Raw genomic sequence first — 139,149 nt, 5'->3', positions numbered from 1 at the left:
AGGATAACATATATGTATATACATATATGTTTCTATATAAAATCGGAAAATGGACTCAATGGCCCGTATACAATCAATCTGGTTCTTGGGGTCCAGAACATTTTGTACTTGAGTTAAAATTTCTATATCCATTGTTGTCTCCATCCTAAATACTATTGCAGAATAACACGCGCAAACCCGACTCAATGTCGTTTTGGCATCAACAGAAGTCTATGTTTTTTAGGAAAAAAAATTTCCTTAGTTTTGCCCCTAGCTAGGTACAGTCACTAGACAATATGAAAATCGCTTGTTTTCGACGTGCAATTACATTGCAAGTTGGCCATGATCATGACAAATGTCATAAATACCTGATAGACTCAAGAAGCTCTCATAGTGCTAAGTAATTAAAGGAGACCGGATCCCACTCTAGGGCGTAATACATAAGCTCTTCGATTCGGTGGGGTGTTACTAGCTCGCAACATGTCATCAAGTAACGGTGAGTTATGATATAATGTAATAACTTAAAATTTAGTAGGTCAGTGTACTCAACAAGTATGAGTCGATGCTTAAACATTAATTAGTGCTACTCAACACATGTCATCACTAACTCACTGAGAAGCAGTCACCCGTTATTATTATTCTCAGAAATGTTTTCCCGGCTACACGGATGATGAGAGATTTGGGGAATATATTTGTTGAATTTTGTAAATGCATGGGATAAATAAAGAATTTTGTGATATTTAAGAATTTATATGATGTATTTTAACGGATTTGGATAAAAGAATAGAAAATCTTGATTAGAGGTAGGTATTATACGAATTAAATGGGCCAAACAATTTTAAGTTACATATGATGGATTTTTAATTTTGTTTCAACTCTCCAATACATACAACATGATGAGAAACTTTTGGTGATTTTATTTTGTCACGTGGTATGAAAAAAATAAATTAATACCAATCATATTCTTAATAAATGGGAAATTAGTATTAATTACTCGAATAATACATACCCACCAAGTAAACATGCACTCCAAGTAATCAACAAAACCCAATTTGTGCACTCAATGAAAGAAGGCAAAATCCAATACCCCGAGCATTTTGGCTCGTCAAAAAGAGCTCCATATACTTCTGATTTCGAATTTAGCTATATGTTTCAGTCCATTATAAAATGTCTGTTATGTTATGGATATCGACATCTAACTGGCCCTGATGCCAATTAATTTTTGTAACTTAGATAATAAGTAATGCTACTTCCTTCGGTTATCATTTGCTTGTTTTGTTGTGCTCTTGCCGGGGCCACATTTTGCCGCATCAAAACACAGACAGTCTTATAACTAAAATATCACAAAGCTTTTTTTAAAAGATATATATAATTAGTTAGATATACGGGAAGAATTATTTCTTATCGTTAACACGAATATACGTGGGAAAGTAATATTTGAAATTCGAGACATAAAGTCGGGAACTTAGGATAGAAACATATCTAGATTATATGGCGAATTTTGCTGATTATTTCCCTTTTAGCTCAACCAATTGATTTCGCGTTCTTGTCTCCGTCACTGGGAAACCGGATTTTCCATATAAGAGCCAGTGCAAAAAGGAAGCAGACTTTTTGTAGGGAAAAGAGAGATTGCCCAAACCAAAAGAGAAATGACATGAGTGCATCGGCACGAATTCTTATCTCATCTAATTAATTAAGAGATTTCAAATTCGATTCTAATTAGTAAAATCTTCTATGATCATATATTTTTTACTTCATTTTTATCTACTAGACTTGCGAGTCCTCATTATAATAACCGGAAAAAAATAAAAATAAAATAAAATCGTGGACAATGACATGCGTGGCCTCATTCGTCCCGGATGTGAATATCTCTTCTCTATCTAAGCACGGCACTCAAAACTATTCAAACTTCATTTTCTTTCTAATCTGTTCACCTCGTTCCAATATATATATATATATATATATATATATGTGTGTGTGTGTGTGAAATAATACATTTGATTTGATTGAAAATTAATTACCTTTAAATTATTGCAAATAGTAATATCCCTCGGGAAAGGTATTTTCCATCTTTCTTCTTTTGTTGCACATCCTAACTAATGAAAGGGCAATGATTGAAACCTGGCCAGTAGGGTTCTGTGTCTGCAAAGCCATGAGCTTGTCTTCTTTTACATAGACAACCTTTAATTCGTCCTATGAATCCAATGATGGACACCTCTCCATGCCATTTTTGCGGAATTGTTATTCATTTAATCAAATATGCGGATATTTTGGTAATTAGAGAAAATGGAACACACACACAAACATGAAGAGTAACATATGTTTTTGTAATCTGAAAACTAGCATGAACACGTGAAAAGTGTTCGAATGATAATTGTTAAATTTAACGTAATCATGGAAGAACACTGATAATGAATGGTATTTGAGTAAATATGATTCAATTTCTAGGTTTTAAGTCTTGGAGTCCAATTAACAATTTATAATTTGGAAAGGGAAAGATAATATGCTTATTGCTTAATTAGAATAAATTATATTTTTTAGGAACTTTGAAATGCCGATATTATGAAAAATAGATGATAAATTGTCATTTTTTACTCATTAAAGTCCCACTGGTCGGGCTCGTATTGCCCTGCAGCACGTGGCTCCCAAGTGGATATCAGGAGTCAAGGCCGCCCCCAATTATTAGTTAGATAGAGCTGGTTTTTCCTTTATTACTTAATTAATAATCGATGCAGTATTTTCAAGAAATTTCAAAAAGAAAAATAAAATAAAACCCACTTAGAATAGAGGGGCATAATTCATTCATTTATTGATCCGGTTAATGTGAAGTCAACGGGCCACCCGGCAGCCTCCTGGCTCCTGCAAAGAAACGTTATTTAACCAGTCACTCCACCTTCCTTAAAATGACCAGAATACCCTCCTACTCCATATATAATATGGTTAAATTTTTTTAAAAAAAAGAGAATAAAATCACATCTGAAATGTCGTAATTCCGCATGGATAAGCAAATCATAAGTCACAACTAGTCATATAGTCCGCGCAATGTACAGGTATACGGATTCAATAATATGACAATAATATGACGTGAGAATCAATAAATTTCAGAACTCTGTGGAAAAAAATCACATCAGCGAGGAGGAGATATTCGAACGAATTGTCAATGGGTAGCTCAAGAATGACTCGGATTGCTTATGGAGCGGTCTCGTCGAGAAGAGGCAAAAGTAATATATATATATATATATGTATATATAATTCTTTTCAAACTTTGAAGAGTTGTCAAATTCATCATTTTATCCTTCCTAATGTTCCCGAAAGAACATAGGCTTCGATCGCTGATGATTGGATGAATTGATGAAATGAGTTTTATTATATTCTCCTAATAATCAATCTAAAAATTCTCATAATTTAAAATCTCACTCACTCACAGTGGTATGAGTTCTAATAACACAATATCTAAGGGCTATTCGATAGATGTGAGTGAGATTTTGAATTAGAATGATGTTTAGGCACACTAAAGATGAGATTTCGCATTTTTGTTAATGGAATATTTAGTTATTGCAACAATCTATGTATTTAATTGATTTGGGGACTTGAAGAGTCTATTGCTCGCAAATTGAGGAAGTACTTGAATAGTTCATGCGGAAGTTTGTCATTTACTGATTATACGAACGAAAAGTTCTCATGCGCTCTGTCATTACTGATTATAACAAACAAACGAAGAGTTCTCAATTTCTCATGTCTATATAAATTCATCCAAACATTTTAACGTAGGATAACATGCAAACGAAATTATTGATTGGAGGGAAGCTCCCAAACCGAAACAGACGACAAAAGAAGGGAAACCTTGTCCATACCCAATTTACGACATTTGCAATTTGAGATGATTTCCTTGAACATAAGTCAGCAGGGGTGATTTGATTATCTATACTATTATATACTATTATATAAAGTAAAAAATAAGAAAATTAACTTTTATTTTTCAATTTTATTCTTTACAAAAATTACTTAAATCAATAAAAAAAACTATAAAGACAATATAAACCTTTTAATTGTTTTACTACCTCTCTCCTATAACTTCCCTTATATACACTCCTGCAGGTTCTCCCTAAAACTATATGGAAATTGCCCATCCCCTTTGGAACCGGTTCCTTTTTTTTTTTTCTTTTTCTTTTTAATTTGTTCTATATCGAATCTAATAATATTGGGTGAAATTGAATCTAATTTAATAATCTATAACCAATCATTATTATTTATTTTTAACGTTAAATAAGTTTCTTCCTCCTGATACTATTATTTAGATAAATTCTTTTTTTTTATCATCTTTTATGCTCCCATGTGTAAAGCAGGTCCATACTCCTCTAGTTTCAATTGATGGCATTTAGGTCATTTAGACGGCACTAAATGAAGTCTTTTGGCATTTTCTTAACCACAGGTTTGCCTGATCCCATACTTAAGAGGACTTTCATGCTCTCCTCTCTCCTTGCATCAATCCAAACGAAAGACTTCCTCTGCAACTCAGTGTCATCATTCATTTTTCTTGCCCTCCGTCCTCAGCAATATTATAGAGTCATGGGAAGAAGAAACAATGATCTCAGGCTCAGCCTCAGACTCCCATTTCTAATCTTGATCACCTTCTTAATAGTCTGTCCTCGCCTCTCTAGTTGCAGAAGTATTGGCAGAAGCATCGAAGGATCTCATGAGTCGCCGACAGCTGAGTATAATTCCAGATTCGGACATCAATTCCCGGCGAAAACCCCGGGAACGACGAGAGACGGAGACAACGAGAAAGGTGCCGAGACCGATCCCGTTTACGGAGTTTCTAAGCGGACAGTTCCCGGCGGGCCGAACCCGCTTCACAACTGATGATGGTCACCGGACTCGGCCGGAGACAACAATGGTGTCACGTATACAATACAAAGTTTTGCAGCTCATAGCACCTGGCAGCATAATTTTCATCTGTTTTGTTCTCCCTGTAAAAGATGTATGATAGATATGTTGAAAGCGAAATATTAGCCGATTGTGCTCTTAAAAAAGAAAAGTTCGGTACAGATCATAGAATACGAATATTCATCGATATATGCACAGAGAAACTCGGGCGAAATTTGTCCACAATGTGATGCGCCCCTGCACTGGAAATTGAAACGCTTGCACAAGAACACATTATGCGAAACACTTCTTTCTCATGGAGAAAAACAAAACACAAAATGAACTTAAAAGAAATGGAATCTCGTTGAACAATACAATGAATTGAAGGATGATAATCGCCGACGAGAAAAAATGTAATTAATAATGTTAAAGAACTGTAGTAGTTTATAACAGAAGTCAAAACCAAGCACATCAATGAACAGCTAAACTGGTGTTTGTTGTACTATTTTATTAGCAGTGGGGCACCATTCTTGGCTCTTACGAAGTTTAAATATATGGGGAAAGAAAACAAACCGATATTTTCGAGTAAAATAATTGGATGCCCCTTGTCACCGTGAGATGTCAAATAATGCATTTGGAAGGATATGAAGATGCAAATGACGGGAAGCAGATGGAACAGAGACGAATAAGAACTTACTCCTCTTCCGATTGATCGCTCCATGGGTCCTAAGATAGAAAGTTCAAGCTTGCAAGTTAAAATAAACTGAAGATCACATCATAGGACAAGAAAGAAGGAACGCATTATCCTATCGTAAGTTGTATCCATTTTTTTCTCTACCTAGATCTTTGAGATTGGGATGGTTTGACTAATGTATCACCCAGAGAAAAGATGTTGCTTTCATTGCAGAATTTTGTGCATCAGATGAATGACTACATGAGAGCTCATCTTGACCCATAACAGGCAAGAACGCTGAAACATGACTAAGATATGGAAAATTGAACTTCAAACAAAAGATAACCTGTTCATGCCAAAAGGGTTCCTGAATGTACTTCCAAGTTCTATTGTAGGCTCAAATAGACATCCGAATCCATCAAGGATGATGAAAAAAGATAAGAACTAGCAGTAATATAATCTATATGAGAGGAAATAGAAGAATGAAGGATGTGGAATCACTTCAGTGCCCATTTTTCTCCGCTTTTAATTAGTAAATGTTGATGAAAAATTTAACAGAAAAGGAAGATGCAGAGTTTTGGCAAGAATTAGATGAATTCTCCCTTAAGATTCATGTTCAATGGAATTAGAATAGTTCTTCTGTATTCCAAGGGGAAAAAGGTTAACAGTAATTACACATATCTGAAAGCTTGCCATATTAATTTCCGGCCGAAAAAAGAGGACTCAAGGCAATTCAAAGACCAGCCGCTCCAATTTACATAATCTCTGTTCCAATGGGATTGACTGAAAAATGAAGAGCAAGTGTTTTCTGGGTGATCGGCTCAAACTTGGACCTCCACATCTGCATCAAGGAAAGAAACCGAAAAATAAAAATAAAAATAAGACAATATAAAGAAAACAAATCATAGGAAGAAGTCTAGGCTTTTGAGATTTTTATGCTGATATATTAGATGAAAATAGATTAAGCGACTCACATCTTTGTATTCTGAGGACCCAAAGAAAATTTCCAAGGCCTCAACTACAAGATATGAAAGTTATTAGCCATCTACAAAGGAAAAATATGCCATTTGACAAGACATAAAGCCCAAGAGAGCTCACTTGACCGAAATCGTATTACGATCCCATGTGTGAATTCCTTGTTACTTGGATGGAAGTTTAGACCTGAAAGTTTAAATAAGAACGATATATAATCTCTAGAAATTTTCATTAGCCCCATAAAATAAAGTTCATATGGGCTTCAAATCAACGAGCGATATACCTTGAGTCAATTGAACTATTAGAGATGGGAATTCCTTAGTCAACTTCTGCAGAGAAGCCAATGCATCTTCTGCAGGTCCCCCAAGGGCACTATCTACGAATGAGATCAAAAGAACAAATTCCTCACCGAAATTGAACTCCTGTTTGCCAAAAGTAACTCAGAACTCATTAAATTGCTACACGGTCTTATTGAAGTGTACATAAGGCTTTCTACTTATAACATGATTTTAAAGAGAAAATGGAGATTCCGATTTAAGTTCACACCTCTCCTTTCCTAAATATGGGGAGCATATCATCTTCCACTTCGGCTTCATAATCGACATTGATTAATCCCTTCCATTGCAAAAGCAATAGGTAGGTTAGATTTACAGCAAAAGATATGCACATAGTAACCTCAAGAAAAAAGGAAAAGATAAAAGAAAATAAAAAGAGACCTCGTAGCATGATTATTAGGTTTAGGAGGTTACATGTCAAGTCATACATGGCAGTGAGGCATAACATGTTTTTCGAGGACCTTCAAGTAGAAAGGGTTCTCATAGAATTTCAGAAGGTCTCCCTTCCTCTGGAATCGCATAAAGACTGCATGCGTATATCTTTCATTGTTTTGGTCCGTAATTTGTCCTACAATGAGTGATTAAGGCATCTCTATCATCAATGGAATTTGCAGACAACAATGAACTTAATGAACGCAAATATTGAACAAGACTGAGGGTAATGGCAAATGAGAGACAATGAAAGAAGCTAATGATAGACAGTACCATGTCACAAAGAAACTAACCTAATGATATCGCTACAATGCCGCCCATCTGGTATTGAGATGTGTATAGATAATCCAACATATTGTTCTCTTCCTTCTCAGGTATGTTGTCTTTTGCTTTGAGTAGGCATATGTGCTCCACCACTTTTCTGTACGAACACAGAGTAACTGAACTACGACAAGTGAATATAAGAGGATACTCATGCTGCCAGAGAACATACAAACAAGAGGTGTAAAACGAAGATATCACTGTCATCTACCAAAGGGCATTTAGCTATATGAAGTTCTGATTGACTACTAAACTTAATTTGAAGAGTCATCTCCTCATTAAATTCTAGTAATCATGTTATCTGCATGCTTCCTTTAATTCTCCATGAAGATCTTAATATCTAATGGGCAGGAATTCAGTGTCACATTCGATTGTCTACTTCCTTACATCGGTTTCTCAACTCAAATCTTGAGCAAAATCCCTTTCAACTCAGCACTCTTAGCATTTGGGTTCATCTCCTTCAACTCAACAATCTTCACATTTCCGGTTCACTAAATTATCTCTCATTCAAATTGAAGACAATCAATCTAATGAGACCACAATGAACTAGCGAACCTATGTCAACTAATGGAGAAATGGAGTGAAGTTTCATCATAAGAACATTACAAGGAACTGAACCCACCTCTTCCTGTCCGTGTTAGAGCCCAAACTGAGCTTGGAAGAAGCCGACACTGTCATACTCGACCTCTTTCTCCTCAGCCCAAAGCGAGCATTGCATGGTCTGAACCCTCCAGGAACTATAAAAGCAAATGGGTAAGCCAAAAATCAAAGCCAAACATACTAAAATCAGAAAGCTTTCCAGAAAGCTCAAATTTTCAGCCCAACAGATGCTTCCTTTAGTTGTCGAGGGAACAACAAAGTTAATTGTCACTAGAAAAAGATGATTCCGCCATAGGAGCACCGCTCACCATTCAATGACGGGCAGAGAAATGATAGAGGGGTTTGATGGTGGGGAAGGAAGGAATGGCGTAAAGGAGCGGAGCTCGAGTTCAGGGCTTGGAAGACCATTGCTGTCGGGTACTTCATGCAAATACTTGCCGATTCATCTTGAATTTAAGGTCGCCACTGAGAATGCAAGGTGTTCGACGAAATAGAGATAAAAATCTCAGCATGATCGAGGAATTTGAGGTTGTAGAATAACGAAAATGGCTGGGGTCACCGAAAAGAAATAACGGCCATTCAAAAAAAAATATATATATATATATATATATATATTTTTTTTTCGGATTGGCGCCTATTTATCTCGAGCCAAAATTAACATTAATCTAAATTTTCCTTTTTCTCGCACTGGAAAATGAAGAAAATAAGGGACAAATATCGGAATGTTCAATAATGTATAATGGTTCGAACTTCTAGCTGAAAATTACATTGCATATGAATACAGTTATTATGCAACTCCAACCGCACAACCGAGCAGATGCTGCCTTCTTCAACGTTTAACATGTTCAGTCATTGTCGTGGTGTTTATACCCACCATATGGCATGTTACGTACAGTGGACCTCTTTAAAAACTGATCCTATAGCATTCTCCGAAGAACGAATACAAGATGAAGAACAACAATTTCTTGCTTACACTAACCGGTGCATTAAAAAAACCACCTATTTTTGGCTTTGCACATGCCAAAAGAAACAGATCACAAGTTTTGATAATGCTCTTGCCAAATGGCCACCCTATGCTCTTCATATTATACAACCCAAACTGGAATGGCTCGAAGAGATGTTGCGAATTGAATATTCAAGAACTGCTGAGATTCTGAAAGAGCTCGGGAAGATGTACGTTGGTGAGCTTGGTCCTCTTGCTGATCTCATGCTTCTTCTTCTTCTGCTTGGGCTTGGAGGAGATGCCCTGCACTTGGGCTGCAGCCCTCCTCTTAGGAGTGTCAGTTGCTGGCTTCATTCCGTTCTTTTGGAGATCCTTCTCGATGTCGAGCATGTCTCTGGGCAGCTCAATCCCTCGGAAAAGCTGTTTCAGCTCATCATCGACCTTTATTGGAACCTTAGGGTCATTGGGGTAGGCAATGTCCTCTTGTGAGTCGAAGTTTGAGAGAAGCCATATTTGACCTCCACCTTTTAAAGCCTGTGCTTTGATTCATGAGTACAACCATTTACATATACAAAAATAAATTCTGACATAGAGACAATCCAAGAGCTCACAGCAGAGAGTTCTGATACAAGTGCATGGAATCGAGAAGATTTTTAATGATTTACGAATTCTACAAGTGAAATTCTCTCAAAAGGTGGAAAAGGGACTTCTATTTCATATTCCAGCATATCAAGGGACTGTTAGAAGAGCAACCTGTGTCAACAATATGTAACAACACAAACAAACAGCTAGTCCTTCCACAGCATCTAAGGCTTTAGATGCCAAAAATAAACAAATAAGTAAATAACCGGTGCTTTATCTATGCCTCTTTTACATCATTGAAATGTACCATTAGAGCACATCTAAGAAGTTCTTAGGGATAAAAAGCTGTCAACAATATGGATATACCTGCAAGTCCTCCATGACCGTTGGATATGCATCCTTAAGGTCTATGACAGCAATTCCCTCAGGAAATTTTCTTATTAAGTACAGCAACTGATTCTTGTCCTTCAAATCATGCTTGGACTGGAAGAAATTTCAGGAGTATGAGGTCATCTTCCAAGAGCAATCGCAAAGGTGTACAAATTTCCGGTTAACACAAAGGCTCCTGCATGAACAGTACCTTGTAAGAAAAGCGCATTCCATCATAGTGGACTTTTGGGTTCTTAGCCAAACTGTCAAAGACAGCTTTATTGGCATTCATATCAACGTAGCATGCTTCATTTATCTGCTCTGGAGTAAGTGCTTGCCTAGTCTGCAGAAGATTCATCAACAGAGGAAACAATATTATTACTATCACCAACTGAGCAAGGCAATAAAGGTTTTATCTGAGAGTCACAAAGAAGCTCAAGGAGGACTGGAAGAGAGACAAGGACCAATCAAGCAAGGATTGTACACAGTCAAAATATGAAAACTCGGGAACATGCTATGTTCACTACCAAGAAGCTACTTTTATTTTGAAGCTCAACATATATGGATTTCACGAGGACATGAGACAATTTCTCCTTTCATTGACTCTCTTTTTCCACATATCTGATCAGTTGCATATAAAGAAATCAGCTAGTCATCATTTTGCAATTACGAATGAAGACAAGCATCAGTACTCATCGGACTTTATATAAAGATAATGCATTCGGACTGCATTTAAATGCCAAACTACTAAAAGGAAAAGACTTTGAAATTTAAAATGAACCTCAAGCAGCAGATCGATGACACGTTTCATCTGGGCTCCAACTGGCGCTTTTCGTATGCTATTGATGTGCTGAAGCCTCTCAGTGTCATTGGAGAACTTGACAGGAACAGGAGGCCTCGCGTTAGCCGGAGGGTTGTTCAGCGGCATCGGCTTTGATGGGGTCCTTGTAGCTCCCGCTCTGTTCACAATACTGGTAAGCGTCGACTGGCACTTCTCCTGCTGCTTCTTGAACCTGTCCAGCTTCTCCTGGAGCGCCATTTTCTCTTAAACTGTTTTAAACTCTTCCTCCTACAACTCACACAAACGGAGATCAAATTCCCAATCCAATCAACTGATCAATTCAAATTCAATCTTACAGTTACGGAACGGAAAGGAAAAGAAATTCAATCAATCCAAAGGCAAATTATATGATTCGACCATAAGAGGAAGCAGAACGCATCAGCGCAAAATCAAGGGCAAATTTACAGAAGTCCAGTTCAAGCAGAGCACCTGAAACCAATACGCGCGAATTCGGGCTGCCCAAGGGCAAGTAATCAGAGGTCCTGCCTACCGAATTGAGGCGATTAGGGTTTCCGGCGGAATCAAGAATTGGGAAGTATGGTCCGTCGGTGATGAGGTCTCCGAGCAAGACGACTACTAATTGGTAGAGAGAGAGAGAGAGGAAGAGGGGCGTCTCCATAATATAGGCCCTCCCCGTGTCCGTACCGAACGTGAACCGGTCATTGGTTCGGTTCATGGATTCATTGGTGCCAACCGGGTCCAAGAAATTAAAAAATAAATTTTAATAAAATAACCAAATACTAGAATAAAGGGCCGACTAATTCAATTTCCAGGCAGGTCGGCCTTAGGAGCAAAACACCTCTTGTATCATGAGAAAATTTTAAATGGTTTTACCTCACTATCTCATATTTGTTCCATTCGTAAAATTCGATATCCGATATCTTATTTAAAAAAATGAAATGTCAAATCACTTGAACTAAAGTATGTTGGTGATAAAACAAGAATATTTCGATTAATAAGACAAACTTCACGAAAAGTGGAACAATTAGAGTAATTCAAGATCAATAATTAAAAGTTAAGAAAAAAATCACGCCACAAAATGCCAACATACTCAAACTCAATGACCAAGCTCAAATATCCAAGCTTAAACTCGGCTCGTGAGGTAAATAATCTGCTCGAGATAGAATTGTGGTTAGGCTCTACTTAATACTTTCAGCTTCTCCCATGAGAGAGCACGCGCATGAATAAGTTTGCACTCGAGTTCAAACTCGCGTAAAAGTACAAATTCAAAATTCCAAAGTCAACATATAAATCAGAATTAGTCTTATCCCCGGTGCATTGCGCGGATGTCTGCATATTGTATTCGTAGTAAATTTTTTTAAATTGTTTTCTCATTTCAATATTACTAAGGTTTTAAGTGTTTCCATTTTTTATTTGAATATTTTTTCGTATATTATTTGAAATGCTTTTCTTTTTTCTTTTGATAAAATAAAATGAATTTTAAGTGGGTGTTCAACCAAATATGAATGTATTAGGGGAAAAAAGTGTTAAGGGAATAACAAAATTTTCTTTACCAAATTTAAATTCCCCATTAAATTGATTGCATTGAAATTTTGTCGGTTGGATATTTTGCAAGCATTTTGCCTCGGCCTCTTGTAATCTTTTATTTTGATTTTTTATTTATTAACTGAAAAAAAAACTTACCGAACTTCTTGTCCAATTGAGAATGAGTGAGTCATGTTGATGGAGCTTGGGAGGTCTTAAATCAATCGCTTTTTTTCGATATGATATTTTTGTTAGAAAATCAAATTCTTGAAACCCCAAATTACCCATGCTAAATCATTAAGAGATTAATCGAATCGAAAGCGTACCTAAATTCATAGCATGGGTTGTATGAGCAAAGGACGGGTATGTGATTTTTCAAGTTAATATGCAGAGGCTGTATTAGTACAGTGAGTAATTGGACCTCAGAAGACTACCTTTTAACGTACGACTCGAGAACCATAACCCCTCACATGCATCTAAGTGCATGAGGTTATGTAATTTATAATTCAACCTATCACAGAATCAGAACTTACATTGCAGTATCACATTAGTTCATATATTTTACGGAGAAATCATTAAAACCCATTATCTTAAACTTCATTAGATCACTTAATTTGGCATACAATTAGTTCAACAATCTCCCACTTTGGCCGACATATATTTCACCAAAGAGTTATATATTATAATTAACCTTATGAGTACTATTTAATTGTTATCCTTACAAACATTTCAAACAATATGGTCAATTAAACATATCAATATAGGATCAAAGCGATCTTCGCCACATATATATCGTGACCAGACCTATTAATGATCACATATATCAATACATCCAACAACATAGATCAAATATGGGTGCACAACATGATAATTACTATAATGTGATCTGAACATGCCTATTTCTAACTAGTTCACTGTAATCCTCAATGAAATTAAGCGATAATTAACCATAGTGGAATATACCATAAACTGTATTCAGTATAAACCATAATTTTCCATTATGTACTAGTACAACCAAATAGCATCAAAGTACTAACTCCCACTGAACAGTAGTATCATCACAAATAATACCCTTATGAGGAACATGCTCATGAGAGACCATGGGTGGTAAGCCTTTAGTGAGCGGATCCACAATCATAAAAGTTATACCGATATGCTCTAAAGATAACTAGCCACTTTGAAATTATTGTTGGAATATATGACTGTCAATTTATTGTCAGAGAGTAACTTTGGTGGTCTTTCAACACTTTACATAATTAGTAGCCAATGACAAAATTTTGCAGTCATATTCCATAATTGGATGCCGTATAACAGCTATGAACTCTGCCTCCATCATTGAAGGCATTTACTTGTCACTTTCCAGAAATGGCTCCTCCAGCCAAAATATAAACATAGCCAAATATGGATCTTAAACTATTTGGGTATCCATCAGAATTAGAAAACCATGATCTCAAATTGAATTGATTTAGTGAGCATAAAGTACTTTGTTCTCTATAAATATCGAAAAACCTGTTTGGCTGCTTACCAAAATGATCCACACCAGAATTACTTAAGTACCTCCCAAACATACCAACTATATACGCAATATCCATATGTGTACATACTTGTGCATGCATTAGATTCCCAGACTCCCACTGCATATGCATAGGAAATCTGCTATAACTTTTTATGTTCAAACTTATTCTTGGGGCATTGTTTGAGACTGAACTTGTCTCCTTTAGCAACCGGGGTAGTTCCTGATTTGCAATCTTTCATGCAAATAAACTTACTCCCACTAAATTATCTATATCCATCAACCGCATTTGTCTCGAAACCAAGTGAGATGATAGCTTGATGAAATTTATGACACCATTGACAAGATGCCAGCTTTAGCCCGATGAATTTTCTTAATTTGCAAACCATCTTCATTGGGTCTCCTGACACGAAGATTCATGGTAGCATCTGTTCTTCAGGTTGTTGAATTTGTTCTTCCGGAATAGCTTCTTGAGACTGGATAAGGAGTACTTCAATGTTGTCCTACTGTTCTGAATTCGTTGTCTGATCAATATCATAAACAACAACTTTAGGAAGAGAAACAAATTCCCTTCAAGGACAATATCTTTAACCTTATCCACCCCTAAATTCAACATCCTCATAAAATGGCATTTCTAGTCATAGAATCACAAAATAGTGGAATCATAAAATATGTAACATCTTTCATAGTAACCAACCAAATAATAATTTATCATCTTTACGTCCAATTTCTTTCATTTGGCCTATTTGGCTTACCTTAGCTGGACAACCCCAAATGCATAAATGCTTTAAATTGAGCTTTTTGCCCATCCATAGTTCATAAGGGATTTTCGATACTGCCTTAGTTGGTCACTCTATTAAATAAGTAAGCTGCGGTCTTTAGCTCCTCTCCCAAGAGTAATTCTAGCAAGGTCATGTGTGACTAATCATGGTCCTTACCATATCCTTCAATATCATGTTTTGTCTCTCAACGACGCCATTTATGTTGGGACTGCCTAACATGGTGTACTGTGAGACAATATTTATTCCTCTAGGAATTTAACAAAAGGTCTTAGATAATGTTCACCTAACTCGTCAAATCTACCATAGTATTCACCATAATCAAATTTAACGACCTTAATCCTCTTGCCAAGTTGGTTTTCAATCTCGGCCCTTATAGGACTTACACACATCCAGCGCTTAAGCCTTCTCACTAATTAGATATAGGTAATCATATCGAAAGCAATCATCTCTGAATGAAGTATTGTTGACCATTCCAAGAAACCATAGGGAAAGGTCCACAAATATTCAAATGGATTAGTTCTAAGATGTCTGAACTCCGATTGACACCTAATCTCCTGATGTTTGTCTATTTCTGCTCTATATACTCAATGCAGACTTCAAAGTTCGCCAAATCAGGAAAATCAAGAGTTCCAATAGACACAAGACCATATCCATTATTTGGACATGTGACCTAAGCGCTTGTGCCATAAATTAATGGTACTCTCATCAGTTAATTTACGATTCGTAACACGCGAAATTGCATGTAAGATTCCACTATATGAGGCAACAGTATTAACCAAAAATAGGTTATCACAACCAGATAAAGGACAGGTACAACTAATATTTGAACCAAGAAATAGACTGAACTAGTTATTTCTGAAAGAACAAGAATAACCATATTTGTCTAATTCAAAAATAGAAACCTAATTTCATTTAAAACACGAAACAACGTGAACCTCTTTCATGTCCAATAAATACCAGTCCTTAATAATAACCAAAAAGTACCTATAGTCTCAATTTTAAATTGATTCGCCATTACCCCACATAAACGCATCTTTCAGCATCAATTGACATTTGACATTTTAGGCAACCCTGCATGGAGACACTTATGTGGTGATACCTGAATCTATCCATCAAGTATGTCTAGGTACAGAAGACAAATTAACCATATAACAAACCATAAAATGAGAAGTTTCTCTTTTGTACCAGGCTAGGCGCGATACTTAGTAAATTTATTATTTATATGTCTATTGACCTTACAAAAGCAACAAGTAGAAACCTTATCATGTTCCTTTTGCTATTGAGGACTCGCAACTTCCTTAGCCTTGTTTCTTTTTCTTATCCTTGTCTAGAGAAGTTAATGCAAAGTGAGTACTTTCTATCTTTTCTTAATTCAATCTTTTCTCTTCTTGCAAAAAATAAAGAAATGAGCTCATTTGCCTTAAATTAACTTAATTGTGCAAGAAGATAAACTGAAAACCACATGCACTAGTAGGTTGTCAAACGACTCTACTTTAAAGTGCCTTTAGTATTGAAGCAAGAATAGACTCTCTTTTTTAATGTACTTCCTTATGTTCCCCTTGCCCTTATACCTTGTTGAGAAAACATTAGCTAAAGCATACTCATCTCAGCCCTTTTGTTTCTCTTGAAACGCTTCTTAATAGCAGTAAGGAACGATTTGGCATTACCCTTATCAGACAAAAACCCCCTGAAATTTTCTAGAATTGCACACTTTATGATCATTGGACTAAACAATTGGAACGATCTCATCAGTCAAAGTCCCCTTTTGTTCTTAGGGGACTTGCAACTATTAGAGCAACAAGTTGTTCCGTCCAAAGTGCCAAGTCCAGATCTATGCAATCAAGAGCTATAAAAAAAATGTTCTCATTCCACACCTTAAAACTTGTGCCATTTAGCACCAGGATGAAATGAAATATAACATTAATGGAGTTAAATACGTATCAACTGAACAGAGAACAAATAGAGGAAAAATAAAATCAGCTCACTCAATTAATAAAACCAAAAATAAATAAATAGATAAATAATGGCAGGTCCCATTACAAGATACCAAACACAACACTGACAATGTTGGGAATTGGTGTATGCCCTAGATGCAATCTATCATCAGTTCTGTAATATGACATGTATTTCATTATATTACGAGACATATCTGTTATTGTGTAGATTGCGCTAAATATGATTTTACACAATAATGTCCTTGGAATAGTAGGTTCAATAGGCATCAAGTGTGACTTGATTGTGAGATCCTATAATTACTGAACATTATTCCTAAATGTCCATAGTCAAAGTATTATCGTTAATTAGGACAACGATAATACGGTTAGACTAGTGTAAGTGTTGATTGATGACCAAATCTCATAGCTCATGGATATGGAGATATCAAATCACACCACATGTATACATTAAGAGTAATGTGTATAGGACTGATCCGCCATGAGATTGCTACATGGGTTGTTACGTGACTGTCATTAGCATATCTCAAAGTGACTATAGTGTAATGGTCCTTTGACTTGAGGTCACCATAGATTCCTACATGTAATGTCATATACTTTGATACTGTCAAACGCCACTGTAACAGGATGGTTATAAAGACAGTTATTGGGTATACCACAGAGCATGGAGAGGAATGCGATTGATCAAGATAGAATTTGTCCCTCCTACGAAACGGGAGCGATATCTCACGGCCACTTGGTGGTTAAGTCTAAAAGTGTATGCATACCCAAATGAGTCGATATAACGACATCGAGCTCATTTGTTCTGATAGACCTACCCGGTAAACCAAGAAAGAGAGATATTGAGCCATACAAGGATGTCATCGACCATGCCTTGGGCTCAATAAAGATATAGAGGATAAAGGGATTATATTACACGGTAACGTAAGTCACAAGGTTCGTCGAGAAATTGACTTTCCGATTACTTGAGTAACAGCGATGCATTGCTAGATGCCGCTCACTGTTTGTGATATTGAAATAGAGATTTCGATATTACTATCAACGTAATTGGGAACCTACAGGGTCACACACTACGACTAAATCGACGGGATATTTTGAAACAATAAAATCGTCTAATAGAGATTATATGATTTATGGTGCGACCGATTAATCGGATATTTAATGAGATTAAATTTGTCGATTAATTAGACTCGATTTATTAGATTAAATGGACCAAATTGACACACGATGCAATGTGTATGTATGTAATATATATATAGAGATATATATATATAGATCGGCAGGGATATATATGTGTGTGTTGTACATATATGCTCTTATATACAAAGTTTGTCCCACATCGGTGAAACTTTGAAGTTTCGGCTCCGCTATTCCTTATAAAAAGATGGGGGCAATAAGTGTATTAAGATATATATACGTGCAGGCATATTCATATACATATATGATATGTGTATACATATGAGCATATAATTGTAGGAAAAGTCAAAGTTGAATTGTTCAACTTTAATTAATCCTATTAGTTTAATAAATTTTGAGTGTCGCATCGGTGTTTCTTTCGAGTATTGGTCGCTAGCACCGCCGATCTCGAAAACTCGTCGACAAAGTCGGTGTGGATACCAGTAGAGGCGTCACGCGTGGGACGCTCGATCGACAACTTTAAATATTCCAGGTACGCTTTTATTTACTCTTATTCTTCTAGTAGGTCTTGGAATTAGTTTCACGGGTAGGAAATTTTGAATTTCTGTTCCTTTTTCGCTTCCGTTGCGCCACGTGGAACTAACAATTGGTATCAGAGCCTAACTAGTTAGAATCTGAGTAGATAATAGCATAAAATATGATTTTATGCTTGGTACTGGTATGATTATGTTTGATATTTGCGGTGCATGACTGTTAGACATGGACTAGGTCCTAGTTGTGTTAGTATAATAGTTATACGTGTGGACTATTATGTAATTGTTACATAATAGTGTATGGTGAGATCGATTAAATGTTAATAAGATTCCTCAAAATATTAAGTCAATATCCTTCCACTGTGTAACGCTCGTCAAGACCAAGATCGATGAGTGCGTAGACCTTGCTCTCGCAAGATGCCCTCATCTATCCTAGTAAGACGTGGTGTTTACCAGTGGGCCGGATTTAACTGAGCAAGCCTAATAGGATTAGGAGTTCAGAGGCATGTAGTTGGGCATCGATCTACAAGATAAATTTGAATAAGGAGTTATTCACCCAACTAATCAAGAGTTGCATGTGATGCAATTGGGAAAGTGAGTTCCCTACCTAAATAGCCAGTTTTGGGTGAATCAGCCCTTGCTGACTCAGAGCTTGGTGAGATATGGATCTTGAACTACTATGAGAATGATATTCTCTGAATCAATATTCAGGGTCATTGATTTGATATAAATAGTGGGAGCAATATTTAATAAAGTCCTCATTAAATATTGTTGTGTCGTAATACTTATTTTGCATATTTCTGTGGTAGTTACCATGGCAGGGAGCACTTCTAGTATTTTCTGTTTGCGATCCGTCCTTGATAAGGACAAACTGTCAGGGAATAATTTCCTTGGTTGGTATCGAAACTTGAGAATTGTTCTCACCCAAGAAAAGAAACTATATGTCTTAGAGCAACCTCTTCTTGCGTCACCACCTGACGATGCCCCCCAAGCTGAGAAAGATGCTTATAGTAAGCATCATGATGATGACGTAAACGTCGGATGTCTCATGTTAGTCACCATGGACTCGGAGCTTCAGAAGCAACACGAGAACATGAAGGCGTACGCTATGATCGTGCATCTCAGGCAGCTCTATCAAGAGCAGGCCCGACATGAGAGATTCGAGATCTCTAAAGCACTTTTTCAGGCAAGGTTGACTGAGGGTAGCCTGGTGGGTCTTCATGTACTCAAGATGATTGGGTACGTCAAGACTCTGGGAAGACTGGGATTTCCTCTGGGTCAAGAGTTGGCCACAGATTTAGTCCTACAGTCGCTGCCCAGCAGTTATAGTCAGTTCATCATGAGCTATAATATGAATGACTACAATAAACCATTGCCTGAGCTGCTTAACATGTTGAGAACAGCTGAGCATGATATCAGCAAGGGGACGTCCGTTCTAATGGTCCAAGAGACCAAAAGAAAGGGCAAGGGCAAAAGTAAAGGCAAGAGGGCTAAAGGTGCATCCAAGTATGACTTGGGTGCGTTGAAACCTAAAGCCAAGGTGGCGAAGAATGATTACTGCTTCCATTGTGGCAACACTGGACATTGGAAGCGGAATTGTAAGGTATACCTGGAGGAGTTGAAGAAGAAGAAGGGAAGTGAGACTTCCACTTCAGGTATCCATGTTATAGAGATCAATGTATCTACTACTTCTACATCTTGGGTATTAGATACCAGGTGTGGTGCTCATATTTGTGGAAATATGCAGGACCTAAAGGACAGTAGATCGTTGGCAAAGGGCGAGGTGGACCTACGAGTTGGAAATGGAGCAAGAGTTGCTACATTAACTGTAGGGACTTATCACCTAGTTTTGCCTACTGGGCTAGTATTAGATCTTAACGACTGTTATTATATACTTGCTATTAGTAGAAACATAATATCTGTTTCTTGTTTGGACAAGAAGGGATTTTGTTTCACTATCAAGAACAAGTGTTGTTCTATGTACATGAATGATGTATATTATGGCAGTGCACATTTAAATAATGGTCTGTATATTCTTGATCTAGATACGCCTATTTATAATGTGGAAACCAAACGGCTCAAATCTAATGATTCGAACCCGACTTACCTCTGGCATTGTCGTTTAGGCCATATTAGCGAGAATCGCATCTCTAGACTCCATAAGGATGGATTACTGGACTCGTTTGATTTAGAATCGATCGAGACATGCGAACCTTGCTTAATGGGGAAAATGACTAAGGCCCCTTTTACCGAAAAAGGTGAGCGAGCTAGTGATCATCTGGCTCTCATACATACCGATGTATATGGACCAGTGAACAAGCTTGCTAGAGGTGGGTATCTCTACTTCATTACATTTACTGATGATTTCAGTAGATTTGGATATGTGTATTTGATGAAACACAAATCTGAATCCTTTGAAAAGTTGAAAGAATTTAAGAATGAAGTGGAGAATCAGTTGGATAAGAGCATTAAAGTTCTTCGATCAGATCGAGGAGGTGAATATTTGAGCTATGAGTTCGCTGACTATCTCAAACAGTGTGGGATTTTATCTCAACTGACTCCACCTAGAACACCACAGTGGAATGGTGTAGCTGAGAGGAGGAATCGAACTTTATTAGATATGGTTCGATTTTTGATTAGTCATGCAAACTTACCTGACTCTTTTTGGGGATATGCTCTACAAACAGCTGCTCTCATATTAAACAATGCTCCGTCGAAATCAGTTGAAAGGACACCATATGAGATGTGGTATGGGAAGCGTCCCAAGATGTCTTTTCTAAAGATATAGGGTTGCGAAGCTTATGTGAAGAGATTGTCTTCGGATAAGCTTGGCCCTAAATCGGACAAATGTTACTTTGTGGGGTATCCTAAGGAAACTCGATGATACTATTTCTATAATCCCATCGAGGGCAAAGTGTTTGTCGCTCGAACTGCGGTATTCCTTGAGAAAGAGTTTCTCTCCAAAGGAACTAGTGGGAGGAAATTAGAACTTGGGGAAGTTCTACCACAAAATGACATTGACCAATCGACGGGCGATGTTGCAGAACAAGTACCACAAGTTGTTGTGGCACAATCTTCTACACAAGTGACACAGGAGTCTCGTAGGTCTAGTAGGATACGTCATGAGCCCGAGAGATATGGATTTCTCGTGACTCAAGACAATGACGTATTGCTCATAGATAATGATGAGCCTACAACCTATGCGGAAGCCGTAATAGGCCATGACTCTGAGAAATGGCTGGAGGCCATGAGATCTGAGATGGAGTCCATGTACACTAACCAAGTATGGACTTTGGTTGATCCACCTGAAGGGGCAAAACCCATTGGGTGTAAGTGGGTCTTCAAGAAGAAGACTGATATGGACGGTAATGTGATTACCTTTAAGGGCCGACTTGTGGCAAAAGGTTTCAAACAAGTTCATGGTGTTGACTATGACGAAATTTTTTCCCCGGTGGCTATGCTTAAATCCATAAGGATCTTGCTTGCAATTGCAGCTTATTATGATTATGAGATCTAGCAAATGGATGTCAAAACTGCTTTCCTAAACGGGAATCTCCTCAAGGATGTGTATATGACGCAACCTGAGGGTTTTGTCGATCCACATAGTGCCGAAAAGGTTTGTAAGCTACAACGGTCTATTTATGGGCTGAAGCAAGCTTCTAGGAGCTAGAATCTTCGTTTTGATGATGCAATTAAAGAGTTTGGTTTCATCAAGAATGAAGATGAACCCTGTGTTTACAAGAAGGTTAGTGGGAGCATAGTAATCTTCCTGGTGTTATATGTAGATGACATACTTCTGATAGGGAATGACATTCCTTCCCTACAGTCTGTAAAGACTTGGTTGGGAAGGTGTTTCTCTATGAAAGACTTAGGTGAAGCTACCTACGTGCTAGGTATTAGGATCTATAGAGATAGATCCAGGAGACTGCTTGGCCTAAGTCAGAGTGCATACATAAATAAAGTGCTTCGGCGTTTTAGCATGCAGGATTCTAAGAAATGGTCGCTGCCTTTGTTACATGGCATAAGCCTTTCGAAGGCTCAGAGTCCTTCTACTCGAGAGGAGAGGGACCGCATGAATAGGATTCTATATGCGTCAGCTATTGGATCCATCATGTATGCTATGTTATGCACTCGATCAGATGTCTCGTATGCTTTGAGTATGACGAGTCGATACCAATCAGATCCAGGTGAAAGACACTGGATTGCAGTAAAGAACATCCCTAAGTACTTACGAAGGACTAAAGAGATGTTTTTGGTATATGGAGGCGAAGAAGAACTCGTTGTAAGAGGTTACACCGATGCTAGCTTCCAGACCGATAAGGACGACAGTAGATCGCAGTCAGGGTATGTGTTCTGCCTGAATGGAGGTGCTGTGAGTTGGAAGAGTTCCAAACAGGAGACAGTAGCCAATTCTACCACAGAGGCCGAGTATATTGCTGCCTCTAACGCTGCAAAAGAGGCCGTTTGGATCAAGAAGTTCGTGACAGAACTTGTTGTGGTTCCTAGCATCGCAGACCCAGTGGATCTCTATTGTGACAACAATGGAGCCATTGCGCAAGCTAAAGAACCCAGGTCTCACCAGCGATCCAAACATATACTCAGGCGCTTCCATCTCATTCGCGTGATCATCGACAGAGGAAATGTGAAGATATGCAGAATACCAACAGATGAGAATCTCGCAGATCCACTTACGAAGCCTCTTGTGCAGCGCAAGCACGGGGCTCACACTAGATCTATTGGCATTAGACAGATGCCAGATTGGCTCTAGTGCAAGTGGGAGATTGTTGGGAATTGGTGTATGCTCTAGATGCAATCTATCATCAGTTCTGTAATATGACATGTATTTCATTATATTACGAGGCATATCTGTTATTGTGTAGATTGCGCTAAATATGATTTTACACAATAATATCCTTGGAATAGTAGGTTCAATAGGCATCAAGTGTGACTTGATTGTGAGATCCTATAATTACTGAACATTATTCCTAAATGTCCATAGTCAAAGTATTATCGTTAATTAGGACAACGATAATACGGTTAGACTAGTGTAAGTGTTGATTGATGACCAAATCTCATAGCTCATGGATATGGAGATATCAAATCACACCACATGTATACATTAAGAGTAATGTGTATAGGACTGATCCGCCATGAGATTGCTACATGGGTTGTTACGTGACTGTCATTAGCATATCTCAAAGTGACTATAGTGTAATGGTCATTTGACTTGAGGTCACCATAGATTCCTACATGTAATGTCATATACTTTGATACTGTCAAACGCCACTGTAACAGGATGGTTATAAAGACAGTTATTGGGTATACCACAGAGCATGGAGAGGAATGTGATTGATCAAGATAGAATTTGTCCCTCCTACGAAACGGGAGCGATATCTCACGGCCACTTGGTGGTTAAGTCTAAAAGTGTATGCATACCCAAATGAGTCGATATAACGACATCGAGCTCATTTGTTCTGATAGACCTACCCGGTAAACCAAGAAAGAGAGATATTGAGTCATACAAGGATGTCATCGACCATGCCTTGGGCTCAATAGAGATATAGAGGATAAAGGGATTATATTACACGGTAACGTAAGTCACAAGGTTCGTCGAGAAATTGACTTTCCGATTACTTGAGTAACAGCGATGCATTGCTAGATGCCGCTCACTGTTTGTGATATTGAAATAGAGATTTCGATATTACTATCAACGTAATTGGGAACCTACAGGGTCACACACTACGACTAAATCGACGGGATATTTTGAAACAATAAAATCGTCTAATAGAGATTAGATGATTTATGGTGCGACCGATTAATCGGATATTTAATGAGATTAAATTTGTCGATTAATTAGACTCGATTTATTAGATTAAATGGACCAAATTGACACACGATGCAATGTGTATGTATGTAATATATATATAGAGATATATATATATAGATCGGCAGGGATATATATGTGTGTGCTGTACATATATGCTCTTATATACAAAGTTTGTCCCACATCGGTGAAACTTTGAAGTTTCGGCTCCGCTATTCCTTATAAAAAGATGGGGGCAATAAGTGTATTAAGATATATATACGTGCAGGCATATTCATATACATATATGATATGTGTATACATATGAGCATATAATTGTAGGAAAAGTCAAAGTTGAATTGTTCAACTTTAATTAATCCTACTAGTTTAATAAATTTTGAGTGTCGCATCGGTGTTTCTTTCGAGTATTGGTCGCTAGTACCGCCGATCTCGAAAACTCGTCGACAAAGTCGGTGTGGATACCAGTAGAGGCGTCACGCGTGGGACGCTCGGTCGACAACTTTAAATATTCCAGGTACGCTTTTATTTACTCTTATTCTTCTAGTAGGTCTTGGAATTAGTTTCACGGGTAGGAAATTTTGAATTTCTGTTCCTTTTTCGCTTCCGTTGCGCCCCGTGGAACTGGCAGACAATTCGTCTATGGATAGGAAATATCAACTTGTAAGTCGTACTCTTAGTATAATAATCAAACACAAACAATCAGTCCTGTCAAATAATAAGCCTTCCTACGGGCCGACCTATTATTCACATGAAAAATCTTATGATAGTCTCATATTTATTACAGCAGGGCATATAAGAATCTTGCCACATAGTTACCTTCCTACGAGCCCATCACTATCTGCATGAAATTTCAAACACGCAAAAATACATCTTATATTCCAAATATATTATTCTACACAAGAGAGCTCACTATGGTGAGATATTGCTTCAACTAACCTACTCAGACATTCTAGAAAAAATTGCCATAATTTATTTTCAGACCTAAGAACCGTTTAAAATTAGATATGAAATCCAAAATCAGGCCTGGAACTAAGGCTGACAGTATTTGACACGACACGATATGGATAGGACGCGAAGTTAAGCGTGTTTGGGTTAAGGCTAAACCTGTTTCGTGTCTAAACTGGTCAAACCCGTTTAGACATGATAAATAATCGTGTTTAAACGGGTTCACCCTTATAACCCCGTTTAAACACAGTTAGACTAGTTTATATTATGTGTTATCATATTAATAAATTTGTTTCACATACTGTATCAATTTATAGAAGAAGGTACACTAAAATCATCTAAATTTATTTATATAAATTACCCGTTTATAGTATTTTTATTATGTCAATCGTGTAGTAATATGTAATTAAAGTAAATAGTATCTTATCATGTAAGTATAATATGCACTTAAAGGTAATAGTGTCATATCGTGTAAGTAAGTATACATACACATTTAGATACGCTTAATTGAACGGGTTAGACTTGTCGTATCCGTGTCAATCCGTAATTAAACGTGTTGTATTCGTGCATGAAAATCTTGACACGTTTATTAAACGTGTCGTGTTCGCGTTTAAAGCTTTTTGACACGAACCCGTTTAGTCACGACCCGTTTAAACACGACACGACACATATTGCCATCCCTACCTGGAACACCCAAAATCATGCATAAACTGAGGTTAATTAATCTGAACCGAACTTAATTGGCTCTGAACAGGACTGAATGGGCATGAAGCGGTTTAAAAATGAACTGAACCGGATAGATTATGACCGAACCGGTCAAACTGACCGAATCAGTCAACCGAGACCAACAAGTCAAACTGGGCTGACCTTTTGAGCTTAATGGGCTTGAGCCCAGGCCCAGCTCAGAAAACTAATTTGGGTCGGATAAAAGAAACAGTCGGGCCGAATCGGGTAGGCAAAAGAGTAGGGCCGAAAACCAAATGGAATTCGGGTCAGGTCCGGGCTTCTCCTTCTTGATCCGACTCCCTTCCCAACTCACGCATACCCTAGCGCCACTCTCCTCCACCGCAGCCCTAGCCGCGACAGGTGCTATTGGGCATGTCACGGCCACCTTCTGCTGAGGAAATGACCGCACCGCCGCTGGCCATGACAAATGCCGGCTAGATTGGGCTCGGGAAGAGAGATAGAGATCGGGGATGGACTGTAAAAGCTCGGGATCGAAGCTGAAGATGGGGAGAGCCACCGCGACTCGAAAACTGGAGGGCTCGGGTTCGAGTTGAAGTCGGGCACCGCGACCGTGAAGTCCACGATACACGACTCACCACCTGAATCCGACAAGACGGCAGACACAATCGACGACCCGAGGCCCCTAAGTCGCGGCTACCGAACCTCGCTTGGCCGCGATTACTCCTCACGAGCCACAAAGCGAGGTTGTAGACCACGATGAGTTTTTCTCTGGATTCGATTTGCTTGTAGAAAATTCAGGTCACAAAAAGTTTACCTATTAGTGAACTGATCCGATTCGACTGAATTAATAATGATCTAATTAGGCTTATGAATATTATGATTCACATGAAAAAAAAAGAAACAAAGCGGTTTGACGCTTATTCCATTCAAGTAAGGTCTCGAAATGAAATTCTTATGAATGCAGAATATCTACATTGGGAGAATTTTACTCCTTAGTAGACCAAAACCTAGCTCGACTGAATTAATTAGAACTCAATTGTAGTTCCTATCGAAAAGAATATCCATAATGTTTTCATAACCGAAAAAAAAAATATTCATAATGTTTTCGTTTTTGAATCAAGATCTTTGGGTGAACTATTAGTTATGTCCGATTTGTTGGCTAAGATCACTAAATCCTTATTCATACATTATCTTACTCTAATCACAAAATGCTGTCAGTTAGTTTCAAACTCCTGTATTGCAACTAAATTTTGTTTCACGACTATTATAGGTTGCCAACTATATGTCATATCTCGTGATTTTCTAGCTCAATTTGATCAAAACAATAATAGGGAAAGAAGGATGTTCATTTGTATTATTTAGATCATGTCGAAGATATATCAATCGTCGGCTTAGAAAACCTTCCATCCCAGTTACATGTGTTTGATCAATTGATCATCACTCATCTACGGCGACATAAATTAATCCATATAAAAAGAACTACTTCCATTAGCGGGGAAAAGATTTATTTCATCACAACATATAATATATATGCGGCTCCTCGGCAATACAAAGATCGATCCATACTCTGATCCATATATAGCTAACAGATTTGTAATTAGCCTTTATCTAATTTTATTAAGCAACTGAGCTGATTCTACGTGGCTTCGACGTCGCCTCTTACCGGGAGATACACCTTATAACGTATAACACGAAACATATTTATCAGACCGTAGCTCAGAGATTAGAACATGCCTATGTGATCCTCAAAACGGACCTACATCTAGGTTACTCCGAGTTGCTTTCGCTTCCAAACATCTTCAAAGGGAAATTATGAGCAGACCCTTTGGGGCAGAACACGACCCGGTAATCTGTCGACCCGCTGGGACAGGTGAACGTGCTCGTGGGGTCGTCCTGAGGGTAGCTGTACGCGTCGGGGCATCTATCCTTGAAGAACTTGGACAAGGTCGTCGGTCCACACTTTCCCTTTGTGCAACAGTATTGGTCCGTCTTAAAAACCGTACACGGGTTGTTACATCCACCTTGGGCCTTTAGCTGGTTAGGGCACTGGCCTTTGATATTCGCCGTGCATGCGATCGGCCTACACTTGCCGGACGGGCTTTTAGTCGGGCTGAACGACATGGGGATGTTGAACCCGTCGACTAGGGATATGTCGAAGAAGTCAAGGTTACCGAACTGGTTGAGCGCATACTCCGCCAGCGTGTTCGGTGGCACACCCCATCCTTTGCACTGGAGGACCCCACCACAGTCTCCGCTCTGGCAATGGCCCTTGCCTGAGGCGTCGAACTTGCAGTTGGTTCGGCCCCATATCCGGGCCATGGAGGTCCCACGTGGTGGGTTCAGGGTCCAAGTCTGGCCTCGGTCAAGGCGGCGGCCGCCCCCAGGAGAGGCGGCTGCCCACACGGTGTAAGGGCAGTTGTTGCGGACGGTAAAGGTGGTGGCATTGGTCGATGTAAGGAATCCGACGAGGAAGAGGAGGAGGAGGAGGAGAGACTTGGGAGGGGTCAGGTCACTCATTATCTCCATGTCTGTTTATTTTATGTAATTGTCAGGATACTTGAGGGGTTTATATAGAGGAATGAAAACCTTTATAAACAAATGAGCGCTATATATATCGAGCGTTGTAAATGAAGAAAATTCATTTTAAAAGAGCTTTATACTTTTAGGGAGTTGATTTAGCTCGAATTAAATTAATCAAAATCTGTTATGGTGCATTTGATTTCAGAGTTAAAGTAATTTTGATTTTAATTGTGGAAAATGACAGATGATTGTGTAGTGTGTTGAGTTAAAGTTAAAGTTAAAATTTTTTACTTGAAAAATATTTATTTTTATCGTGTAGTGTATTGAGTTAAAATTAAAATTAAAATTTTTATGATTTTAACTGGAAACCAAATAGAGTATTAGACTTTTGAATACTGAAATGCACACTAAAAAAAATAAAGAAAGAGTTCCGTGAGATAGGGCACTCATAGATAAGAAACTGACGTGGTTGATAAGATTCAACTTCATCAAAGGAGTTTTTTTTTTTTTTTTATTGAACCACCAGAACATAGCTCAAAAGTGAGTAATTTGCTCGGTAAAAGATTTCTATGCGGTGCAAGAATTCAAAATCTACTTAAAATCTTGTGATTATGACCAAATGATGCCCTGACACGATTAATTCAATCAATAAGCTGAGAATATCTATGATCTTACCAATGGAAAGTTTTTTTTTAGTGTGTATCATGTATTCAGAAGCTCAATAAGTCCCGATTAATCCCTTTCAAGTCGGATTGATTCACTAAAAGATAAAATTTTGTCAATATAGATTTTCTTCACTCACAAGATCATGCCCTGAGACCTTACTTTAAGGGATACGACCACCGAAATACTTAAACTAACAAGGTTGATAATTAAAAGAGTTATTTATTGAGATAACTACAAAAGATTTATAACCAACAATAATCTATTGATTGGAGCGTGCGTAAGACTTGTACTCAGAACTTCCAAAACGAGGCTTACTTTTCAAAGAGTCTTTTGAGGTAAAGGTCCATATATAAGAATATTCTGTATGTTGGTCTCCCTAAGAAATGTGATATGAAATTGACACGATTTAAAATGCGCCAGATTGGATAGGATCGATAATTGATGAGAACCATACTAGTTTTTGGATTCATGTACATTAAGGCAGGTGTCCCCTACGTCCATAAAGCAATGAGGCGGCTCATAGCTTTGCAATTGATTTGATATCACTTTTCCCGTCTTTTTATAAAAGACTCTGTCAACAAATTTCTAAAGTACTACTATTAGGAAAACGATCGCACACTGCCGTGGCCTAATTGGATTGCGGGACTAGAACTATCTATTACATAGTAAAATAAGACATCATCGTCAAACGTCAAATCACCAATGCATGCATGAATGTTTTCTTTGCAGGTGTGCAAGCACTACGTTAGTCATCTTTGAAATGGATGAGGCATCTAGACATTTTTTAAATTTATGATTTATTAATATAATCTTATCTATCTAGGGTCAAAAAGAGCATTGAGAGATATATTTAATACGATGGGATCTTTCTCGACTTGGATTAATAGTTCTCCTCTCGGACCCCGTACGGTACGAGCATATAATTAACAATACGCATGCTCCCTTAATTACAGCGGAAAATTTTCACCAAAGCTAACCAACATTGAAGAGAGGTTTCGAAGTGGATCAGAAGATGTTTATTTGTGATGGGCAGGTGACCGTGTTGGCCGGATCATCCTATGGGTGGAATAAATAAAATGAAATAAAAACTAGGAATTGAGATTGAGACGATGGTATGTTGAGCAAAACGTGGCATTGCAAATTCATTAGACTTGTATTTAATGAAATATTCACTTACTTTTCGATAAAACTGTGATTAGGAAGCGAAGGCGGGATCTTCTACGCGTTTTCAGGCGCATTAGAGCCTATGACTGCAGTCACGAGACCCTCGGACCATGGTCTGGAGCTACTGTGTCTCATGACCTCGGTCTAGACATCCTGACCATGACCTCATTTGCCTTCTTTTTTTTTTCTCTTCCTTTACATAGTTTTTTTTTTAAATTTAGAAATCAATAACAAAATTAAAATTAAAATAAAGCTGATCATTATTTTTTTCCTTGTTTTTGTTTAGGTAATGAAATTGTTGATTTCCCAAATAAGTTTGAAATATTATTGGAAATGATTTTTTTTTTGAATAATCATATTGGAAATGATTTGTATTCACCAAAAAGAAAAAAGTAATAATCTTTCACGTTGTCAGAAGCAAGTTATATCATTATTTCAATCCACCTCTTTGTATTTTTCTAGCTAATATAACCCACCATGCATATTAATCAATGGTGTTTAATCTTGGTAATTTTATAATCGGTGGTTTTAACCCCCCAAACCTAGAAGATATAACCTTTTTTATATTCAAATCTCATAAATTATTTTTTATGGTGTGAACCCTAATATGTAGAAGTTCAATTGAGCCCTGACAGTCAAGCCAGGTCAGCCCACTAAGAGGTAAAGTTTTTGCAACGTGAATTTTATATATTCACAAAAACTCGAACTCGAGATCTCGTTTAAGTGGAACAAGCGTCGCATAACTTAGTTCTCGCAACGTGAATTTTATATATTCATAAAGACTCGAACTCGAGATCTCGTTTAAGTGGAACAAGCGTCGCAGAACTTGAACCAACTCACATTGGTCAAATCTCTTTGTTTATTAAATATGTAGTGTATATATATATATATATATATATAAGCAAAATATGATGTGAGCTAGGTTAAATGGCCTCGGAGTGCTCTATTTTCGAATGATATTTACTTAGGGATGGCAATGGTATTGGTAAAAAATCGTATCCGCGGATAACCGCACCACTTTTTGCACCGCGTAACCACACCAAATGGTTATGGTGTATATATATGATTTTTCATTTTAAAAATTGCGGTGGTGCAGTACGTGTATTGATGAAAAAATCGTGGATTAAAACCACACGGCAGCTTTGATGTTTCTATAAATATATGTTAGACTAATATTTCAACCCATCTTCAGATCCCAATCGCAACTTCACTTGATTCCTTAATCATTTTAATAGAAACTAATAAAATTACATATATTGAATTCTAATTTATGGATAATTTTTATTTATTAGATTTTTATTTTGTTCATCTCTTTAATTGCTATTTTTTTCTTGATTTTTATTTAATTAATTTCGTGGTGCGGTGCGGATAACCGCGGTTTTTTGTGGTGCGGATATGGTTTTCAATTTTGAAAATCGCGGTGAATGTGGTGCAAATACGGTGTGCTGTTTTATATCACGGTATTGTTCTTAAGATATCCACACCATTGCCTTCCCTAGATTTTCTCGATTTTTTGAGTTTTTTTAAATTATCTTTTATTTTAAATTTAGCAACAAAATCTTCCGGAATAATTTCCAGCTATAATATTCCACTTAAAAAAGACTGAGAATATCATAAAATCTTTGGATACTATGGTTATCTTATTTTTTAGGTTTTTTTATTTATTTTTATTTTCACGATTATTTTTAATAATTTTTTTTGAAAGATATCTCATCATAAAATTCAATTTATTGATGTCTTTAATTTTTATAATTTATATAACCTAAAGTATTTGAAATGAATGAGAAGATCTTATTTTATATATAGATATTATTTAATAATATTGAATTTTTAAAAATTAAAATTAAAATTTCATCACATAAATATTAACATCAAAATAAGTATATATTAGTAGCATGCTCATGCATAATATAAATATATCAATAGATGATCTCAGAACGCTTCATTTCTAAATAAAATTTAAAAAGTATGTAATAGTATATATTTTATGAAAGAAAATTTCTAGGTTGTTGTTTATTTACTTTTATTTTCGGAATTATTTTTAATAATTTTTTTTGAAGATATCTCACCATAAGATCCTATTTCTTGATTTCTTTAATTTTTATAATTTATGTTTACATAACATAATGTATTTGAAATAAATGAGAAGATTTTATTATATGTATAGATATTGCATAATTGTCTTAAATTTTTTAAATAAAAATTAATATTTCGTCATATCGACATTAACATCAAAATAAGTATATATTGGTACATATTTTCTGAAAGGAGTTTTCTAGGTTTTATTTATTTTTTTATTTTCGAAATTATTTTTAATTAACAATATTTTTAAAGATATCTCATCATAAAATTTGATTTCTTAATTTCTTTAATTTTTATAATTTAAATAACATGAATGTATTTGAAATAAATGAGAAGATTCTTATTATATATTAATTAATAATATTAAATCTTTTAAATAGAAAGTAATATTTCATCATATAAATATTAACATCCAAATAAGTATATATTAGAATATATTCATATATAATGTAAACATATTAATAAATATTGTTACGCATACAACCTTTAGTGTATATATATAGGAAGAAAACATATATATAAGTTATATGTTTTTATAGATATCTATTTTTGAAAATAGATTAGATAAACAAGAAGACCCCAAAATTGCTTAAGAATATTGAACAAGCTTGAATGTTTGTGAATAAAATTGAAATGCTCAACCGAAAAAAATTAAAATGCTCAACTTGAACGCAAAGGACTAAAATTCTTCTTTTCCTTTATTTATTATGGTCAATGGCGGTGCCATATCCTTCGTGTCTAGAATATGAAATTATGTTTGATCATCATCGGATTAAACTTCCCTTTCAACATTTGTTATTTTGTTTCAACAAGGGGGAACCGAGGGTCGTACCTGTACAAGTGAAACCAAAACAAACAGAAGGGTTATTATCCCTTTGATTTTTAACCGGCGTCACATGGAATTATTGTTGTTGATAAAACATATATCATTCGTTATTTTGAAAGCGACACTCACATCCTAGCCCGATAAAAATGTATAAGAAGCAGACAAATAGTTATCGTCCTATTTTTCTTGGAAAATATATCTATAAAGTAACTTTAATTCCATTTTGTCACATCCTATGTTTTATGCTGTTAGTAGTTTTTGTTCGATATGAATCATAATATTTGGAAACCCAATCGAATTTTGACTAATTCAGTTGGGCCGAATCAGCCTACTTATAGGTAAAGTTTTCATAGCATGAATTTTCTACATTTACAAGGAATCGAATCCAAAATATTGTCTAAGGAAAAATAAGTGTCGAATTATTTGAATTAATCTACGTTGTATACTGATAATAGCTTTTTAATAGGTTTTTTTGTCACTTTTTTAGAGAAAAGTCTAGTTTCTTCAATTAAAGATAAAATTAATAAAAAGAAACATAATGGAGAAGTAATGGCATGCACGGATAAAGAAAGTGGAGATAGAAGAGATAATGGGTAATGTTACTTCGTAGTTTGAAAAAAAATAGTATGTGAATTGTAGTAAAAGAAAAAGTGTGCGATTTTATCCGAATTCGATCTTAACCTCTTCCATATTCAGCTATTTTCAATTTAAAATATTATTTTCTCGATATCAATTCTGATATTAAGAGATCCAATTAAGCATGATTAATCCAACCGAATCGAGTCGATTAACTAAAAGATAAAATCCTTCTAATGTAAATTTTCTTCATTTACAAGATTCAAACTCAAGAATTACTATTTTGCAATGGATATTATGGAGAGAAGGTAATTAATTAGCTCGATCACCTTTTTTGTCCTTTTGTAGTATATAGATACTTGAATATTGCTTACTTGGCCATATAATATCCGCAAATTAATTAAACGTGCAAATTACTAGAAAAATGCACATCACCTGTCCTTCATCTATTATGAGTTATATTATATATAATGTACAAGGATTAGTATATCATGCTCCGGACGTATAATTCTTTCTGATAAGAACATATATTGAAACGTTCAGACGTGTCTCGTAAATAATTAGATCACCTCATTAGATGGACTAATCCAGTAATCCTAAAGCAATACATCTACAAATTGATTCGGCCACCTCCTGACTATAGAAAGACAAAAACCATTTCATGAACAAAACCGCTCAACTTCAGGATGTATAGTTAAATATAATAATTTAAGTAGAGATCATGTTTTTGCTGTGGCAGGGAATATTTTCTTTTAATATCATTAGCAGTATTATATATCTTCTTGACATATAAATAGGCGGGGGATTTTTATATCATACACTGTCGGTGAAAATCAATTTCCCAGAAGTAGGTCCTCTAATCGTGCCACGTAGGGGTGATCGATTTCGGGTACCCTGTTTTTTTCATGATATCCGGACCCTACCCTGTAAATATTGGAACCGGACCCTACCCAGTTGAATCCTGGAACCGGAACCTACCCGGAACCTGTATTATACCACAGGCTCCGGGTACCCTATTGGAACCTGTAAATTTTTTTGTCTCGCTAAATAAAACCGAAAATATTTCACCCATAATCAATAATCACGGTAAATATAATATCGACATAGATTTAAATTGATCCACAACAATAAAAAATAATGTCTCATCAATCCATCCAAAAAACTAAAAAGTACCCTTTCAGAGTTCTTCATAGAATTTGAAACTTGTGCAGCTGTTGGTGGTTTGTTCACAGGAACATGGGTACCTTTCTTGTTCCCCAATGAGGAGGTTATACTGCCGGATGTAGTGCACCGACTCAACACGGGTGTCTCCGAGGTGCATCTTGCTCTTTTCAGCAATTCTAATTCATGGGCAAGCCTCACAAGTTCATCACGCCTCTTCCTTGCAAGTGCTTCCTTATCAGCAATTTTACTCTCTAATTTAGCAATAACCTCATCCTTAGCATCATTGGATGATTGGAGCTTCTCCATACTTACCAGAAGTCTTGATACTTTCTCATTTGCCAATTGAATCTCGGCCTCCTTGCTCTTTAGCTTATCATTCAGTTTTGTTTCCAATATTTTATACTGATTCCACACGAACTTCTTCTCTGTTAGCAATGCAGATATCTTGGCATTCTTACCCAAAACCAGCGCATCGTACTCCTGCTTTAGCCTTTTAATTTCATCTTCCAGTAAATGATCCCGCACATCTAATTCTTTGGCAGATCTCCTACTGCTTTTCTGGCTTGAACCTTTGCTTCTTGAGTCTTGACAGTGTTTCGTTCAGAGTCATCCTGCAGGAGAAAAATGTTGAACTTCACAGGGTGAACATGTTTAAGGATTGGAGTATTAAAACCGTGAAAGATGTTACCGAAAGAGAATGAACCAGAGTGTTAGCAGAAGGGTAAAGGACGTTGAGACACTCTTTAAAATCGGCCAACTCAAGTTCTACTTCATCTGTACCCAATAGAAAGAGGCTATCAACCAAAATGAGATCTTACCATGGCCAATCTTCAAATTGAAAGGAGGGATAACTAAAGTCATACTAATTTCCACAGTGGAATATCAAAGCTTCCATTGATTTTATGGTAAAGAGTTCTAATGCACCGGATTTGAATGACAATGTCGGACTAGGTTACAGAAACTTGCGATCAAGAGTCGACAGAGTTTCACATGTTCGATTAATCTTATGTAGGTCACAACCTGCACTTCATTCTCCTATAAATCCATGTAGAAGTGAATATCAAAACTCCAAAGAAGATAAAAAGAGTAGAAACTGCATGATGCCTAGGCAGAAATCGATATCCAATAGTCCCACCATCATCGAAGACGAAATCCAATCAACAAAAGTAATAAAAACAAGAACCTGAACATAAAGGGTTTCAAGATCTTTCAGAAGTTCTTTCTTCTACGGTTCTACCACAAGAGGAAGAAACAAGTTGCAGCATCAACAGAGTCGGAGCCGGGAGAGAGGGAGACAACAGAGGAGGCAGAATCTCACCGGGAAAGGGAGCTTCAAGGAGAGTCGGAGCCGGAGAGTCGGAGACGAGAGGCAATCGACGGAGAGGAGCTACAGGGGATTACAAAGCCGATTTAGGGTTTTGACAAACAGACTAACCGAGCCTATTCGATGGAGAGTCCAGAGGAGAATCTCACCGGGAGAGTCGGAGACGAGAGCGACGGAGAGGAGAGCGATGGAGAGGAGCTGCGGCTGTAGTCACCGAAAGTCGGAGGCGATTCCTGTGTTCTCCACTTCTCCCGACTCCTGCTTCAAAGTTCAGACAATGAGGATGAGTGAGATTAACTATACCTTTTTTTATTTTAGTAATTACCACCGGTTTCGGATACCGGTTCCAGTTCCGGTTCTGAGTACCCTGTAAGTTGGAACCGGAATCGAATGTCACCGATTCTTTATTTTGATACCGGACCCTACCTTATTTTCAATACGAGCTACCCAAACTCTACCCTAACGGGTATATTCCGACCGATTCCGAGTATACCCGATACCTGTGCACACCCCTAGTGCCACGTATCCTATCTAACCTCAAAAATTATCACTGTTAGTTCTCTCAATTTAATTTTATCTTTTTTAGTTAAGACTTACAAATTGCGTTATATACAATATAAAGTTTCTCATTCTATTAAAATTTATTATAGGAAAAAAATACAATCAATATGTAAAGAATTCAAAATTTCATGCACGTTCATCTTTGCATCTTCTCCCTTCTTTTTTTCCATGGATTTTGAATTATTCAAGAATATAAAAGCTTTTTTATGGTGAAAGAATGGCGAAGCTCGAGAGTGATGCTTGTTCTTTATTTTATTGAAATTTTTTTAGTTTGAATTAAATAGCCTTATAGTTCATGAAATAATAGATCTCGCGTCTCTAATTATTATTTTTAATCTCGTATAAATTCTATGAACTATTTAAATTGATAAATATAAAATGATACGTGCAAAATTTAAAATTTAATGGAAAATTATAATTTAGAATGCATAAATATGAAAGGGCTATCGAGAATATATGTCAAAACGTACTCAAAAGGATAGTCTTAGTACTCATATTCGACTCTTCCCAAGTCCTGATAGTTATCGCTTTTTTGCTAGAGTCAGCAACTTACCATCGATATCAATTTCGTCAATTAACTTCTCTTCCAATTCAAAATCCACGGAGAAATAAAGCATATGAAAGGATAAACGCACAAGACTCTATTAAATACTTTTGTATATTTTGTACATATTAATTGAAATTGTTTCGTATAGTAAGTTATAATAGGGTTAGAAACTCTATGTTGTATGTAAGGTGATATGTAAAATTGTAATTAAAAAAGAAAATGAGAACTGACAGCGTTTTGGGCCCGTTTGGTTTCGCAGTTGTATTTTAAAATCACAATTCTAATTTAATTCTACTCACTATAAAACAAAATAACTCATACAAAGTCAAAAAGTGGGTCACATTTTTATCACTTTTTCCCACAACAAAACAACATAACTCATACAAAGTCAAAGAGTGAGCTCCATTTATACCACTTAAAATCAAAATCAAAATCTAATTTTAAAATCCTACTATGAAACCAAACACCACCTTAGTCTTTTGGGTTAGATTGGACATGTGACGCTATTATATATTGATTTTCACTGACGGTAGACGATATAAAAATATTTTTTTATTATCTGTCATGAGTCACATCGAAAAATGTACCATCGTTGATAATTACCAAATAACTTACTAATATGATAAACCGCCTTATATAAACAGCTTCCAAACTTCTATCAAAGCCACTTCAAATTATTGTAAAGAATCAACGAAGAATAAACTAGAGCTATTTATCTCCGTTGAGGACTAAAATGAGGTAAAATCTCACATCGAAAAAGAAAAAAAAATTAATGGGTTAATATATAGCTTTGGTACAATCACTTATTAGCTTGACTTTTTAAGTGAAAATGAATTTAAGTCTGTATGAATTCAATAAAAATTCAATATGGTATCGGAACGAAGTCAAATAATTTCAATCAAATGATCAATATCGACCCCCAATCAACCATGCAAATCGCACGTGTACGGTTCTCAGCACCACGCCAAACTCTATATAAACCCCCTCCCGATATCCCCTCCGGTTAACCCAATTCCCAACATGACATTTCCAATACAAATTACATAAGTACATATAATTGAAAAAAAAAGTAATGGGTTTCTTGAGGACCGTTTCCCTTGCCACTCTCCTTGTGTTCACTCTATCTGTTGGCTCCATCGATGGAGCCACACTCAACGTTAAGAACAACTGCCCAAACACCGTGTGGGCTGCGGCGGCCCCCGGAGGCGGCAAACGGTTGGACCGAGGTTAGTCTTGGGACCTAAACGTGCCCTTCAACACGAAAGGAGCTCGCATTTGGGGTCGTACTAATTGCCGATTCAATGATCTAGTTGCCTATAGCTACCCGAAAGACGTACATATTGAAAATCCAATAGGTTTATACGGACTTGAACTCATATCCACTTACTCAAGTTTTATATAAATTCACGGTTATTCTTTCATTTTTTTTCATCTGGGATTATAATTCCCAACGGTGCAGATTGGCCCGTTTACATGCCATGTTGGTACCAACGCTATTGGGTCGTGTTTTGCCCATAAAGGACTTCACCGAGTCCATAAAAGTGGCGTATACATGTGAGTAACTCTTTGAGAAGTGCTCAAGTCTCTTTGACCACATGTACTTCCGATTGCGTGCAGTTATGAGTAACTCTTCCATAAGAAATAAATTATAGACTCCGTCTCACTGCTAAAGCATAACAGTTCTTAGATATATTTCCTAATTTTTATCCCTTGTGTGCATGGCTGTATTGATAGACCGAGGGCTAACGCGACATTTGATTCTTGGCTTAGGTACACGGTGCGCATAAAGTGTACATCAAAATGACTTTCGTTATTCACTAGATCAAGATGTACAATGATTGAGATCCAAAAGACAAATTCCTGGATACTCGATTGAAGCGGGTTGTACTAAAAGATGTACGACGATCAGTACGTAATAACAGGTCCTCCATCCGGAATCTCTGCCGATAGAGGAGAGTGACAAATACATGACCTTTTGTGAAAAAAAAAAATCATGAGCAAACGATTATATTGCAGAGCATATGAGATGTTTGGGAGGATCGGGCACATGCAATTTTGTTCGTGTGGAAAGAGCTAGCTCTCCTCGAGGACAATATCACCTCACGGTGGGCCCAACGGGCTGGCTCAAAGCAGTCCATTGGGCCAGGACACAGTTCGGTGATTCACTTGGGCCCGTCAGGTTTGCTTCCTCCCCAAGACTTACGTTTCTCTTCCCTCCAATCTCTACGAAGAGCTACATATCCATGCGCCCGGCTCATACTCCCAGATGAAACTACGCCTCCCCTACACTACGACCTTTCATGGGGTGTGCGTGCACCGGGAGCAGTCAGCATCTCAACGTCTCCATCGCTTACCTTACTAGAGAAGCTTCAGGTTCAGGTCCGGGCTCGTTGGCCAACGAGCCAATCTGCCGTCGCATCAATCCCGCCATTATAAAATGCCAAGCTCTCATCCTCACAAATCCCGTTTCCCCCCAAAATTGAATCCTCAATCTACTGCCGTGGTGATTCTCAGTGGCCGTACTCCCGACTTGGCCCCCGAAATCGCCCATTAAAGCAAAGCCCGTTTCTGGGTTCCTTGCAGCTCACGGTTCAGCTCTGCAATCTACCCTCAACTCCTTCTGGGTTCGGCTCGACTCGGTTCTACTTCTTCACTGTTGCATTTGCTTGCCCCGTGCTCGGTTCTGTCTTGAACTGCCAGCGGTGATCATTTTGATGTCCGGAGCTTCGTGTCTTTCTTCAGAAAGTTTTTATTTTTATCACTGTATGATGTTTCCTTGCTGTCTTAGTGGTTGATTTATCAGTGGCTGACCTGATGCCTCTGTGATTTAGGATAAGAGGCGATCATGGCGAAAGTTGAGGAGGAGCTTCACGTGGGTTCACTGCGGGATGCGAGGACCAGTGGCTGTGCTTCTTTCCTTAATGGAAGATTCAACGAATCCGCCAGCACTACTGTTTTCAGGTTGTATGATAACTATTTCAGAATATAAAGTTTTCCTAGAGGAGTTTTAGTTCATGAGCTTAGGTAGCTGCCTCGTGACATGTCAACAGGTATTTCTTCCGTTAAGTGCGACCGATTTCATGAGAAGTTAATCCCAACTTTGCTTAACTTGCAAGCTAAGCTTCATACATGCATATATAACCGAGACATAAAACTTAAACATAGAAACATGGAAGAGATATATGGAAATAGGGAATAACTTGCTCGGACTCGAAAGCTGAACCTACACTCTTTTGCCATGGTAAGTGTTGTCACTATTTCTGACACCTAAATGTGTTAGGAAGGCCCACCAACATTCTACATTTATCACAATTTGACCTCATTCAGCAGCAGATTGTTTTTTGCCGTTTGTATTGATTCTCAGCGCCCTGTGGTTATAGGAGGAGTGGTGGTCCTGTTAGACGATCCCCATGTGGTTGGACTAAGCAAGAGGTTAGCTTCCAAGCTTTGAGACAGTTTCTGCAATTCAGCATTTGTTTCCTGAGCTCCTAGTTCGGTAATATAATTTACTGTTACAGTGGTGTCAATATCTGCTGAAAATGAGATATTGATACCTCTTGTACTTGTAAGAATTTGTGCTAGTGTTTTGCTTGATCTATGTGTATCTTTGGGAAATTTCATCACTTGCTTTCTTAAGGCAGAATTTTCATATTCGGCCGTTTCTGATTCTCTTTAGTTATTAACTTATGGACAGGATGAGCTTTTAACTGCAGCAGTCACTACGTTCAATGGCAAGAACTGGAAGAAAATAGGTGATATTGAATTTTCCCTCTTTTCCCGGTTTCTTGTTTGCTTATCCTTAAATGGATCATCAGCTAACTGGCCAATAGCTTCTTTATTGAAGATTTGGCTTTGGGAAGCATCATAAGAGCTAGTCATCCTTGGCAATTCTAGTTTTATAGGAACCAAATCTGTACCGATTTCTCCAACATTTCCAGTTATAACTCTCTCTCTCTCTGTTTTTCTTCTTTTTTTCTTTTTTTTTTGGCCTTTTTGGTCTCTGTAGTCTATAACATAACAACCTTAGGGCTGCAAAATGTCAATTAAAGATGCTCTCCCACACTTCTGCAAGAGTGTCAAAGTTTGAGATCATAAAAGTTTGCAAAATGTCAACATATTATACTAACAAAGAATTAGGGGTTAAAGTTTCCTATATTTACGATGAAAGCTGTGAAGGTTGAAGTTCAAGGCAACAGGCCTCATTCTTTGCCTTATAGTACGCTGCTGAGATGGATATTTCTGTGACTTCTTGTAGCAAAATGCGTCCTTGGAAAGACGAGAACTCAATGCTTTTATCGGTGGCACAAGGTTCTAAATCCTGAAGTCGTCAAAGGATCTTGGACAGAGAAGGTGAGGTTGAATATCTTTTTCCTGCAAGTAATTTTGATTGGTTCATCAATAAATGCAGCAAGCAATGACATATCGATCGTTCCCGTCTGGAAATCAGGAAGATAATCAGCTAAGGGAATTGGTCAAACAAAATGGTGCAAGGAGATGGGCTTTTATTGCAAAGTCCTTGCCTGGACGTGTGGGCAAGCAGTGCAGAGAGAGGTCTGTAGCCATTTTCCTATTCTTAAAAAAAATGGAAAAAAGCAGGAAGATCCCCATTGATAACAGCTACAAGTCATTCATGTGAAAATTCTTATCTGTATTCATAGGATAGTGTAATCCCAAATATTATTGGAAAATTTTCTTCCTCCCAGGCCTAATTTGAAATAAAAAGAATGATATTTCTTGTTTCAGGTGGTATAATCACTTAGATCCTACAATAAAGAAAGATGCTTGGACGATCGAGGAGGAGTCGGTGCTTGCCCGTTGCCATGAGGTATATGGTAACAAGTGGACTGTTATAGCAAGATATCTTCCTGGAAGGTAATTAATGAACAAAACGAGTGAAGTTTACTAATTGCAACGTCCACTTCATATTGGACAAATGGTTTCAACTATTTGATATGATCTACCAGGACAGACAATTCGATCAAGAATCACTGGAATTGTCATATGAAGGAGACTTTTGCCTCACGGTCCACTGGCTGCATGATGGATAAATCTGAAACTGATCCTGAGTTTTGTAGTTCTGATATAAGTTCGCAAATCCTGAAGGTTAAGTCGGAGGAGCAAAGTCCTGGCGAAGAAGAACATTTACCTGGACGAAGACCATTACTGAGGGACGGAACTGTGCTCTGTCCTACAGATCTGGTTCTCGGAGGTTTTTACAGCAGTGTCACTAAAAGTTCAAAAAGTTCGCCTACAAATGCTGTCTTTTGTGGAGATGATACGCCATTTGGCTGTTCTTTGGGTATCTCATTGCCGGGAGCTGCTTCTGGGAACTTAATTACTAGCCCAGTCCAGGCTTCTCCTTCACTGACTTGTGAGAGGCCAGAATCACCTAATAGGCTGAGTCTTCGTGTGCCTACTGCAAAGTCATGCAGTCAAATGCTATACCCTTGTATAGATTCTCTGAGATCGGGACCTACTGAGAGTAGCGGTGGATCCTCAACCTCAGCAGTGGACTTTGAAGCTCCTTCCATAATGAGGAGAACAACTTCTAAGAAGATGGCTCGTCTAATCTCTTCAGGTTCTGTCAGCGATTATGCTTTCAAGACGAAGACAGGAGTTTCGTATTTACAGAAGCCCGGGATTTCAGCTGCCATTGCGTCTCTCCGAAAATGCCTAGAACATGCTTTGCATGCTTCAGATAGGCCCTTCTTCAAATGGAAGTCTCAGCACTGAAGCAATGTCGATAGCTTAATTAGAATTATTCAAAAAGCGGTTATTAAGCTACTGAATGTCTTCTTTTCAAAGTATGTGTTATCATAACTGATTTTGCATCAACTTGTGTACTTATATGATTGCTACAAGGTGAATGTAAATGGTTGGCCTTTCGACTAAGTTCTCCTTCATTTGATGCAGGTATATCCTGTAGCACTCTCGATGGAGATTGGCATCTAACGCTTTCGACTAAGTTCTCCTTCATTCGGAGTAATTTTTTTGTCTGAGAATGTGCTCCGGATTGCAGTACAATGTATTGTATTTGATATGAACTTGTTTTTGTAGCAAGCTTACTGATTATCAGATTAAATACATGAAAGTTTCCGTTGCTTGCTGGTTGAACTAATGACAGCTTTGTTCCTATGGAAACGCTTTTACTCGGGAAGGCATCATGTTAGTTCGTATTAATCAGAATATTGATATTAATAGCGGTAATCATTGAGGCTTACGAATCCGATCCGACCGCCGAATGCAGTCGGAGATTTTGCATCCAGACTGTCAAGCAAGAATTTGCGGTAGGTCCGGGAGGACATCAACTCTTGCTTGTGTGGGGGCTCTCATAATCGCGCTGACATTACTTTGGTGGTTGGAAGTTTCCTTCGCCCGCAATCTGCCATTTTGATGTCATTATCTCGAAATGGTGAAATTCAATATCACAACTCACAATCGTTTGCTGTTTGGTTGGACGAAAATTGATGGAAGACTCAATTAATGAACGTTCGATAGGTCGATTCATGATTGTTTTTTAATAAAAAATTATTGGAGATTTTAGGTACGATAATCATTTCAGTTATAATTTTTTCCAATTATAGGGGAGGTTCTAGACTCTCTAACAATAATCGAATTGAAAAATTTTCTATTCAAGGTGGGAATGCGTGTCATTGCACGGGACCGACTCTCCCTTCATAACTAAACCTTTTAGTAACAGAAAGAGGGGCAACCTAACAGAATAATTGTTCTTTGATTTCTTCTTCGTAATAATGGTTTATCGAAAATTCTTTATGTGGAAGGCATTGATGCATGCTTTGCTTCCGCAGGAGGACTCGTGAACTGAGAGATTCCTCCAACAATAGTAGTCCCCATTTTCCTTGATCGTTTAATAAAGTCCCAGAGGACGAGAATGGGTCTTAACGGCAGTGACACTTCGCTTGACATGAACCAAGAAGTTTGGGTATGACTTTGAGACCGTACGTTGCAAAGGTAAAACGTAAATAATTTTTCCTTTTTGTCACTTTTTTTGGATAAATTCCCTTTTGTCAATTTTATTATATTATATAACTCATGCGTGTTTTGAACAGTTAGAAATCGTAATTTACAATTAATAAAATATATTATATTAGATATATGTTTGACGGATAAATTATTTCAGGAGGGCAAAATGTCTCTAAATTGTAACACTTTAGGGCTAAACGAAAAAATTACAACAATTTGGTGCATAAGGTTTCCAAAATGCATTAATCAAGGGCAGTCCGTCATCTCCAATCCGACACCGTCATCTCGATGCCTACATGGCTTATGACATGTCAGTACTTATCCAAAGTGGCTCACCATGATAGGTCAAGTAAGACTTGAAAAAAAATTAAAATTAAAATTTTTCTAGAAAAAGAAAAATTAAAAAAAAAATCAAGGGGACAAAGAGGAAGGGCAATAGCTGGCGGTGGGGGCCTCAATCCCGGCCACCACCTCCCTGATTGGGGTCGTCAGTGACCCTAGAGGGCATCGACGACCCCAATCGAGGTGGTGGTGGCGGCTGAGATAGAGGTCCCACTCGCCGAAATCGAGACAATCAAAATAGGGATTATTCCAATTCCGGCTAGTTGGACTCTTTGTGGTCACCGACAACCCCAATCAGAGGGTGACGACGGGATCGAGGCCCCCATCGCTGGCCATCGATCCTCCTCTTTGTCCCCTCGATTATTTTTTAATATTTCTTATTTTCTAGAAAAAATTTATTATAAAAATTTCTATAGGTCCCACTCGACAAATCATGATGAGCCACATAGCACCGGTAGTACACGTTAGCAATTTTCATTCAAATTAACGGAAAAGTTGGTATCGGGGCTGACGACGTCAAGGACTTCCATTGATTGAAATATTTTTGAAATCTTGTGCACCAAATTGTTGCAATTTTTTGTGTCACACTTTTTTTTATCCTCCCAAAGTATTTTTTCCCTATATTTGACTGATATTGAATTTGGGATACATACTATTATTCGAATTTTATCATAAAATATCTTTTAAATTTTTTTTTAAAATTATTATAAAAATTTTAAAAAATTAAAAAATTCAAGAAAAATTTCGTTCAGTGATTAATATTAGAAAAGTTCATAAAATCCTGATATGTTAATTAGAAAAATTCAAAAACATATGATTTATCAAATATTATGTAACTAATAGTATCTCATCAAATCTAAAAATCAGAAAGATGCTCTATTTTATTTGAATCTTCATAAAATTTCTTTTGAAAATTTAAAAAGAATCTCTTTTATTAAAATTATTATAAAAATGTAAATAAATTCAAAAAATCGAGAAAATTCCATTTAGTGATTAATATTAGAAAAATTCCAATATGTTGATTTTTAATGTTCAATATTAAAAATTAGAAAAACTCAAAATTATTTTTCAATCTTAAGAATTTGAAAAGTTGTGATTTATGAAATATTATTAATTAGCAGTATCTCATAGCAAATTAAAAAAAAAAGATTATTCTTTTGTATTTGAATCTTTATAAAATTTCTTTTGAAAATTTAAAAAGAATCTCGTTTAATGTCTTATCTTATCCTTTACTTTTTTATTTAAGCAAGAATTCCATTTTATAACTACCTCAAGCATTTTGAGGCAATCCCATGTTCCTGCTTTCATAAAGATAACAATAGTATAATATAGATAGAGACGTAAATATAAATTATATTCACAATTTTCTTTTGTAACTTTGAAAAGAAAAGTTTGGAAAAAAATTGACCTCTAGTGTAGCATTTTTCGCTCCTTCATAGTATCCAAAACTTGTGGGCGCAGTAACAACCGACTTAATCCGCACCGACATGTTCTTAATACTCCTCATTGTCGAGTTTCCTAACGTCAGGAATCGGGAGCCGAGGACTTTCTCACGCCGATGCCGCTTCTATAGTCGATCGTCGGTCACTATCGGTTGCGTCCTATGTTAACGCAAGCTAGGCCCGAAATGACCGCCGAACATAAAAGCATCTTTCTAGGTTCGGTCCAGGAAAGCGACCTTATCAGCTATCCGAGGGAAAGACCAGAGAAAGGACCGCGGGAAATGGCGGGACAGGTTGTTATCACCTTAAATAGCAAAAAGCAGAAAATTGATGATGGAGATGATGACGATGATGATGATGATAATGGTACTGCACATAAGATATACAATCCGATTCAGCTGATGATCTTATCCTCCTCCTCGTCAAAATACTCGCCTTGATTCGCTCACAAAAAAAAAAAACCATTCTTTTTTGCGCTCTCTCTCTCTCTCTCTCTCTCTCCTCTCTCGTCCCTCTCTATATCTGACATTCATTCAAACGGTGCTTCCTCGCTTACTTGCTGGTGCTTGCCAGTTTGCCTGCTCCGTCATCCTCTTCATACCCCTCCCTCTCTCTCTCTCTCTCTCTCTCTCTCTACCTCCTCTGCTCCTCCTCCTCCTCCTACTCTGCGTTGTAATGGGATCGTCGGCGGCGGATTCTTCACCCGACAAGACCATCCTCGTCACCGGCGGTGCGGGGTTCATCGGGACCCACACTGTGGTCCAGCTCCTCGAGGGCGGGTTCAGGGTCTCCATCATCGACAACCTCGACAACTCCGTCCCCGAGGCCGTTGACCGCGTCCGCGAGCTCGTCGGTCCCCAGCTCGCCGGCAACCTCGACTTCCACCTCGTACTTTCTCCTGATTCCCTTCTCCTCCATTATATGCAAAAGCTAGTATATTTTGATGGCGATCATCAAGGGTTCTGCATGCATTCATCACCTCATTGTCGTAAGATCGATTTGAAGGATGATTGCTCACGAAGTGTTTTTTTTTTTTTTTTTGACAGGGCGATCTCAGGAACAGGGAGGACTTGGAGAAGCTGTTTTCTCAGACCAAGTATGCCCGCAGAATCCTTCCTCGAAACAAATGAATTTAATTCATGTCGAAAATTGTGCATACTGAAGCGGAAGAACCTACTCTGAAAATCTTTTGACCCGACTCGGAATTTTCGAGCTAATATGTCAACCTGATAACATTGGTGTGCTGAGTCTCTGTAATGTTGGGTTCTTTTGAGTGGATTTTGATAGTCTGCTTTTGAGACAGATTCGATGCGGTGATACACTTTGCGGGGCTTAAGGCTGTCGGGGAGAGCGTGGCGAATCCTCGAAGATATTTTGACAACAATTTGGTCGGGACCATTAATCTGTACGAGGTCATGGCTAAGTATGATTGCAAGAAGGTGTGTGCTGCTGCTTCCTGAACTTGATGGAATACAATTCATGCTTTCATTTGTAATGTCGAACAATTCCAATACTCTGCTGGGGCCCCTCGTATTATATTATGTCCTAGAAATGCTCATTGATGATATGATACACGGTCTAGTACGGTTTTTGATCACTGTCTCGTAATTCTTCTCCAAAATCGTGTTGATTGCCCTTCTGTGAGTTCCAAAACTACATGTTTAAGAGAATCTTCGTTTCATTCTTGTCTTGTTATTACATTTTACGAATATTGTGCATGAACAGATGGTTTTCTCATCTTCTGCAACTGTCTATGGTCAACCTGAGAAGATACCTTGCATCGAGGATTTCCAGTTAATGGCCATGAATCCTTATGGAAGAACCAAGGTACACACTGCTCTGTAATTTGACATTTCTCTGCTTCTGTCTCAATAGGGTTTGCTGAATTTATTATGATCTGATAGTCCAGTCACTTGGCTAGCGAAAATTTTATTTCCAACTAAGCGGATGGATTGTCTTCTAAAATATTGTCTTGTTTGCTTATTGTTAGCTTTTCCTCGAAGAAATTGCTCGAGACATTCAAAAGGCAGAACCCGAGTGGAAGATTATACTGTTGAGATATTTCAACCCAGTCGGGGCTCATGAGAGCGGCAGAATCGGTGAAGATCCAAAAGGGATCCCAAACAACCTGATGCCTTACATACAACAAGTCGCGGTTGGCAGGCTGCCTGAGCTTAATGTGTATGGGCATGATTATCCCACACGCGACGGAAGTGCGGTAATTAGAATAACCATATTATTCGTCCATTATTTGCATTTGTAAATTCTACTTCTTATTCTGGGATTTTCATATACTTGCATTAGTTTAGCTAAAGAAGAGGTTATTATCTTCCTGAATCCGAACTCATCACTGACTTAGATAGTCTCGTCTATCTGTTTGCGCATAACGAATGTAAATTAAAGTACGCATTTACGTATGGAAGTATTTATAATTAATTGAAAGTCCTTTATCTTCGAACCCTTCCTTCAGTAATTTCATCAAAGATGTATATGATTGACTTTTTACTAATTTCAGACTCTTTTTTGTCAGGTTCGAGACTACATCCATGTAATGGACTTGGCAGATGGTCACATTGCTGCCCTTCAGAAGCTCTTCACAACACCCGACATAGGTGACGCCTCACTTTTATCTTGATTCGGCATGTAAAAATTGAAGGCTGACATTACAATGTTCAATTAACGCTAAACTTCCTTTCACATTAGGTTGCACGGCATACAACTTAGGGACTGGACGTGGAACGTCAGTCCTCGAAATGGTAGCTGCATTCGAGAAAGCCTCGGGCAAGGTGACTAATTGAGCATTACTCCCTCCCTTCTCTTACCTTTCTAAAGTGAAACCGTGTCTGAACCTGCTATGCGCGATTCTCTTTGTTTGCATTCAGAAAATTCCAATCAAACTATGTCCAAGAAGACCGGGAGATGCCACGGAGGTGTATGCCTCCACGGAGAAGGCTGAGAAGGAACTCGGGTGGAAGTATGATTTCTCCTCATCTGTTCTGTTCCCTTGACTTCGCTACAGATTATCTACTTCCAACCTATCATTTATCGATCTTTCTACATCTGCTCGAGATTATCCACCGAACATTTTGTTAGGAAAGATTGATGAATCCTTCGGGAGTTTTCTTCGCCGCTGATTATGATTCTTCTTTTGCAGGGCAAAGTATGGCGTGGAGGAGATGTGCAGGGACCAGTGGAAGTGGGCAAGCAACAACCCTTGGGGTTATCAGTCCAAGCCTTGACGATTATTATTTTTTCTCATCTGTTAATAAACCAATTTCAAAGGAAACCTGAATATAATGTCTTCACTCTTCTGAACCTTCTTAAGTAGTGAAAAATTTCTCGAGGACACAAATGTTCGTCTCCTTGTATCTTTTCGGTTACAATAATTGAAAATTATTGAGAATGATAAATGGCTACTTTTGCGATTTTCGCAGAGTTCGGCGTAATTGATTAGAGTTTACAAGCAATTCATAAGCTATCCCATGTTCGATTATAGTTCACAAGTAATTCATAAGCTATTCGATGTGCGAGTCGATAGTCAAAAACGGTCGGATGCATTGCTTTCGGCCGGTTCATCTCGGTTATGAAAGCAATGAATTACTTCTCTAAATGGGCTTATTCGATTGGAAAATGCATTTAGTTACCTCATCTGATGAGCGAAATGAATGTATGGAACCTTATCTATGTGTTGGGTGGGGTCCAATATATTGGAGCCCACCTCTATTTAAGCATGCAATATTTCTAATTTTTTACAAACACCAAACCTTATCTATATGTTGGGTGGGATCCAATATATGGGAGCCCACATCCATTTAAGCATGCAATATTTCTAATTTTTTACAAACACCAAACACTACGGTTTTGTTTGGTTTTGAAATTTTCTTTTACCCTACTCCATTTAATTCCAATTATCTTCAATCAACAACACAATTATTATTTTTTATTTTTTTCTTCAATTTTTTTAACCATTTAATTCAATTTTATAATACTAAATTCTCTCAATTATTCATTACTTTTTTTTCACAATTCGACAACACAATCATTACTTTCTCTCAACGATACGTTTTTTTTTTCACTTTTTCTCATAATTCAATAACACAAATATCATTTTTTTTATTTTCTCCCTCCACCTTATTATTACAACCCAATTAAATAAATAAATAAACATATATATATATATATATATACAAAGTTAGAATGGAGTTGAGTCTCAACTCCATTTCCAAACCATCCCAAAATATTGCTCTAATTACGCTTAACGCAACGGCAACACACTACACAATAAAAATACACATTTTCCAATCCAAAATTTTTAACTTTAACTTTAACTCAACACACTACACAACAAAAACACACGTTTCCCAAGTCAAATTTATAATCACATCTCATTTGTCCTTTTCCACAATCAAAATCAAAATTAAAGTAACTTTAACTCTGAATCCAAACGGTCTCTTAGAGTCACAAACCAATCTCCGATCAGGACTGGTCCCGTTGTCTAATATCACACGCATCTTAATGGTTAACTTGTTTAATGCTTTACGTATGTTTCTTTATCACTCCACCAGTCCATTTACAATTGTTAATGTATTGATTGAAGCAACTATGTATTATTTATTGAGTAGCTCTTCAAAATAAACAAAGACTAAAGAAGCTGACTGACAACGGTTGACCTGAACATGTTTCATTTAGATCAACTGCCTGCCCCTTCTACTCTATCTAGCTGCCGTTCGACAAATACATCCCTATAAAAATGCCCTCCAGACTCGATAATCTACTATATATTCTTTCACCCAGAGTTCTCACAACACCTAGCGCCGGTCGAGCTTTGATTAACCAATTATAAAGAACAAGGCAAGGCACCAAAAAGAGCCGTCACCTGACCATTAATTTGAGGGTACGTATGTTCTGAGAAGTTCTGTGGAATCTGAGGGTGCAAACGTTGGGGGAAGTACTGACGCCTTCAGAAAGTCAAACTTCATCTCACTCATTGAGAGACAGAGAGAGGGCCCCCTAGATTTGTTGAAGTTTTAGAGGAGAAGCTTCACTTGAAGATGAAAAGAAAATGGAGAGCAGTTGGAGGGATTTGCTTATGATATGGTGAGAGCTAACCTGTGTGAGGAGGTATCCATGGCGGGTGTGTCCCCGGGCTCTTTCGCTCAGCAGCTCCCGACCCCTTCTCCCTTCTCCTTCTCGGTTGCCTCCACGAGGTGGAGCTCGAGACCCCCGATCCACCTCTCTGGTCTCTATCTCCGGTTCCTGGCGCTCGTCCTCTCGTTTGTCTCTGCCCTGTCGCTCGCCAACCCACCGAAGAGCAAAGGCCAGGGAGGCTCCAGCTTCGATAAGTGCCCAGAGTTGATGTAAGCAGTCTCATCTTAGCTCTGGAAAACTGTATCCAGGTCTTTCAGTTTTATAGTTTTCTCCCGGCGTTCCGGAACCAACAAAACATGTTCATCTTGCATTTTCCTTGATAACCTTTCAAATGAAAGTAGACAAGTTGCAGCAGAGCCCCTTTCTTTCTGCTCGGTTTTCATGCCTAATGTGCTTTGATCCCTGGAACTTTTTATTGAGCTCCCTTGTAGGTACTGCTTCGTCGTGAGCATAGTGGCTTTCGTTTACTCAGCTTTTCAGCTCTTCAAAGGTGTTTGCGACATTTCCTACAGAGGCATTGTGATCTCTGACAAAGTCTCTGACTACCTCAGCTTCATTCTAGACCAGGCAAAAGAGATAACCCTCAACAACTTCAAATGTTCGTTCGAAAATTATATTATGCTCCGTCCCTGACTAGTTTTTCGAAAAACGATGCAGATGGTAGCTTACCTTCTCACATCGAGTTCTTCAGTAGGGATACTGGCGATTCAACAAGCTGAGAGAAATTCACCCCTTTGGAAAGCTGCAATCATATCTGTCAGCATGTCTTTTGCAATTTTCGTGGTAGTGGCAACCTGTGCTCTGTTTTCAGGCTACAAGCTCTGTAAGAGAATTAGTTGGTGATCCCCATGTATTTAATTCATGTCTGCCCCCTTGAACACAATCTTTACCACGGAGATCAAAAGCATCAAACACAATCAAAAGGCTGTACATCGTAGAATATCATGACAGGAAGCCATGACATTAACTGGTGAGGAACTAGAATGATTTGTTGACATATATCACATGATCGGTTCGTGTTTTGTTGTGTCTCTTGAGCAGACAAGACAATGTATCCATATGAATTCATGATATATGGCCTAAATTATAACCTCCAAAAATGGATGTAATATCACTTAAGGCGCTGATATAAACCTGAAGATACATCAAGCTTTCCTAGAGGTGCACTCTCTGTTGCACCATTAAATAGAAGTTATGCCAAATAGCTAAGGAAAACAACATATCACCGCATAGCCTCCAAACTCTTTCCTTCCTCGCCTCTCACTACAAGCTTGCCTTCAAGAAACTCGCAAGCGGGAATCACAACTCCGAGCTGCTTCTGTAGTTTCTTCACAACAAATGCTTCAGGCTCTTCGCATATTGAGACCACAGTCCCCTTCCTCCCAAGCCTTCCAGTCCGACCAGCCCGATGAGCGTAATGAACCGAGTCCGTGGGCAGGTCCAAATTAACCACGAGGTCACATTCGGCCACATCTAAGCCCCTTGCTGAGAGCTCATTTGTTACAAGAACTCGGACTTCTCCACTCTTGAACTTCTTCAGGGTCGTAGACCTTGCAAGCTTTCCGAGGTCTCCATGAAGCTCTAAAGCGCTGATTCCTCGGGCCTCAAGCTTAAAGACAGCATCTTTTAGCTGTTTTGAATTGTTCATGAAGGCTATGACGGATCTGGCATCAAGAGCATGGATGCATCTTCTTAATGTGTCAACTTTGTGTTGCAGCTTAGAGATGCAATAGTAGTGCTTCAGAGACGGAGGAAGGCTCACTGCTGGGGCCTGGTCTTGGGAACTCGAGGCTTCGCTTGAACGAGAAGCAGTGTTCGAGATATCAATAGGCCCAGAGGGAGTTGCTGATTCAAGAGGGATAATCTTCTGGGCCTGTACCAGAAGTGGGTTGTTGCCCCAGCTCCGAGCAGCCCTTATCACTGAGAAGGGGACAGTGGCCGAGACCATTATAGTCTGACGTTCTGCCCGCCTCTCAAGCGGGCCTTTTAGGCCTCCTCGAGCGTCCTGGCCAAGGCCTGGTCTCCTTCCCACATGCTCCAGTATCCTATGCATATCTTCCCGGAAGTTGAATGAGAGAAGCTCGTCCACTTCGTCTAAGACCAAGAAACGGCAGCTATGAGTGTGGAGCTTCCCTGCTGCGCTGATCTCAGCAACCCGCCCAGGTGTTCCCACCACAATGGACGGTTTATTTTTCTTAAGGGCTTCCTCTTGCCTCGAGCGATTAGCTCCACCCACAAGCTGCTGAACCGCTTTCTTCTCCGTTGGCCCCAGCAGCTTCTCAACTTCCCTCACAATCTGCATTCCCAGCTCCCTAGAGGGTGCAACTATAACCGCTTCGATTTCCATCTTCTTCCCTGGTTCACAGCTGCTGTCGGGAGAGCTCCTCCTCAAGGGACCCACTACAGATAGTATTGGGAGGAGATAAGCCAGTGTCTTTCCTGACCCTGTGTAAGACTGAATAACAATATCGTGGCTCTTTAAGATCGTGGGAATTGCAGCGGACTGAACGTCAGTTGGAACCTTAAACCCTTCAAGCTCTAATCTCTGCAACAGCGAAGGGGGCAACCCAAGCTCTGAGAATGATTGGGCTGCAAATGGAGCTGTTTCCAGTTCAAGTGATCTTTTCGCCACAATGGGCTTGCTCTTGCTGGTTCTCATTGGCTTCACTTCATCTACGGGTAGTTTGACAGGAGATATTTCAGGCTTAGATTTATGCCTCTTGTTGTCGCTATTTTTCTCAAGCTTGCTTTTGAATCCTAGGGTGGCCAGAGTGAGGGGCCCATGGTCGATGTCAACTCGACCGAGTAAAACTGCGCTTCTGTGTAGAAAAGCTGCCCTTGAGAGAAAGGGCAGCCGTTGGAAAGCCAGTGATGGGAGAAGAAACCGCGTGGAGACTAGTGCAGACATCTAAGCAAATGGGAGGAAAAACAACTGCTTGCTCTGCTTATGCTCTCTGAACCAGTAAGGCCTGTTCACTCTGTCATTCAGAAGACATGAAGCAGAACAGTGCAAATGAATTTTGAACCGATTGTAGAAACCTATGAATGGAATGACAAAATAGATTTGCAGAAAGAAAGGAAGTACGGGTACTATTCAATTAGGGTAAAAGTTGACTATAAAAATTTAGACGAGAAAAAAGGTGCTGAAAGATATGCATGATACTGGCATAGATGCCCAACTTCCACTGCCGAAGATGAGCTTTGAGATCCATACACCACGGTAAATCACATAAAATTTGCGACATCTAATAGCTTCATTCATGCCCAAGCTCTAAGAGCAGGTTATTAACGCCCTCAGCATGGAGAAACTATTAGGTATCGGCAGCAAATTACATCCCAAAAACACTAAACAGCAACATAACATCTAATTGCGATACACTTGAGGGAGACACTAATGACTGTCCCAGTACATGAAAGACAGAATTAAATCATGCTGATTGTATGAGCCTCAAATAAGTTCCTCATTTTTCCCCCCAGAAATTCTTCTCTTGGGCATTTTATCGAACAAGTAAACAGCGTGACAAAGAGCTACTACCACTGAATAAACGCCCCAAAGGAGCAAACTTTAAACAACATTTGAGACACCCAAGTGGCCATGCTTGCAGGATAACCAGGGTTCCTTCATAATTCACGCTGTAACAGTGGGATTTCCAGCTAACGAGGATTATCGCAATTTCTCAATGAACCCTCGACGACAGGGCAATCAAGCTACAGTCATAACATTACGGTTCTGACAAGATATGAACATCAAAAATCAATTTTTGTCGAGGGAGAGACGTACAAACCCAGATTTTTGAGTGGCTGATCTGTTCTTCAATCCGGAATAGCCATTAGCGGTAGCTCATTTGCTCTGTTGCGGGCGGGAGAGAAGGAAAAGGAAAAATACAACGGGAAAAGGTAAAGGAGAGCAGAAACTGGCGGTTTCCCTAAACGGCGACGTCTGCTGATCCTTAGCTCAAGAGTATCGAATCTTTGGATAATTACGCAATGGCCCCTGAACTAAGTGTAGAGGGTACTTTTGCAATAAGTAGAGTTGTAAGGCCTTTAGCTTCAAGATGTGTGTGTGTATCCCTGTAGACATAATACTAACTGCATGACGTGTAGACATTGGGTGAGTGAGATATAACGCGACCTTTGACATGTATACAATCCCGAGGGACTTATGGACGTATAGTGGCCAGTGCAAAATTCAATATCCGCCTATAACGATGAGCTATTTTAGAAGAGGATTACTTGAACGACGAGGTTTTTGAGATGCATCACAAAGTTGTTTCCTTACTAACACATTGAGCCATCTCAATGTAAATTTACAAAGAGTAAGCTAATATATCACAAAGTGGGATTTCTTCGCAATTATAATAAGGAGATCAATTAACCTCCTAGTTTTAATATATGATAAATCACCTATAGGAAAATTCCATATTTATTTCGCATGAATAACAAATATTACTGCATTTCTCTCGTTATTTTTAGTTGAAATTTTCGCTACTAGTCGGATGACACATCATTTGCTGAGAGTCTTTTATTACATCACCATAATAGATGAGTTGACTCAACTTTGAGTCAGTTGACCTAAAGACATCAATCATTAAGTCTTCCCCATTAAGGTCAACGAACACCATCAATCAATTGATTCAATAATTGATCATTACACGAACTAGCATGAAATGTTCCCTTGCAGGGGCCAGGCAACTCCATTGGATTGTGACCCTAACGTATATATATCGCCATAGGACACGTACCTTTTCTAGCTGTCACTTTGCTTGTGGGGGCTAGGCCGGCTATTAGACTTAGGTCCCCCATTAGGTGCTTCAAGTTCTCCACAATAGTACAATATCACTATTTCTGGAGAAAACTCGAATCTCTTTTTATTCAGAACCAGTGGGTCGTTGATACGTGGTGCTTGCTACATTTAATGATCATATTGTTGGTGTTGCACTATAGGTTAGATCAACATATATAAAGGGTTGAATTGGGACAATACACCTTTATCATTTGCGTTAAATACCATACGAGTTATCATTTGAAAATGACATCCACCAGATCTTTTTGTAATTTTATAATGACTGGAATCATTAGAGGGGACTTGCTACTGAACATTGCACGACTTACAGACAACTTGTAGCACTTTCAAATATTTTCAATATTAAATCACGGGCATTGATATTTGGCCCCCTTGTTTTTTCCAACTTTTAGAAAAGCATTGTTGTCACATCCAATTAATGCACCGAACTTACAAATTATAATAGGAGAAATTATTGCATAGATATACCTCGCCGAGATGGTGTATAAAGTCATTAGGGCAACTCTCTCGGTTAGACCGACTGAGGTATCCCACACAATAATTTCTCTTCACCACAATATCATTAGGTATAAATATTACCTAATGATATCCCACACAATATCATTAGGTAATATCATCAGTACCAAAAAAAAAAAAGACATATACGGACAGGAATTTATACCGACAGAAAATAAATCTTTAAGGGTACCAACAGATTTATTAATCACTGGTATACATGTATACTTTTTTTCCGGTATATGTCTTGGTATCTGAAAGTTCATTGGGTCCTGACTAATTTAGTTCGAGTCAGGTCAACCCACTAAGGGGTTAAAACTCTTCCATCATAGATTTTCTCCATTCACAATACTCGAATTCGAGACTTTACTTAAGAAAAATTAATGCCAAATCGCTTGAATCAATCTATGTTAGTGTTAAATACGTATAGTTTACTAATGAGTTATATTGAGATATATATATATATATATATTGATATCCATTGGGATAGTTTTTCAAATCTATACTAACTGTCAAAATCTATTAAAAAAAACTTTTGTCGGCACAAATTTTTTTAACGCTTATTGACTGAAGGTATAGGTCTTGAAAATCTATTCCAAAAGTCAATAAGCATTGGAAAAACTTATGTTAGTAAACGCCTTTTTGAACAGGTTTTGATTGTTGGTATAACTTTGAAAATCCTATCTCAATAGATATCAATATATACTTCTCAATATAACTCATTGGTAAAGTGTACATGTATACAGATGATTTATAAATCTGTTGGTATAGGCTTTCCAAGCGAACAATTTATCTTCTATTGGTGTAGATTTCTGTTGGCATGTCATTTTTTTTAGTGCATGTTTCACTCAATCCACCTCTAAGAACAATTCTTCCACCAACATGAGTTAGATTCATGCGGTTCCATCTCTATTTTCTCTTAAATAAGATCTCGAGTTATAATATTGTAGATATAAAAAAAAATTACGATTGAGATTTATTCTTTAATAAACTGATATAATTTGATTCTAATATGAGACTACTTGTGTATATTTATTAGATATTTAGAATTTTCATTTTATTATACTAAACACATATCCTCCTTTGTTATTGGAAAAAAAAATTCCTTCTCTTTCTCTTTTCCCTATTTGTGGGATGGATAATCATGTCACATGATTTATATCAATGATTGTAAAATTGACAGAGTGCCAACTATTTTTGGTCGTTCTCCATATCCTAACTAGCTAGTCCAGTTGTTGAGCTATCGCGTCATGACCCATAATTGCATGGTCACAGTGCACTTTGGGTGATACCCTTCGTGTACATCTCTAAGACCCAATAATTGAGAAATGGGAGTGTATAGGACTCTCAGACCAAAACAAGGACAAGATGGTCGTTCTATTTTTTTATTTTTATTTTTAACTACGGGCATCTTTAAGGTGACTGGTTATATTTAACCAATCTCTCTATCCCACTAACCCAAAAAAAAAAGGAAAAAATCATCCTCAAACTTACGCCACTTTTCACTTGTATCCTAAACTCTCTTCTTTCCTTTTTTTTTTTTTCAATTTCTTCCTAAACATGATGTAGTTTGTTTTTTGATAATCCTTCTGTCTACTTTTCCATCCAAAAGATCACTTTCCGTCCAAAAGTATTTTAAACTTTTAATTTTATTAAAAATTTTGAAAATTCTAATAAAATTAAAAAAGAATAAGTGAGGGGAGAATCGAAGAGGGAAAGGAGGAAGAGGGGTCTTGCAAGAGCCTCGTCGGCGGTCACCCTACCCCAAGAATGGGGGGTTCTCGGAGGGGTCACTAGCAACTTCGAAGGGGAAGGGGTGGCTACCGACGAGGCCCCTTTCCTTTTCAAGGTCGTTGGTGACCCCAGAGGCCTCCAACAATCTCAAAGAGGAAGGAATGGTCGGCGACAAGGCTCCCATCCATCTTCCCCTACCCCTCTCCCTTTCCTTCCGTGATCTCCCCCTTCGGTTGTTTTAATTTTATTTTTTTATTAGTTTTTACAAGTTTTTTAATAAAATTACATTTTTGAAAGTATTTTTGGATTAAAAAAATGGTACATGGTAGGATTTACAGAAACAAAGTACCAAAATCGATAAAAAAAATATTTAGGATGAAAATAAAAATAATAATATAAGATTAAGGATAAAAATGATTTTTTTTTCAAACAATTAGAAATCTCGTCTCTTTCTCACCATTTCCTTTATTATTATAATATTTTTTTTTCATTACCAAGAAGTCTCGAAACAGACATATACAAAATTTTGAGAACCGAATTGAGAATATTTTTTCATTTTAAATCTGCAATGAGTATAATTGCACTAAACCTTCATCTACTCTTGGCAATATTTGTCACCAAAATGACTTGGCCCTCACAAATTCTCGCTATTGACTTGCAAAGGCATTGATCTCTGGAAAAATTACTTCGGTGATACAAAATTTTTTAAGTTAATGCGGACGGTATAAAATCTTTTTTTTAACAATTTGATACAAAATATATCAGATTGTTTTAATCAAGTCCAATCGGTCAATTTCCGTCGACGCCGTGAAGATTTTCTGACGTGGTAAGTGACGTGGCAAACCGTATCGTACGTATGCTCAAATCTTTTAGGCTGATGTAACAAATGGGTGCAAAATTTTATTAAGATGTAACAAATTGGTACAAAACTTTATTAAGATGTAACAAATGGGTCCAAAACTTTTATTAAGATGTAACAAAGACATTCTGACGTGGTACATGACATGACGAGTCGTATCGTACGTAACCTCAAATATTTTAGTTTGATGTAACAAACGGGTACAAAACGCCCAATATAGAATGCCATATCTGTCTCTCACCATATTCAGTAAAGAAATCTCATAACTAAACGCCCAAGAGTTACCAAGACAATTACACCCAATCGCAATAGTAAAAGGATAGATTGTAATAACAGTCTTGTTATATAATAGTGTCTCCCTTTTGTTATATGTTTAAAGAGAAATTCCTCTTGTTGAGATTTGGAAAGAACAATCTACCCTTTTATTATTGCGATTGGGTGTAGCTATTTTGGTAACACTTGGTCATTATGAGAGTTCTTTACTGAATATGACGAGAGGCATATATGGTATTCCATATTATGTTGCTGCTAAATTTACATGGGTTGTTACTGCTTTGAAAGGGAAAGCAATCCATATTGTGCTGTTGAAGTTGCTCTAAAGTAGGTTAACTTGCTTTAACATTGTCTCCTTTTGTTCCGTTATTTGTACCATTTCGTTACATTTTAAGTAAAAGTTTTGGACCCATTTATCACATCTTAATAAAGTTTTGTACACATTTGTCACATTGTAATAAAGTTTTGTATCCATTTGTTACATCATAATAAAAGATTTGATCATACGTACGATACGACTTGTCACGTCAGAAAGTTTTCGTTATATATTAATAAAAGTTTTGAACTCATTTGTTACATCTTAAAAAATTTTTGTACTCATTTATTACATATTAATAAAGTTTTGTATCCATTTGTTATATCATACTAAAAGATTTGAGTTTACATACGATACGACTTGCCACGTCATGTATCACTTCAGAAAGTCTTCACAGCAGAAGTGAAAATTGACGGATTGGACTTGATTAAAACAATTTGATACGTTTTGTACTAAATTATTACAAAAAAAGGTTTTATACAGTCAACATTACAACTTAAAAAGTTTTGTATCGTCAAAGTAATTTTCCCCTCCTACTCACCACTCTCTTTTCCTCAAACTGCCCATCGATATCTGCAATTGTAAATCTGATTTCAATCATGAAGTCCCAAAGATGCTCAACTTCTATTCCCAAATGTGAGCTTTGTTCATATTTCTACGTGAACTTGCATGTAATCTGCCATTCCTGGACTAAACTGGCAATTTCGTCCCCTAACTTACGCAAATTACATCATCTGGGTCATTGAAAAAAATGTTACATCGAATTCGTCCCTGGTCACATTGAAGTCGTCCCTAGTTACATCGAATTCGTCCCTAGTAACATCAAGTTCGTCCCTGGCCACATCAAATTCATCCATGGCCACATCAAATTCGTCCCTGGCCGCATCAAATTCGTCCTTGGACACATCGAATTCGTCATTGGTAACATCAAGTTCGTCCCTGGTCACATCAAGTTCGTCCCTGGGCACATCGAATTCGTCCATGGTCACATCAATTTGGTCCTCAGTAACATCAAATCTATCCCTCCGTCAAATCTATCGTTAACACTGGACGGAAAACATCGTATTCATCAATATCGTCATTCTATGTAACTGTTCAATTTATTCCCTCTTTTTTTGTCCCCTCTTTTATCACTCCCTCTCGTCTCTGGTTCATAACATAAGGACATTTTTTATACATAAAGACCTTTTTGATACACATCAATCTGGGCCTCTCACGGAGTTATAACGGCAAAGGACCGTGGGATGGATTTGATGTTACTAAGGACCAAACTGATGTGACAATGGACCGAATTGATGTAACCGGGGACGAATTTGATGTGCCCAGAGACGAACTTGATGTGACCAGGGAAGAAACTTGATGTTACCAGGGATGAATTCGATGTGTCCAGGGACGAATTTGATGTGGCCAGGGACGAATTTGATGTGACGATGGATGAACTTGATGTTACCAGGGACGAATTCGATGTGATCAGGGACGAATTCGATGTGATCAGGGACGACTTCGATGTGACCAGGGACGAATTCGATGTAACATTTTTTTAGGGACCCATATGATACAATTTGCGTAAGTCAGGGACGAAATTGTCAGTTTACTCGCCCTTCCTGGGGCCGAACAATTGTCCAGTGGGTTTTAAATAATGAATATTAATTTTGCCATAGCCCATGTGACATTTTCTGTCTGTCACTTTACTTATGGACGTGTTAGGGCGCCAGCTTTAGATCCATGTTAGGTGCTTTGAGTTCCCCAATATCACTATTCCTCGGCGAAGCTCGGATCTTGACTTAATCGATGCACATGGCCAATATTCTTTCAATTTGGTCTGGCCGTTTGCACACGGCACTCCCCTTAGATAATGATCATATTTTAGGCGTTTCATTATGAGTTAAATCGATATACACCAATAAGCTTATATATTTGCCTTAATATATATATACCACAAAAATTGTCATCTTTTTATATAAAATAATGACGGAAAGCATATGGAAAGTGAATTCAATATTGAGCATATTGCGTCACTTTACAATTTCGGGCCCTCTCGAGTGTTCAACATGATTCACGGGCATATATTTGGCCCCTCGTTTTCCAACAAGCCCTTTTGAAAAAAAGCATTGTTAATTGTCACATCCAATCACCATCGCTAAGCCCAATTATGGTGCTCTTTATTAAACAATTATATATATAGGAGGGGGTAGAGTCTTAAAGAAACTAAAAAGACTAAAAGAAATATAAAGGTGTGTTTGGTTTTTTAGAGTTAAATAGAGTTGAATTTTGATTTTAATTAGATCGTAATGATTGTCTTGTTGAATTATGAGAAAAAGTGTGAAAAAGTAATGAATAGTTGATAAAAAGTAATGATTGTATTGTTGAATTGCGAAAAAAGTAATAGGTAGTTGAAAAAATTTAATATTAAAAATTAAATTGAATGATTAAAAAATTGAAGAAAAAATAATAATAATAATTGTATTGTTGATTTTTGTTGTATAGTGAGTAGAGTTAAAATTAGAGTTAAAATTTTAAAAACGTGATTGTAAAACTAAACGGAGCGGTGCATCAATTTTAGGATTTTTCTTTTTTTATATGTATAGACATTATTCATCTATACGGTTTCGATTTCTAATGTATAGTTCATCCAAGGGAAATTATCGTACGAGAATACATCGTCAAGTTGATGTATAGCGAATTTAGGCCGAATGAGGCATCTTCAAGGCAAATATCATTGGGCAGTATCAATTTTACTCAATCGGCATCAAAGAATAATAGTTATGTCCCTTTTTAACAAAGCTGTGGGGACCGCTAATGATGTCACAATGATTTGTATCAATGACCGGAGGAAATTGATTGAGCTTTAACTATTATTATCGGTCTCGTTGTGTTGCAGGTATAAGATAAAATGGCCTTGTGTAGTCCAATTGTTGAGCCATTATCTTTGTCTTGACTCTTGACCCAAAATTGCGTGTTGGAAGTGCTTTTCTGATGATATACGTATACCTAACTAACATTACATTTGGTAATAAAATTAAATTTGATTTGTTTGATTTGAGGTGATGAAGACAAAAGTTATTGAGAAAAACATATGAGAAAATTTAAAGAAGAAGATAAAAAATCAATGATTGTATAGTTGAATTGAATGAAATGTTATGTTAAATTAAGTTAAATTTGGTCCTGTAAACAAAAGTACGGGCGTCTCTACCCAGCAATGAGAAAGTAAAACAATCAAGAGCACGTTACGGAGATGTTAATATCAATTGTTGGTTAACCAGTCAGCACAAGAAATTTCTTTACAATATATATATATATATATATAGGAGCATGTGACTCTAGTGGAGAAATGTCGAACTATGGGCTGACCAACGGTATATTTCCTTATGTTGGGGCAAATGACCCTGTGGCGGGGAGATGATGGTGGGTGGGAGTGTATGACACATAAGGACACCAAAAACATAAAAAAATATAATATAATATAAAAAATTCAGATTAATTTAATTTTTAGTCCACTTGTTATATTCTATTAAGGGTAAAATTCTATTGATTTTCTTTATTTATTAGATTCGAATATGAAATTTTATTTAATCGAAACTGATTGCGAAGTAGTTCAAGCAACTCGTATCATTCAGAAAAGTGGCAGCTTTACGTTTATACCAATCTCTCTGCCTCTGTATCAAGAGATTAAATAGTACAATAGTGCACATCTCGTCTGGTGATCAAGAGGTCTCAGGTTCGATATCCAGTGAGACTATCCGTGTCTATTTGTTAGATATTTATGATTTTTATATCAATGCACTAGGTTTATAGACTTTCCTTGTAACAAAAAAAAAACCTCTCTGCATCTGTCTTTATTCTCTCCCTGCCGTCAGCAATATCTCTCACCATATAAATAATCGCAAATTGACGGCGTTACTTGATCCCCCTCAGTCACCAATCTCTTCTGCCCCTCTGCCTCACCAGTTTTCTTTCCATAATCGTCTCTGATCAATCTTCGTCTTCTCCGTCGGTCCCCGGCAACTGTGAAATCTGATATCAATCATGAAACCCCATCACTATCCCCACCACGAACCCGCCGTGTTCATCATCGACGACAAGCCCCGATCTTTCGCGGTTGAGCTTACTGTCATGTCAGCCGAGGGCCTGGACGCCGCAGCTGCCCCCATCTCCTGCTCTCCCTTCCCGAGGCGCCGCCGTCTCAGGCCCTTCGCCTCCCTCACCACGGCCCCGCCGGAGTTATGGGAGCTACATCATGACGGCTCCCCGCTCCAAGAGTACAGGACCGGAGTGAACTGTCGAGAAGGCCAGAACCCCACCTGGGGCGACCTGTTCCGAGTTCCGGTCGGTTCTGAGTTCTTCGGCAACGCCTACTCTTGCCTCTACCTCTGCGTTTATGACCTGAGATCCGGCGCCCGAGGCCGGAGATTGCTGGGTTGGTGCCAGATTCCGGCGGGGGACTTCGGGTCCCCGCTGACGGGAGCGGTCAGGCACCTCAGCTACCGGCTGCGGGACAGGGACGCGACGAGAGGACAGGGGATCGTGAACGTCGAGGTGAGGGTGGAAGGTCCGTTGGAATCTGTTAGGGGGCGGTCTCAAACGCCCGACACGTGGCGCGCAGTGATTGGGTACCCTGTGGGTCTGCACGCTCCACCATTTGCCGGACGGCCAGCGTCACGTGACGTGTCAAGAGTTGACATGCGAACCACTTGCCAGACGCCACTACGCAGTCCACTGCTCTCGGCACAGCTCGATCGGCTGAACCAATAACAGTCGAGAATTCACGAAAATCCGCCTACGGCCCGGACAACTCAAAACAATTCTTCTTGTCAATCGAGTTGGTGTAAGATATTATCTTCAAGCTCGGCCACTGCCCATTAAGCTGACGACAGACATTATTCTCCAGATGGTAACGTATGGGTCTGTATCAATGAAGCCGTAAATCGCTCGCCACGTGAAGATACGTATCGGTGTGACCCATTGATGGATATTGTTTCTTTTGGCCCGTAAGTTCGAACGGACCAATGTCCTGAGAGCTACTTGCTTTTTGTAGTTTGAGATAAGAGTCCCTTCAAGAAACTGCGAGATTTAGAATTTTCCTCACCCTCGTCATATTTTTCTTTACTTGTAAAGCATATGTGAATATAATATCAACTCCTGAATTAAAGTAAAATTTCGTATATAATATAGTAAGTATTCTTTTTCTAATTTGTATTCCGATGCTATTCGATTATTAATCTCCCATACTCTTTGTCGATGCCGTTCAGTCCTTAACATCTTATTTAGACATGTTCTTGTTGTCGTATGTCTTTATCATCGGAATAGTTTTAACTTCTTTTCGGGCAACGCAATGAATGTATCCTAACAAAAGAATACGGTGAGCATAGATTATCCAAATCAATTAATATAGTAACAATCGACTGATGATATTACATTTTAACTCGATCGAAAGTTCGGGGGACATATTTGTAATATATCTCAAATCTTTGATTGTTCCAATGGTTCAAACTTCAGCAAACTCATATTTCGTTATATATTACGTCACAAACTTGAGCGTACAAACATAATTTAAAAGCTGAATCAGTCCACCAACCCAATTGCCCATGTCCAGACTCTTTGGCCTTGACTCGGTCCGAAACCGTCTGTTTGTCATCATCTCAGCTGTATAATATACCAATCCCGTCTCTTCGGCCCGAATCAATCATTAGTGATGGGATAGACACAGGGAAAATTTCAGCATTGTTCTTGGCTGCACGCACCTGATTATCTGTCTTAAAGTCACGCCCCAATTTCCACTTCAGAGATCAACCACAGTGTGAACGCACACAGGAGGAGCCGCACATGTAGACTTCATAGCCATCAAATTTATCAACCCAAACCTACCAAAAGGCCACCGAATGAACGGATGGCGTTTGCTCTGATCTTGATCCTTCTCATGCTCTTGACCATACCACAACGTATTTTACATTATCTCTCGAAGCTGTTCGACGAGCCGTCATCCCGACTCGAAGCTTCCATATTGCCATCTGATCCAGTTAACTCGGGCTTTCGTAGCATGAAGCTATAGGAGAAAGGACAGAGACGCAATGGTGAGGCTAAGTGGAATATATGACAATCCCACCATATCCATCAAGCTCGAGTTGAAGAAGAGAAAGTTGCATCCCTCCATGCGCCTTTGGACCCGTTACTTAAAACCTTGTATGGGTTAGGTCAAACAGTGAGAGGCCCTAATACCAACACGCGGAAGAGAGAAAGTATCAGAATATAGAAGCAACAAAGAAATCTTATCTCCAAAACTATCATATTCATCGAAGCTCATAAGGTCGGCCAGAGGGTGAATACTACAAGGGGAAGAGCCTGGAGCCCGATGATCCAAATGTTCGACATAGAAAAGCCCCTCAACGGACAGCTTACACTAAAGCACATCATCACTTGACAACAATAAATGTTGTGGAAAAAAGCAAGCAAGCAAGGGCCACTCGGGTAGTAGTGGACAGGCCCACGACTCATCTGAGGATCATAAGAGATATACTAGAAGAAGCATCTAGGGGTAACACAATACATACACCAGCAACCAAAAAAAAGAAAAGAAAAAGTCATCGGAGGCACGCGCAACTAGTCTGTTGACCTGCCGAGAATTTACATAAGCTCTCACAGACCAGAAAAATTGACTGCGTATGATTTCATTCGAGAGTCCTACACGTCTTCCTGGCCATGGCTGGTGGTCTTGAGGATGTTGTACTTGCAGAGAGGACATGTTGCATTCATGTGGAGCCACTTGTCTACACAGGTGCAGTGAAAATGGTGGCGACAGGGGAGTTCCCTCAGCTCGACTCCGTCCTCGTACGGAGACAGGCATATGCAACACTCCTACAATTACCATGATCTTAAATTAGCACACGGCACATCCATTTCGAATAGAGTTACTAACGCTGAAGTTGTTGAGACAAGAAAAAGCGCAGTGCATCATGAAGAATTAACTTAGTCATGGAAAAACAAACAAGATGAAAGCTCGGAGTCTTTTGAAGCTCCAGGGAGAGGAAAAAGATTTCTGAATAGCCAAAAACAAATTAAAGGTTACAACATAAGGAAAATTATTTCTTACTTGTCCTATATTTCTCTCTACTATTAAAGTTTCAAGTGATTGTTCCATTCACGATCTGTGGAAAATGATTTTGGCAATGATGGAAACTCAATATTAGTTTCAGGAAACTGCTTGATGGTTCTCAATTCCACAAGTTGTTTTCTTAAAGTCCTACTCTGCAGACTGCACACACCAAAGGCAATCGTCACCTTTGGGTGATAGGTGGTTGTCCAAATAACAGCCACTATCATCTCCCAAATGCCTTGGTAGCAGCAGCTGCTGACCACTCAGTCTGGTTTAACCAGCACAAACCAGCCTCCGTCTTGGCGAGCTAAATGACTAAGTTGCTGACTTCCTCATTTGCAGTGAAATTAAGGGGCAGAGGACTTATGATGGCCTTAGATTTTGTAAAAATTACCACGTTTTTCTATTTTTGTCAAAATACCAGATAACATATTTCGGTTACTGCAAATGCTGAGCCAAAGATATGAAAATACACTATCTTTAAGTAAATACTTTTCCCTCATTGAGCGGGGGGCGGAAGGTAAACTAGTCTAACAAAAAGATTTCCACAAAACAAGTGCACCCTTAATTGAAGGCATGAAGGGTTCAGATTACGCACTGCATCCTCGTGTGACAAGTAGCGCTCAGTGGGCGTTTCCCTGTTGCCACATTCGATCATAATACCGCTACGAGATCTCTGCAGGTCAGAAGAATCCTTCTCGATATTGCCAGAACTTCGGAATTTGAACTTTGGAAGCTGATCTATGTCCTCTTTGGATGCTCCTTCCTGCGTTGATGTACAGCCAACAAGGACACTACCGAAAATTAGATTACATCAAAATATAGTCTGAGCTACATAGCACAACTCCACGTCCTGAAGTTCTCCCTGCAGAGGAATTGTGACCAAACTTTAAGGGAGCCCTGTTGTTGCCTCATGATGAGGTCTGAAGATACTCTTTCTCAGAAAAAAAAGAAAATAATAATAATGATAATAATTTAATCTCATAGACATACCCGTACTGGTTGCCCTGAAACCACATAATATCTATTTGACGCAAGTTCTAAAGGCAACTTCTTGAACTAAATTGAGATGTTTAAAAAATTATTGCTCTACCTACTGCTCGAGAAGTTTTTTTTTTTTACATATCAGATTTATAGTAACATGATAGCCTCTTATAACCAAAAGGATGCATCAATACTTGTTTGCATTTTGCATAGATACCGAGAACAGATATTTGAAAAGCTTTGAAACTTTGAATACAGTGAAAACATTCTGCAAATACATTAAAGAGATAAGAGTAATAGTCGTAACTCTTACTAACTCAATGTCATGTTTTGTCCTAAAATAAAAATAAACTTGTGAGAAAAAGCTACTTCAGAGCCACGATACAATACGTTTTTCCTTTCTCATCAGTGGCAGATACCAGCTACAAAAGGGGGAAGTTTACAAAATATACCTGGTCTGTCACAGCATATAAAATGGCAATGATACATGGAAGGCAGCAGCACACAGCAATACCAATGACACAAGCCAGAGCAACGCAAAAGACAACAAAGAACACATCGAATCCCAAGAAGATGATGCAAAGCCTGCAGAAAGCATTCAAATCTGTAAGATATTTTTCCCTTATGCTGCCATAATTATATTCCCTTCGCATAGCTAGTATAAGCACAAACCAGTAAAGCTGAGGGGAGTCATGAGCCAAAGCTTGGCCACCGGCAGACACCCAGTAGAAGCCTATGATCCACCAAATGAATGAAAACATTGTATTTGCTGATTCCAGGTGCTTTGTCACACTGCTGAAATGATAACAATGGATAGCATCAATAATTGCTTGACCTTATGGATAAGTGATTGTGCAAAATCAAGTAAGCTATTCCACGTAATATATCAATCATTACATGCTAGGCTATTAATGTTCTTGCAGTGTTCATTGCACGCACGTTCAGTTCCGCATTGAAGTAAAAATCAGCTCCAGACTGATCTTATCACTCTCAGTGCAACACTTCGGAAGGTTACCGCATTTGATTAACAAAACACCACAGAGATCTCAAACCACGAAAAGATTGTGCCGAAACCTGGAAATGCTTCAGAAGTTTTACCAGTACCTGGTGCCTTCCTCATTGAGCTGCGACAGAGACACATACTCCCCGGAATCAACTCGGGAGCTCGAATTCTGCTCATCAGAAGACGGAGGAGTCCGCGGCGAGTTCGGGCGTCTGTGCTGCTGACGCATCCGATGCTGCCGCTTCCTGTACTCAGTCAGCACACAGACCATATGCAGGACACACTGCATAGCGTAGCCCACGATCCAAACCCTGAGGGGCATAGTCGGCTTCTCCTCGCGGCTCAGCACCACGACCGAGGCAGCCACCGCGACGAACGCGAAGTTCCAGAGGACGTCGAGGACCACCACGGGCCTCGAGTAGGCCCAGTCGCTCTGCCTCTCCTCGAGCTGCTCGGCGGCGGCCTCGCGGACGAGCATCGAGGGCTCGCGCATCATGCGACGGCTGCTGGCGCGTCGCAGGAAGCGAGCCGCCTCGCGGAGGCTCTGGCCTCGGCGGATCGAGCGGCGGTTGCTGGGGTTGGGGTCCTCCGGGGTCCGGGAGGCGGAGAGGAGCGGCGTCTGGTCGACGGCGGTGACGTCGTCGGAGGATCGTGGCGAAGACATCTTCTCGGGACTTGAGGATTGATTCGATTGGATTCGATGACGGATGCGGAGCCGAAGGGGGTTGAGCTGCTGAGCTCGATCGGGGGTTTAATCCATTGGGGGATGGGGAAGCAGAAGGAGATGAACGTTAAATGGAAAGGGATTAGGGATTTTTTTTTTTTGGGGTGTAAATCCGGAAGTCCTATTGAAGCCCAGGGATTAGGGATTGGATTAGCGGAAATGCTGTGATTAATTAGGGATTTGCTTGATTGTAGAAAGTCCGGTGCGGTGAAGATATCAATGGATTGGAAAGGAAGCAGCAGAAGGGATAACGTCTCGCCTTTCAAAATTTTCAATAATATTTATTTAATTATTTAATTTATTTTTCTCTTTTAATATTTTTTTAAAAGATTATTCTATGCTTGATCTTGTGGCGTCGCGTGTGTCCCTCCCACAAGCCTACGGTGGGTTTGGTTAATGGATCGGATCACCCGTACTCGGATCGGATTGGTCGGATGGTTCGACCAATTGCATTTTCTTCTTCAAATAGTCGGTCTTGTTAACGGAACTCATGTTCTTGGAGCTCGGAGTGAACTCGCGGATCCTGTCTCGTCCTTGGTGAACCAAGAGCATCAGACAATATAAGAAAATGCAGATTTTGATAGAATGTATAACTTGTGGATCATTTGGTGGTTCTTGTGATGAGAATTAAGGGGATTAGAATTAGATTGGAATTGAAATTGGAGAGATCAGAATTCAAATTCTAACTCAAATTATTTATTTGGTTGGACCTTGAAATAGATGGTGAATCGGGTTACACCAATTATCAAAAGACAAATACATCATAAGCATGTATGAAAATAATTACCATAAATAATTTTTAAATTAAAAATGAATAGATTTGCAAGAGAAGGGCTCATCGGAGTTGGGGTGCCACTGGCGAGCCCATGGCTTGAGTTGGCCAAGGCTAGTGAACTCGAGTTGGCTAGGTCTTTAAGTATGAGTTGTTTTTTTTTTTGGTAATGTTCTTATTTTTTATTGTAAAATTTTGGAATGTAAAATCTTGTAAATCATATAATTAGAATTAGAATAGGATAAATGATAAAGCGTGATAATATGATTGGATCAGAAGATGATGATAGTTGCATGATTATGGTATTTACCGATGTTACTAGCCAATGAGAATAAAATTGTACTTTGGTGAGTGCCTTCAATGACACGATCCAGGATGAGTTGATCGACCTAATAACTATTCGGTTCTTATTATTGGTTGGCCTTGGATTTTGTGTAGCTCGATGTGATACATCGGAAACTCTTGGGGAAAATCTGAAAATAATAGAAGTCAAGTGTCATGAGAGTTATTTTTGCCATAGAGGAAATTTGCATATTGTGCTCGACCTATTATTGAAAGATAAGCATAATACACGCTCGATCTATTTTATAACCACTTTTTCCGTCAAAGTAAATCGCATGCATCTCATCTGCAATTTTAAAGGACAAAAAGGACCAACAATGAATTGAAAATTAGAAAAAAAAAATGAAAAATCAAGAAAGGGCAAGACAATTACAAAGAAAATTGAAGAAGAAGAAAAATTACGTGTATTACCTCTCTTATTCTAATTTCAAAGCACACCTTTATAGAGCCTTATAACCACGAGAAATTGTCACAGTTTCTATTTAGCTCATCTCTCTAAGCTTAGAATAGATGCTGCAACATTCTTGCCACCATTTTTTTTTCTCTTTTAAGTCCTTTTAAGCTGTAAAAGAAAGAGTGACTTTAATAGGGGAAAGTGTGCAAATATTTTAAAGATTGGGGGTCCCTTGCAACTGAGTCCAAAGATTGGGGGCAAAATACCAATAAACCACATTTTTCCCTTCGCGGGAGAGAGAGATACACTGACGATTTCCCTCCAAATCGAGAGAGAGGGATAGAGAGAGAGAGAGAGAGAGAGAGAGAGAGGGTTTCCGTCCGGAGCAGCGGAGCGGAGCAAAGCAAAGCAACCATCAGAAATGGCTTCATCTTCTGCGTCCGGCGGCGGCGGCGGCTACGACATGCCTTGGGTGGAGAAGTACAGACCCAGCAAGGTCGTCGACATCGTCGGCAACGAAGACGCCGTCTCGAGGCTCCAAGTCATCGCTCGCGACGGCAACATGCCGAATCTCATACTATCCGTAATCTATCTGAGTCTCCTGCTCTTTTAACTGCATCAACTTCGCATCTTGATTTTGCTACTGCAAATCTGAGGCTCTATTGAGCTCCTTTTGCTCATATTCATGGCTTTTATCGCTCCATTTTCTGTGCATTTTGCTGTAATCCTTGGATCAATTAACCGTAGGAAGACATCGAAGCGGATTGAAAAGTGCTCTAACGATGTCAAGCACACCTTTTCTGCACTATCCTCAATGTAATTTCATTCTATATTGTGATTTTTGGTAATTGATAATGAGATGAGGGGTACTGAAATACAAGAACTTGAAACTGAAACTGGTGTGCTAATGCAATTTTAAGCCTAAAGAGTTGTCGATATGCACATAAAAAACGTCTATGATGCTCACTTTATCATTATGAATGATCTTATTTTCGTATACGTTCAGGGTCCTCCTGGAACGGGGAAGACGACGAGTATACTGGCCCTTGCGCATGAACTTTTGGGACCAAATTATAGGGAGGGAGTTTTAGAACTGAATGCGTCGGATGACAGGTACTACTTGTACGGGATTGAATTACCTGCAAGTCTTCAAATTGATGTTGTTTATTGAACATGTCCCTATTCTCTGTTTAGGGGAATAGATGTTGTGAGGAACAAAATCAAAATGTTTGCCCAGAAGAAAGTAACTCTTCCACCTGGACGGCACAAAATTGTGATTTTGGATGAAGCGGACAGGTACATATGAAAAGGAGATTTTCACCATATGAGTGATGTTGTTAATTTAGTTGACAATTGAAGCAACATGTTCACTCTTTTGTCAAATATGCTCTGGTTAGAGACAATTGTTTATATTCCAGTTCCTTTGATACCTTACTTTGTGTCAATGCTCTGGGTTCCATTTGGATGCTACATTTCTAATTCTTTGGCTGTTTTTTGGCCGAATTTAGTATGACTTCTGGAGCACAACAGGCTTTGAGGCGTACTATGGAAATATATTCAAATTCCACTCGCTTTGCCCTTGCTTGCAATACATCCTCTAAGATTATCGAGCCTATCCAGAGTAGATGTGCCCTCGTTCGATTTTCAAGACTGTCTGACCAAGAGATACTTGGGCGTCTAATGGTGGTTTTGGAAGCAGAAAAGGTACTTCTGAGCTTCTGAGCCTATCCAGACTGACTGTTTGTGCTCATGCCACTTCTGAGCTTCTAAACTTCACCTTATTTTGTCTAGTTTAGCCTGTTTTGTCGAAAGCAGCTTGAGTATAATGTAGAAGTGTCAACTCTTCTTCTCTTTATTGTATCCAAAGGAAAGGTGAAAGGAGCTTTAACGTCATCGAAATATAGACATTGCTCCTCCCAAAACCCTTTTGCTATCTCATAATGCTCGTAGCTGCTCTCAGACATTTGCCTTGCTGGAAATAATCATGCTTCTGCTTTTTCATGGATCATGGCCCTTTTGGTATGACAAAATGACAAGGGAATGCAATGGAATACGATAGAAAATTATGATGCATCACTGTCCATAGTTCATATTGAATAATAGCTGGAGAAATAATCATCTTTTGAATTATTGCAGTGGAGCAGGGGGGGCATTCATTTTATAATTGATTCGTTTTTGTAATCATTGAAGGTACCTTATGTCCCTGAAGGCCTTGAAGCTATCATTTTCACTGCTGATGGTGACATGAGGCAGGCCCTAAACAATTTGCAAGCTACCTACAGTGGGTTCCGGTTTGTAAACCAAGAGAATGTTTTCAAGGTAATAAACAGTTCTAGCGAAAATCACAGCTGCCTTGAGAAGGTGTAGCTTCCGTCTCGAATGATGTATATGTTGGTTTTTCCAGGTCTGCGACCAACCGCATCCGCTGCATGTCAAGAATATGGTTCGTCAGGTACTGGAGGGGAAGTTCGATGATGCTTGTGCTGGTTTGAAGCAGCTTTATGATCTCGGCTATTCTCCCACTGACATAATCACAACCCTTTTCCGTATCATTAAAAACTACGATATGGCTGAGTATCTAAAATTGGAATTTATGAAGGTATGCCTTTGTTAGAGAATTATCAAGTATTAGTTGCTTAACAGTCCTCCTGCTGCTTAAGCTCATATTTGTCTTGATTGCAGGAAACTGGTTTTGCCCATATGAGAATCTGTGACGGTGTTGGGTCTTATCTTCAGTTATGCGGCCTACTAGCCAAATTAGCGCTGGTTCGTGAGACAGCGAAAGCAGCATGAGCACACGCTGGTTGAACTTTAACATTCTGCAAATTGGATTTTCTACTTTTGACAGGAATCAGCGTACTTTTGATGGTTAGTTATGCAAAAAGTTAGGACTGGTATGTATTGGCATTGCTCTGGAGGCTCATGTAAAGCTATGGAGCAATTTTTGATGTTATGCAATGCAAGCTTTAGTCACATGACTTGGCATGATTTTGAAATGCACTCGTCATTCGGATGGTAGACCTTGCTTTGTGTTGAATGTAATGTCTAAGGAGTTGCTCTCGTGGAAATTGAGTTCTTCCAAATGTCAAACCGAACTTCGCTGCATACGGTATTTACCAATCGCGAACTCTCTCGATGATAGAATGACCATGTGTCTCATTATTTACCTAGTCCCCTAGTAACTAACTTCCATTGACGTTGTTCTGCAAGGTGTTGCTTATGCCATACCAAAATAGGCAAATTTACTGACAGCCACCTTCTCTCATTCGAGGTCAATCCATAAAACCCTCCATTCCCGGGGCGGGATCTGAGGAAGTGATGCCCTCCATTCCTTGGGCGGGATCTTATTTGGATGCAAATTCGTAGAGTATATAGGAGGGCTGTTCTCATCAAGGTATTAAATCTCGGTCTGTAACAGCCGATATGTAACGATACCGATATATATCGGTCTGTTTTGTTTTCTTGCTCGTAATGGCCGTTACACCGTTATGTAACAGCTGTAACAGGCAAAATATCGGCCGTAACGGTTGGTACGTCCGTTATTTAATATTTTTGACCGATATTGCACTTTTCTGTGGGAGATCAATTGAGGAAACGGTATAATTATTGGCTATGGAGTGAAAAAATATGATCTATGGAATTAAATTAGAGAGAGCAAAGGAGGAGTAATATGGTTATATTTGATGCCGTTGATGATACAGTGAAGTTGAATCTTATTTCCATCATTTTTGAATACTTAATAAAATTTCTATCCGCGATACTGTTATATAATACCGCGATTGTCCAAAACCGTTATAACTACGAAACGACTGTTACGCGATCCGCGACCGTGATTTAAATCCTTGATTCCCATCCAATGGTCCAGGACTCCTACCTCAATCAATCTGGGCCGCGCAGCCAATCGTAAGGCCCAGGCCCAAATAAGGAAGAGGTACCAAACTATAGGTGAAACGGCGTCGTCCGGATGCAAAGAGCTCGCTTAGATAATAACACGGTTTAAAAGTTGGCGGTTGGAGCTAGGGTTTCCTCGGACTGGCGGGGCCGGAGAAGAAGAGCAAGAAGTAGAAGCAATCGGCGCCACCGCCAGCCACAGCCGCGATGGTCCTCAAGTACGCCTCTGCTTCCCAATGTCTGCTCATTTTAGCTTATCATTATGCTTCCGGATTGTTAAACTGATGGCGCAATGAGCTCGCTGTTGCTCATCTGGAGACTTGTTCATTGTCCATACTAGTTTGCTTCAGCAGCTCTTTAAGCATCTCCGATGTTATTCGAGTGATGGTTCTTTTCTTTTTTGGGATATCCGAGGATGTTGTCTGACCCTTAACCATTTGAATGTCCTGCCTTAACGCCAAGAACCTTTACTGGGCATTGGAGATGGCAATGCATGAGCAATAGCAAGTCCCAATTTTTGAACTTGTTCACTCGTGTCGAGCTTCAATGCATGTCTTAAGACTGTTGGATCTGATTACTGGGGCTCTGTCTTTTCCTTAAAATTCTCCATCTTTCTGGTTTCATGTCAATGACAATGGAAAGTGGAAACATAATGCGGGGAGGTGCTCTGCAGTCTGCAGCCTACTTGTAGATTCTAGAGAGCAACATTTATTATTTATCGATTCAATGTGGGATTGAAATTGGTAATAATGTATTGCAATTGCTTGAACGAAATTTTATTGCTTCAGTGTTGTATGTGCTAATGGAGTTGGATTCAATTAGAATGCCGTCTTGTTTAACCGTGATAAGTTGATTGCAGGACTGAGCTTTGCCGCTTCAGCGGTGCCAAGATATACCCGGGCAAAGGCATCAGATTCGTGCGTTCTGATTCCCAGGTGGGGGATTTTCTGCAGTTTACTGTAGGATTTCTGTTGAATCTAGCATAGCTTCTTAATTTTGACAGCACGGCTTTCCTCGTGTCAATTAGGTTTTCCTCTTTGCTAACTCCAAATGCAAGAGGTACTTCCACAACCGCCTGAAGCCCTCCAAGCTTACCTGGACGGCTATGTACAGGAAGCAACATAAGAAGGTAATTTTTTCGATTTGAGAGCTCTTGTCGTTCATCTTAGACTTAAAGTTAAAGTGGATCTTTTTTGTGGGCTTTTAAACTGATGCAAGGAGGGTATCTATTGTTGTCAGGACATTTCTGCTGAGGCTGTGAAGAAGAAGCGCCGATCAACCAAGAAGCCATACTCAAGGTCTATTGTCGGTGCTACCCTAGAAGTGATTCAGAAGAGGAGGACTGAGAAGCCAGAAGTCCGAGACGCTGCTCGTGAGGCTGCTCTTCGGTAGGTCAACTTTAAGAACTAATCCCCTCTTTTATAAATTGTGTTTTTTATACCTGACGACTAAAATTGCTTTGTATGTGAATCCTTCATTTGCAGGGAAATCAAGGAGAGGATCAAGAAGACAAAGGACGAAAAGAAGGCGAAGAAGGCAGAGTTGATGGGCAAGACCCAGAAGACACAGTCCAAGGGGAACATGCCCAAGGGCGGTGCTCCGAAGGGCCCCAAGCTTGGAGGTGGTGGTGGAAAGAGATAGATTCTGCTCGTGACTTTCCATCTTTTCATTTGACAGTATCACCTATTGAAATTTTGTTTTCAATTGTATGTTCTCATCAAATGAAACATACGGCAGATGTCATTACATCATCAAGGTTTTATTCGAATTTCAGTTTGAGGTGGAGTATTACTTTTGCCAACTTTATCCTTTTAGTGAAATATACCCAATTACGTTCAATATGCTGCTGTTCATAGCTTAGTGCTGCCTGATTGGTTAAAGGAGAACCAGAAGAGTAAGTCTTGACTAATTTGCATTGGGATCACTATCCTTGTATGGTCATACAAAGATAATCTAAGCTAGTGGGAAAAAATTAGTCCAGTTTATAGCTGCAACAATTTTTTGATACATCTCCATCAACTTGCTGGTCTTATCATTTTAAAACCGGTTGCTGGTGAAATGGGTTGCTTATGACTTTGTACAAGGTATTAGTTGACTTGGCCTGGAAGTAGATAAAAGAAGATTATCTTCATTTGTTACTGTCTTGCAAAAATTCAGTATGCAGGGTTGGTTTTAGAAATGATTTCTCGTGAGGGATGTGACCATGAGGTTTATTTATGGTGCGTTTGATTTTAGAGTTAATGTAAGTTTGATTTTGATTTTGATTTTGATTGTGGAAAAGGTCAAATGAGATGAGATTATAAATTTGACTTGGGAAACGTGTATTTTTGTTGTGTAGTGTGTTGAGTTAAAATCAAAATCATGATTCTAAAATCAAACTTAGAGTCTGTGTCGTTTGTTACTAGCAGCAGAGGGTGAAATAACTCTGTTCTTGTCATACGATGGCGTTTCCCATGCTCACAGTTCATATATGCAAGCTTCTTAATTAGACCAAGTCAAAGCACACGGTTTCTTGCGTCATAAGGATACCCTTTTTTTTTTTTTTAATTTCTTTTGAAACTTTTGCAAGATTATGAATCAATTGAAAAGTAAATTTCAAGAATAGAAAATGTCAGCTAAAAATTAAAAAAAGGGCATTAGTTGGGTCATTGCAGTGACGGAAGAATCAATGGAAGACTCAGAAGTGTCCCATTTATCCAGCGTACAGTTTTGTATCTAATCTCTCGTTTGTATCTCTGTCTGCTACTCTGCTTGTCGAAGAACAGTTGTATCTCTATGTTCCATTTCTCTTTTTCTGATTTACCGAGGATTATTTGGCAACAGTCGACTGAACTGATGGGTCCCTTGACTCGTATTGGACGAAGATTATAGAGAGCTAGCATGGCTCTAGCCTTCTAGGAAAATTCCTGCAAAACATGACGCATTTACATATCAATGACAACAAGATATTGCAGCTGCGACCTTTAATAAAACCGTTTATCAGGTATAGTATGAGTTCAGGTGAGAGTATTTTCTTTTGGCATGATCCATGGCTATTTGACATCCCTCTTTCGGATTATTGTTCTAGGAGATTTTTATGCTTGCCAACTATTGGAAAAAATTTGAAGGTAAATTCTGTTCTAAAGTCTGGTGGATGGGAGTGGTCTAGACATCCGACGTCCAAGCCGAGGAATTGAAGTTACTAATGTTCGCTCTTCAGTTACAGCAGCAAGATAGTATTGTTTGGACTGAATCTAGATCTGGATAGTTTACTTCTACCTTAGCTTGGGAGCAGCCCCGAACAAAAAAAGCAAAGGTTCAATGGAGTAAGCAATATGGCTCCCATGGAACATTCTAAGGGCCTCTTTTATTTGTTGGCTCTCTTTGAAGAGAGGCTTACTACAAAAGAGAGACTACTAGTATGGGGCTTACAGTAGTGGCTCAAGAATGCGAATTTTGTAGTTTGGAAGAGTGTTCTAAGTAGGTTTGGTGTTCACAAACATGTTAAGAATTTGGTAAGAATTGGGCATCTAAAGTGGAGTGGGTCTGTCACTTTAAAGGCTGGAAGTTTGATTCTATTCTGTTGCGTTTATGCTGGACCTGCTATGTTTATCAAATATGACGGGAAAGAAATGCTCGTGTTTTTCAGCGAAAATACAACATTGTTTCCTCCATTATGCAAGAGATTACTTAAGAGTCCGTTCTATTACGAATTTAGAATCTAAGCTTAGATTCTCTTTAGCCGTTAGGAGTTTTTAATTTTGATTTTGATGTAAACAGTTTTCTTTAATGGTTCTCTTCGGATAAGTGTACTATGTACATTCTCTCTTTGGTTAAGAGAATTCATCACTTATTAAAAAAAAAAAAACGACAGGCGTTGGCTCCAATAAGAACCTTACCCCGGTCATCAAGTCAAGTGAATTCCATACGTACACTTCACAATATATAATTCCACGGAGAAAATTCTCCAACATGAGATGCAAACACAAACAACAATTGGCACCTTTGAATATTACTTTTATTTTGTTAATATATGCTGAGTCAACGATAAATCATGCAGGCCCTCTTCCCACAAACTTCCCTCTTCAACTCCTACATCCCTTCCAATTGTCCTTCTTCCTTTCCCCATCTCCATCTGCATAATTCCAACTCCATCCCATCGCAAATACTTGAGTTCTTCATCTTCACAAGAAAGCAGCTTCATTCAAGGAGGAGGGGGAGAAGAGGAAGAAGGGGAACTTAAACCGATAAATGTCGAACCACGATCCCGAGGCCAAAGTCCAGTCGCCGCCTGCTGCGGCAGCAACGGCCAATAATTCTCCATATCCACATGTGTATCCAAACTATCCTTATGTCTACTGTAAGGACAGCTCTGACAAGCGGAGGACCGTGTGGCTGGTCCCGATGGTTGTGGTGGCTGAGATCGTCTTCTTCGTCATCGTTATGTTCGAGAACAATTGCCCCAAGAACTATGATGGGGGCTCCATATTCGCGCAGCGTCATCGCTGCGTGGCGAGGTTCCTCGGGCGGCTTTCCTTTCAGCCGTGGAAGGAGAACCCTCTCCTCGGCCCCTCAACTGCCACGTAAATTCTGAAGTTCCTCTGTTTTATCTTTCACCGTGCCTGCACCGGTTTTTATTCATCCTGTTTTCAAGCCATCGGATTCGGATTCTTTTCTACTTTGATCTCTGCTGAATTTGTTCTCATAACATAATCTCTTCTTACTTCTGAAGAAACACTTGAAAAACTTCATCCGGAAGTCGTTTCGTATTTAGTTTCTTGGCTGAAACTTTATCTGGGTATCTGTAGGTTGATCAAGGTAGGGGCACTGCACTGGTGGAGGGTAGTACACGGCGGGCAAGCTTGGAGACTGTTTTCCGCTATCTGGTTGCATGCTGGTCTCATTCACCTGTTTGTCAACCTGTTGAGCGTCATCTTCATCGGGATTCGCCTCGAACAGCAATTCAGTTTTTGTATGTCTTCTTTGGCTTATTCCTTTCCTGCTGTTGAATTCTCCATGAAGACACCATGCCATGCTACAGTCGAATGTTTTCCAGTCTTTAGAACGGACATGGCTAGGCTTGCGATAACTGCTAATAAATGAGCCAGGGAAAATCTGTCTGTCCGATGCCAATTAAGACTGCTGTGTTGGAGTGAGTATCTGAGAAACAGCGAGAAACTAGGAAAGGAATACATTTCTCATTAAGTTCTTGGAAAGACGGACTGCCCAATGCCAAGAAAAATGAAAAAAATCATCAAGCAAGTGCTTGTCACTGCAAAATCTTCATTCCGATAATACATCAAACTTGACAGGAACTTATTTCTACTTTCTCCACATTTGGTAATATTTATGCAGTGAGAGTGGGGATAATCTATGTCTTGTCGGGATTCGGAGGCAGCGTTCTTACCTGCATATTCCTTCAGGGCAATGCGTCTGTTGGTGGCTCAGCCCCTCTCTTCGGCCTTCTCGGGGCTATGCTAGCTGAGCTCCTCATTAACTGCAGCATCTACACCAACAAGGCAATGCTTTATCCTCACCTAAATTTAAAAGCCAAACCATCTGAATTGTTCAATTCCATTTGAACAATAAGACACGGAAGAAATCCAGAGAAACGCCTCAACTATTTTCTTTGCAGATAGCAGCTGTCTTCACGCTAGCAGTCGTCGGGGCCATCAATGCCGCCCTCGGGATCCTACCCCACGTGGGCAACTTCAGCAACATCGGAGGGTTTGCAATGGGCTTTTTCCTCGGCTTCATTCTGCTCATTCAACCTCATTACAATTGGTCTGAGAGAGGGCACGGAACCGCCCGTAACCGTATCATGTCCAAGAACAGGCCCTACCAGTACATTCTGTGGCTAGTGGCCCTCATTTTACTGATAGGCGGGTAAGATTCTGATGAAGCTGTAAAGCAATCGATTAAGCATTAATCAATGTCCGACAACATTTATACTGATCTCCTTACCGGAACATGAATTACAGGCTTACGATCGGATTGGTGATGCTGTTCAAAGGAAAGGATGGAAACAAACATTGCAGCTGGTGCCACTATTTGATTTGTGTCCCTACTTCTAAATGGAAATGTGATGCGTGACAGTATAGCTTACATTGAAATACACACATCGTGATAGTTTTTCCTTTTTACCCTTTCTGGTGTAATATATATATGTCTAGATTAGAAAAGTTTATTATAGGTACTGCTACTTAAATGCGATTTCACCTTTGATTATGAACCAGTATCTGCATATGTGTTACGTAGGTATTAATCACATTCCCCGTTTATAGTAGCTACGTACAATGGCGGCGCGCCATTTGGTTTCTTGAACCATCCTGATTTAATAGCCGAAAAACCGAACCTACCAGACTCGGCTTTTTCATAGCTCGACATTTTCGATATGGACCTATTCATTTCGCTACAAAAAAATAAAAAACAAAAGGGAAAAAGCAAGTGGCTGGGCCAAACTGGCCTTTTGGCAAGAAAATGGGGGTTAGACCAGGAGACCTCTACTATTGTCTATACTGATAGGTCTATACTTCTATACTAAAATATAAAGCAGAGGTGAGGCTTTTCGTGTCACTATCACTTTCCGGTATCCATGATTCGTTGCATTTAATTAATTATAACCGCTAAATTTAGGACAAATTAATAATTTCACTTAAGTAACTTCCTATCCACTCACCCACTTCTCTCTCTCTCTCTTTTAATGTCAACTGCAATATCTTCACCTTGGAGAGGAAAAAAAAAACTGGCCTTCAAATCAAACGATGAAACCGTCCCGTCCTTCTTTTCCTAATTTTTGGAGGGCTTTTTCCTTCTCTCTTTCTTAAACTTGAATTATCTATTTAGTACTCTAATAAATTCAAGATAATTGTGAATCTAGGTGTCAAAAATTTTGTTAAATCGAATTTCAATTTGCTGCGTATATTCATTCATATAATTATTTAACGTTCCGTGTGTAGCACTTTTTTCTTTTTTTTGTTGAAAGGGGTGGAGCGCGAGTACAAACGGAAAGCAAACATACAAAATAACTAAATCGAACAAAGACGGGGTAAGACAACCTCAACAATATCTCCAGAAAGTAAAGCTCTAACTTCCGGCAATGGAGTGTGTCGAATGTGTAACCCCAAGGCTAGGCTAAGCGACCATCGTGCCATCCAATCCGCTACAGAGTTTCCTTATCGGTACTGATGACTGACTTCGACCTGCCAGTCACGCTCGAGCCATGAATGAATCGCTCGAACTATGGTTCTCAATTGTGGTGCTCTCGACCCACTACCAGAGATGAGGCGAGTGACTAATAAAGAGTCAACTTCCAATAGTACATGCCGATAGCCGAGCTCCCATGCCAGCTCCAGTCCTGAGAGCACTCCCCATAGCTCTGCCACTGCTGCCGTGGCAATCCCAACATATCGCGCAAAACCTACTATCCATACACCATCCTCCTTGCGAAGGACTCCTCCCGCTCCTGCTGGACTCGGATTCCCTTTCGAGGCTCCATCCGTGTTCAATTTGATCCAACCGGGTGAAGGTTGTTTCCAACCCATGAGTTGCCATTCCTTAACTGTTTTGCGGGCTACAACCTGACCCTGCCATCCTACAGAAAAGGACTCGGCTGCCTAGAGAGTGGACGTATACGCAGCTTGCGGCCTAGAAAAGGTTTGATAAAAAATTGACTGTGTGTAACACTTTTAGTAATGGCTGAAAAGGGCCACTTTGTCTCACTTTCGTATTTCCAAATTTACCTTCACAAAATTACCATTTAAACTATTCCTTTCATCCTGTGTGTTTAAGTAACGTGGGCAGTTTCACGAAACTTACCTCTTTCTCCATGTTTTCTCTTCATCTTTGTTTTTGCAGAAACCAAAATTCTAGAGCTGTGCCTGTAAGCATCAAAGTGAGTTTCCATTCCAGAAACTGTGCCGTGCGGCTTCGAAGAAGTCCAAGACCATACACTGCCAGTGCTCGGAGTGCTTGCGTATGGGAAGTATCTCAAGTCGAGGAAACAGGTGCGCCTCTTTCAATCGAGCAACCACTATGATTCGGTCACCGATTTCTCACTCTCTCTACTCTACCATTAAGATGTTCTATACACAATGAATTCAATTCACCTCGCATCTCTCTCTTGAAAGCGAGTCAGCAGTTCGTTTCCCATCTTTGTTTCAACAATTTTTTTTATCTCTCTGTGTTGGCTCGGACCTTTTATTCTATTGCAAGTGCAGTACTGTTGCTATCGGACGCCTGTTCACATTCTTCTTCCATTGTTTCACAATTTTTCCTTCTACATTCATTTGGTTACTAAATTCTTTTGTAGATAAAGTGGAAGTAAGGACAACGAGCTGCCGGAGAAATCGAGAAACCGTAAAGGACACTGAAATTTCCGAGGAACCGAGGGACTAAATAAATTTAATAAATTGCAATCAGTGAGTGAATCTTCAAGAACGATACCATTGCCCGAATGTATTTGTAGAAATTCTCCTGGTCTAATGTAATAATTACGTTTGATCATGGTAATTAACATTTGTACGAATGTAATTGTCAGATTGTGCATTGAAACAATTTAACCCGCCGGATTAATTCTTCGATAGTACGGAGACTATCAAATGAACTGTCAAAATATTAGTAATAATGAAGTGAAATTACAAAATCAAATGCCTAGTTACTATATTAGAGCATTGCTTACGTTTGGTTTTCCAATCGGATCATAATCCAACTTAACTTGATTTTGTGTAATGATTGCAAATATTAACAAATATGTGAATGGATGAGAATATATATATAGATGTGAAAGTAGACAGAGAGTTTATCATTAAAAAATTGATTATAAAAATGGTTTAGAAAAAGTATGAGCGAGAAATTGTTATTAAATGGAGAAAAAGACAGTACAGTAATAATTATAGTGTTGAATTTGGAAAAAATAGAGTTGAGTTGAGGAGACTAAAAATTTTTATTAGAAAACCAGACAAAGCCACTTGAGAAAGACATTCTTTGTTTTTTGATTTTTTTTCCTTATATTCAGAAACTATCGTTTATTGATTGAGAAAGGAAAATTATAAACTATGTACAAAAAAATAAAATAAAATTTCGGTAACTCTGAAATTAGAATAAATAAATAAATGAATGCACACTGGAAGCACCTCCTCAAATATGTACAGTTCGGTAATTTTAAAGAGGGCAGTTTGCCTAATGCTTCCGCTCTTCCTTCCCGCATAACTGCCACCCATGCATTTCTCAATGTCTTTGATATTCCATTGCATAAGCGAACTCTCGGTCCATGGTTGCACCCTCTCAGAGTCGATTGGAGATTTCGACTCCGACAACCAGCGATTCGTGAACTCAATAATACCATTGCTTTTCGATCTCGGCTTCTCGATCTTGCTCTTCTCTCATCAGTCATTATCTGCGGGGCTCATTCACCTACAAGACAGGCTCTCTCGAGTAGTAAAGCGGGCAGTTCGATATATAGGTGGGCCGTTCTTTTGGAGTAGAGCAAAGTGCAAATGGGTGCGCCTTTTTTAGACGAGCAAAGACTTCGATCGATTCCCTCACTGAATTCTCTTTTTGTCTACTCTGTTTGAAACGTTCTATGCACAGGTTCCCTTGCCTTTCTCTCATTCAAACTTTCTTTGCCCACGGATGCGGTCTCTCGGGATTGAGTGAACTTCGACAGTTCGACTACCTTAGTGAGTGAAACTTTGGTTTACGTACTGATGCAACTGTCCATACTGATTGTAGAATTTATATTTACGTTTTTTTTCCCCATTTTAATTCGTTTGGAAACAAAAATACCGGGAGGCGGGCTATCTCGAGTCAAGTGGACAATTTAATCCTCACGCAAACTGAACCTAAGTTCGATAGTTGCACTTGGACCTTCCTGATAAGAGCAAACAGGTGCACCTCTTTGTTGAGTTGAGCAAAGACTTTGATTCCCTCTACGAATATTCTCTCCGTCTACCGTATTTCAAATGTTCTGTGCACAGGTTTGATTACTTTGCAGTTGGAGTCTCGGCCAAGGACTTCGATTCCCTCACATTTCTCTCATTCGAACTTTGTCTGCACAGTAGGACTACCTCAGTGAGTTTGTTTTGCTGATGCAACCCGTTCATAATGATTGTAGAGTTTATTCCTACGTTTTCTCCCCATTCTAATTGTTTTGAAGCAAAATACAGGGGGCCGGGTCTCTCGAGTCAGGCTGACAGTTTAATTCTTGACGGAAACTGAACCTAAGTTTATTTGGTGGACCTTTCGGCATAAGAGCAAACAGGTGCGCCTCTTTGAGTCGAGCAAATACGTCGATTCCTTCCCATTCCTTTCTACTCTATTTCAAACATTCTATGCACAGGTTCGATTCCCTTGCACACAGAGTCGACCGAGGACTTCGATTCCCTCCCGTTTATCTCATCCGAACTTTCTCTGCACAGGCGCACTCTCTGGGGATCGAGTGGAGAGACTTTGACAGTTCGACTATCTCAGTAAGTAAAACTTTGTTTTATCGATGCAACTGTCCATACTGATAAATATTAACATACAAAAAAATATTGAACTACATAGAAAATATTTTAATACATATGAATATTTTCGCTTCCATCTGTTAACATAGCCATCACTTGCATTGTCACTTAAATTAGGATTCATGTTTCATCTAAATATAAATTCCTACCTTTAAGATATGCCGTACTCTAATGCACCTTTTTTTTTTTTTTGTGCCGAGCTTAGCGCGGGTGCGCCGTTCACTAGTATTCTCATATTATTGTCCGAGATTAGGGGGATTTTTCTGTTTTCGTTTCAAAAAAGGACACCCGCCAAGAAAACAAAGCAAAACATAACTGCCTTCTCCTTCGCTCTCCCAACTGCACCTACTTGCAGCGGTTCCCTGTCGAAGTTGGCGACCTCACCTTCATATATTTTCCCCTGAAATGGAGCGTTGGATTGCAAGAGCAACGCTGCTTCTCTTCTGCTTTCTCTGTTTTACAAGCGAGCGGATGAGCGTGACCGGGACTCAGATACTCTCGAAATCGAAGCTTGACAAGTGCGAGAAGACTTCTGAATCTGATAGCCTCAACTGCACCAGAAAGATAGTTCTCAACTTGGCCGTCCCCAGTGGTTCGGTAAGGAACGGTCCCTCTCCCATTTCCTTCCACCGATCTGTGTCTTGTCAAGTACTAGTAAACTTTTGGGAATGAATCATCTTCAGCAGAGTATGCATTTACTGTTGATGATCGAAGAGATAGATGATATACGCTAATGGTGCTTGCATGATCGAGCAAGTGCAACATGACAATTACATTTTTATGCATGTGTGTACATGATCACAGATCGAATCGAGTTGGGTTGATTTCCTTCAGTGGAAAGAGGGCTTTGTTTAGAATAAGATTTCTGCGATCTTGCCGATTTTTGTGTCATAATATTTGTTCCTTTTATTTCCTCTACATCGGATAAAATCATCTTGCAAATGTTTCACGGATTGTTCATTTTGAATGGGTTATCACAGAGCGGAGGGGAGGCGTCCCTTGTTGCAGAAATAGTGGAGGCGGAAGAGAACTCGTCTAGCAAGATGCAAACTCTGCGAGTTCCACCAGTGCTAACAATCAATAAGTCTTCTGCTTATGCCCTTTACGAGCTTACCTACATCAGAGTAAGAAAACTGTGCTTGCTCTTTAGTAATTGAACTAGTGCCAATCACTCACTCCACGGGAAATTTTATATTGCATGTTTATTTATTCTCTCTCGACCTGATGATATTGTTGCACTTATTTTGGCAAAATTATGGTCTAATAAGAGGTGAGGTGAGATCATTGAGCTTTAGAAGACACAATTCCTGATAAAAGTGGAGTTCTGAAGTTTTTAACTGTTTGTGTTCCTTGACTTACTGAGCCACTTGCTGAGTTTTTGTATTGATGTTCTGCTAGGATGTTCCTTTTAAGCCCCAAGAGTACTTTGTCAAGACAAGGAAATGTGAGCCTGACGCCGATGCAAAAGTCGTGAAGATATGTGAGAGGTTATCTCATGCCCACTTATCAGCTTAAACTCCCATAACAGAGAATACCAGCAAGACACTGCTTCTTTACTTGTATTTTTAGATTTCTGTTAAGACTTATTCTCCAGTAATGGATGTCTGGTAGAACAGTTCATTACCTCCTTCAGTATTTCTGATGTCAAGAATCCATTTACTTGATAAAGATCTGTTATGAATAATTTTTCAATCCTTCCGCAGGTTGCGAGATGAAGATGGTCACATTATCGAGCATACTCAGGTGTCCACTCCATCTTTCTTCCTCATGTACTTTTTCCTTTCAACTTGGTTCCTTGCTCGTGAACTGCCATATGATTCTCCCTTTCGTTTTGCTTTCGCTCCATATTAGTACTTCATTGTTCTGATGGAATTTCAATTGAATTCCACTTCTCATGCTTTGTCATAGCCAATTTGCTGTCCCTGTGGACCACGAAGACGAGTTCCATCATCATGTGGAAATGTCTGTAAGTGCATCTAAATAGATTGGCCACCTCAAAAACTATGGTTTACGCATCTAATAGATTGGCCACCTCAAAAAATATGGTTTACGCATATATCTTTTCGTGGCAGTTATTAATTTTTGTTCCTTTGGCTTGAATCATTACTTTCTTTGTTGATCAGTTGATAAGATGCTCAAGGGAAAGGCTAATACTGCCCATTGCCTCAGATTTCCAGGTGACTGGTATGCTAGAGGGACAATCCAAAAGTTTTAATTTTATGTGTCCGTTTCAGGGTAATATCTGGTCCCGACATTGAGTTAAATTAATGTTTGCATGACTCTAATGCAGTGATAAAGAATAATATGAATGAAAATGTTGGAAACTGGAATCGGCTTAGAAAATAAAAGAGTACCGAACTGCTGCTAGTATCTCTTTCTTTCCTGTTCTGTGAAACCGTTTTCCTGAAAATGTCCAGGTTTTATCAGCCTTATGGTTGCATGAAGCTCTTTCATAACAACATTTCTTTTCGTCTTTTCAGGTTCCATGTATTCGGTATTGGACAAAGATCGCTTGGATTCAGTGTTCGGGTAGAAGTGAAAACAGGAAACAGAGTCTCGGTGGGTTTCATTTTTCTCTGTCCGAAGTGCAACAGAAATGGCTTTACACAGTTTATTGTAACTTTCACCTCACCTCCTCCCTCGCTCTCTCATTGTCACAGGAGGTTGTGGTGGGTCCTGAGAATAGAACTGCGACTTCTAACGACAATTTCCTAAGGGTGAACCTTATTGGAGATTTTGCCGGTTATACGAATATTCCATCATTTGAGGATTTCTACCTTGTCATCCCAAGACAGGTATAGTTGATAAACTTACAATGTTTTTACATGTTTTTTTTATGGTTGGAAACCTTAAAAATGAACATGTTGGTTTATCTCTCTTGGCCATATTCGGATTAAGTATTGAAGAGTTGTAATTCTAATAATGTTTTCTGTTGTTGCCGAGATGATTTTCCTCTTTCGAAAGGCGGCTCCAGGGCAACCACAAAATCTCGGGGCAAACTTTTCGATGTGGATGCTGCTTGAGAGGGTCAGGTTTACCTTAGACGGCCTTGAATGCAACAAAATAGGCGTTGGTTATGAGGCTTTTAACGGGCAGCCAAATTTCTGTGCTTCACCTTTCTGGAGTTGCTTGCACAATCAGCTGTCGAATTTCTGGGATGTCAGTTGTTCTCTTTTGTATCTTGAAAAGCGAAGAGCTTTTTGCATATGATTGTTTGAAAATTACGACAATTTATCCGATTTCTTGCAGGCTGATCAGAACCGAGTGAGGAGAAATCAGTTGCCGTTATATGGAGTTGAAGGAAGGCTTGAAAGGATAAATCAGCATCCAGTTATGTTCCTATACTTTAAGGTTTACAATGATGTCTATCCATTTGGATTCTGAACGGCAATCTTGATATGGTGCAGAATGCTGGGACCCATTCCTTTTCTATAGGAGTCACCGAAGTCCTGAACACGAACCTCTTGATTGAGTTAAGTGCTGATGATATCGAATATGTTTATCAAAGGTCAGTTCATTAACACCATCGTTTTTCACTACCAGTAACTTGTTTCAGTGGACTTTCTTCACGTCCTAACTGGTACGTGTAAATTGCAAGATCTTTACTTCTCGATGTTGCTTTATATCTTATTTGTAATTCACCGTTGTTTTATATCTATCCTTTATGATAGGAGCCCTGGGAAAATACTAAGTGTCACCATCCCGACCTTCGAAGCCCTCAGCCAATTTGGAGTCGCTACAGTCACGATTCAGAACGTTGGCAAAGTGGAAGCATCCTATAGCTTAGTGGTACGTCAATAAGAAAAAAACATCTTTTTTACAATGCTATAGTTTGCTTTGGACTGCACTAAAGCGAATTGAGTACATTAATCGTTTCTCAATTACTTGAGCATCTCTAGGGGAAGTTGATTAGCTTTGTGAGGACACTATATCGGATGAACCCTTCTTTTTCTTCCGAAGGTCTTATATTGTAGGCATCTGCTGAACCTGACATCATTTCTAATGGTTTCATGGCAGTTTGATTGCTCGAAAGGGATCACCCTAACGGAGGTGATGCTTCTTCCATTTCTTGTCTATGCCACCTGTCTCGTGTTTTATAACTAAAGGATATCTTGTTTTCAATGTTTCAGGAACAATTTTTCATAATGAAGCCCAACGAAGTTCTGACTAGATCGTTTAAACTGCACCCTACAACGGACCAAGCAGCAAAGTATGTATGTGCAGGTAACCAATTTAACCTTTTTAGTTCGATATATTGGGACTGCAGAGCACAAGAGAATAACTGGGACTCATATGAATGTCCACATCAATATTGCTTTAAATGCAGCTATACTTAAGGACTCTGATTTCAGTGAGGTCGATAGAGCTGAATGCCAGTTCAGTACCACTGCCACTGTCCTTGATAACGGAACACAGGTTTGATTTTTCTCGAAAGATTGTGCTTTATGTTCTTTATTTGTGTTCTGATCATACCTTAATCTCAGTATGAGGAAAGGTTGTCCTAAATGAAACACAACATACGGGTATCAATGGTCAAGAAACTTCTGAAGTTTATTTATTAGTTGTGAAGTTACTTGAACTCTACGTTCGGAAACAGATGCATCACAGAGAGAAGCCAGTTTTCTTTAATTCACTCCACCATATTTTAAGGAAAAGAAAATAATAGTTTAGGTAGAATTCAATGCATAGAAAAGAACATGAATAAGTCATTTCATGACAGGAGTGCTTTGTATACAAGTTAGCCATTCTGATTGAACCTCTCGAGACTCGGATGCTGAATTTCCTCGCTGTATATCCAAGGGATTGACATTATGCAGTTGAATAACATGCACTAACAGCATTGCTTGTGCAGATTACTGCTTTTCAACCACCGAAGACCAGTGTTGGTTTCTTCGATTCCATAAAGAAGTTATGGAACAGAATATGGGAGGCTGTGATTGGCTTCATCACGGGGAAAAGTTGCAGGTCGTGAAAATCGTTCTTTCTTATCATGCTGCCATTTCATCCTTTTTGCTGTATCTTGTTATAATGTAAGATCGTTTATCATCTTAAGTTGATAGATTACATTGATTTTTAATCTTCCCATCCCTAAGCAGACGTGAGTGCTCTGGTTTTTTCGACTTCAGCTGCCACATACAGTACATATGCATGAGCTGGGTGCTATTGTTCGGACTGCTTCTCGCGACTTTTCCAACAGGTAATCAAACTCCTTCCCAAAATGTAGTTGCCTCAACAATTTTCTCTCTGGGGAAGGCAACAGAGTCTTTAACATGAAGACGATCCCATTGGGTGACAGTTCTAGTGCTGCTGTGGCTTCTACATCAAAAGGGTTTCTTCGACCCACTTTACGACTGGTGGGAAGATCATTTTGAAGACAACAGTCAGGGAACGAGAATCTCTCATGCTCATAGACATGGGCACGGGCCTCACGGACATCATACTCACCACAATAAGCGTCATCACAGGGAAGGGAGGCACCACAAGAATGAGAAAAGAAGGCACCATCACAGAGAACAGGGACATATGGATCGGGACCCGGATTACTATTACTATCTCCACCATGTTCATAAAGATAAGTTCAAGAACAGGCATGGGAAGAGTTCAGGTTTCATGGCCTTGGACGAGTTGGAGGATGAGACTTTCGAACATCACGAGGGGAGAAGAACGAGAAGATCTTCAGAAGGAACATCCAAACTGACCAGAGAGGAGAGAATGAGGGAGCGGATGTAAAGCTCTCTACATCGACCTCAAACAATCCATAACTCCATTTTCCATCTGGCTCGTTCGATTTTACGAGCCATCTTTCCAAGTATTATGTCATTTTTCTCGCAAAAGTAAAATGTCATGTATTAAGTACGCTATAAAGTTGGTGGCTGGTGTACGGTCATTTGCCTCTGAATTTCCTTTTTCCAACTCTCGACGGTATTTTGGTACAAGTAAACCAACAGAAAATCACTCTACATTCCAATCGGGTCCAAAATTGTTCTAAGTAACTCCATGTACAAAGTACTTGCTTCTCCAAAGTTCAGTTTCGTTAGTGAGACATGTTGCCTCCTTTTCTCACATTTTTATCTCTCATCCGAATGTGAAAACCGTCAGGAAACTGTAAACCCGGCGTCCTTACAGTGTTGCCTCCTCGAATGACTTCCCAACTGACAAGTTCATCATAAAGGTTAGTCTGTTCCGTTTCTATCTGTCTCTCTTTAATAACTCATGAAGTCACCAAGTCTGGTTGTATTACCTGTACTTCGTCACGAGGCAATGGAGAAAAACTGCCATCTGCACCTTCGTGAAGTCGGTCCCCACGCAGAATCTCATGCCTCCACCAAAAGCCATGAACTTTTTAGATGCCCCATTGACCTCAATTCCCTGCATACAATATTTTACACACTTACATGTGACTATTGCTACAATGGAGAATGAGAAAGCCGGAAACTGCGAAGCTTGGTGTGCACCTACCTCCCATCTCGATGGATTGAATGAGAGCGGATTATGGTATGTTGATGGATTTAAGTGCACAGCGGGTGGACACACCATAACTCCCCAACCTTCAGGAATAGTATATCCTGCAGAAACAGCACCATCATCGAATTTCAAAAAAACTCGAATTACTTCCTTGTACTGCAGTGCAGTATAGGACCTGAATGTGATGCTTCTACGACATACCTTTGAATCGGATATCCCTTAGAGCTTTTCTGAAAATTCCTGGTACTATGTTTGCGAGTCTAACTGTTTCGTTTATAAACTGCAAGAGTAATTTGTCAGTTAGAAACAGAGCTACCACATAGAAGAATGCACGGCTCAGGAAGACTCACCTGAAATGTATATGTCATCGATTTATATTCTTTCCATGTAAGTCCGGAATCAGCTTCTTTCCTTTGTCTTAGTATGGCCTCATGCTCTTCCTGCAATAATTTAACATTATGTTCCGCCGAGAATTTAAACATAGATAGTGATGTCAAGATTATGGATTTTAGCGAACCGTCAAGCGCTGGAGCTCTAAGGGATGGTCCGAGAGAAACTTCATTGCCAGAGTAAGAGCAAGAGAAGTCGTCTCATAGCTGGCAAATAGCAACACAAACATCAAGTCAAGAGCAATCGGCTCAGTGAGAATCGTCCCTTCTTTCTTAAGTTCTTCGAGAACATAATCGTAGAAGTCGCTCTGCTGCTTTCTAGGATTCATCCTCCGCTCTTGCAGCAACTTCTTCAGCATCTTCATTGCGTTTTTTCTTCCCTGCCAATGTAATACAGAGTCAAAACTATAAAATTGGATGAAATTTGCGTAGTATGTATTCTCAGAACATAGATTGTGTACTCTGAATTATTTTTACTTACCAGTAAGCATTTGTGGTAGGCCGTTCCTGGGATGTCCAGTGGGAAGGAGATCAATCCTTGTATGAACGCAACAAAGTTCGCCCGTAGATTCTCCGGAGACTTTACAGAATCGTAACTTATCAGCTTCCGAGCTGTCAGATGGAATATCATCTACAAAATGGTAAGAGTCTGTCAGTGTTCCCATGATTCATCAAGCAATTATTAATACAAGAAGGACTGGTCCCGTATCAGATAATTACACTTGCGGTTTCATCCTTCACTTCAATCATGTCCCGACATGACCATTGCTTCAATCTTTTAAACGCAGTCTTCTCCACCTCAGGCAGCATCTTCTGTAGGCTTGTAGGCCCGAAGAGATTCATCACCATGTGCTTGAGGTACTTGTACATGAACCCGTGCAACGAGCCAACATTCTGTCGCCCGAAGATCTCTGTGAAGGTGTCGGGGTACCAGCTCTGGAACAGGTGGCCCTCTTGTTGGAACACAAAGTAGTTGAGGTCTGGGTCCGCCGAAACAACCACCGGCCGGCCCACCAGGCTCGTCCTGAATATCGGACCGTATCTAAAAGCACAAGAGAGAGAGAGAGCCATAAGATCATGAGCACAAACACATACTAAATAACACAAGAGGATACATATGTGTGTTGCTACCTCTTCACTCGGTCCTTGACGAAGGGCGACACGTCGTGGGTCGTGTTTGTGGCGAAGAACTGAAGGGTCTCGCCGAGGATAGGGAAGCCCATCGAGCCCGGGGGAAGCTTCCCATTGCATCTCGGATTCCTCCAGTAGTAGACCCAATGGAGGAAGCTTACAACAACAACTAAGGTTACAATGCACAGAGTCCACATTTCAGTTTCAGTTTGGGTATAAATATATTCAATGATCACTCTCTCTCTCTCTCTCTCTCTCTCTCTCTCTCTCTCTCTCTGTCTTTCTGTTCTGTGTCAGAAATGGAAAAAGGGTCAGTTAGGAATTCACCAAAAAAGAGGAAAGAAAGGGAAATGTTGGAGGAAGGTGGAAGAAATGTGCTGGCTTGATAGTATCTGAGCTAACATGGAGGAGATCTTCTTATATAGCGGAGTTTTGGGAACAGAAACTCGAAACTCTTGATAGAGATAATCTTAATAATGTATTGACAATCATAATAATATTTTTTTCTCGGTGATTTATCACGAGGCATTGCCTGTCTGTAGTTGAGACTCATCTCAACGCTTGAATGTTGTTTTGATCCCATTCACGACATGCTTCTAGTGATGTTATGACTATTTGCACTGCAGGTAAAATCCACCCACATGAAGTGTAATTTATCAACTGTTTCAGTATTCGTGAATATAATTGTAATAATAATATTTAACTTTGTTTTTTTAAAATATATTTATGTGAGGTTGGTCGCTCAAAAAGCTGTACAAGTAGTTGGACATAGAGTTGTTTATTGATTTGAACTCTTTTTAAGAATAATTCTGTCCACGAGAGACCATTACTTCATATTATCCCCTTTTTGTCAACGGCCCTCCCTCCCCCTTTGTATAAAACTCCAAGCAAATCATGTTAGTTTTCTTTGAAGCTCCAACGATGCTTCCTCTCTCAGTTCTGTCTCTTTCATTTCTTTTTTTCTTTTTTTTCGTTGGTGGGTTCATTAATCTTCTATAAGGGCAGAGGCACAAGCGGGTCATTCCATAGATTTAAGAAAACAAACACAGAAAGACAATAATAATCTTTGTGAATCACTATAGCTTAACGAAGTGAATCCAATAATAATCTTTGTGTTCACACATGCTCACATATATGTATCTATATATTAGTAACAATATCCAGTGGGATTTCACTATCGCCAACTTTGGCTTATGAGGATTTTTGAGAGTATCTATATATAGGTTTTACTTAATATAATAAAATCCCCGATATATCTATGGTGACGAATATATGTTAGTGTTAGTGACTCAAATGCCCCCAAGAAATTGAGAGAATGTGTCTCCCATGTTCTGTTTTCTTATTCCAGATTTAGATCTTCTCCTAGATATACCCCATTATTAGCTGTATCCCTCCTCATCATCACCCATATCTCTCAACTTCATCCCCAATTTTAAGAAGATATATACATTAATGCTTCTATTTTCTTAATTAATATTAGTCCTCCCACACGCTCTTTGCACATGCGAGATTGCTTTCTAACCTTGCTGGAAATTGATGCTTTAATTTTTTTCAGTAATAAGGGAGGCACATGCGCCTAATACAAGGAAATAAGATAAAGCTAAATAAAGGGACTCATAAGTCTCACTGATGAGGATCGAACCCAGGACTTCTTGGTTCCAACAGCGTCTTGTGCCACTGCACCAAGACTTCTTCCTCATATTGTAATTTGACTTTTCGAATGGAACCAATACAATTATTTTCACTCCTTCCTTATTTATTAAGAAGAAGAAAAGAAGTACAGGGCAGTTGAGATAATGGGTACTGGAGAAGTTGGGATAATGGGCGCGGTTGAGTGCGAGATTATGGTCTTAATTCTTAAGGAAAATGAGGAAATTGGAGGGGAGGAGAGGGAAAGTTGTATAGAAAACTAGGGAAATGAGGAAATACGGGAAATGGAGATATAAGATGGAAAGGAAGGAAAATGGAATGAAGTGCACGCAAGAAGAGTTGTACGGATACGATGGAAATGAATGGAAGGGGAGAGAAAGTTGTATAAAACCCTTCCCATCCTTTTCCTTTGTTTTCCTTAATCCAAGAAAAGGGTAAATTTTATCAAAATTTGATTGGGTGATTATAAAATGTAACTTTCCTTTTCATATGTAATAGAATGATGCATATATATATATATATATATGTTATATGTGGATGTGAGAGCATGTGTTAGGGTTTCTAAATTCTCCTGTGTGCTCATGTTCCTAAGAGTTAGAACTTCGTGTGGTTTAAGAAATAAGAAGCATGCATAGAGCCACGGGAGTTTTACTACTTCGAGCCCCAATTTCGCAATTGACCACTGCATGAAAAAAAGGGCCAAAAAAGGATAAACGCTTTTGTATGTAGGGGTTAATTATAAGTACACGTAGTTATAGGCCACTGTGCTTGTTTGTGGGGATGACCCACCATTGCTGGTAATTAGGGTTCGATGTTTGAAGTTATCAGATAATTGGCCATCTTTGTCTTCACAACACCGGACATTTCTTCAGATAAACAGACCATGAGAGAGAGAGAGAGAGAGAGAGAGAGAGAGAGAGAGAGTATACTTTTGATTTGGACTAGAGTTAACGTGAGTCTCCTTGTCTCTTTAATAGGAGAAAAGTTTCAGTTATTCTATTTCATGAAAAAACACTAATTAAATTACAATAAACTGGATAATAAACGTTAACAACTCAAATAATTAATATAATCATTCTTAATGATAGCAGTTTAATTATTGATTCATTCTCATCGCATCACTGTAAGGTAAATAAAACCGTCTAAAATTTTATTCTAGAAATCTCCGACGAAGACATTGCTAATAAACTAATTCCCCAGTCATTGTCAAGGACCTGGTTTTATCCAGCAAGCTGTTTTAAGTGTTGTGCGGGGGCTAGCTCTCTCTCATAATGTGTTTGCAACTTGCAAGCAGGGTGTCTTAGGGCTTTAAAAAAGAGGGTGTTGGTGATGAATGGTTATTTGCAAATATTGAATCAGTTTAGCCTATCAGTACTACTGATTAGGAAAGAATATATTAAGTCGCGATCGAGTTTATGTTTAGCGAAAAGTAATATGGAGTAACGAATGGGGGCACTATTGGCGTTTGATGGTTGTGCATATAAAAACACAAAATATACATAGCATGCATGGTAAATCGATGGAACGGTAAGAAGATCTTTAGTAGCTCTTCGAAGGTCCACCAGATTGAACGTTATATAATCACTCAAAATCCTGCATTGACATGAAGTTTTGCTAAATCACCTTAACCGCTCATCATTGGTTTGAGGTATAATTTTGTCAACATCCGATGATATATTAAATATAAGTAGGGAATATTAGGATTTTAGCACATTGTTTTAGAAAATTAATAGTTTTCCTACTGAATCTGATATATATGGGATATGGGAAGATCCTGATGTATTTATTAATCCCAGTAAATCCAATAACAATCTTGATATACGTATTAGATTTATTGTGCCCGATATTTTAGTGTCCAGCCGATTCTAACTTACAACTATATGATGATTACTGCAATTTGCAAATTAAATTATTCTTGGAGGATTAATTTGGAGTCAGGGCCCACAATCTCTAGCACGGGTCTTATGATTAGAAAGAGCTATGCGTAGTGTCATTCGCTGTTCATGTGATTCATATAAATTTATTCTTTTCGGTAAGGTATATAAATTTATTTTTTTAAAAAAAAAATTATGTTGAAGAGAGAATAGAGAGAGAAGGAGAAGTAAAGTGGAGAGCAATTACGGGAGATAAATTAGGAAGTCGTGAGTAGTTTTTTTTTTGGGTAATTTTTTTTTGGGTAGTGAAATCGTGAATAATTTACTTGATAGTTCTTTATGAAATTTACAATCTTTATTTATCTAATGGCTCTCATAATTTTGAAATATGTAAGATATGGACATTTTACAAAAGAAAGTGTCTTCGGGCTTCATAATAATTTTGAAAAAGAAAATTGTCACTAACTTCAGAGCAGCGGTACTTAACTCAGAACCAAGAAGATCTGCACTTAATGTCCATGAGTTCTCATTGGATTAACTGCGTTAGAACTTTTCTTATAATCGAAAAAATTGAAAAATATAGAAGTTGTATATGCGATACTACAAGACAGTTTGGCCAATTAGAGATATCTTTTTAGCTATGTTGTTTTAAAGATTGAGCTGCCACAATCTTAGAATTATCTGATCAATCAAATTCTTAGAAAGATGCAATACCGTACCTAAGACGGCACCGCGATCGAATTGAACTAGCAAATTTTCAACTAAGATAAGCGATGGATCATGTGGATCTAGTGTGGCAAGCAACAATTACTCATGTGTTCATATCCATTTAGATATTTTGTCATCGTCTTGTAATCTAACATGTGATGGAACAGATGCATGAGATTCATGAAATCATGATAAATTCCTCATCTTCCGTCACTTCATGTTCTGGATATATTCACCAATTGATCCCAATTTTGGTCCCTGCAAAAACCTCCTGCGTATTTTCACGAATTATAAGAGGGATTTGCTAACGTATTGGGTGCGTGCTGATTCTTAATTGGTAATTATGGACACATATAAAGTAATAGTTATGGTATTATATCGTGCCTAAGGACTCGAATAAACCCGAACTACTTCCTCATAAAACACTAGTCATTAACCATATCTCCATGACTAAAATCGTCCCGACACATTATAGCGGTCTCCTAGCTATTTTGAGCCAATAAGTTCCTTTTCTCTAGGCCCTGAAAGTATGATTTAACTTGGAGTGCAAAAATTCTAGTGTCCGCGAAAGGGAAAACTATATATCTTACAGGGTCCTACATGTCCCGATTGTATGTTAGCAAGAACCTTTTAGGGTAATAAATTAATACTCACGCAGACCACTCAAACCACTAATTATTTAGTTAAACACGACCACTGATTCAAGTAATTAGAAAGCAAAAACTCAAAATTAATATATATATATATGTATATGTGTGTGTGTATAGATAAAATTAAGAGAATTCTGTCTATTTTAACCGCAAATGAAATAAAATAAAATAGCAAAAACTCAAGAGAAAATAATATATATGTATACATAAAATTAAGAGAATTCTGTCTATTTGAAAAATCATGGGCTGAAGCCGCGATGCTTGCAAAGTGGAGACCGGCTTAGTAAAAAGTTTATTTGGCTATACTATACTCATCTTTCCATTGTATAAATTCAAACGGCAACTTGCGGAGAAGCGAAGAAATTTTTTTAGACTTGCCCCTCTAATAAACCAATTATTATGTAAAAATTATATATGACTTCTGATGGATAAAGAATCCATTATTTGACGTGTATACTAACTCACCTTTACATTGATGGAAATTAGAAAAAGAACTAGTTATAGATGCTATTGAATTGTGATAATTAAGATCTAAGGGCTTTAAAATAATAATGTTTTCAATCATTAACATTACTATATCTACTATTACCAGCTACACTATCGTAATTATCACATAATTTCACCTCTAACCATCGGTGCAATAACAATAAAGGTGGTATGTTACCAATTACATGTGCTTCCATATATGCTGCTAAAAAATGGCCTCCTCTTCTTCATCTTTTTCTCGCCCCGAACTCTACAAAGAAAGACAAAATGAATAAAATTGGGTAAATTTGATGCTCTTTTTATATCTCTACATAACTTTTCAAATTTTAAATATCAACTAAACTGGCACAAATGAACCATTTAAGGGACATTCAAGTGGTAGACTTTTAGACTTTTACATTTGATATGACAACTAATTTTTTGCTAGGTATCTCATTTCTATTGGTGGCCTGGCGACTCAAAAAGTCACTCGATAAGAAAGCACGTTCGTCATATGTCGCACCTTTTGAAGTGTCGCTTCAGCTTTTATATTGTATATAGATTACTCAAAAAAAAAATATCCCAATTCACCAAAAAAAAGAAAAAAAAGATCTTCAAAATTCCAATTATAATATATAAAAATCGGAATCTAGATGGGCTATCACACAATGCAATGTGACAAACATTAATGCTCTTAGGTTGTGTTTGGGGCGAAAGGAATAGAATGAAACTAGATCTTTCTGTTTCGTGGGTTGCACATTATTATTTTCATATGTTTGTAATTCATTATTATTGTAATTATTTACATTTGAAACCCCCATTTTCTTATTAAAAATAATATTTTATTATTATTAATTTTGAATTTCAAATAATAATCTTCAGTAATTTTGTTATAAATTGGAGTAATTAATTGTTATAGTAATAATTTAAAACTAATTATTTCAATTAATATGTGTCACATTTTTATGTTAATTTTTAATATAGATTTGTCGAATATATTATGTTTTATAATTAGGATAAAAATTTGTTTTGTTCTTTTATAAAACAGTATTTAGAAGATCCTTATTCTTAATTTTTTTTTATTTTTTATGAGCTTAAATTCATAGTGCTATGTCATAAATTTTTCTTTTATTATATCATAATATTTTTATAAGGTCTAATATAATCGATTAATTTCTTTGTAACATTTATTTTAGTATATGCATATATATAATTTCTTAACAATTAGTATGATCTTCGGAAGATATATGTACTTCTTGACACAATAAAATTTTTTCAGTGTTAACTTTAAGTTTCATACGATAATTAATTCTTAAAATGAGACTAATTTTGGATGGTTTAACAAATATTTTCAGCTAAGGGTCTCAATTATTGTATAGATTTGATTACTCACTTTTTAAATGTGACGTTTTATTACATTCTTATTTAAAATATTTTATTTTATTTTTAATATTACAACAAGTTCATATATTATAATAATATATGATATAGGAAATGATATGAGATATAAGAATTATTTTAAATTATCTCTCTTAATCTTTTAGATAAATTATTTAAATAATTTGTTTCATTCATGAGAAAACATTTATTGTTATAGTCAATTTTACTAATATATATGGATGGATATAGATGGAATAAAATGAAGTTTTCATCATTCCACTTCATTTTTTATTACTCTATGTTATTGCTTTTTGAGAGTTTAAATGACCATTACTTGAGATGATATTTTTTCTTTTAACTTGAAGGACTCCCAAGAAACATGAGTAATTGTCTGTCGAACATTTCAAGTGAAAAATACTAAGAAGTTGAGAGTGCATTTTCTAATATTTAGAATAATATATTTATGCTTGCAAGTATAAGAAAGGATAGAGAGATCTAATATTTTAATTATACCTTTTTCACAGATTCAATGTCAATAAGAAAAATTATGTTTTCTTTTTTAATACATTATATATCTTTCTATTGCGCCTATTCCATTCCATTCTATTCCTTTCTAACAAGCATGCATGACCAACTAAAATTATTTCCAAATCAATATATCTAATTACTATACATGAAAGAGGCTATAGTACAATATCATATTCCTTGCTTAGGTATCAAGAGATTCTAAGTTCGATTTTTATCAGTAGGACTATCTGTGACTTTAAGAGATTCTAGATTTGATTATCGTCTGTGAGACTACCTAGACTCATTTATATATAACTTTCTATTTTCTTGTACTAGGTCCATAAACCTCATTTTGTAATGAAAATGGAAAAAAAGAAAAAAGAAAAACTACACATATACACATAATTAGATCACATCAACATAGCTAAACAAAGTTCCTGATATATATGTAATGATGTTATTAACTGATTAATTAGTTAAGAAAAGAACGGTTTATTAAAGCAACACTCGCCCTTGAACTAAAATTAAGAATCTTTAAATTTCCTTCTCATTAGTAAAGTGAGACTATCCATACCTCTTAAATGATTTCTCATTTTTCTATCTGTTAATCGGATTCAAGATTATGCCTTGTAACTAGAAAAATCTCGATTATTGGAGAAAAAGGGAAAGTTATATGAGTCGTGGATAGAAATTATAGCATGCTAAGTAAGGTTAGGGAATATATAGGAATAATGACATATATTTGCATGCATTTGTGGGCAAACTTTTGCCCTTGAAAAGGGGGGAGGTGGCAATGATTCCTGATGGAAAAGCCGACAACCCCGTGGTTGCTCTTATGGTGGACGACAGAAAGCTTTAAAGCTTTCATTGCATTGCACCCTCCCCACCCTACCACCCAAATTTTGACCCCTTTTTGACCTATATAATACATGAGAAAAATTATGCCTTTGATCCCTAGATTTGGATACTTTTCTATTTTAAATATTTTTTTTTTATTTTTTTATCGTTTAAATACTATACTTTTAAATACTTTTCTGTTTTAGTTTATTTAATTTTTTTAGTTCATTTTCATCCAATACCTTTGATTATTTTTTTTCGTCATTTTATCAAATTTTTTATTAGAAAAGATTTTAACTTTGGTCCTTAACCTTTTAAAATTATTCTTTTATCCTAATTCTTTTTTTGGTTCAATTTTTTCTTAATATTAAATGATTTTTCCTTATACTTTTACCCCTCAAATTCTCATAAAAATGGCCACGCGATATTTTGAAATTTATAAAAAATTTATTATTTGAAATAAAAAAATAAAGCAAAATCTATTAGAATATATTATGCAAGGGAGGATGGAAAATTGAGAGGGAGAGAGGTGGCAATAACCGATAGAGGACGAAGTCGCACTATCACCCTAGGGGAAGTCAACTTAAGCCAATACCTCCATCCACGATTACACTTGTAACATCATTCCCTATATCAAGGTTTACCATGTCCTTGCATAGCGTTTCACTACCAAGCTCATAGGTGTGATTTGTGGCTATCGAATCACAAATGCCTTTATTTTTCTTGTATTTTTTCATTTTTTTACTCTCAAATTTGAGTACCGATTCTCTTAACACAAACCACCATTACCCCTACCGAGATTGCTTGCAACCTAAACGCTCATTCCTACTCATTCTCTCGAGTAGATTCACTATTTCTGTTTTATTATTTTAATATATTTTATTTTATTTTTAAAATTAAAATAATAATTTTTTTTAAATTTAAAAATGCCGTGTGGGCATTTTATGAGAATTTTAGGAGTAGAAGTATAATAAAATAAAATATTTATGATAAAAATAACTTTAAAATGTTAAGGACGAAAATTAAAATGTTCTCTAATAAAAAATCTAATAAAAGGATGAAAATAAAAAAGTAATCAAAGGTATTGGACGAAAATGAATCAAGAAAAAAGAAAATGGCTCAAACAGAAAAATAATCAAATGTATAAAATCTAAACTACAAAGAAATTAGAAAAAAAATGAAAATAAAAAAGTATTCAAATCTAAAGGATGAAATGTATAGACAGAGAGAGACTTAATAAACAATAATCAATCATAAACATATATTGGTGATAATAACTATGACAACAATGCAACTGATGTGTTGCTTGATTGGCCAATGGCTGATGCCTAATCACAAATTAGTGATCGTCGAATGCCTGCCTTGAAGATAGAGGACAAAGAAGCGAGATGATAGTGATATTTCTTCCCAAGCAATTATTAAAGGTGAGAACTTTCCTCAAAATCGGTTTAAGCTAATTGGGGCCGTGTTTTTTTTTTCTTTTTTCCCTTAAATAAATGTGCCAATGAACCAACAGATACCCGTTAGAAGGACAATAATTCCTAAAGGGCATGCACGTTTATTGTGTCAAAATGTAATTACGACGTATCACAAGTACTATATATCTATGTATCTGTATAACTATAATCACATTTCAGCAATACAAGAATCTAATTAATTATCACTCTTTAACCACTAGAATCAACATATGCATATACTAGCCTTTGCTCGAGCTATGCATGGGTTTTTTTGATATGTTTACTCCTTTCAAATTTGTGTTAAAAATATATTTAAAGTAAAAAAATGTTCAATTGAAACATTTTCTTTTTGGTGTGGTTGTATTCTAATAACTTTAATAGTAAATTAAAAATTGTAAGCATGATTTAATATCTTAATATTAACGTATGAACATAATTAAAAGAAAATAACAACTATTTTTTTGACAAGTAACTAATCTTTTAAATTTGCATTTCCAATTGGAAATCAAATATATTGTAGTGGTTGAACCGGTTATCATGCAATTGGTAATCTTATTTTAAATTTTTAGATGAATATCATAAGAAAATATTTCAATTTCATGCAAAATATTGACAAAAAAATGAAAATAGATTTTTTATTTCTTTATTTAAATTAGATATATAATAGACGAACAAAATAATTTTTTGTAGGATCTCGTTTCATCAATATTTACATTATAATATATCTATAAATATGTATATTTTAGAAAATTGAAAAAAAATTAAAACTATAATATGTAATAATTTATTTATTAGAATATTATCAACGTTATTAAATGTATACAAATATAATTAAAGTTAAAAAAATTATAATAAGACTTAGGAGCCTACACATAGCATTTATGATAAACATATTAAGACGTGAATTTCTATCGTAATTTTATATTAGTTGCGGTAGAAAAGTTATAAGCTATTTTAATATAAGGCATTTTTTCAAAAATAAACTTAAGTGATAATTTTTCATAGATTAAGTAATTATATTAACACATTTAACGCATAATGAATGTACCAATTCTCCTTATTAATATTGAGATCTTATTCATGATTTATGACATAGCTTTACATAAATATGGTGCCTTGCAATTTATAATTAAGATATGTGTGAAATTTGAATCACTTCTTGTTGTAGGTGTAATCCTTGTTGAGTGGGCATTTTACGTGCACTCGTACATGGACTTATCTGGACCATGAGTTTATTAAGTTCTTCATTAGAAACGGAGTAAGGGAGTGTAATCCAAAAAAGAAAAGAAGAAAAGAAAGAAACATATTTATCAGGAGAATGCGGATCCACCTGACATAGAGATGAGGGTTCCCATTTGAGTGGAGCTGCTAATTGAGATAATTTATTAAATTAATCTCCTTCAGATAAACATCTCTAATGCAAATCGATTACATTCGAGGCAAAATTAGAAATGACTTATATGTGTGGTATTATGAAATAATTGAAAGGAAAATTATAATCAGTTTTACTTAATATAATATGGCATATTGAGCTTATAGTCCAAGTTAATATAATATGGCATATAGAGCATATAGTCCAAATTCAATAATAATTTGGAACAATTATGTGTAATGGATTTAGCATATCATATAAATTATATGAATTTGGTCTTTCTCGTACTGGAGCTCTAAGTTCTTGCAAAATTCTGTGTACAATCGATAGTTTAATACGTGAAAAGGAAAATCTCACAGAAAAAAAAATTCTTTTTACCGATTTATTTTTGTTCATCTATCTTTTTAAACACAAATAAAGAGATATTTTTTTTAATGTTATCTCAAATCCAATCTTATTCTGCCACTTTCTGGTTGTATGCGTAGTTGTACATGTGCAAGTAATTGTTGGTTTTAAATTTTATTTTTCATATATTTATAAAGATATTTCTTTTTAATCCCTGCTTTTAGCCGAGAAAAATCTATGACAAGTTCGTGCAAGTTTTAGCCCACACGGTAATTGAGTTTTCCCATGCATTTAGTTTTAATTAGCTACTATAAGGATAAGCTGTATTAATCCATAAGCAAATTGTCAATACTAATTCAATAATTAAAATTATAATATATACCATAATTGCATTGACTTTAAGAAGCTAAATACAGATATTACAAAGTTAAATACAGTAACGTTACTACATGCATAATTATCGGAAGAAGGGAAATTATGAAAGGAAAATGTATTTAAAATGGATACAAAGAGAGTGTTATATAATGACATACGTTTTCCTCTGGTAATTAAGAGATTTCAGATTCAGCGAAAAGAATAAAATACATGAATTACATATTACACATGAGAAGATTACCAAAAGAAAAACCAAAACCAAAACACGAGAACAAATTGCTGTCTGCCCTAAGATAGATCATATGTAATGGTTGCCACAATTACGTACGTATCACATAATTATGTGCAATGGGAAACTTTTTTAAATAGTATTTTATGAGTAAAATTGGATCAATATGGTTAAAAAACGTCTCGAATAGGGATTTCGCGTTAATTTGGCAATTACAAATATAATTTTTTTCCAAATTTAAGTAAGTGACTATGAATATCACTTTTAATTATACTATATTATCTCTAAAAATTGTTTTAGTTTTTCGACAAAATCATAGCCATTATTTTTCGGCCAATTTACACCAATACTTTTTTCTTCGTCAATAGCAGCATTAATTCCACGCTAAGCCTTAACACGAGACATAGATATATATAAAAGCTTTGAAGAATTTTCCTGACCTATGCTCTCTCCATGAGATCTAATGTTACTTATTAAAGAATTAGCGGTCGTCAATTTAATAAGTGCCCTTTTCGTAGCTCGTGAAGTTAAATTGTGTTAGGAATTATTAGCTAAGCTGAAAGCTAAGGTCACTGCTGACATCTGTCATAAGTGAGATTGAAGCATACAGGAACCTTTCCAATTTACTTGCAAAAGAATTATATAAAAATTCTTTAATTAAGAGATCAAAGAAAAGACATATAATTTATTTATTAATTGATTGATTATTTAATAGATTACTTTATTATTCCAGTCGAGCGGTTTCAGATCCCCTTTGTCGCATTTTTGACAACATCTTGAGACTTCACGGTGGCATTTTGGACTTTCTCCTTTGAGAATTTCTTTAGATTTTGCAGCCTAATTCTCTTGATATATATATCTAATATATATACACACACTATACACACATAAAATATGATAAAATAGTGATTTTGTATGAATTATAAATACTTGTTTTTTTGTGACAATAATTGTTATATGTATATTAATTTCAAAATTGTGTTAAGTAATTTTTGTATATTTTCTGGCCTGTAGGGTGCCAAGCAAATGCTAGCAGGACCTTCAGATATAAGGCATTACGCTAGGAGACAAAAATGCACCAACCCCTTTCTTTCAGTTAAATGCTATATGTTAATTGATCAAGTTATATTAGGTTTTTAATGCACTTTCGGATATGCTAACGCCATAATAATTAGGCAAATGATAGATATATTGTTAGCTTATTACTCGTGTGATGCACATGATTTTTTTTCCTTTGATTTCATTAATTGTAAATTGTTAATGTGTTAGTTTCTTTCAATTATCAACTTAGTTTAATATATATTTCAGGATCCAACAGAATGATCAATATGCGTATCTTTTTAATACTAAACAATTTGGATTGCTAATTAGTCACCGAAGAGAAAAAAAAAATGGATTGCTAATCAAAATTTCCTTGTCATTATTTACTATATTTTATACATTATTAATAACTCAACTTCTATTGGCCATTTAAAAAAAAAAAGATGCTCAACTTCTAGATATTTTTCTTTGTCTAAAGGTCGCACCTTTCACTTTTAAAATTGAATTAGGACACTATTTTTCTAGGACAAACTATTTTTCATCCATTTTCTAAAATCATTTTTGTTTGTTGCGCGTGTATATATATATATATATATATATATCAAAGGGCATGCAAACAATCGAAACTGCTAAATCGAGGAACATAATAAATTTTGTTCATGGAAGTATCGGGACATCGTCGGACCCAAAACTGAACAATCTTGATTCAAGTACAATTTGGGCCTGAAAAGTATTATGAAAAGAAAATGATAGTGATGGATGGATCCAAAAGGAAGCCCCACGTACATGCAAAAATTACAATAATAATCCATTTATTACATTGTAAATGCACTTATTATTTTTATTTATTTATTCATCAAAAGTCAAATATAATATATTATAAGTAAATTGAATTTATTAAAAATGTAATAAAAAATAAAAACGAATCACAGTCGCGAAAATATGAAATTTGAATTGTACTCTCTCTTCGTACTCCGAAAACAACTAAGTTTCATATATATATATATATATATATATTACAAAAATTACAATAATAATCCATCCATTGCTGTCCATTTTCACCTCACCTGGCCTTCACCCGATGCATACTCTTCTCATTCCAGTATGTCGTCTTCGGCTTTGGACCTCGAACAACGTATTTCAGCACTAGACTCGTATGGAGTATGAATAGATCGACCAAAGTTTGATTTATGAGAGTATTATTGTCTAACAGTTCTAATTATTAAGTTGAATGTTGATCATTACCATAATCCAAAATGCAGTTAAAAAATTGAGAAGTATCTTCCTTTTAAAGGGGAAAAGAAGAAGAAGAAGAAGAAGCTCGTTGCAGTATGCATACTACTATCAATTTCTAATTGTCCCTGGAATGAGAACGAATTCTATTATTCCTTCTGAAAACATTGCAAAAAAGAATTGTAAGTTAGACTATTGTCTCTCGTACTCAATGTTTCAATCTATGCAATAGCATCGGTTGCTGAAATTTCTGCTATTTATGTCACGAACGGTTCATGAAACTATCTTACCATATTGTCAATGCAAGGTCCATCCCAACTATGGATCCACTATTGATCCAGCTGCTAGTTAGACTCTCATAAGCCGTATTCCCGACATGAATAGTAGAATTTCCTGTAGTATTTACCACAATTTTATTGATTTTTCTCTTTTGGTTTATTTATATTTTGTATTGGGTCTAACGACTAAGTAGCCAAATTATTACTGTGGCTACCGGATAGTAATTTTTTAGTTTTAAAGGGGAGAAAAAAAAGGAGGGGGGGGACTTGGACACTTGTCAGCGTTCTGCTGAGACTCAAACGGTCGAGTGACATTTACTGGTGGGAGGGCAGGCGACAGGCACGTGCGACAGACGTGCCTTTGCGTGGGCGACCGTAGCAGCCAATCACCGCAGTCCGTACACCAACTCCCCTTCCCTCCCAACGGTCATATTCCCCCCCGACCGCCCCCAACGGTCACTTGGACTCCCCCCCCGCAACCGTCCGATCGCAATCCAACGGCCCCCGTACCCCCGTCGCCCGCCCTTTTTTCTCCAATTGCTTTGGTAAAATCAACCTCACCTCTTCTTGCCCCAAAAAAAAAAAAGGAAAAAAAAATCAACCTCATCTAACCTACAGAGCAGAACCAAACCCCAGAAAAGGGCAATGATCGATCAGTCCGAGAAGTAAAACTTAGGGAGGAAAGGAAACTATGCCCACTATATAAAACACTGAGCTTGCTTGTCTTATGGTTCTTTTGGGTACTAAGAGTTGAGTCTCATGAGTGATTAGGGGGAAGATTTCTCTGCATTTTGATTTGCCTTGGGGCTCTCAGGTAGAATGGAAACGCTCTTGATCTCGAAAGCCGATGCGGGTCTCCGATTTCTTGAAGATTCGAGCTTCGGGGATTTCGTTTTGTGGCGGGAGCTCCACTGCGAAGGGGATTCACAGACCTTCCCGATGAGCCCCTCTTCTTGAAATTCACGGAATCCGATGATAATTTTCCAGTAGGTTTCGTCGTCGTTGTTATCGTCTTTGAAATTCTTTGATTCTTTGGTGTATTTAGTTTTTCTTTTATCTGGGCATATTCTTGAATTTGGATCATATAGGCAAAGATCACACATTTACACACACAAAGGTTTCTCTTTTCTCCTCTATCACTCATCGGATTCCTCTTCTGCTCTGTTTCGAAAATTCACACACACTCACTCACATAGGCTGTCTCTCTTAGATACACACATACATATCGATTAGACAACAAAGGAACAGCAAATACATTGCAATACTTTGTGTTTTTTTCATTGAAGGATTTTGTTTTGTCGAGAGAGAGAGAGAGAGATAGTAGAGGAGATAAGATTGCATAACATAGGAAGTGGGTGAATTGAAGATAGGCTTAGCAGAAACTAAGAAAATTATTTCGAGGAAGGGAGTAGAGGATGTTGGCGGGGTGTTCGAGTTCCACCCTGCTGTCACCGAGGCATAGATTGAGGACCGAGTCGCCCGCACAGTTCCCAGCCTGCCATTTTCAGCTGCCCACTTCGATGAACACGCAGAGGTTGGATTTGCCATGTAGCAACTTTTCCAGGAAGGACGCGGCCTCTACGCGGTCGCAGTCCATTAGGCCAGTCGGGGTCGCGATATCTGTGGAGAAGCCGATCGAGGCGAAGAAGGCTGCGAGCTGTTCTCTCAAGCAGCACATCAGGCTGCCCCCACTGACCACGGCCGCCCCTGCTGTGGCGGTGGCGGCTGCTGCAGGAACCGCCACAAGTGCCTTTGTGGAGTCCAGGAAGGGTGGGGAGCTCTGGGAGAGAGGAGGGAAGAAGAAGAATCTGAAGAGGTTTGCTGAGGAGGAAGACGAGTCACGTGTCATCAGGGCGAAGAGGAAGAGGAGCGGTGAGAAGGTGGATGAGTTCGGGGAGGATGATTGCGGAGGAGGAGACGCGCTGAGCATGGCCCAGTTGGGCGGCGGAGGTGGTGGGAGTTTCTGGTTTCAGCCGAGCTTTACTACCGCCCCTACGGTCCCATTCTCCATCACGTGCTCAGGGGAAGGAGAGGATCGCGCCTGTTTCATCCCCGGTGAAGTTGTCTCGCCCCGCCTGCCGGTTTCGAGCATCCCCTGGGTGGACTCCGTTGTGACAGAGATCACCGATCTTGGGGAGAAGGATGGGGAGACAACCAGTCATCGGCCCTCGCCCATGCCGGGGAAGGAAGCTTCAGGGGGATCAAGCACTTCGTCGGAGAGTCACCAGAGCCTCACGCTAAGGTTGAACGAGGCTGCCACCTCCGAGCACAAAGTCGGTAACGGCTCTTCTAGAAACCCGTACCAGGAAGCCCGTGAGGAGGAGGAGAATCAAGGAGAGTACAGAGGGTTCGAGTTCGAGCTCGTAAGCTTGCTTACTGCCTGCGTGGAAGCCATCGGGTCGAAGAACATCCCCGCGATCAACCACTTCATTGCCAAGCTTGGCGATCTCGCATCCCCGAGGGGACCTACCATTAGCCGGCTCGCAGCATACTACACAGAAGCCTTTGCCTTGAGAGTCACGAGGCTCTGGCCCCATATTTTCCATATCACGATGCCCCGGGAGCTCGATCGGGCGGTGGATGATGACAACTCCGGGGCTGCCTTGAGGCTTCTGAACCAGGTTAGCCCGATCCCCAAGTTTGTCCACTTCACGTCCAATGAGATCCTCCTGAGGGCATTCGAGGGGAAGGACAGGGTCCACATCATCGATTTCGACATCAAGCAAGGCCTCCAGTGGCCTGGGCTGTTCCAGAGCTTGGCTTCTCGGGCTAATCCCCCGAGCCACGTGAGGATCACTGGGATTGGGGACTCAAAGCAGGAGCTCATCGAGACAGGAGAGAGGCTTTCTTCATTTGCTGAGGCACTAAACCTTCCCTTCGAGTTTCACCCGGTCGTGGACCGACTCGAAGACGTGAGGCTCTGGATGCTCCACGTGAAGGAAGGCGAATGCGTCGCTGTCAACTGCATATTCCAGCTGCATAAGACACTTTACGATGCGAGTGGAGGAGCACTTCGGGACTTTCTAGGACTTGTTCGGAGCACGAACCCAGCAGTTCTCGTGATGGCAGAGCAAGGAGCCAGGAGTAACTTCCGATCGCTGGAAGCAAGAGTGGTGAACTCGCTCAGATACTATGCAGCTGTGTTCGACTCAGTAGATTCCAGCCTTCCAATGGAAAGCCCGGAGAGGGTCAAGATCGAGGAGATGTTTGCTCGGGAGATCAGGAACATAGTCGCTTGCGAGGGGAGTGACAGGGTTGAGAGGCATGAGGTGTTCGAGACCTGGAGGAAGCTGATGGAGGAGCAGGGAGGGTTCCGGTGCTTCGGGATTACAGACAGGGAGAGACTTCAGGGGCAGATGATCCTGAGGATGTATGGCGAGTACGAGGACTTTCAAGTCGAGGAACAAGCGCAAGGTCGGGACCGGGCAGCGCTCACCCTGAGCTGGCGGGATCAGCCTCTCTACACGGTTTCAGCATGGGCTCCGGTCGATCACGCGGGGAGCTCTTCGTCCTTCTCTCAGCCAAGTTGAATTCAGTTACATTCTTTGCACACATCATATAGGTTAAGGAAATTCTTTCATTGTAGTTAAAGAAAAAGACTGCCATGACTATTTATTATTATTCTTTAATTCTTTTTGTAAGCAGAAAGAGATAGGATTTCGTTTGTCATACAAAAATGGGGTCAAAGTTGTTTGAAGATTCTTTTGATTCTTTGTAGTATGATATTCTTTTAGTCCTGTCATTGTTTAATTGTCCCGTTTCTTTGTTGAAGAGTCAGACAAGTTGTAATTGGTAATTGAAATGGTTCTTATGGGAATGATTTCGTTTGGTCTTTTATCTTCTTGTTTTCTGTCTCTGGTTGCTTTGAGGATCATATTTGTCTTCCCCACCGTGGTGCATTCCAATCCCCGGAGCCTATTCGGGTTCTTAAACATCAAGGTCTTACTGCATCAGTTACATAGAATGTGCACAAGCACTGACCGAACCAGGGAAGTGGCCGCATTTATGTCCGGAGGGCCTTGCTGTTGCAAGAACCAGGAAGATCCTATTCTCCTTGATAAGAAAACATCCTTACAATCCCATTCTTTTAAGTTTCAAATCAAAGTACAAATTAACATTGATCATCAAATTATGATTTCGCCTCGGTGTTTCTCTTTGCTGAACCTGCCTTCTTGTCACTGGACCCACTGCAACTACTCCGAGCACAAGAGGACTAGTACGAAACTTCCAGCATAACTTGGTAAAAACTGCAGCGTATCCATTAGTCCTCTTGCCCTCCATGGCTGGTTCTTCGATATGGCATGTACCTATGATCCTTTGAAGCATTCTTCCTCCTCTTCTTCTCGATAAAAGCCTCCAGCTTTCCTTCTTCCTGTGAACACCCAAAAACGAAAAAGATTCCCACTTACTCTAAACCAACAAAACCACTAGGCTTGAAATCATATAAGTAGTAAAGTGATCCTCAACAAAAAAGATAGAAAGAGAAAGGACATTAGGGTATGCATACCTTGAGACTATGGTATTTCTTAATAAGCCTCTGCTTCCGAATTTCCGCTGCACAAAAGAGAGGTGAACATTTCATGACTCATTGCTTCATCAACACAACACTTTGATGCAGATACCGATAAGGTAGAGGATTACATACATTTCTTGAGGTAAAACGGCTTTTTTCCCTGCTTTGTTGCTTCCCTTTCTCTCTTCTTGTGCCCGGCCAAAATTGCAGCATCAGTATGCTTAGCTGACTCCTTTAGCTGCTTGTCCTAAAAATACATTAGGCAAACAACGATACTCAACAATCAGTCAGTCATACCAATATAAGGTGTTATAAGATAACCAATTAGGTAATAGTGTTCTGAAGTTCTTACAATCCATGCAATTCTACTTTTAATTTCACCCATCTCTTTCGGGCTTTTGGTTTTCTTTAACTGCTTCTGCAATTCCTGGTGCATCCAGAGGAGCGTTTCATCAGACACGGTAATTATATGACAAACAGAGAGCAGCTGATAATTTGCAGAAAAACATACCTCTCTTTCAGCAGGAAGTTCATTTTCATAAAGAAAATTGTATCTTTTCTTGAACCTACAAAAATTACAAGAATTTATTTGCTAAGAGACATGAGAAAACTAAGCTGAAGAAGCACTTGCATGAAATCTCAGGTAAGATGAATTTAAGCTACATAAGGATATTTCCCACATTCTTATAATAAAGTAGCAGTCTTCCCCATATCAGAAATTGCGGAACTCCATAGAGCAAATTTTTACATAAACCAACTAGCGAGGAGGCAGGCTTACCCTTCTACATCAAGATTACCACAGAGAGACTCAAAACGTGGGTCCCGCACAACCTGAATACAACAATGTAGCCTTACAAATTGATATCTCACAAAGAAATGTTAGTAGATTGGAAACAAAGTCCCTCAAACTGAACTCCCAATAGTTCCATTTCATAAGGCAATCCTAAGGTCATCCTTCCTTGACATATGGCAACAGGATGGCCCCTGGAAGCAGGTACTGGGCTATAAGTATCTCAAGGACTTTTAGCGGTTCTTACTCTTCTGACAACCATTTAAGATATCTTCATCCCATAAACTTAGCATTAGCACCAAAAAACGAATTTCTAGTGCAGATAGAACGGAAAAGATTTTCATTATCCAGGACTCCAGAGGAAACAGTAACAAACAATACGAAAAGAAGGCCCTCTAAACTAGTAGAACAAGAACTTTTAGATGCATATTAACAGCATAATAGAAGATTCAATCGAACCTACCCTTTTAGTAGCCTGGATAACTTCTCTAAACCTACTGACTGGCTTCTTGCAGCTAACTTCCATAGGCCTGAGAAAAATAGCTGGATCAGCTACTTGAGTATGCTTGCTAAGAAAAAAATACAAACCAGCTATTAAACACAATTGGTACCTATTCTTGTTAGCACGCTTGGATTTCTTATCTTCATTAAGTTTCTTGTGTAAATGGGATCCATCAGACCGTGCTCTCTGCAACTCCTCAAAGGTTACATCTGCCAGCTCGCGCTCTATCTCCTCTTCCTACTCTCAATCAAACAACTCCAAAATTACCATTGCCGATAAAAAATGAGATACATATAATTACAAACGTGCTCATCTCTCTCTCTTACCTCTTCTGAGGATGATGAATAATCTTGTTCGCTATCCTCGAACTTTATCTTGCTCGGAGTTGCCACATCTTTCCCGGGTTTCTTCATTCTTGATATTGCATATAGCTTAAACCTGAACATTGAGAGCGCCCAACAAGTATAAGGGAAGTACAGTAAAATAACGCGTTGTCGCGCAAAATGGACAGACGAAGTGGAGACAACGGGGGCAATTGCTATCTATCTACTCCAGAACAATCAATATGCAATAGCAGTATGGCATCATTCCCAATTAAAATTGGATACTTTTCTACTGCTTCACCATTAGGGAGCAATTAAGACCATATGACCTCTGCTGGGGAGCCCGGAGCTTGAGGCAGCGGATGAGTTCTCGCTGTTGACCTTGGCCACGCTAGGTTAAGGGGATAAGCAGCTGCTGCGGCCGATGGCTGCTTGAAGACGAGGACGGAGAGGGCTGCCGGAGCTCTTTGATACCGAGACAGGGAGGAGGAGGAGAAGAAGAACGAGGGAAAGCGAATCTATTCTGGGCCTGGAGCTGATCCTGGGCCTGGGCCTAGTTTCAGAACTTTGATTTTTTGTTTGGTACTGGACCGGATTACTAAACCGAACCGAGCCCAAAAACGAAAACCAGTTAAAACCCAGAAAACCAAATCCAATGGAGCATTTTGAGCCTCTTTAAGTCCAGGATGCACCTTTATTATATATACTAGAGGTGAACCCGTGCTACGCACGAGACGTTAAATAATTATATGAATGAATGTACTAGCAAATTGACATTGAATTTAACAAAAATTTTGACACCTTCCGTTGAATTCACGATTATTTTGAACTAATTAGAGTACTAAACGGATAATTCAAGTTTAAGAAAAAAAAAAAGAAGGAAATAAATCGGCGGAAAATTAGAAAAAGAAGAATGGGGCGGTTTGTTGTCTTCCTCTCATATTGATTGTTTGTTGAATTTGACTGGTTTTAAGATGGGTCACCTACCCCTTAGATATCTGAGAGTACTTTAACTTCAGGGAAGATCTCATGTCAAGATTGCGTTGCTCTTACATACAAAATTACTCGGAGGATCAAGGGCTGGACAACCATGTAGCTTTTCTATGCAAGCGAGCTCGAGTTAATTAATTTTGTCCTGTTTGCAATGGCAAATTATTGGTGCTCGAACTTTATCCTCCCTAAGAAGGTTATTGAAGCTGTTAAGCAAGACTATCGAGCTTTTCTCTGGTCTAGTTTGTGATAAGTATACAGGCGGAACTAAAGTTAAGTGGGAGAAGGTATGTTTGCCTAAGCATGAAGGTGGATTGGGAATTAAAGATTTAGATTGCTGGAAGGAGTTTGCAGCATATTCAGTTGGTCGAGGAGACGAGGGATGATCTTTTCATCTTAAAACATTATTACCGGGGTCCTTGGGTGGGTTGGGCTAGAGAGCTCCTTCTTGTGGGCCGAGGCCCCAGAATCAGCTTCTTGTTGGGTAAGGGCGATCTATTGGGCCTTCTTTCTATTTAATTGTCGGGTGGATTGGGCCTCAATCAGTGCATTCCTGGTCTCGGTCACATGTCTGAATCGTTGCATCTAAATCAATACAATATCGCATGCCGAATGCGACCAGTGTTTATGTGTTTTTTCTTTGTAACCTTTTCTTATCATTGTTAGCTTATTCTATTTTCTTGATATTGATTCTTGATTTGCATTATGCATGAGGGAGCAGCAACTGCGTGCTGTGCGATGTAGCTTTACATCCACAAGTCAGAGGGGTGAGTCGCGAGTTTGTTTATAAAAAGGAAAAGTATATAAATTAAGACAAATCGAACTGCAGGGCAGAGCAAATGCATATTCACGGTGTCTATGTTTATGGCTATGTCTATAATATACGTGGAGATTCTATAGCGGTTAGCTAGCAAAAACAACCACCACAATTACTTTATTTTCAGCCGTTAAATCTAATGAGGTAAGATTCACGTCGTACACGTGTTCAAGATCTTTTTACTTTTAAGAGTTACCTCTCATAACTTGATTATTAATATTTTCGAGCATGCATCTTCTTAACAGTACTCTATCACGACCATGAACTTTAGAAACACGGAAAACTTGAGCATCCGCTGACTCCACAAATCCACAGCTTCTTCAATCGAAAACCCCACCACCAGAAAGAGCTCAAGCACACGCTAAACAGCCAAGCTCATCCTCGAAGTGACCTCCAACCTGAAGAGAGAATTTGCAACTCGATACAACATTAAAAGAAAATCCAGCAGAACTGGAACAGAACAAATGACCTGCATTCAATTAGAGTTTGCCGAGGACTTCTCCTACTGTCCTATGGCACGAGCCGATGAAATTATGCCGGACCACACGAAAATTCATTTTTGCAGGGAAGTCGCGAGAAGAAAGCACGAGGCCTGAGATTTGAGGCTTCTGGGGAAATTATTTAGCCGCGGGATAAAAGCTCGTGGTGGGTCGTTTTATTTGTTGGTGTTTGAGTGTAAATATATATATATACACACATATATATATCATTTTTTTGTTGCATTTCTATCGAATTGTTTATTTTATTGTTTTTATTATTTGCCTTTTCTTTTCTTCTTTGTTTTTAAAGTTTTAAAATAAATTTTTTACTCATTTGATTGAATCGATAGATTTCAGTTCGGTTTCATAACGAATTGGATTCGATCGACTGGTTCACGGGCCTAACTGAGCGCTATCGAGAAGATGCGTAATTGAAAATATTAATAGTCAAGTTATGAGGAATTAATCTTAAAGTAAAAAGATTTTGGACACGTGTACGTCCCGAATCTTACTTGACGGGATCTAACGGCTAAGGAAAGAAGAATCATGGTGATTGTTTTTGTTAGTCAACTGTTTTAGCATCAACCATAATATATTTATTTGTACGCTATTTAGAATGCTTTTCGGCAGGGGGCAACCCAGAGCTAATATATACATATAGGAAAGGACATTATTAGAGGACATAGATTTAGGAATATTATGTTTCCAAGTTCAAGTTTATTAAGAATATTTGTGTAATAAATTATAAACTTATATATGTATGTATGTATGCGTACTCTATTTAGAGTACTTTTCTGCATGTATGCGTACTCTATATTGTATCTACGAGCTAATATATATCAGGAAAGGAGGATCAGAGTATATTATATTTAGGGATAATAATAATAATGATAATAATAATAATAATAATAATAGTAATTTTTTTGGTAGGTGGTATAATAATAATAATAATAATAATAATAATAACTGGAAAGGAGGATATTAGTGTATATTTAAGGAATTTTAGGTTTCCAATGTTAACTTGATTAAGAATATTTGTGTAATATATATATATATATCGTGATATCTATCTTCTGACCATGGGTTATTAATTTTATATAGGGTTTAGGCATGAGATAAGCAAATATAAATTAGCAAATGAAACTGTAAATAATTAATACAAAGATCCTCAATTTTTAGTGCCTAATATATAATATATTATCAAAGAGAGCATGGCACGTCTTCGTCTGATCCAAGGTTGATATTCATCGTGGGACTCCCGTGTCTTTTTATAATTATTAGAATTTTTATTTTATTATACTAGATTCGTGTCATTTCCTTGTAATAAATATGTAAATATATATTATATTTAGAGGTTCGTGTTACTTAAGAAAGAACGAAACACCATAAATAAGAAGTGAAATTTTCAAAGTTAGTTAGAATACCCACTTGACGAATAGAGTATTTGATTAAAGTAGGAAAATAGTACAACCAAAGTTAAGATGAAAAAGTCAGTTCCCGCCATAAGATTCATAAAAAATTCTCTGCTGAAGGAAATAATAAATAGGAAATTGTGAATCAAATTCGCCATACCAATCAAAGGAGAAAAGGAAAAAGAACCAGTCTCATTTTCAATAATAGGTGAAATATTTTAAAATCGAACATGCAGGGCGTATCTTCTTTTTTGCTCATAGACCACCTTAACTATATATATTGATGATATGAGACACGATCTCACATGGTACTATATGTCAAACTAGTTTGTGAAATGATCGGGATCTGCATAGGTCAATCGGCTAACTGCATTCAAGAATATTATTTCTCACAAAAGAAAATCATGCCTCCGCAACTTCATATTATATTCAAACTCGAAATATCTTATAACTCCTGTTATATAGTGCAGCTAACCTCCTTGTTTCCTCTTGTTATAGGAGATGGGTTAACTCGTTTTCCTTTCATATTCCCGTACATCTCCAACCACGAGATGATCCTGCATATGTACATAACATATGCATCACATACCATAACTTTCTCAACATAGATAAATGGTAGGGCTGATCATGGTTCGGTTCGGGGTGGTTTCGGGTTAAAATTACGGGTCACTGCTTTCGTGGGTTCAGGGATTTCAAAACCCGTCACCAAGAACCATAACTAAATTAAGTAAAGAAAACCGACCCTTACGGTTATGGGTTTTTACTGTTCGGTTCTTGGGTTAATTGAGAAAATTATTCGAAGGCATCTACATTGTTGGAAAAATCAACAAAAACTTAAAGTAAGAACAAGCAACTTTGTTGATTAGCTAAGGCGAAAGAAAATTAAAAGAAGAAAGGAAAGGAACCGTCATGAGCCTAAAGAGTGAGGGCTAAAGCGTGAACACAAAGTAGAGGCGACACTCATTGATGAGAGTCAACAGTTGCAACAAAGAAGCAGAGGAGTGAAGACAATCTAGGGCTGTACGCAAGCTTAGTAGGCTTATTGTGCTGGGCTGAGAAAATCAATTATAATGCAAACTCGAGGCAGGTCGGGGTATTCGAGATTATGATTTTGAAACTTGTCCCCATCCCCATAACCAAAAAAGATAGAGGAAATCGAACCGAGAACCAAACTGAAAATTTGGGACGGGCAAAGGCGATTCGAATCGGATTTTCGGGACAACTGGTTTTTTATCAACCCTAATAAATGCTCATTTGTGGACCGCACCTATGCGCATATATATATATATATATATATTCTCATAAAGAAATGACCATACTGAACGATGCATTTATTATAAAGAATTCCCAAATTCTACATATGCCCCAAATATATAAAATGACAAAATTGACGATTTCATCCATGAAATATGCATCTCAAGGCAAATTCGTCCTGAAAAGATATTCTCTGTACTAATTGGTCCTTCCGTCTCAAACGTTTGGACTAATTGGTCCTTTCGTCCAAATAAATGTTGGTATTTGACGGATTACCTCTCACAGCCCAACCCCCCCCTCCCCCCCCCCCCCCCCCCCCCCCCCCCCACGATTTCGCTCCCACCCCAATTTGCCCCAAATTGGAGCTTCTCCTCCTTCCGATTAACCCTAATTGAACAACTTGCTTCTACTCCAATCTTCCAATTCAACCAAATGCCTCAAGATTTCTACGATTTAGAGCGTCGACTGTGATCTTCCAAAGTCGCAATTGTTATTGTTAGTCGTTTTTCGGCGAGAATCACTCGGGACGAACCGCTGTGGGGGGAGTCGAAGTCGTCCCATCCGTGGCCCGAATGAGGACCAGGTTAGTTTGCGTTGCTCGAATGCTGTTGGTTTCTGCAATTTAGGTTTGTTTTTGGGTTTATCACATCTGGGTGGGGAGGCTGGAGGCGATATGGTTTGCTCTGTGTTTGCTTTGCCCGAATGCTTTGTTATTGCTTTAGGTTAGTTTTGTGTTTGCTTATGGTTTGCTTAGCAGCCATTGGATTGCCTGAAAATGATACCATGTTGAATTTGCTGAGAATATGCTACTAGAGAAAGTACCTCAAACATAGGTATTAAGGTTGACCATCCTGCAACTAACAACATGCGTTTTACTCTTTTATCAAATAAAATATCCATTTTACCTCATATTATTCAAGTGGTTGAAATAACTGATCTAGCCAGAAATAAATCCGACTTTATAGGAGAAGCCGTGAATATAAACAATCTAAAAGGAGGGAAAAGAAGAAACACAGATAATAATAATACTACATCTTTAATATTTTATCTCCATCACAAGATAAGATAATTAAGAAGTAGCACTAGTTTAATAGTTAGCAATCATGCAAAACATACATCATTCACAAGATCAGCTCCAGGAACTGGTAAGTTTGATTCTTCAGAAACCACAACATCATCTGATAGTGGCAATTGCTCCTTCAACACGTCATTGCTAGTGTCTAGTTTAGGATATTTGATGAAATGGTGAGTTAGGTAGTCATTTACCAAATATCAGTAATATTTAACATGTGGAATACCTCCAACAAACAATCAGACTCGGGAACTTCAGATTGTAACTTAATTGCAATAGGTCCTTTGTAGCATGTTCAGATAGGATAAGTTGTGCTTATGGGATTCTGATCTGGTAGGTCCTTTGTAGCATGAGCAATTTTACAGTAATATATCACTTGGTTTTTGTGTACGGATCTCACGATGTGATTAATTTATGTGGAGTTGTACTACGACGCATCATTTTTTCATGCTAAGTCTTATCTTTGCCTTTATTTTTAGGTATTTAAACAATCTGGTGGTTCAATGCGGTCTTTCAAGTACCTGATGGTTCAAAACCTCCGGGCATAGTCGCGGCTGTTCTAAAGGTATGCAATTGATATATCTGATGTTTTGAGCTGTCATAATGGAATATTATGTTTGTCCATTACCTCTTATTGGAAAAAAAATATGATTAGGGGGATACGTATTGGATTCATTGCTTGTTTTTTCTTACTTTCTTTGCAGTTCAAGAAGGAAAACAGAAGATTGGAATAACTTTCCCATCTTATGTGTGTGTGTGTGTATGTATACCAAGTAAAAGAGTGCTAAAGTCTCTTAGAAGCTCCTCTTCAGTTCTTCCTATTTCTGGCAAAACACCTTATTCTTAGAGAGGTCGAATAGGGATCAGTCTTTTCATGACGTATTATCTAACTATCTTAGTTACTCGGGTTTTTGGAGACTGCCATAGGCCCATAGTAGTTCATGGAGAAATTTAATGTATCGGATTTTTGACCAACAAAAGTAAGTCCAATTTTTATGGTGTCATTTGCTACTTCATTCCAAGGACATTATGAAGACTAACTATTTGTTTTCCTTTTGCAGCCTGGGTACATGCTCTATGACAGAGTTCTTCGACTGGCTGAAGTTGGGATGACCAAAGAGGCGGAGAACAACAATGACACATGTGACACCATATGGCGTTGGAAAATTTGGTTAAGCAATTCAAGAAATGATGAACACCTCCAAATCCATGTATCTGGAAATGTTGGCAGGATGAGGTTTATGACAACTTTCGAAATTTTGCATCTGCTTCTAAGAGACACATAAACAGTTCTGGCAAGCTTAAAAAGGCATCTAGAGAGTTGAACCTTTTACTTTTAGCCTTTTCCCCACCTATTTATTGTGTATCAACGTAGGATGAAATCGCCTTATTTTGGTGGCCATAAGAATTTTTGTTTTTTCTTGCCAGTCTAGAATAAAATATATCGAGATGAGTCTGCTCATTTTTTGTACTTCTCGCTTTACTGGAGATCCTTGAAGCTGCTTCGTCGTCTTGCAAGATTTGCTTTCAAATCTATGTTCCCATAATGAAAATCGATACAACACTTCTAGTAGCTGATAATGCGCTGATACTTGCATAGCACCTGAGTTGAGGAACATTTTACATTCTCCTCTCGAGAACTCGAAAATGAATCATCTTCGTCATGCTCATGTTCCACTGCAGCAAGAAGCAATAAAGCTTCTTAACTATATGTACCCCACATAAACAGTCTATGATACAATATAATTATTTCATTACAATGCAAAGTCATGCCCTGTGGACTTTTGGACATATTGTTTTGTCCCACTCCATTGGCTTCCCTCACCTCCCATATTTGTTGTTCTGCTGATGCTTCTTGTTCTTCTTGTCAATGTCACTTCCGAATGGGCTAAGAATCTGAAAAGCGGGACCATGAAATTAAACATACAAGCATATTTTCATCAGTCAGTGTTGGCCTCACATAATTGTTGTGACGAGCAACCATTGCCAGTGACAAGTAGCTTAAACAAGAAGTTAATACAGTCAACGTCATTAGACTTAATATGTTCACACATATAAATGGGATTAGCTCTCATAGTAAGGACAAAACATTTCAGGTGCCTAAACAGAGTACTAAGCAAGATTTATGCAAGCAAGCAAGAACAATAGGGGGAGTACCTGAATGGTCCTTACCAATCAAGTTCAGCAGAAAAATTCATAGCCTCAAGCAGATAAAGTCATTTGAGCACATAGCCAACAAGGCTCCACCATAATTTCGTTCAGCAGAAAAGGTTGGCCGGACACTCCTCTTCTCCTAAAATTCAATATGCAAGTTAGAATACATCCACATGCAAGAAGAAAGGAGTGAATCTTATCTCTTCAAACCAAAAGGCACATTAAGTAGCATGTCAGCTTCTAAAATTTAACATTTTCATCATTCAAGCATCTAGATTAATATTTATAATGTAGGAGCAAAATATGTCGGCTTCCATTCATTCTTTTCAGATAAGACAATAAAAGTTACAGAAACAGCATGACCAACCAGTTTTCTGGATATTCATCATTCAAGCATCAATAAAGGCAAGTCCCGGTGATATGAAGGAAAACAGACCGATCCAATGGCAACATATTCTCAGCAAATTCTCAACAGCAGTAATACCTATCTTTAAGGTACTTTCTCTAGCAGCATATTCTCAGCAAATTCAATAGGGTATCGTTTTCAGGCGATCCAATGGCTGCTAAGCAAACCATAAGCAAACAGAAAACTAACCTAAAGCAAAAACAAAGCATTCAGGTAAAGCAAACCATATCGCTTCTGGCCTCCCCACCCAGATGCGATAAACCCAAAAACAAATCTAAATTGCAGAAACCAACAACATTCGGGCAACGCAAACTGATGGAGAAAACGAGAAGACCATATGATGGTTTTAGAATATAATTAAAGGTTGTTGGACTGAAACCGAAGAGTCATTTCGTGCATAGTTTTCTGAGTCGTTTCTGCACTAAATAGGGTCAATAAGATGTCATTGGAAAGCCCTAGAAGTCTAGTTTCCAATGAATCAAATTGTTCGCAATTTGGAATTGTCTAGGAAAAATTATTGTCATTTTCGTGAGTTGTGTCCAGAAAAATCCGAGAAGATAAAATTAGAGTTAATGGGGGTGTCTTGGGAAGCTAAAAAGTCCTTGTGTCCTTGTTCTATAAATAGGATGATCGTGTAAGGATATGGGCAAGTCATCTTTGAAGTAATCAATTTATATTATAGAGTAACTCATTCTTTGAGTTGTTCTTCTCTGACTTCGAATAATTTAGGTGGATTCCTAAGGTTTTTCGGGTCGTTCGCTCTTTGTTTTGGGGGCTTGGTCTTCTCCTCTCTCCTTACCGCCATCAGATTGGTATTGGAGCCACGGTTCTTTCCATGGCGAACCGTAGACGTAGAGTACCTGACGTCAACGTGGCTCCCACGGAGCGTGACCTTCGTGATGTCGAGATGGATGAGCTGAGGAGGCAAGTGCAACAACTCCAACAACAACTTGAGCGTCTCCAAGCTAGAAACCGTGACGAGACATGTCATGGTTTGGATGTTAGCGAGGTTGGGGAGGTTAACCCTTTCCATGATGAAGATTCTGATTCGTCCACCGAAAAGGCTTATTCTCGACTTGACCGGAGGAATCGTTTTGAGGATTATGGCGTCAAAGTCGACATTCCCGACTTTGAAGGTCAAATGCACCCAGAAGATTTCATTGATTGGTTGGCTACCATTGAACGAGTCTTCGACTTCAAGAACATTTCCGAAGAAAAGAAGGTGAAGTTAGTCGCCATCAAATTGAAAAAAACATACTTCAGTTTGGTGGGAGAACTTGAAGAGGCGTCGAGAACGTGAAGGAAAACGGATGATTGCGACGTGGGAAAAGATGAAACGGGAGCTCAAGAAGAAGTTTGTTCCTGCAAGCTACAAGCAAGATATTTTCTCTCGGCTCTACAACTTCAAGCAAGGGGAGTTGACCGTAGAGGAATACACTGCGGAGTTTGAGCATCTCATGATGAAGTGCGATCTTGTGGAGCCCAAGGAACAAACCATTGCTCGGTACCTTGGCGGTCTTCGATCCGAGATTCGTAACGTGGTCCAATTGCAACCTTATTGGACTTTCGAGGATGTTTGCAAGCTGTCCGTTTGTGTGGAGAAGCAATCTAAGGAGAAGAGTACTCATAAGACCTTGGGAAGAGACGAGGTCTCTAACCGGGGGAGTGCTCCGACTCCGAAGTCATCATCGACTGGTAAGGCTTCTTCTTCCAAGGCTACACCCGCACAAGGTGGCACTTCTCGCAACACTTCAAGCACGATATTAAAACAATGCTTTAAGTGTCGAGGATTTGGTCACATCGCTGCCGAGTGCCCGAATCGGAAAATTATTTCCTTAGTGGAGGAAGCTAATGATGAGCCGGTGTATGACACTTACGATGACGAGGAGAATGAGGTTGAGCAAGAAGAGGTCACTTATGGTGATCAAGGGAAGGCTCTTGTCATTCAACGCATCTTGAAGTCTACACATGTTGAGGACGATAAGTGGTTGCGGCATAACATCTTCCACACCCGATGCACTTCCCATGGCAAAGTGTGCACGGTCATTATCGATAGTGGGAGTTGTGAGAATGTCATTTCCACTACCATGGTGGAAAAGTTGCACCTCAAGGTGGAGCCTCATCCGGATCCGTACAAGCTCTCTTGGCTCAAGAAATGTAAAGACGTTCATGTCAATAAACGTTGCTTGGTGCAATTCTCTATTGGCACGCATTATAAGGATGAGATTATGTGCGATGTGGTTCCCATGGATGCGTGTCATTTATTTCTTGGACGGCCGTGGTTATATGATCGAATGGTGATTTATGATGGCTTTAAGAACACCTACTCCTTTGTCAAGGAAGGTGTCAAGATTATTCTAGCACCTTGTAGAATGGAGGACAAGTCTAAGGTCGTCACGGGAAAATGAAGCTCTTATCTCTCCAAATCTCAATTTCTCCAAGTCATGGATCGTTCTTCGAAGGCTTATGCACTCGTGCTCTTGAAGGAGAATGAAGAACGAGGGGATATTCCACCCGTAGTGAAGTATTTGCTCGAAGAATTTCGGGTTGTGGTGCCCGATGAGATTCCGTCGGGACTTTCTCCCATACGGGATATCCAACATCATATTGATTTGGTGCCCGGGGTTGCTATCCCAAGTAAGGCGGCGTATCGAATGAGTCCAAAGGAACATGAGGAGTTTCAACGCCAAGTCGACGAACTTTTGCATAAGGGGTTGATTCGGAAAAGTTTGAGCCCTTGTGCGGTTCCCGCTCTTCTCGTGCCAAAGAAGGATGGATCTTGGAGGATGTGCATTGATAGTCGGGCTGTGAATAAGATCACCATCAAGTATCGCTTTCCAATACCGCAACTTGATGATTTGCTTGATCAACTTCATGGAGCTTCGGTCTTTTCCAAAATCGACCTTAGGAGCGGATATCATCAAATTTGAATGTGTCCCGGAGACGAGTGGAAGACGGCATTCAAGACGAGAGATGGTCTCTACGAGTGGCTAGTTATGCCATTTGGCCTCTCTAATGCCTCGAGTACTTTCATGCGCCTCATGAACTATGTGTTGAAAGCTTTTATCGGCAAGTTCTTGGTCGTCTACTTTGACGATATTTTGATCTATAATACTAGCGTAGATGAACACTTGGAGCATCTTCAAGAGCTCTTTAAGGTGCTTCGAGAGCAACGCCTATATGCCAACCTCAAGAAGTGTCACTTCCTCACAAATAGTGTCAATTTCTCGGGTTATATTATCTCTCAAGAAGGCATTCGCATGGATCCAAGTAAAGTGGAGGCGATCGTAAATTGGCCGACTCCAAGATCTCTCCAAGAGGTCCGAAGTTTCCATGGGCTAGCTTCTTTCTATAGGAAATTCATTGCGGGGTTTAGCACTCTTGTCGCTCCTATCACGGAGTGCTTGAAAGGAGGTGTATTCAAGTGGGACGAGGCGGCTCAAAAGAGTTTCGAGCTAATAAAGAAGAAGATGACGGAGGCACCACTTCTTGCCTTGTCTGACTTTGAGAAAGTCTTCGAGGTATGTTGCGATGCTTCGAATGTGGGAATTGGAGCCGTTCTTTCTCAAGAAGGCAAACCACTTGCTTTCTTTAGTGAGAAGTTGAATGGACCGAGGAGGAATTATTCGACGTACGACAAGGAATTTTATGCCATTGTTCGAGCTTAGGCCAATTGGAGGCATTATCTTATTTCGAAGGAATTTGTGCTCTTCTTGGACCATGAGGCGTTGAAGTACATTAATGGCCAGCATAAGCTCAACAATCGCCATGCCAAGTGGGTGGAGTTCCTACAAGCCTACACGTTCGTGATCAAGCATAAGAGCGGCACTCAAAACCAAGTCGCTGATGCTTTGAGTCGGAGGTGTGGATTGCTTTCATCTATGCAAGTAAAAGTGTTGGGGTTCGAGATCATCAAGGAGCTTTATCACGAGGATGTTGATTTCTCCAAGACATGGCGTGAATGTTCCAAAGGCACTTGGAAGGACTTTCTCATACATGATGGCTATCTTTTCAAGTCCAATAAGTTGTGCATTCCTCAATTTTCTTTAAGGGAGGCCATCATCAAAGAAGCTCACGAGGGAGGACTTGGAGGTCACTTTGGGCGAGATAAAACGCTTGCTCTTATTGATGCGCAATTCTATTGGCCGAATATGATCCGAGACGTATTGAGACATGTGGAGCGCTGCAAAACATGTCACATTGCTAAGGCTTATTCTCAAAATATGGGTCTTTACACTCCACTTCCGGTCCCCAATGCACCTTGGGAAGATGTGAGCATCGATTTCGTGGTGGGATTACCAATGACACAAAGGAACAAAGAATCGGTCATGGTGGTGGTGGATCGATTCTCTAAGATGGCGCACTTCGTTTCTTGCCTTAAGACCTTGGATGCGTCTCATGTTGCGGATCTTTACTTCAGAGAGATTGTCAAGCTTCATAGCATTCCAATGACCATCACTTCCGATCGTGATACGAAGTTTATGAGTCACTTTTGGCGTACGCCTTGGAGAAAGCTTGGAACTACTCTTCAATTTAGTTCCTCACACTATCCTCAAACAGATGGCCAAACGGAGGTGGTTAATCGAAGTTTGGGAAGCTTGCTAAGGTCCTTGATGAAAGGAAATATTCGTCAATGGGACATGGAGCTGCCTCAAGCGGAGTTTGCTTATAACCGGTCTCAAAGCAAGTCTACCTGTAAGAGCCCATTCGAGGTTGTTTATGGATCTAATCCTATTGGTCCATTGGATTTGGTCCCTCTTCGAATTAATCACTCTTTCAGTAGTGATGCTGAAGAAAGAGTGAAGCAAATTCGGAGTACGCATGAAGAGGTTCGCAAGAAGATCATCCGGCAAAATGAGAAGTACAAGGAGCAAGCCGACAAGTTCAGGAAGCCGACAACTTTCAAGGAATGAGACTTGGTATGGATTCATCTTCGCAAAGAGCGGTTTCCCCAAGGTCGCTTTGGTAAGCTCAAGCCTAGAGCTGATGGACCTTTTCGCATTTTGAATAGATTGGGTGAAAACGCATATAAGGTTGAGCTACTGGGAAACTATGGAGTTTCTACAACTTTTAATGTCTCTGACCTATTGCCCTATGTTGGAGAAGACGAAGGGTCCGACTTGGGGACAAGTCTCTTCCAATCGGGGGAGAATGATTGAGAAAACAAGAAGACCATATGATGGTTCTATAATATAATTTAAGGTTGTTAGACTGAAACCGAAGAGTCACTTCGTGCTTAGTTTTCCGAGTCGTTTCTGCACTAAATATGGTCAAATAAGATGTCATTGGAAAACCCTAGAAGTCTAGTTTCCAATGAATCAAATCGTTCATAATTTGGAATTGTCTAAGAAATGTTATTGTCATTTTCGTGAGTTGTGTCCAGAAAAATCCGAGAATATAGAATTAGAGTTAATGGGGTGTCTTAGGAAGCTAAAAAGTCCTTGTGTCCTTGTTCTATAAATAGGATGATCATATAAGGATATGGGCAAGTCATCTTTGAAGTAATCAATTTATATTATAGAGTAACTCATTCTTTGAGTTGTTCTTCTCTGACTTCGAATAACTTAGGTGGATTCCTAAGGTTTTTCGGGTCGTTCGCTCGTTGTTTTGGGGGCTTGGTCTTCTCCTCTCTCCTTACCACCATCACAAACTAACCTGGTCCTCATTCAGGCGACGGATCGAACGACTTCGGCTCCCCCCACAGCGGTTCGTTCCAAGTGATTCCTGCCGGAAAACAACCAACAATAACGATTACGACTTCGGAGGATCACAGTCGACGCTCTAAATCGTAGAAATCTTGAGGCGTTTGGTTGAATTGGAAGATTGGAGTAGAAGCGGGTTGTTCAATTAGGGTTGATTGGAAGGAGAAGAAGCTCCAATTTGGGGCAAATTGGGGCGGGAGCGAAATCCAAGGGGGGGGTGGAGGGGTGGTGTTGACGGGCCAGTCACGACGTTAATGGCCGTGAGAGGTAATCCGTCAGGGACCAACATTATTTGGACGAAAAGACTAATTAGTCCAAATGTTTGAAACGTTCAGATCAAATAGTACAGAGAATATCTTTCCGGGACGAATTTGCCTTGAGATGCACATTTTAGGGATGAAATAGTCAATTTTGTCGATATAAAATCAGCCAATAGTAGAGCAGACATGTGCCAACTGGCCTATATTCCTCTAATTTCTCAATTTTTTGTTCTTTTTTTTTGTTAGAAAGGCTGGCCATGGCATGTTCCTCTCCATCTGTACAATGTTGCTAATATCCAGTTAGGAGACGTATTAAGGAATAAAAATGAAATCATATATATATATATATATATATATTTTCGGTGTGATTATTTATTATATATTTGGCAATGACAAATATATATATATATATATATATATATATATATTTCACCAACCCGCGTTGGTGATATAGGATTGACTTTGGATGGGTAAACTTCGCTTTCAAATTTCACAAAAATCAAGACCTGTTAGGTAGCCCTCAGTCTCGTGATTGGTCTATGCTACTTTTTTTTTTTTGTGGTAATCCTAAACCTCTCCACTGGCCTGCTTCTGACAACTGGCAATTTCCTTGTTTCCATAAAACAAAGCATCATCATTTCATATTCATCAATCAAATGGATTGAATCATAAGACTTGGGAACCTTTCTTGTTTGTTCTCCTCAGTTCCATCCCTCAACAGCATTTGCAGTCTAAGAATATGCTTCACCGGGCGAATAATAGAAGTTTGATCGGCCCTACACTTGATCAGCAACCTGAAGAATGGGAAGTCAGGCCAGGAGGAATGCTGGTCCAGAAGCGGGAACTGGGCACTCAAGCGAGCGTGGATCCCATCCCGATGATTCGGGTCAAAGTGCAGTTCGGTCACGTATATCACGAAGTTCGGATTAGTCCTCACGCAAGCTTTGGTATAATCAAGAAGAACCCGAGTCTTTCCCCGCCTTTTCCTCACATATTGGTATGATCTTGCTGAGCTTGAGTTATCGAGTTTCAGGGGAATTGAAGAAGCTGTTGGTAGAGTCCTGCGGGCTTCACCACGAGGACCAGAAGCTGATATACCGGAACAGAGAGAGGGGATCAAGAACGTACCTTGACACTGCAGGAGTAAAAGATGGATCGAGAATCGTTCTTGTCGAAGATGTTTTGAGCAGAGAGAGACGGTGTCTCGAGATGTTGAAGAAAGCAAGAATAGAGAAGGCCCAGAAGTCGATTAATGCAACCACCTCCCAAATCAACAAACTTGCCGAGAAGGCAAAGCTTTAATTCTTAGTCCTGACTACTGTTAATGGTTCCCATTTAGTAGGTAATTTGCGGTTTTGACGTGACATTTTCATTGATCGCATAGGTGCAAGGCTTGAATTTGGCAGCTTCAAAAGGCGGGAAGGTTGCGGTAACAGAAGCAGAGAAACTTACAGAAGATTTGATGGCACATTTAGTCAAATTGGAGGGAATTACAGCTGAGGGAGAGTTGAATCTGCAGAGGAGGATGCAGGTAACTTTATCTCGAATCTTTTTCTGTCTATTAGACGATTTGAGAGGCTCGTTCTGTTCCTTTATTCCTTCAATGGTCGTAGGTTCGGAGAATACAAGAATGCATCGAATCTCTAGACATGCTGAAACTGAATAGCCCAGTGGACCATGGCGACCCTCTCTTGCATCATCAACCGGGGAACTCGGTCAAGTATTTACAAAAGCCTTTTGGTCTCGGACAGGATGAGAAGAAGAACATTCTGAACAAGAAGCCGACAGATTCAAATTCAACCGGTCAGAGGATGAGGCCAGCGGATCGACCATCTGCTACTCAGTCCAGTACTTTCATGATGAGTATGCAGTGGGAAACTTTCTATTGAAGCACGAAAAGTCACAATTTAGGTGAAGTCGTTCATACATTTATACAAATATATCGAGTCATTGTATGGATTAGGCTTTTGAGATATTGTTTATAGGTTTGTTAATGTCTTTGATAATAAGAACATGAAGCAAACAACCGAGTTAAAATATCTCCTTGTAAGTAATTCGACCCAGTTCCATGTGATCATACTCCAGATTGGAGGAATTTGGATATAGAGACTCAGAAAGCCCAAGAAGCGCTTTCCTTTCGCAAAAAATTGCTCAATTTGCGCGATGGACTGTTTCCGTAGGTTTTGGACCAATTGGGATGAGATCATGGAGCTCTCTTCTGTCGCGTGCAATGGATCTAGTCAGATTCTGATGATTAATCATCGGAGCTCTTTCTTTCTGAGGGAGGGAACATTTTGGTTAACTGATTCGGCTCATACAATTCGTTCCTTCTTTATGGTTCCATGTTGTTCCCTGTTAATGGCAATGTCCAAGGAGTTCCAAGGGTTAGTCCGCTAGTAGAATGGTAAAAACATGACTCGGATTAAGATCCCGACTCTGGCAAAATATCATGGGAACACAGCTTTTTCGGTTTTTCATTGGGATTACTCCACAAAAGGTGCGCACACAGAACAGAACAGTTCTTGTTATTAATACTGATCGCACTAAGGAGGCTGAACCCGGTTGTAATGAATCGTGATCTTTCCATCGATTGGATCAACACAACGCAAAAGTGAGCTTGTTACCAGTATGAGGCTCATTAATTAGCATTGTCAATCACAGACTACACGATCATTCATCGACTTGATTCAGATCTGTACACAGCCGACCCGTGGTTTTCAAACATAGAGAACTGCAGCCCAAACATTCAGCCCGTGGCTTTCTAAAATATAAAGCTTGTTTTATTGCCTTCTGGACCTGTGGCCTACTGTCAAAAGCTGATTTAAGCAAGCCGAAATATTCCATGTTGAGAATTATTAGTAAACGATGTGAAACGGATCATGTGGACTAGCTTTACTTCTTCAAATTGCTGATTCTCGAGAAAGGATCAGGAAGGTTGAGAACATATATATATATATAAATCACGAAGTTAACGATAGAAACATATATAAATAATCAAATGATGCAATGGAACAAAGCTGGCATGGGTAATGCTTGAGAGCAATTTTACCAGAAAAATTCATCGTATGTATCAGTACTATCCTAACAATTGGTTACCTCTACCTAAGTACACTGCATCAACCATTGCTGATCTCTTTGAACTGAACAACAAATAAGCCAAGATGACTTGGTTCAACAGTTACCTCATAGAAGCCAATATATCCGGTCTCTTTTTGATCAATGTACATTATAGCCGCTCTATGTAAATTGTACCCTTGAAGCTTAGGAGACTCAGGCACTGAAGCCTCCACCGCATCCCTCGCCAAAATCTATGCTGTGAAAACAGCCGCATTGTCATTCCGGACCCCAAGTGACCGCCAGGAGTTGTCATCCTCCTTCAGCAATACCTCTTCCTCTCCATCACCATCAACTATGGTGAGGCTTCTCTGGCCAAGTCCTGTCAGCTCCTCAGCCCTCTTGGCCTCGTGTGCCCAGTCAGTCCGGGCCATCACAACCAACATGGTCAATGCACATGAGCCTTGGGCCGCCAGTAGTCCCAGCCACAGCCCCTTGAAGTCTAGCCTGCCGTAGAACCCTAACCACACTGCCACGGGCATCCCTACCACATAGAAGCATCCTAAGTTTATGTTCGCCCCGAGCCTTGGCCTCGCTGTCCCTCGTAGGACCCCGCACCCAGTTGTCTGGGGACAGTTTCCTAGCTCACAGAGACCAATGATTGGCAATACTGAGGCTGTCAGGGCAATAATCTCTGGCTCATTCGTGAACATTTTGGCCCATACCTTCCTCACTGATAATGCAAAGAGTAGGGCTGAGACACCGAGCAAGAAGCTCCCAAAGAGGCCCACGGTGGCGGAAAGCCTAGCCTGCTTGGGTCGACCAGCGCCCAGCTCATTCCCGACTCGTGTAGACACCCCGAAGCCTAGGGAGGATGGGAAGATGTAAATAAGCGCAGTGGTTTGTATGAGAATGCCCATTGAGGCGACTGTTGCTCGAGGGTTTAACAGCAACCCGCACAACAGTATCATAATCTCATACCACCACCACTCGAGGCATACAGAGATGCAGCTCGGAATGGCCAAGTCCACGAGCGACTTGAATCCCTTAAAGCACTCCAATGAGACAGAGCACCAAGTCTTCTCATACATGCCTGAGATTATAACGTAAAATATTAACGACGTCAAGAGGTTGATGTTGGTCCAAACCGCACCCAGTGCAACCCCTGCAATCCCGAAGCCAAGCACATTGACAAGAAGGTAGTTTATTGGAATATGCAGTAGGACCGACAAACCCGCGCAATATGTTAAGGGTAGGGTGATGGACTGTGAGCGGAGATAGATACGTATTGGGTGGAGGAGCGACTGCGTAAATAAGTCGGGAAGTGATAAGAGGATGAAGGCCTGTGCCTCGGATGCTATATCGGGGTCTTGCCTGAAGAAGAGTAGAATTCTCTCCATGTTGAGCCAAAGAAGTGAGATGGGGATGGAGGTCAAGAGGAGCAAGAGGACAGTCCTCTGCAACGTGAGACCGACTAGCTTGAAGCGCTGGGCCCCGAAGGCCTGGCCACAGATGGGTTCCATGCCCATTGTGAGGCCAGTGAGGACAGAGTAGCCTGTGATGTTAGCGAAGCCGAGGGCGAGGGAGCCTCCAGCTAGAGCTAGGTCCCCGAGCCGACCAAGGAAGAGCATGGAGACAGCCGAGCGGGAGTAGAGGAGGAGGCCGGTGAGGATCATGGGGAGGGATAGCGACGCTATAGATCCGGCCTCGGCGAGGGCGAGCGAGAGGTGGGTTCTGCTAGGGTTCTGTTGTTGTTTTTGTTGTAACGAGGATGATGAATCTGTTCTTGTTGGGCTTTTGGGGATCAAAGGGGTTAACATGTCAGGGGAGCTATTAATGTTGGGCGCTGTCTGGTCGTCTGAGAGTGAGGAAAGTGATGAAGGAGAGTTACACATATTTTAGTATTGAGAGAATTAAGAGAGAAGGATTGAGGTTTCGTGGGGAAATGGAAGATTGGAGGCTGGGACATTTAAAGGGCAAAAAGGCTCTAGTGGGGTTCTTTTTAGTATAGGGTCCACATAGAATCGATCGCGGAAATTGATTGACATGGTTTGACGATACCAAGCTTCCAAAAGTAGAAAAGAGAGAAGAAGGTTTTTCTGTTTCTCATGACCGACCATACTGTTGGGGGAATCATCGTAAGGACGGAAAGCTTTTTTTTTTTTTTTTTGGGTGCTTATGATATATACATAAGCAGATGACACTATATATTTTTATGACTTTTTATTCTTTTTATTATTCTATATTCTATGTTTCAATTTCCTCATTTACCTTTAGCTCATTTAGGACAAAGGACGACGTTTTCCTAAATAAGCTTCTAAATAATCAATCCTAAAACGTATTCAAAATTTAATGATCGGAAGGTTATGAGATGACCCAACTTTAATAAAGGATGTTTGACAAAAATTCCAAAATAACGTTCCAAATAATAAAGGCGTTAATGATAAAGAGAATATTGTGCAGTCACGTGTGTTTATAGACTCATTCGATTAAATAATTAATAATGAGTGCTATTATGGGTACCTAGCAAAAAAAAAAAGAGTGCTATTATGGGAGTCTGACAAAAATTCCAAAACAACATTGTGTGGGTCATTTCATTGTGAGCGCAAAGAATTTCTTTTCAAAGAATTTAATGACAAAAAAAAAGGAAGGTACACGTCGAAGTCTTGTATTATATTATATCAAAAGAGACAGATTCTCGTGGATATCCTTGAATTTTTTTTATAATTCATTCTTTCAAGCGTACACCTTATGCATATGGATAACTCGGGACTGATTTGATTATTAATGGGTGGTATTACATTTAAAATTAAAAATGTGACTAGTATGCGATCCGGGCTTTGATTAATCCTTCCCACAGCTTGTTTTAGGAGCGGCTATGGCCTCCATGGTGGTAGGGACAATGAACTTTTAAGTAAAATGTAGTTTGCCTCTCAATTTTTTGAATTAATTACACAGTATCCCTAATTTTTAAAAAGTTACACTATACCTTTTTACCTATGTAAAAATAAACACGGTGCCCCTTTTGTCTAATTCCCGGCGACTTTTCTGGTGAAATTAGGTCACATGTATCATGTGACTTTTTAAAGGATAAAAATGTGTCTAGTAAATTATTGAACTGAAATAAAAATAAAAAGAAAAAGGACACCAAGACACGACTTCACCGAAGGAATAACAGTACATGCAAAATCTGGCAACCCACCTCCACTGTCCCACGATGCTTTCCGACGGTCAATCCTCCATTTGGGTCAGCCTCACCTCCATCTCTCCTCGATGATCGCTACAACCTCGGCCTCCACCTCTCGGAGATCCAACTCCACCTACCTGGTGAATAAAGCGGTAGTTGGCAATGAGTTGGAAATTGAGAAGGAAACCATGAAATGTTGATTCGAAATCGATAGAACGAACAATTTCAATTAGATCTCAAGTTCTCTCCTCATCTGCCATTCCAAAGCTCAGCGGAGTCCGTGTTGCCGACGATTGCTCTGGTAAGAGGCAACATCACTAAGTTGGCCATGGATGGATCCTCCAATGCAATCTTCTGCACTCTTCTTCTCTCTATTTCTTTAGGTGAAGTTTAAGCTCGTTGGAAAAATGCTACAAATTGAAATTGCAATGAATCATTCACCAGATTGATTTTTTTTTTCCTGGACAAATGCTTTTCATATTTCTGCAGTACCCTTGGCTTCAAAGAACTAGGTCTGCTCTGTCAATGCAATTGCATCAGCCATGTGATAATTGTAAAAAGAACGCAGAATTAAATTTTTCCTCGAACAAACAAATTGTTTCTTTGGGATTACTCGGATGCATTCTATTGTTGTGTGTGAAACCAACACCCTCAATCTAATTTTGCTTTGTCTTTATTTAATTTTAGGGTCAGAAGTGGTTTTGGTCCCTGAAAAATACCGTTTCCTTGGGTTTGGTCCCTCAAAAATTTTTGTCATGGTTTCCGTCCCTCAATCACCATTCCGTCAGATGTTTTAGACTTTTAGTCCTGCCGTTTTCTTGCGCATGCTAACCGTGACAGAAATCTCACGTGGCGGATGAGTTGGACTTAACTCCGTTAATCACCCCCAAATTTCCAAAAACAACGTAGTTTGTCTTCCTTGAAAGCGCTCTGTCTCTCTCTCTCTCTATTAAATGTGATTCAGAGCAAGGGTCGGCTTCATTTGTCTTGTAGCTGAGATTCCCCCACCCCTCCCCTGCATGATCTCCTGCAATGGCCTCCGCTTGCGTCAACAACATTGGCATGTCGTCGTACAACTTCCTCAGTGCTAGTTCCACGGGGCTAACGGAAGCGAAAAAGAAACAGAAATTCAAAAATTTCCTACCCGTGAAATTAATTCCAAGACCTACTAGAAGAATAAGAGTAAATAAAAGCGTACCTGGAATATTTAAAATTGTCGACCGAGCGTCCCACGCGTGACGCCTCTACTGGAATCCACACCGACTTTGTCGACGAGTCTTCGAGATCGGCGATGCTAGCGGCCAACACTCGAAAGAAATACCGATGCGACACTAGAAATTTATTAAACTAGTAGGATTAATTAAAGTTGAACAATTCAACTTTGACTTTTCCTACAATTATATGCTCATATGTATACACATATCATATATGTATATGAATATGCCTGCACGTATATATATATCTTAATACACTTATTGCCCCCATTCTTTTATAAGGAATAGCGGAGCTGAAACTTCAAAGTTTCACCGATGTGGGACAAACTTTGTATATAAGAGCATATATGTACAGCACACACATATATATCCCTGCCGATCTATATATATCTCTATATATATATTACATACATACACATTACATCGTGTGTCAATTTGGTCCATTTAATCTAATAAATCGAGTCTAATTAATCGACAAATTTAATCTCATTAAATATCCGATTAATCGGTCGCACCATAAATCATCTAATCTCTATTAGACGATTTTATTGTTTCAAAATATCCCGTCGATTTAGTCGTAGTGTGTGACCCTGTAGGTTCCCAATTACGTTGATAGTAATATCGAAATCTCTATTTCAATATCACAAACAGTGAGCGGCATCTAGCAATGCATCGCTGTTACTCAAGTAATCGGAAAGTCAATTTCTCGACGAACCTTGTGACTTACGTTACCGTGTAATATAATCCCTTTGTCCTCTATATCTCTATTGAGCCCAAGGCATGGTCGATGACATTCTTGTATGGCTCAATATCTCTCTTTCTTGGTTTACCGGGTAAGTCTATCAGAACAAATGAGATCGATATCATTATATCGACTCATTTGGGTATGCATACACTTTTAGACTTAACCACCAAGTGGCCGTGAGATATCGCTCCCGTTTCGTAGGAGGGACAAATCCTATCTTGGTCACTCACATTCTTTTCCATGCTTTGTGGCATACCCAATAACTATCTTTATAACCAGCCTGTTACGGTGGCGTTTGACAGTATCAAAATATACGACATTACACGTAGGAATCCATGGTGACCTCAAGTCAAAGGACCATTACACTATAGTCATTTTGAGATATGCTAATGACAGTCACGTAACAACCCATGTAGCAATCTCATGGCGGGTCAGTCCAATACACATTACTCTTAATGTATACATGTGGTGTGATTTGATATCTCCATATCCATGACCTATGAGATTTGGTCATCAATCAACACTCACACTAGTCTAACCGTATTATCGTTGTCCTAATTAACGATAATACTTTGACTATGGACATTTAGGAATAATGTTCATTAATTATAGGATCTCACAATCAAGTCACACTTGATGCCTATTGAACCTACTATTCCAAGGACATTATTGTGTAAAATCATATTTAGCGCAATCTACACAATAACAGATATGCCTCGTAATATAATGAAATAGATATCATATTACAGAACTGATTATAGATTGCCTCTAGGGCATACACCAATTCCCAACAATCTCCCACTTGCACTAGAGCCAATCTGGCATCTGTCTAATGCCAATAGATCTAGTGTGAGCCTCGTGCTTGCGCTGCACAAGAGGCTTCGTAAGTGGATCTGCGAGATTCTCATCTGTTGGTATTCTGCATATCTTCACATCTCCTCTGTCGATGATCTCGCGAATGAGATGGAAGCTCCTGAGTATATGTTTGGATCGCTGGTGAGACCTGGGTTCCTTAGCTTGCGCAATGGCTCCATTATTGTCACAATAGAGATCCACTGGGTCTGCGATGCTAGGAACCACAACAAGTTCTGTCACGAACTTCTTGATCCAAACGGCCTCTTTTGCAGCGTTAGAGGCAGCAATATACTCGGCCTCTGTGGTAGAGTCGGCTACTGTCTCCTGTTTGGAACTCTTCCAACTCACAGCACCTCCATTCAGGCAGAACACATACCCTGACTGCGATCTACTGTCGTCCTTATCGGTCTGGAAGCTAGCATCGGTGTAACCTCTTACAACGAGCTCTTCTTCGCCTCCATATACCAAAAACATCTCCTTAGTCCTTCGTAAGTACTTAAGGATGTTCTTTACTGCGATCCAGTGTCTCTCACCTGGATCTGATTGGTATCGACTCGTCATACTCAAAGCATACGAGACATCTGATCGAGTGCATAACATAGCATACATGATGGATCCAATAGCTGACGCATATGGAATCCTATTCATGCGGTCCCTCTCCTCTCGAGTAGAAGGACTCTGAGCCTTCGAAAGGCTTATGCCATGTAACATAGGCAGCGACCCTTTCTTAGAATCATGCATGCTAAAACGCCGAAGCACTTTATATATGTATGCACTCTGACTTAAGCCATGCAGTCTCCTGGATCTATCTCTATAGATCCTGATACCTAGCACGTAGGTAGCTTCGGCTAAGTCCTTCATAGAGAAACACCTTCCCAACCAAGTCTTCACAGACTGTAAGGAAGGAATGTCATTCCCGATTAGAAGTATGTCGTCTACATACAACACCAGGAAGATCACTACGCTCCCACTAACCTTCTTGTAAACACAGGGTTCATCTTCATTCTTAATGAAACCAAACTCTTTGATTGCATCATCAAAACGAAGATTCCAGCTCCTAGAAGCTTGCTTCAGCCCATAAATAGACCGTTGTAGCTTACAAACCTTTCCGGCACTATGTGGATCGACAAAACCCTCAGGTTGTGTCATATACACATCCTCGAGGAGCTTCCCGTTCAGGAAAGCAGTTTTGACATCCATTTGCCAGATCTCATAATCATAATAAGCTGCAATTGCAAGCAAGATCCTTATGGATTTAAGCATAGCCACCGGGGAAAAAGTTTCGTCATAGTCAACACCATGAACTTGTTTGAAACCTTTTGCCACAAGTCGGCCCTTAAAAGTAATCACATTACCGTCCATATCAATCTTCTTCTTGAAGACCCACTTACACCCAATGGGTTTTGCCCCTTCAGGTGGATCAACCAAAGTCCATACTTGGTTAGTGTACATGGACTCCATCTCAGATCTCATGGCCTCCAGCCATTTCTCAGAGTCAGGGCCTATTACGGCTTCCGCATAGGTTGTAGGCTCATCATTATCTATGAGCAATACGTCATTGTCTTGAGTCACGAGAAATCCATATCTCTCAGGCTCATGACGTATCCTACTAGACCTACGAGGCTCCTGTGTCACCTGTGTAGAAGATTGTGCCACAACCACTTGTGGTACTTGTTCTGCAACATCGCCCGTCGATTGGTCAATGTCATTTTGTGGTAGAACTTCCCCAAGTTCTAATTTCCTCCC

The 139,149-nt window shown here is 38.9% G+C and overlaps 18 protein-coding genes across 25 annotated transcripts; 9 read left to right on the top strand and 9 right to left on the bottom strand.

Annotated features, from left to right (window-relative positions):
* Nucleotides 1-3,924: 3,924 nt before the first annotated feature.
* LOC116188557 lies at nt 3,925-8,719 on the bottom strand. Of its 2 annotated transcripts, XM_031518032.1 has the most exons (9): nt 8,490-8,716; nt 8,204-8,318; nt 7,554-7,681; nt 7,257-7,396; nt 7,040-7,108; nt 6,777-6,915; nt 6,617-6,679; nt 6,493-6,536; nt 4,318-6,359 (listed from the first exon to the last, which is right to left on the bottom strand). In XM_031518032.1, the coding sequence occupies exons 1-9, from the start codon at nt 8,605-8,607 to the stop codon at nt 6,273-6,275; spliced, it is 903 nt and encodes a 300-aa protein (XP_031373892.1). In that variant the 5' UTR covers nt 8,608-8,716; the 3' UTR covers nt 4,318-6,272. The 2 variants fall into 2 exon arrangements, with proteins under 2 accessions (XP_031373972.1, XP_031373892.1); XM_031518112.1 differs by lacking the exon at nt 6,493-6,536 and having other exon boundaries at nt 3,925-6,359; nt 8,490-8,719.
* Nucleotides 8,720-8,977: 258 nt separating this feature from the next.
* On the bottom strand, nt 8,978-11,511 carry LOC116192677 (general transcription factor IIE subunit 2). The gene is made up of 5 exons (XM_031521288.1): nt 11,346-11,511; nt 10,857-11,144; nt 10,287-10,418; nt 10,073-10,189; nt 8,978-9,658 (listed from the first exon to the last, which is right to left on the bottom strand). Exons 2-5 carry the CDS (start codon nt 11,112-11,114, stop codon nt 9,317-9,319), a joined length of 849 nt encoding a protein of 282 aa, XP_031377148.1. The 5' UTR covers nt 11,115-11,144; nt 11,346-11,511; the 3' UTR covers nt 8,978-9,316.
* A 15,723-nt stretch (nt 11,512-27,234) lies between these two features.
* LOC116193082 (osmotin-like protein TPM-1) lies at nt 27,235-28,328 on the bottom strand. Its single transcript, XM_031521834.1, has one exon. It carries the CDS (start codon nt 28,298-28,300, stop codon nt 27,542-27,544), a length of 759 nt encoding a protein of 252 aa, XP_031377694.1. The 5' UTR covers nt 28,301-28,328; the 3' UTR covers nt 27,235-27,541.
* Nucleotides 28,329-34,656: 6,328 nt separating this feature from the next.
* Nucleotides 34,657-39,755, bottom strand: LOC116207146. Its single transcript, XM_031540019.1, has 6 exons — nt 39,559-39,755; nt 36,246-36,354; nt 36,091-36,159; nt 35,729-35,807; nt 35,461-35,546; nt 34,657-35,369 (listed from the first exon to the last, which is right to left on the bottom strand). Exons 1-6 carry the CDS (start codon nt 39,753-39,755, stop codon nt 34,683-34,685), a joined length of 1,227 nt encoding a protein of 408 aa, XP_031395879.1. The 3' UTR covers nt 34,657-34,682.
* On the top strand, nt 39,385-43,316 carry LOC116196897 (transcription factor MYB3R-2-like). 3 transcript variants are annotated; one of them, XR_004154930.1, is made up of 9 exons: nt 39,386-39,920; nt 40,036-40,165; nt 40,585-40,636; nt 40,899-40,956; nt 41,460-41,554; nt 41,652-41,755; nt 41,948-42,076; nt 42,169-43,008; nt 43,118-43,316. XR_004154930.1 is itself a non-coding variant. In XM_031526845.1 (8 exons), the coding sequence occupies exons 2-8, from the start codon at nt 40,050-40,052 to the stop codon at nt 42,935-42,937; spliced, it is 1,323 nt and encodes a 440-aa protein (XP_031382705.1). In that variant the 5' UTR covers nt 39,385-39,828; nt 40,036-40,049; the 3' UTR covers nt 42,938-43,088. The 3 variants fall into 3 exon arrangements, 2 of the variants coding, with proteins under 2 accessions (XP_031382705.1, XP_031382691.1); XM_031526845.1 differs by lacking the exon at nt 43,118-43,316 and having other exon boundaries at nt 39,385-39,828; nt 42,169-43,088; XM_031526831.1 differs by lacking the exon at nt 43,118-43,316 and having other exon boundaries at nt 42,169-43,088.
* A 2,937-nt stretch (nt 43,317-46,253) lies between these two features.
* LOC116207139 (bifunctional UDP-glucose 4-epimerase and UDP-xylose 4-epimerase 1) lies at nt 46,254-49,418 on the top strand. Its single transcript, XM_031540005.1, has 10 exons — nt 46,254-46,265; nt 46,378-46,860; nt 47,019-47,068; nt 47,276-47,411; nt 47,698-47,799; nt 47,963-48,190; nt 48,503-48,584; nt 48,676-48,758; nt 48,855-48,946; nt 49,127-49,418. Exons 1-10 carry the CDS (start codon nt 46,254-46,256, stop codon nt 49,209-49,211), a joined length of 1,353 nt encoding a protein of 450 aa, XP_031395865.1. The 3' UTR covers nt 49,212-49,418.
* Nucleotides 49,419-50,651: 1,233 nt separating this feature from the next.
* Nucleotides 50,652-52,191, top strand: LOC116216079 (CASP-like protein 4A4). Its single transcript, XM_031552008.1, has 3 exons — nt 50,652-51,329; nt 51,552-51,687; nt 51,778-52,191. Exons 1-3 carry the CDS (start codon nt 51,067-51,069, stop codon nt 51,961-51,963), a joined length of 585 nt encoding a protein of 194 aa, XP_031407868.1. The 5' UTR covers nt 50,652-51,066; the 3' UTR covers nt 51,964-52,191.
* LOC116216066 (DEAD-box ATP-dependent RNA helicase 47, mitochondrial) lies at nt 52,173-55,063 on the bottom strand. 2 transcript variants are annotated; one of them, XM_031551996.1, is made up of 2 exons: nt 54,906-55,063; nt 52,173-54,098 (listed from the first exon to the last, which is right to left on the bottom strand). In XM_031551996.1, exon 2 carries the CDS (start codon nt 54,026-54,028, stop codon nt 52,343-52,345), a length of 1,686 nt encoding a protein of 561 aa, XP_031407856.1. In that variant the 5' UTR covers nt 54,029-54,098; nt 54,906-55,063; the 3' UTR covers nt 52,173-52,342. The 2 variants fall into 2 exon arrangements, with proteins under 2 accessions (XP_031407856.1, XP_031407848.1); XM_031551988.1 differs by having other exon boundaries at nt 54,902-55,058.
* A 10,785-nt stretch (nt 55,064-65,848) lies between these two features.
* On the bottom strand, nt 65,849-69,632 carry LOC116214120 (E3 ubiquitin-protein ligase At1g12760-like). Of its 4 annotated transcripts, none has more exons than XM_031549433.1 (5): nt 68,774-69,632; nt 68,348-68,467; nt 68,128-68,260; nt 67,290-67,457; nt 65,849-66,453 (listed from the first exon to the last, which is right to left on the bottom strand). In XM_031549433.1, the coding sequence occupies exons 1-5, from the start codon at nt 69,340-69,342 to the stop codon at nt 66,280-66,282; spliced, it is 1,164 nt and encodes a 387-aa protein (XP_031405293.1). In that variant the 5' UTR covers nt 69,343-69,632; the 3' UTR covers nt 65,849-66,279. The 4 variants fall into 4 exon arrangements, with proteins under 4 accessions (XP_031405293.1, XP_031405284.1, XP_031405311.1 ...); XM_031549424.1 differs by having other exon boundaries at nt 68,348-68,470; nt 68,774-69,631; XM_031549451.1 differs by having other exon boundaries at nt 68,780-69,631.
* Nucleotides 69,633-71,230: 1,598 nt separating this feature from the next.
* LOC116202424 (replication factor C subunit 2) lies at nt 71,231-73,978 on the top strand. The gene is made up of 7 exons (XM_031534008.1): nt 71,231-71,493; nt 71,917-72,023; nt 72,105-72,206; nt 72,419-72,614; nt 73,101-73,229; nt 73,315-73,509; nt 73,593-73,978. The coding sequence occupies exons 1-7, from the start codon at nt 71,332-71,334 to the stop codon at nt 73,701-73,703; spliced, it is 1,002 nt and encodes a 333-aa protein (XP_031389868.1). The 5' UTR covers nt 71,231-71,331; the 3' UTR covers nt 73,704-73,978.
* A 904-nt stretch (nt 73,979-74,882) lies between these two features.
* LOC116193792 (60S ribosomal protein L24-like) lies at nt 74,883-76,640 on the top strand. The gene is made up of 5 exons (XM_031522542.1): nt 74,883-75,019; nt 75,661-75,736; nt 75,829-75,930; nt 76,041-76,189; nt 76,286-76,640. Exons 1-5 carry the CDS (start codon nt 75,009-75,011, stop codon nt 76,440-76,442), a joined length of 495 nt encoding a protein of 164 aa, XP_031378402.1. The 5' UTR covers nt 74,883-75,008; the 3' UTR covers nt 76,443-76,640.
* Nucleotides 76,641-78,805: 2,165 nt separating this feature from the next.
* LOC116197955 (RHOMBOID-like protein 2) lies at nt 78,806-81,018 on the top strand. Its single transcript, XM_031528245.1, has 5 exons — nt 78,806-79,363; nt 79,589-79,752; nt 80,136-80,299; nt 80,416-80,666; nt 80,762-81,018. The coding sequence occupies exons 1-5, from the start codon at nt 79,032-79,034 to the stop codon at nt 80,871-80,873; spliced, it is 1,023 nt and encodes a 340-aa protein (XP_031384105.1). The 5' UTR covers nt 78,806-79,031; the 3' UTR covers nt 80,874-81,018.
* Nucleotides 81,019-85,571: 4,553 nt separating this feature from the next.
* On the top strand, nt 85,572-91,201 carry LOC116198333 (protein HAPLESS 2). Its single transcript, XM_031528596.1, has 18 exons — nt 85,572-85,885; nt 86,269-86,412; nt 86,687-86,775; nt 86,992-87,031; nt 87,197-87,254; nt 87,412-87,472; nt 87,769-87,847; nt 87,949-88,083; nt 88,253-88,447; nt 88,538-88,618; nt 88,696-88,796; nt 88,960-89,077; nt 89,306-89,338; nt 89,419-89,512; nt 89,616-89,704; nt 90,141-90,253; nt 90,385-90,485; nt 90,585-91,201. Exons 1-18 carry the CDS (start codon nt 85,694-85,696, stop codon nt 91,016-91,018), a joined length of 2,157 nt encoding a protein of 718 aa, XP_031384456.1. The 5' UTR covers nt 85,572-85,693; the 3' UTR covers nt 91,019-91,201.
* Nucleotides 91,202-91,237: 36 nt separating this feature from the next.
* On the bottom strand, nt 91,238-93,792 carry LOC116198349 (cytochrome P450 87A3). The gene is made up of 9 exons (XM_031528597.1): nt 93,274-93,792; nt 92,863-93,184; nt 92,624-92,773; nt 92,271-92,522; nt 92,104-92,193; nt 91,955-92,033; nt 91,748-91,854; nt 91,530-91,657; nt 91,238-91,440 (listed from the first exon to the last, which is right to left on the bottom strand). The coding sequence occupies exons 1-9, from the start codon at nt 93,468-93,470 to the stop codon at nt 91,323-91,325; spliced, it is 1,443 nt and encodes a 480-aa protein (XP_031384457.1). The 5' UTR covers nt 93,471-93,792; the 3' UTR covers nt 91,238-91,322.
* Nucleotides 93,793-108,252: 14,460 nt separating this feature from the next.
* On the top strand, nt 108,253-111,509 carry LOC116214098 (scarecrow-like protein 28). Its single transcript, XM_031549390.1, has one exon. The coding sequence runs from the start codon at nt 109,090-109,092 to the stop codon at nt 111,202-111,204; it is 2,115 nt and encodes a 704-aa protein (XP_031405250.1). The 5' UTR covers nt 108,253-109,089; the 3' UTR covers nt 111,205-111,509.
* Nucleotides 111,510-111,651: 142 nt separating this feature from the next.
* On the bottom strand, nt 111,652-114,291 carry LOC116214104 (ribosomal RNA processing protein 36 homolog). The gene is made up of 10 exons (XM_031549401.1): nt 114,132-114,291; nt 113,806-113,917; nt 113,589-113,716; nt 113,441-113,507; nt 112,966-113,018; nt 112,699-112,753; nt 112,540-112,614; nt 112,320-112,434; nt 112,182-112,228; nt 111,652-112,046 (listed from the first exon to the last, which is right to left on the bottom strand). The coding sequence occupies exons 2-10, from the start codon at nt 113,890-113,892 to the stop codon at nt 111,936-111,938; spliced, it is 738 nt and encodes a 245-aa protein (XP_031405261.1). The 5' UTR covers nt 113,893-113,917; nt 114,132-114,291; the 3' UTR covers nt 111,652-111,935.
* Nucleotides 114,292-128,952: 14,661 nt separating this feature from the next.
* LOC116195136 (BAG family molecular chaperone regulator 1-like) lies at nt 128,953-130,495 on the top strand. The gene is made up of 4 exons (XM_031524115.1): nt 128,953-129,295; nt 129,382-129,638; nt 129,733-129,879; nt 129,962-130,495. The coding sequence occupies exons 1-4, from the start codon at nt 129,088-129,090 to the stop codon at nt 130,235-130,237; spliced, it is 888 nt and encodes a 295-aa protein (XP_031379975.1). The 5' UTR covers nt 128,953-129,087; the 3' UTR covers nt 130,238-130,495.
* Nucleotides 130,496-131,362: 867 nt separating this feature from the next.
* On the bottom strand, nt 131,363-133,324 carry LOC116198921 (protein DETOXIFICATION 49-like). Its single transcript, XM_031529191.1, has one exon. The coding sequence runs from the start codon at nt 133,295-133,297 to the stop codon at nt 131,657-131,659; it is 1,641 nt and encodes a 546-aa protein (XP_031385051.1). The 5' UTR covers nt 133,298-133,324; the 3' UTR covers nt 131,363-131,656.
* Nucleotides 133,325-139,149: the final 5,825 nt, after the last annotated feature.

The sequence above is a fragment of the Punica granatum genome, chromosome 1 (assembly GCF_007655135.1).
Source record: "Punica granatum isolate Tunisia-2019 chromosome 1, ASM765513v2, whole genome shotgun sequence".
In the NCBI taxonomy this organism is placed as follows: domain Eukaryota; kingdom Viridiplantae; phylum Streptophyta; class Magnoliopsida; order Myrtales; family Lythraceae; genus Punica; species Punica granatum.
This window is presented reverse-complemented; position numbering and strand designations above follow the sequence as displayed.

Bases quoted from the DNA above. Each gene is read 5' to 3' on its own strand.
- LOC116188557 (XM_031518032.1), bottom strand. From the start codon at position 8,607: ATGAAGTACCCGACAGCAATGGTCTTCCAAGCCCTGAACTCGAGCTCC. The intron at 7,682-8,203 runs GTGGGTTCAGTT...GTGTTCGTACAG, and splicing joins TCTAACACGGACAGGAAGAG to AAAAGTGGTGGAGCACATAT. The intron at 6,680-6,776 runs GTATATCGCTCG...TTAAACTTTCAG, and splicing joins AATAGTTCAATTGACTCAAG to GTCTAAACTTCCATCCAAGT.
- LOC116192677 (XM_031521288.1), bottom strand. From the start codon at position 11,114: ATGGCGCTCCAGGAGAAGCTGGACAGGTTCAAGAAGCAGCAGGAGAAG. The intron at 10,190-10,286 runs GTACTGTTCATG...AATTTCTTCCAG, and splicing joins GAATGCGCTTTTCTTACAAG to TCCAAGCATGATTTGAAGGA. The intron at 9,659-10,072 runs GTATATCCATAT...ATCAAAGCACAG, and splicing joins CGGTCATGGAGGACTTGCAG to GCTTTAAAAGGTGGAGGTCA.
- LOC116193082 (XM_031521834.1), bottom strand. From the start codon at position 28,300: ATGGAGATAATGAGTGACCTGACCCCTCCCAAGTCTCTCCTCCTCCTC.
- LOC116207146 (XM_031540019.1), bottom strand. From the start codon at position 39,755: ATGGGCGATTTCGGGGGCCAAGTCGGGAGTACGGCCACTGAGAATCAC. The intron at 35,808-36,090 runs GTGAGATTCTGC...ATGGATTTATAG, and splicing joins CCTTGAAGCTCCCTTTCCCG to GAGAATGAAGTGCAGGTTGT. The intron at 35,370-35,460 runs GTAACATCTTTC...TGACTCTGAACG, and splicing joins CTCTGGTTCATTCTCTTTCG to AAACACTGTCAAGACTCAAG.
- LOC116196897 (XM_031526845.1), top strand. From the start codon at position 40,050: ATGGCGAAAGTTGAGGAGGAGCTTCACGTGGGTTCACTGCGGGATGCG. The intron at 40,166-40,584 runs GTTGTATGATAA...CTGTGGTTATAG, and splicing joins GCCAGCACTACTGTTTTCAG to GAGGAGTGGTGGTCCTGTTA. The intron at 40,957-41,459 runs GTGATATTGAAT...GACTTCTTGTAG, and splicing joins CAAGAACTGGAAGAAAATAG to CAAAATGCGTCCTTGGAAAG.
- LOC116207139 (XM_031540005.1), top strand. The intron at 46,861-47,018 runs GTACTTTCTCCT...TTTTTTTGACAG, and splicing joins GCAACCTCGACTTCCACCTC to GGCGATCTCAGGAACAGGGA. The intron at 47,412-47,697 runs GTGTGTGCTGCT...GTGCATGAACAG, and splicing joins CTAAGTATGATTGCAAGAAG to ATGGTTTTCTCATCTTCTGC.
- LOC116216079 (XM_031552008.1), top strand. From the start codon at position 51,067: ATGGTGAGAGCTAACCTGTGTGAGGAGGTATCCATGGCGGGTGTGTCC. The intron at 51,330-51,551 runs GTAAGCAGTCTC...GCTCCCTTGTAG, and splicing joins GATAAGTGCCCAGAGTTGAT to GTACTGCTTCGTCGTGAGCA. The intron at 51,688-51,777 runs GCAAAAGAGATA...AAAACGATGCAG, and splicing joins TCAGCTTCATTCTAGACCAG to ATGGTAGCTTACCTTCTCAC.
- LOC116216066 (XM_031551996.1), bottom strand. From the start codon at position 54,028: ATGTCTGCACTAGTCTCCACGCGGTTTCTTCTCCCATCACTGGCTTTC.
- LOC116214120 (XM_031549424.1), bottom strand. From the start codon at position 69,342: ATGTCTTCGCCACGATCCTCCGACGACGTCACCGCCGTCGACCAGACG. The intron at 68,471-68,773 runs GTAAAACTTCTG...TTATCATTTCAG, and splicing joins GAGGAAGGCACCAGGTACTG to CAGTGTGACAAAGCACCTGG. The intron at 66,454-67,289 runs GTGCGTAATCTG...TGGTAATTGTAG, and splicing joins ACTTGTCACACGAGGATGCA to GAGTGTTGCATATGCCTGTC.
- LOC116202424 (XM_031534008.1), top strand. From the start codon at position 71,332: ATGGCTTCATCTTCTGCGTCCGGCGGCGGCGGCGGCTACGACATGCCT. The intron at 72,615-73,100 runs GTACTTCTGAGC...TAATCATTGAAG, and splicing joins TGGTTTTGGAAGCAGAAAAG to GTACCTTATGTCCCTGAAGG. The intron at 73,510-73,592 runs GTATGCCTTTGT...TCTTGATTGCAG, and splicing joins TAAAATTGGAATTTATGAAG to GAAACTGGTTTTGCCCATAT.
- LOC116193792 (XM_031522542.1), top strand. The intron at 75,931-76,040 runs GTAATTTTTTCG...TATTGTTGTCAG, and splicing joins ACAGGAAGCAACATAAGAAG to GACATTTCTGCTGAGGCTGT. The intron at 76,190-76,285 runs GTAGGTCAACTT...CTTCATTTGCAG, and splicing joins GCTCGTGAGGCTGCTCTTCG to GGAAATCAAGGAGAGGATCA.
- LOC116197955 (XM_031528245.1), top strand. From the start codon at position 79,032: ATGTCGAACCACGATCCCGAGGCCAAAGTCCAGTCGCCGCCTGCTGCG. The intron at 79,364-79,588 runs GTAAATTCTGAA...GGGTATCTGTAG, and splicing joins CTCGGCCCCTCAACTGCCAC to GTTGATCAAGGTAGGGGCAC. The intron at 80,300-80,415 runs GCAATGCTTTAT...TTTTCTTTGCAG, and splicing joins GCAGCATCTACACCAACAAG to ATAGCAGCTGTCTTCACGCT.
- LOC116198333 (XM_031528596.1), top strand. From the start codon at position 85,694: ATGGAGCGTTGGATTGCAAGAGCAACGCTGCTTCTCTTCTGCTTTCTC. The intron at 87,032-87,196 runs GTGTCCACTCCA...GCTTTGTCATAG, and splicing joins ACATTATCGAGCATACTCAG to CCAATTTGCTGTCCCTGTGG. The intron at 89,078-89,305 runs GTACGTCAATAA...GTTTCATGGCAG, and splicing joins AAGCATCCTATAGCTTAGTG to TTTGATTGCTCGAAAGGGAT.
- LOC116198349 (XM_031528597.1), bottom strand. From the start codon at position 93,470: ATGTGGACTCTGTGCATTGTAACCTTAGTTGTTGTTGTAAGCTTCCTC. The intron at 92,523-92,623 runs GTAAGTAAAAAT...TTACATTGGCAG, and splicing joins CCTACCACAAATGCTTACTG to GGAAGAAAAAACGCAATGAA. The intron at 91,441-91,529 runs GTAATACAACCA...TGAACTTGTCAG, and splicing joins TGCCTCGTGACGAAGTACAG to TTGGGAAGTCATTCGAGGAG.
- LOC116214098 (XM_031549390.1), top strand. From the start codon at position 109,090: ATGTTGGCGGGGTGTTCGAGTTCCACCCTGCTGTCACCGAGGCATAGA.
- LOC116214104 (XM_031549401.1), bottom strand. From the start codon at position 113,892: ATGAAGAAACCCGGGAAAGATGTGGCAACTCCGAGCAAGATAAAGTTC. The intron at 113,717-113,805 runs GTAAGAGAGAGA...GATTGAGAGTAG, and splicing joins ATTCATCATCCTCAGAAGAG to GAAGAGGAGATAGAGCGCGA. The intron at 113,019-113,440 runs GTAGGTTCGATT...TGTTGTATTCAG, and splicing joins TTATCCAGGCTACTAAAAGG to GTTGTGCGGGACCCACGTTT.
- LOC116195136 (XM_031524115.1), top strand. From the start codon at position 129,088: ATGCTTCACCGGGCGAATAATAGAAGTTTGATCGGCCCTACACTTGAT. The intron at 129,639-129,732 runs GCAAAGCTTTAA...TTGATCGCATAG, and splicing joins TCAACAAACTTGCCGAGAAG to GTGCAAGGCTTGAATTTGGC. The intron at 129,880-129,961 runs GTAACTTTATCT...CAATGGTCGTAG, and splicing joins ATCTGCAGAGGAGGATGCAG to GTTCGGAGAATACAAGAATG.
- LOC116198921 (XM_031529191.1), bottom strand. From the start codon at position 133,297: ATGTGTAACTCTCCTTCATCACTTTCCTCACTCTCAGACGACCAGACA.